The sequence below is a fragment of the Chiloscyllium plagiosum genome, unplaced genomic scaffold, assembly GCF_037043375.1.
Source record: "Chiloscyllium plagiosum isolate Xiang-an unplaced genomic scaffold, Cpla_swu_hap1 HiC_scaffold_2, whole genome shotgun sequence".
NCBI lineage: Eukaryota > Metazoa > Chordata > Chondrichthyes > Orectolobiformes > Hemiscylliidae > Chiloscyllium > Chiloscyllium plagiosum.
The window spans coordinates 131,034,723-131,163,197 of record NW_028270140.1 but is presented as its reverse complement, the minus strand read 5'-3'; the positions used below and the strand labels follow the sequence as shown (position 1 = coordinate 131,163,197).

The window sequence follows — 128,475 nt, the reverse complement described above, 5'->3', positions numbered from 1 at the left end:
AAAAACCCAACAACCCCCAAAAAACCCCCCAAACAAACAAACCCCCAAACCCCCAAAAACCCCCCCCAACAAACAACAACACCCCCCCCAAACAACCCCCCAAACAACACCCCCCCCCAAACAACACCCCCCCCAAACAACACCCCCCAAACAAACCCCCCCCAACACACCCCCCCCCCAAACAACACCCCCCAAAACAACACCCCCCCCCAAACAACACCCCCCCCAAAAACACCCCCCCCCCAAACAACACCCCCCCCCCAAACACACCCCCCCCCCCAAACAACACAACAACCCCCCCCCAACAACACCCCCCCCAAACAACACCCCCCCCAAACAACACCCCCCCCCAACAAACCCCCCCCCCAAACAACACCCCCCCCCCCAAACAACACCCCCCCCCAAACATACAACCCCCCCCCCCCAAACAACACCCCCCCCCCCAAACAACACCCCCCCCCCAAACAACACCCCCCCCCCCAACAACACCCCCCCCAAACAACACCCCCCCCCCAAACAACACCCCCCCCAAACAACACCCCCCCCCAAACAACACCCCCCCCAAACAACCCCCCCCAAACAACACCCCCCCCAACAACACCCCCCCAAACAACACCCCCAAACAACCCCCCCCCAACACCCCCCCCCAACCAACACCCCCCCCCAACCAACACCCCCCAACAACACCCCCCCAACCAACACCCCCCAACAACACCCCAACAAACCCCCAACCAACACCCCCCCCAACAACACCCCCCACCAACACCCCCCCAACAACACCCCCCAACCAACCCCCCACCAACACCCCCCCAACCAACACCCCCCCCAACCAACACCCCCCCAACCAACCCCCCAACCACCCCCCCAACCCAACCAACCCCCAACACACCCCCCCAAACCAAAACACCCCAACCAACACCCAACCAACACCCCCCAACACCCCCCCCCAAACCCCCAACAACCACAACAACCCCCAAAACCCAAACAACACCCCCCCCAACCAACACCCCCCCAACCAACACCCCCCCACCAAAACCCCCCCCAAACCCCCAACCAACCCCCCCCAACCAACACCCCCCCCCCAACCAACACCCCCCCCAACCAAAACCCCCCCAACCAACACCCCCCCAACCAACACCCCCCCAACAACACCCCCCCCAACCAACACCCCCCCCAACCAACACCCCCCCAACCAACACCCCCCCAACCAACACCCCCCCCAACCAAACCCCCCAACCAACACCCCCCCCAACCAACACCCCCAACCAAACCCCCCCAACCAACACCCCCCCAACCAACAACCCCCCCCAACCACACCCCCCCAACCAACACCCCCCCAACCAACACCCCCCCCAACCAACACCCCCCAACCAACACCCCCCCAACCAACACCCCCCAACCAACACCCCCCCAACCAAACCCCCCCACACACCCCCCAACAACACCCCCCCAACCAACACCCCCCCAACAACACCCCCCCCAACCAACACCCCCCCCAACCAACACCCCCCCCAACCCAACACCCCCCCCCCAACCAACACCCCCCCCCAACCCCAACACCCCCCCCCCCAACCCAACACCCCCCCCAACCAACCCCCCCAACCAACACCCCCCCAACCAACACCCCCCCAACCAACACCCCCCCCAACCAACACCCCCCAACCAACACCCCCCCCAACCAAACCCCCCCAACCAACCCCCCCAACAACACCCCCCCCAACCAACACCCCCCCCAACCAACTCCCCCCCCAACCAACACCCCCCCAACAACACCCCCCAACCAACACCCCCCTTCCTCCCCCCCCACCTTCTCCCCCCCCTTCCTTCTCCCCCCCCTTCCTTCTCCCCCCCCTTCCTCCTCCCCCCCTTCCATCTCCCCCCCTTCCTTCACCCCCCCCTTCCATCTCCCCCCCCTTCCTTCTCCCCCCCCTTCCTTCTCCCCCCCCTTCCTTCTCCCCCCCCTTCCTTCTCCCCCCCCCTTCCTTCTCCCCCCCCTTCCTTCTCCCCCCCCTTCCTTCTCCCCCCCCTTCCTTCTCCCCCCCCTTCCTTCTCCCCCCCTTCCTTCTCCCCCCCCTTCCTTCTCCCCCCCCTTCCTTCTCCCCCCCCTTCTTCCCCCCCCTTCCTTCTCCCCCCCTTCCTTCTCCCCCCCCCTTCCTTCTCCCCCCCCTTCCTTCTCCCCCCCCTTCCTTCTCCCCCCCCTTCCTTCTCCCCCCCCCTTCCTTCTCCCCCCCTTCCTTCTCCCCCCCCTTCCTTCTCCCCCCCCTTCCTTCTCCCCCCCCTTCCTTCTCCCCCCCTTCCTCTCCCCCCCTTCCTTCTCCCCCCCCTTCCTTCTCCCCCCCTTCCTTCTCCCCCCCCTTCCTTCTCCCCCCCTTCCTTCTCCCCCCCTTCCTCTCCCCCCCTTCCTTCTCCCCCCCCTTCCTTCTCCCCCCCTCCTTCTCCCCCCTTCTCCCCCCCCCCTTCCTTCTCCCCCCCCCTTCCTTCTCCCCCCCCTTCCTTCTCCCCCCCCTTCCTTCTCCCCCCCCCCTTATTCTCCCCCCCCCCTTTCTTCTCTCCCCCCCCTTTCTTCTCTCCCCCCCCTTTCTTCTCTCCCCCCCCTTTCTTCTCTCCCCCCCCTTTCTTCTCTCCCCCCCCTTTCTTCTCTCCCCCCCCCTTTCTTCTCCCCCCCCCCTTTCTTCTCCCCCCCCCCCTTTCTTCTCCCCCCCCCCTTTCTTCTCCCCCCCCCCTTTCTTCTCCCCCCCCCCTTTCTTCTCCCCCCCCCCTTTCTTCTCCCCCCCCCTTTCTTCTCCCCCCCCCTTTCTTCTCTCCCCCCCCCTTTCTTCTCCCCCCCCTTTCTTCTCCTCCCCCCCCCCCCCTTTCTTCTCCCCCCCCCCCCTTTCTTCTCCTCTTCCCCCCCCCCCCCCCCAGTTTTCTCTCTTCCTCAATGAAGAATTCCAGCCTAGTTAAAATTTTCTGATTGGTTTCTCTTCAGTATTATTCTAGTAAATCTTATTGTTGCACCTTCCACTGTGCCTGTATCTTGTGTATTTGATCGAAATTTTGAATTTGGTTGGTGTTAACATTGTTGCAATTGTGCCAACTCAAAATAAATATAAAGGTAAGTAGGTTACAGCAGTGGGGCCAGCTAATTGTCTCTAGAATTGTCTGTTGGTCAAATGTATTAAAGCACAGAATGCTGATGGATGTTAAAATAACACCATGCTAATTGCTCCTTAATTTGTAAACTTAGATGTCATTTTCCTTTTTCAGAAGTTTTAAAGGAACTTGATGATGCTTATGAAAAGTATAAGCAAGAAACAGACAATACTCAAAGAAAACGGTTGCTGCATCAACTCCAGCGAGCATTAATTAACTCCCAAGAGCTGGGAGATGAGAAGATTCAGATTGTTTCTCACATGAGTGAGCAAGTGGAGAACTGTGCAAGGGAGATGGATAGTCACTCAGAATGTTTTGAGGACCAAAATGAACATGAGAGCTCTGTTGAGAAGATCAAAATGGAAGTGTCACAAACTGAAAGACCTTCCCGAAGGCTGCGTAGACAAAAAAACGGTGAAAACCGTGATTTGTGTCAAGTTGGTAATGAAACTGAAGAGGCAGAGGAGCCTCCTAAAGAAAAAAGATCAAAATCTGCAAAAAAGAAGCGCTCAAAAGCTAGACCAGAAAGGGATATCTCCCCCATTGATTTTCCTATCGATCCAAATGAACCAACTTACTGTCTGTGCAACCAAGTGTCTTATGGTGAAATGATAGGATGTGATAATGACGAATGCCCAATTGAGTGGTTTCACTTTTCTTGTGTAGGCTTAACATACAAGCCAAAAGGCAAATGGTATTGTCCTAAATGCAGAGGTGATACTGAAAAGACTATGGACAAGTGCATAGAAAAATCAAAAAAAGATAGGAAGTTAAGGTAGTGACTACCATAAATATTACAAGGTTTTCAAACTTCTGCCATCATGTATATTAGCTTAAAATGTATGTGTAACTATGCAATCATTTTTATGATAGTATTAAACATTGCTGAATTTTGATTAATGTATATTGACTCATGAACCCAAATGATACATACCTCCATATTTTTTGAAGTAGCCTACCATGGGGAACCTTATCAAATGCCTTACTAAAATCCATATACACATCTACCGCTTTCCCCTCGTCCACCTCCTTAGTTACCTTCTCAAAGAATTCAATAAGGTTTGTGAGGCACGACCTGCCCTTCACAAAACCATGCTGACTATCCTTGATCACATTATTCCTATCCAGATGTTCATAAATCCTATCCCTTACAATTCTCTCTAAGACTTTGCCCACAACAGAAGTGAGACTCACCGGTCTATAGTTACTAGGGTTATTCCTACTCCCCTTCTTGAACAAGGGAACCACATTTGCTAGCCTCCAGTCTTCTGGCACTACTGTAGACAACGAGGACATAAAAATCAAGGCCAATGGTTCTGCAATCTCCTCCCTTGCTTCCCAGAGAATCCTAGGATAAATGCCATCAGGCCCAGGGGACTTATCTATTTTCACCCTTTCCAGAATTTCCCTACATACCTCAAAGCCATTCATTCTACTTAATTGTGATTCAGTATTCACATCGGCAACAATGTCCTGTTCCTGAGTGAATACTGACGAAAAGTATTCATTCAGTGTCTCCCCAATCTTTTCAGCCTCCACACGCAACTTCCCACTACTATCCTTGACTGGACCTATTCCTACCCTAGTCATTCTTTTATTCGTGACATACCTATAGAAAGCCTTAGGGTTTTCCCTAATCCTATCAACTAAGGTCCCCTCCTTGCTGCTCTTAGCTATCTCTTCAGGTCCTTCCTGGCTACCTTATAACTCTCAATCGCCCCAATTGAACCTTCACGCCTCATCTTTACATAGGCCGCCGCCTTTCATTTAACAAGGGATTCCAATTCCTTATTAAACCACAGCTCCCTCACACCCTTTCCTCCCTGCCTGACAGGTACATACTTATCAAGGACACTCAATAGTTGCTCCTTGAACAAGCTCCACATATCAATTACGCCCTTGCCTTGAAGACATGCTTATTTAAGCAGTTTTAAAATGAGCTCAAGCTAGCTGAATATATATCTTTCCCCATTTATGGATTTAACATCTCTGAAGGGTGTAACACTTAAGGGCAGTATAGTCATCATGTTGAGAGACTGGATTGAGTTTAGTGCAATGGTGTAGGTCAGATATAATTTGTGTAGCTCTTCAGGTTTCGTCCAACACAAATTAGTGCTTACAATAGCACACAGTGTTCTATCTTAGAGATTTTGGAGTCAGACTTAGTAGTTAAAATTTAGCTTATGGTTTTTTTAAGTCGCTTTGACAGAAAGCTGCTTTGTTTTTGTGCAAGTGCAATCCTGATATTCTGAGAGAAGCAATATATTCTGCATCCTGGACCATATTTATGCCACCATCACCAGCATAAGAATGTCAAGTGTAAGGCACTGAATTGTGGTTCAGTTTTGATTAGCATTCGTGTTCTCACTTGATCTCTTCATCTGTCTCCATGATATACATAAGCAAAGTTCCCATGTATCCTGAAACTCCTAGAAAAGTTATTTAATTTCCTGGAAGAATAAACAGAATCCCCAAGTTGTTGTAGTGCTTCAGCCTATTGTGTCTTCAGCTCTGAATGAGCAGTGACTCTGTTTAAGACTGATGTCCTTTGGAATGTCTCAATTAAACTGGCATTCACCATGCTTCCAGGCATTTCAGACCTTAACTAATCACTGTGGGACCAAGTTGTTTTTCTCACATCGGGTTTGCTTATTCTGCAAATAATTTGCATATGTACCCTGTTGTGGAACAGAACAGTTATTCCCCGTTTACTGTCTACCCTTTGTGGTAAGGAAAACTTCTATCAAATCTCCACAAATTGTCTTCATAACTGAAGTTTCTCATAACCATCTTCTAGATACTAAATGATATGTTAGAATCCATCCTAAACTGTAGTACCCAGAACTGTACTCCGTACTCCAGTAGAGGTCTAGTTTCAGCATAGCTTTATTGCGTCACCTCTCACTTTCCTCATTGAACTTCAGTCAACTGTCCTTACAGAATTTTGAAACATTGCAAACTTGGAATTGATCCGTCCACACCAAGGTCAGGATCTTCAATATAAAGCAAGGATCCCCATACCAACCCTAGTTATCAATTTGGTAAATCTTTGCTGGACTCCCTCTATAGCAAGAACATCCTTTCTCAAATAAGGAGACCAAAACTGGACACAATATCCCAAGTTGGCCTCACCAATGCTCTGTATAATTGTAGCAAAACATCTTTGTTCTTGTATTTGAATCCTATTATTGTGAAGGCCAATGTACAGTTTGCTTTCCTTAATAATCTGCCTTCCTTTTTATTTGCTTCCACTGGATAACCTCACACTTATCCACATTATACTGCATCTGCCATGCATTTGCCCACTCACTCAGCCTGTCCAAATCATACTGCAACATCCAAGCACTCTCTTCCAACCCGCTTTGTTTCATCTGCAAATTTTGAAATATTACCATTAGTTCCCTTATTTAAATCATTAACCTATACTGTGAATAGTTGGGGTGTTAGTACTGGTCCGTGCAGTAGTCACCCACTAGTCACTGCCTGCCATTCAGAAATAAATTTATTTATCCCTATTCTTTGTTTCCTGAAAAATCATATATTCTACAGTAATGCAGAACAGAAGGGCTACTAAGGAAATGAAAATATTTATAGTGGTTTGAAAGATGTGAAAATAGCAGTGATGTCAGTTTTTTTTGTTTAAAAACAAATGCAAAATATAGCTTTACAATAGACAAAGTCTCAGGGTCTGCAAGAGTTTTTAAGTTGCTTGTTCCAAAATTGTTTTTCAGAATGCTGCTAATTGTCCATTAAGCAACTTTGTGTTTTGATTCCTTGTACAATATTTTTTATTATGCACATAGAACAATGGCATTAATTACTGTTTTGATATAAAATGTCAAGAGAATGGAGGTTAGTATTTCAATGTGTATAATAAGACATTGAAAAATAATTATTCACATAGAACAGGGGTCACTGTATCGGGAAAGTATACTGTCTGAATGAACCATCAGTTTACTGCTGATTTCTAACCACTCAGGAAGATGTGCTAATCCATTCAAGTTGAATGTTAAACATCAGCTAATGTATTAACTCTGATTTTATTTGGAAGTTCCAAATAATATAAGCATGTTGATATTAATTTATAACCTGGCAATTGAAAGGGGTCGGCGCTTCAATCGAACTACTGTGATGCAGCATAAGTGAAAACTTCAGTCGTCATCAGAAAATGGCACTGGACCCTATCAATCTAATGTATTCAGCTGACACTGCTCAACCAGTGGTTAAAATATTTGTATTCATGCTTGAGGAAGACCATAATCATCGTTAAAATTGTCGTCTTCCTCGCTGCTAGATTCTTCTCCAAACATGTTTCCTCCTGTGGAACTTAATTCCAATTTGTTCTTTGATGTCAGCTTTAAGACGATGAGGACAGGGCTGTTGCTTATGCCAAGAAGAATGAGGTTGCTCTCAAGTGCTAAAGTCATGCTCTGAATAACACTGTCTGGTGTAAAAACGGACAGTACTGAACCACTATCAAGGTCCCAAATACTCACGTCACCTGAGACAGGAAAGTAAGATAAGAGTTAGTGTATTTTAATACATTTAAACATTTACAGTACTGTACTTTCAAGCTCAAACTGTTATACGCTGGCTTTCAAATCTGTGATTCCTCTTCTCTCTTGCCCACTCCTTAAATGTGACACAGGAAGAAGCAGAAAACAGACTCAAGTCTTCATGGGATGAGGCTTTTTGGAATATGAAAATAATTTTTCCTGCATCATTTAATGGGAGAATGAGAAATGCAATTGTACTTTATTCTCTTCATTTAGGGACATAATCTCACCATACACTTTACAGACCACCCAGATCCAACAGCTATCTGCCAATACAGATCTTTAGTAGTTAGCAAGTTTGCAGATGACACCAAAATTGGAGGTGCAGTGGACAATGAAGACAGGATCTTGATCAGCTGGGCGAATGGGCTGAGAAGTGGCAGATGGAGTTTAATTCAGATGAATGTGAGGTGATGCAGTTTGGGAAAGCAATTCTTAGCAGGACTTATACACTTAATGGTAAGGGCCTAGGGAGTGTTGCTGAACAAAGAGAACTTGGAGTGCAGGTTCATAGCTCCTTGAAAGTGGAGTTGCAGGTAGATAGGATAGTGAAGAAGGCGTTTGGTATGCTTTCTTTTATTGGTCAGAGTATTGAGTACAGGAGTTGGGAGGTCATGTTGCGGCTGTACATGACATTGGTTAGGCCACTGTTGGAATATTGCGTGCAATTCTGGTCTCCTTCCTATCAGAAAGATGTTGTGAAACTTGAAAGCGTTCAGAAAAGATTTACAAGGATGTTGCCAGGGTTGGAGGATTTGAGCAAAGGGAGAGGTTGATTAGGCTGGGGCTGTTTTCCCTGGAGCGTCAGAGGCTGAGGGCTGACCTGATAGAGGTTTATAAAATCATGAGGGGTATGGATAGGGTAAATAGACAAGGTCTTTCCCTGGGGCCAGGGAGTCCAGAACTAAGGGGCATTGGTTTAGGGTGAGAGGGGAAAGATAGAAAAGAGACCTGAGGAGCAACGTTTTCACGCAGAGGGTGGTACGTGTATGGAATGAGCTATCAGAGGAAGTGGTGGAGGCTGGTACAATTGCAACGTTTAAAAGGCATTTGGATGGGTACATGAATAGGAAGGGTTTGGAGGGATATGGGCCAGGTGCTGGCAGGTGGGATTAGATTTGGTTGGGATATCTGGTCGGCATGGATGGGTTGGACCAAAGGGTCTGTTTTGGTGCTGTACATCTCTATGACCTGAGGTGGCCAAGGGGTGCCAAATGATATTTCACATTTACTTTGTTCTGAATTAAGGTTAAAAAAAAACTTCCTGTAACTACAGATCTTCATTTCGCCGTCATCATAGCCGGGAATAATCATATTCTGTCACCTCTTACTCAATTTAGCCCTTCGTAAGTAGATTAATAATTTATGTTAACCCGGGGTAGTTAAATAGCTTTTACAACTTTGATATGTTCTTATTCTGCTGCAGGCCAATGGGCCTGGATCACTGCCTGATGAAATGTGATCCAACACTTTAGAGTAACTGGTTTCTAGTATAGGCTCTCTCAAATTTTGTAACCAGTCAATGAAGAAAATGGAATGGCTGCAGTAGTGGACCAGTTCTCATCAGATGGAAAACTGCTCCCTTGGACCTATGTTTGATCTATTATTCTAAACAGATCACTTCAGATCAGTGTGAGCAATAAGGAAGTAACTTTTAATGGGGATGCGAAACCTTTAATTCTCAGAAACATGATTACATTGAATTGCACATACCTGCCAAAACAATTGCTTTCGATCCGCCATCTGTCAAATGCACAGTACTGTTTGTTCTAAAGTGAAGGTTTTCATACCCTGGAATTGTCTTGTGGCCTTTTCTGAACGGGTCCCACACCTTCAGTCTTTTTTTTAAAATGAAAATAATATTCTATCACTTCCAGTTGACTTGGCATACTTTACAACAGGTTCAGGTGTGGAATGTTACAATTGCTGCTCTCAAAGGACTGGTTAGTTCTGTGCCTGAATGAACTGAACTCGTGACAAAATACAAAGTCAACTTGTTAACCTTAAGTTGGTGATAATCCATGGAAGCAGAAATACAATGCATGAGTTTTTCATGTTGGTGTAAGTAGGTCTGGAAGTGGTGCTGGCTACCTGATGTTTGCTTGTGCATGTTTGGAATATTGCAGGCAATGGGGACCGCATGGACTGCATTCATCCAGGCAAAGGGATTGTATACTATTAACTCCTAACTTGTGCCATTGTAAATGGAAAGGCTTTAGAAAGTAAAGTAATATTTTAGTTATTGCAGAATTCCCAGCATCCAAGCTGCACTTGTAACCACAATATTTATGTGGTTGATCCAGTTAAGTTTTTGGTCAGTAGCAACATCATCTTCATCACCACCCCATTGGTGGGGATTTATGGCTTGTTCCTGTTGAAGATGAGTATTTTGTGTGGTAGAAAGAATAATGTCATGATCAAGCCAAATGTCTCGCTCACAGATTTAGCTGTAGTGTGGTAAATATTTTTATGCCCCATCAAAATGAAGGCTGAGTGGAAGCATAAGGAAAGGATAGCAGCCTGCACTAATAGTAAATATAGTAAAATGTTCTTCAAACATTTTAACCGTAAATGATTAGTGAAGGATAGAGTGGGGCCCATAAGAACAAACAGGGTAAGCTGCTCACTGAAACAAATGGTATGGCAGAGATGATAATAGTATTTTGCTTCTGCCTTTACCGAATTAGAAAATGGTGACAATAGCCTAATTGAAAATATGATTGAGTGTTGAACAACTGAACAGTATGGTGATAGCTTAAAAAATAATGGTGCTAAAAAGTCTGCCAGTCACTCCAGGTAGAGCAGTCACCAGGCATGGATGAGATGCATCCTAAATGGTCAAGAGAGGTAAGGGAGCAAATTGCAGACCTGTTGGCAGAAATTTTCCATGTCTGCTTAAACATAGGATTACTCCCGGTGAACTGGAGGATTGCAAATATGACACCATTTAAGATGGAGATGGATAGGTTCTTGATTGACAAAGGGACCTAGGGTTATGGAGAGAAAGTAGGAGAATGGGGTTGAGAAACATCAGCCATGATTGAACGGCAGACCAGACTCGATGGGCTGAATGGCCTGATTTCTGTTCTTACATCTTATGGTCTTATTATTTAAGAGTGGGACAAAGGATAAACCACAAAACTACAGACCTGTCAGCTTGATGTCAACAGTGGGAAAACTGATGGAGGACATAACCCAAGACAAGGTATTTATGTGGAGCAAAACAAGTTAATACTAGACAGTCAACATGGCTTTGTCAAAGGCAGGTCATGTATGACAAATCTGCTAGGTTTTTTGAGGAAGTGACACAGGCAGTGGATGAGGGTAGTGGTGTGGATTTGGATATTTGGACTTCCAGAACGCATTTGATACAGTGCCGCAAGACAGATTGGTTAGCAAATTATAAGTCTTTGTGATCGATGGGTCCTTGGCGCAATGGATTAGAACTGAAAATGTGTTGCTGGAAAAGCGCAGCAGGTCAGGCAGCATCCAGGGAACAGGAGAATCGACGTTTCGGGCATAAGCCCTTCTTCAGGAATGAGGAAAGTTTGTCCAGCAGGCTAAGATAAAAGATGGGGAGGAGGGACTTGGGGGAGGGGCGTCGGAAATGTGATAGGTGGAAAGAGGTCAAGGTGAGGGTGATGGGTCAGACTGGGGTGGGGGCGGAGAGGTCAGGAAGAAGATTGCAGGTTAGGAAGGCGGTGCTGAATTTGATGGATTTGACTGAGACAAGGTGGGGGGAGGGGAAATGAGGAAACTGGTGAAATCCGAGTTCATTCCTTGTGGTTGGAGGGTTCCTAGGCGGAAGATGAGGCGCTCTTCCTCCAACCGTCGTGTTGTGGTCTGGCGATGGAGGAGTCCAAAGACCTGCATATCCTTGGTGGAGTGGGAGGGGGAGTTGAAGTGTTGAGCCACAGGGTGGTTGGGTTGGTTGGTCCGGGTGTCCCAGAGATGTTCTCTGAAACGCTCTGCAAGTAGGTGGCCTGTCTCCCCAATATAGAGGAGGCCACAATATAGAGGAGGTATACAATGATGACCTGGTGTTTTTTAGTCACTCATGGAAGGAACATTTACAGCATTTATCAGACTTGTTTGATTGACTTCGGAAGGCAGGCTTAGTGGTAAACCTAGCTAAAAGTGAGTATGAGAGGCAAAATTAAAACTTAGCTCAGAACTGGAAATCAAATCTGCAAGACACAGAAACATTAAACAAAGTAAAAACAGAGAAAACAATTGCTAAGCAAATTGCAGTAATGTATATTCTACTAAAAAACCTTGACATAATTTGCATTCTTTATATATGCTATATCAAGCTAGTAGATTTGAAAAGCTTTATAAAATAGGAACACAGATTTTGAAAAATGTTCTGATTAAAAAATAGAGCTAGATACACCAAGAACATAATAATTAACTGCAGCAGATCAAGCCTGTTTCTCCATTTGATAAGATAATCAGAACTGATAGTGTGCTTAATTTCACTTTGTTGCCTCTTGCCCATAACACTAGTTGATCAAAAACTAGTCTATCTCACCCCGAATATATTTATGCTCAGCATCCAATTACACTTTGTACTGGAGAATTCCAAAGACTCATAACACTGAGAAAGTAATTAGTCTTTATCTCTGTCCCTTATTTAAATCTGTCCCTAATTCTAGATTTCCCCGTGAGGGGAAACATCCTTTCAGCATCCACCCTGCCAAGCCTTCTCAAAATCTTGCATATTGCAATAAAATCATCTCCTGTTCTTCTAAACTCCAGTAAGTATGGGCCTAACCTGCACAATGCTTTCTTCACAAGTCATCTTTTATTCATCCTAAGAATCAGCTTAGTAAACATTCTCCAAGCTGCTTTCAATGCAAGTGAATGCTTTCCTTGAGACCAAAAGTATACAATGTACCTCAAGGTGCAGTCTCATCAAAGCACTGTACAGTTGTAGTGAGGGTCCCTACTTTATATGCCAACCCCCTTGCAGTAAAGACCAACTTCCATTTGGTTTGTTAATTACTTGCTGTATCTGTATGCAAATGTTGAATGTACATTAAACCCTAACTCCTTAGTACTGGAGCATTTTATAGTCTTCATTTTAAAAAATATATACAGTAGAACCTTGATCATCCGAATATCAATTATCCAAATATCGGATTATCCGAAGGAGATGTTGAGGTCCTGATAGAAACATTAAATCAAAGATGTGTTTCCAACACTGATCGCGTCTTTTGTTTACAGTGATTAAAAGTGCACTCAATGCTGCTGAGAACAATCTTGGGCTGATGGGAGCATAGGTACCATCTCTAAATGACTGACCTCCTGCCCTCTTTCTCTCTCTCCCCTGGAGATCTACACAGAGTGAACTCTAAATCCTCACTTCCCCAGATAATCTCCCAACATTGTCCTGTACAGAGCAAAGGTGGAACCTATCAAAACGTGTGTGTATGTGCTATTTGGAGACTTACCCCCACCCACCCCCCCCCCCCCAAAAGGCGGCAGCAGCAGTCTTGTCGGTGTCCAGTCTGACTGCCCTGGAGCGGGGTCGGGGGCACACAGGGGTGGGTGTGAGGGCGGTGTTGAATGGTGTTGGAGGACAGTGTTTGACAGGGTTGGGGGCGGGAAGTGGTGTTGGTTGGGGTTTGGGAAGGGCGGGAGAGCGGTGTTAGACGGGGTTGGGTGCAGGGGCTTGCGCGCAGTGTGCTGCTGCCTAGTCTGAACAGGGAGCAGACTTTACAGAAAACTCCGAGCCCATGAGGAAAGGCATTGAATCGATTAACCGAATAATCGATTATCCAAATGAAATAGTGCCTGCCCATCTCGTTCAGATAATCAAGGTTCCTCTGTATATATATTGCTGTTCTATACTTTCATTTTCCCACATATCCCATCTGACAATTTTACCCACTCAACCCACCTGGATCTCTTTGCAGCCTCTTCACAACTTGTACGCCTGCCTTTCTTTGTATCATCAGCAAACTTAACCACAGTACAGTCACACCCTTCACCTAAGTCATTAATGTAAATCATAAATAGTTGAGACCCAGCAATGATCTCCATAGCACTCAAGTTTTGGTTTGACAATCTCAAAATGACCCATTTTTCTAGACTTTCTGTTTCATGTTAGTTAGATATTCCCTGACTTTTGCTGATCCATCAACCTCAATGCCACAGAAATTCTTGTGCAGAATCTTCGTGGTATCTTATCAAGTGTCTTTTGGAAATACAAAATGCTCTGCACCTACTGGTTTCTCTTTATGCAACCTGCTTGTCAATCCTCAAAGAACATTAGTAGATTTGCCAAATATTACTTAATTTTCTCAAAACAAAGATGTTTCTGCCTGACTTTATGATTTTAAAAAGGCCTGCAATTATCTTAATTAGTAACAAGACAACTGAATACTCAGTGAATGGCAGGACACTAGGAAGCTTGGAGGAACAGAGGGATCTTGTCCGCAAATTGCTAAAAGTGACAGGGCAGGATAATAAACATACAGGACACTTTCTTTTATCAGTTGAGGAACAGGTTATAAGAGCAGGGGGTGTTATGCTGGAACTGCATGGACTTTGATTAGGCTACAGCTGGAGTACTGCATGCAGTTATGGTCTCTGCACGATTGCAATGGAGTGGTGCAGAGGGGATTCACCAGGATTTTGCCTGGGATGAAGCACCTTAGCTATGAACAAACGCTGCATAAGCTCAGGTTGTTCTCTTTGCAGCAGAGGTGTGTAAGACTGAGGGGTATTGGATGGGGTAGACAGGATTTACTACCAATGCATCTATTATCACGGTAGCCACTCCTGTTAAGACTCTAGGATTGGGCCTTTGGGGTCCTGTGGACTGTATTATGGAATTTATCAATCAATGCTATAAATGTAGTATTCTCTTGTATCTCCCCAGTACCTGTTTAGGTTACCATACTAGTTCACAGAAAGAATAAAATAAAATTCACTGATTATCTACCCGGTCACCTAATTCTTGCCTGTAGTCATCTAAATCGAGTTCCCTCTCTTGTGCTAATCCTTCATAAAATGAGCACTACACCAAATTCTCTTGCTTACCAAAGTCCCAACTGGTTAGTATTCAGATTTACTGTGGTCTTGAGCTGCACCTTCGGGATAACGGCCATCTAATAAATGTATTTCTCAAAAACATTTGCAATTTTATTCTGTCACCAATAGAAGGCAGCAAAGGATATTCTAATCCAAAAGATGAAGTGACCTGAATATAATTCAATAGCATCAATGACAACTTGTCAGGAAAGTGCATGTAGCAATATACAAAGAATATGTATGCAGCAGAGTTTGAGACCAAAACAGATGCGATATTAGAGCAGACAACCAAAGCCTTAGGTTCTAAGGAGCATGTTAAATGAGGGAACAGAATTAGGGAGTCTGAAGTAATCTTTCCACTTAGACAAAAGACTTTTGTTCCCCAGCCTCTCTTCCTTGCCCCACTTTGTGCTGCAAGTTGAAAGACATGCTTGCCATGATTGATGAGCATTGCATTATTCTCAATCAGCGAAATGTTTTGCGTTTTCAAAACAGTAATAGAATTACAATACCTGTTTGCTTCCATAACACCAAACACAATTCGGTCAGCATCGCTCGTGATTGCAATACAGCAGACGTTTGGTTCATGTTTTAAACGTTTCTTGATCTGAACACAAAAAAATGTACTTTTCAAAAACTTAATTTATCTATATGTATGAATACTTGCATTGTTACCTATACATCTGTGAGAATGTTAAAAATCACACAACAGGTTATAACTTTGTCCATCCCAATCATACATCAGCTCCTCCACTTCTGTGAGAATATATTTTCTTATTTGGCTTGTGTATTTGGTTAATTTGTTCTGTTGATGTTGATGAGGGGCAACATATTGGCCGTGCCCCTTGCTTTTCCTTGGTGCAGTGAATGGAATATTTTGCATTCAATTGAGACAGCAGAATTCCAAGAAACGTTTGGAATTGTCAACATCAGCCTGTGTGTGTTCACCATTGACCTTTGGGTTCCAGGAAACCCTGCAACCCAAAATATCCCAACCAATGTGGATGACGTTGGCAAGACTAGCATTTGTTTTACATCCCATATTGGCCTTGAACCAAATGACTTGCAAGGCAGAGGGCAGTTAAGAGTTAACTCCATTGTTGTGGGTCACATGTTGGTAAGCCAGATTTTTAAAAATAAAAATCAACAATTGTTATCATGGTTATATTCCAATTCAGCATCTGAATTCAAATTCCACCAGCTATCACAGTGGTATTTGAACCCATGTTACCAGAGCATTAGCCTTTGGATCACTAGTCTGGTGATATTGCCATTATACCTCTGTCTTCCCATTGCTTTTCATCAAAGTCATTTCATTAAGATTTCTGAATTCTACTTCTAAAATGATGACGGTATGTTACATGTTACAACAAACATAAAAGAAATGAATGTGTTTACCTTCCCAGTCTGTAAGTCCCACAATGTGACATAACTAACTTTCTCCGTGTCATTATAATTTGACAATGCTAGATAGCTACCACTGTATGTCAATGCAGCTATGTGCAAGAACAGCATGGATGTCCTGTCTTCAAGGGTCTGAATATGAGACTCTGTCTCCAAGCTGAAGACAGCAAGATGATGTGCAAAGTAAGAGCAGACAATTATCTGAAACAGAGATCGCAGTTAAAGTCTGAAATTAATATAACTGTAAAATTCTCCCTCTGTTCCTTGCCTCGTGTCTTTGAAGTTCTTCAAATCCCCAATATCCTTGATTTCTTTCTGCTAAATGCCAATCCGAACTTAAATAGAGGAATGGTAACATATCTGTCTATCAGAATGTATTTGAGTTCAGCATATTCTTATCTTGTCATTGCTTCCAATGATCAGGAGCAAAACTCTAGCTATTTCACTTCTCCTCCATAGTTAGCGGGATCTCACTTAACTACAAATTCCACTGAGTCTACCTAATACTATCATGGAAGCATGACCACGGATGGGTCAGCTCTGGGTAAATGGCAAAGGTATTGCAGATAGCCTTTTCAAATCACAAACAAAAATAAAGATCAGTAGAGACTGGACTGCAGACAGCTGGGTTCCTACTGTGTCTGAATGTCTAATGACTGCACATCACTTTACACCCGAAACAAGCTACTCTCATTCTATCTTTGTGTGAATATTTTCAATATTATTTCAATGATTTTCTTTCCTATCTTCTTCAATCTGCTTCCCATTATGTCCCCGGTGCCATGAATGTTTGAATATCAACTTCCTTTGTGCCCATATTCTTAGATGATTCCAAGGAAGTGCTGAAGAATGTCAATGGGTGATAAGCCTTTTTGATATTAATTCATGGAATGTGAGTGTTTATTGCCCATCCCTAGTGGTCCCTGAGAAGATGGTGCAGCTTTGAACAGCTTCAGTCCATTTGTGGTAGGTAGATCCACAATGCCAATAGGCAGAGAATCCCAGGGGTTTGACCCAGCAATGCTGAAGGAACTGTGATGAGGTTCTCATTCTTTGTGGGAAATTTCTCAGCTTCTCTCATTGTCTTCCCCATCTAAAATCTCCTGACTGCCCAGCTGAGATGGAAGATTCACCATCTTGCGAATCATCGTGTGTACAGGTATAGCAAGGTTTTATGCTACCAAAATGTCTATGGAACAATAATTTTTGGGAACACCTTTGTAGGCAATAATTAATTCTCTAATTATTCTAGATCAATTTGAAAAGAATGACATGAATATAACATCTGAAACAATGTCTTATACTATGCTCTGCCGTGTAAATAGCTTAATGATTTACAGGTAGATTCACCAACCCTCATGGTCTGAGCACATAATGAGTTTTGAAGGAGGTATGGTAATAATTAATACCACATGGAGGCAGTACTGTTGTGGTATTGGAGTGACATCCTAGGGATCACCTGTTTAAATTTCACCAAATTGTATACAACAAATTGAAACTGAACACAATAAATCTGCTAACTTATAGGTTACCATCAGACTGAAGGGCCATAAAGCTGCAGGATTATAGCAAAATAGTTTAAAAATTGCATACATCAGACTCTTGTCTGATTGACTCAAATTCCTCCAAATAAGGAAAACTTGAAAGACTTCCATTTACAACATTAGACTACCGTAAAGCATTCCATCACCAATACAGTACTTTTGAAGTTTGGTAAATATGGAGAACACACAGCTAATTTGTGCACAATGAAATTTCATAAATAACAATGTGATAACAACCAGATAATCCTTGTTTTAATTGTTGGTTGAGGGATAAATATTGCTCAGGATAACTGCAGAACTCCACAGCTCTTCAAAACAATATGATGCGATACATTCACCAGCCAAAGCCTGCCATCTCTTCTGATGGGTGAGAGTTGTTGAGCAAGTCAGCCAGTTATAAAACTCTGGTGCGATCTTGTCTGCATCAGCCACCTAAACTAAAGTTTTACAGTATCGATTCACCACACTATTCTCCCCTTTGTGACGATGATGCCCCTAAGTTTCACACACTATAATCCTATTGCCTATGTTGAACAATGTCTATCCACTCCTGACTGGGACTTTGTTATGGACCAGGCCAGACCTTCCTCAAAACATTTCAAGAAAGTAACTTTGCTCGTTGTTTTAAGCAGGTGTAAGGTGGATATTCCAGGAGTGATGCAGCTGGCCCAACCATTTAGTTTTTAAACAAAACAGAATTTCTTTGCAAGATTACTGAATGAAACACAAAGGAAAACAGAATACAGAATAACTTAACCTATCCGAAAACCCAACACATTATTCCAATTTATTGATGCTGTTCCAAATACTTGCAACAATCTCCATAAACACCCCTTGACAAAAAAGGTAAAATCCAAAGAGGTTCTTACAGGTGAGATGTCAGAGAGAGGGATAATCAGCATGGAGCTGCTTCTTTAGGTCCAGCAGCTTCACCACTGACTGCCTGCTAAAACCAAACCAAACCCAACCAGAGACAAGCCGACCTGGGAGAACTAGCCACTCCCCTTTCATTGTACAAGTGTTTTTTTTTAAACTTAAAACCTTTTTCAAGTCGATTAACCTGACATTTCGGAGCCTGTGTCTTTACAACCTACTGAAAACAAAAACCGAGGACAACAGAACCTTGTTAAAGGAGCAGCATCATCACATCCTGCATACCCAGATCCTGTCTTGTTTTCCAGTGCATCTGTTATACACTCGAAAGCTTCCTGCTGCACACTAAACAAAATGTTCAAGCTGGAGAGGGTGAAAAATTTGCACTAAACGTGCTATAACTTTGGTGAAAAATTTGTGGAAACCTTGGAAATATAGGGCAAATATTGCTTCTGCCATTTCTCTTCAGTTTTCTCTGCTCTTGAGTTTTACTTATGATGGGTGATGGGAAAAATGTGCAATTTTATTATTTTATCTTCAATTGGAAGCTGTGGATTTTAGCTGTTGAGAAGCACTGTTTTGGAGTTCTTAAGAACTGCAGATGCTGGAATCCAAGGTAGGCAAGCAGGAGGCTGAAAGAACACAGCAAGCCAGGCAGCATCAGGTGATGGAGACATCAACACCTGCCAGCACACCACCCTCCTCACCTCCGTCCAGGGCCCCAAACGTCCAGTGAGACAGAGGTTCACCTGACTCTCTACCCATGTAGGTTACTGTATCTGGTGCTCCTGATGTGGTCTTCTTTACATCAGGGAGACCAAATGCAAACTAAGGGAACATTTCGCCAAGCATCTCAGCCGGGCTGGCAGGGGCCAACCTGACCTCCCACTCACTGCCCATTTTAATTCCCCTTCCCTTTCCCTTTCCGACATGACCATCCTTGGACTCCTCCATTGCCACAGCGAATCAGAATGCAAATCGGAGGAACACCACCTCATCTTCCACTTGGGCAGACTACAGTCCGGAGGACTCAACATTGACCTCTCCAATTTCAAATAACCTCCCTTCCCATCCACCAACTCCTTTCCCAGCCCCTCCCCTTCCCTTCCATTCCTCTCATCGATCCTTCTAGCCACCAACCGGATTCATTCCTCCCATCGACCAATCAGGTCGTACCCTCTACCTGTGTTCATCTATCCCCACCTCACCACCCTGCCACCGCAACCCGCTTTATCTGCAGCTCCCCTTACATCCACCCCCAGTCCCGAAGAAGGGTTACACCTGAAATGTTGACTTCTCCACCTCCTGAGGCTGCCTGGCTTGCTGTGTTCTTCCAGCCTCCTGCTTGTCTACCGAGAAGAACTGTTTTAGCAGAATAACAGATTAACTCAGTGGAAATGATACACTTAAATATATTTTTGTATTGTGTTTCTCACCTTCTCATCCCCACTTAGCAGGTACTGATCAATGGGGTTAGATTTCTCATTTGAGAACTGCTGCAATATTTCAATTTCCTGCTTTACTTCCTTGTCCAGCCTCCTTTTACGTGCTGTCTTTGTTTCATTGCGCTTTTCCCAGGGAGTGAGAAATGCTGCAATTATACAGGGACATTGTGTCTTACTTCATGATTAAAATATCAACCATGTTCTCACAAGATTTTAATTTACTCTTTTCAGAGGATGGGAGCATTGTTGGCTAAACCAGCATTTGTTACACATTCCTAACTCCTCTTGGAAAGGGTTTTTTTTTGCGCATAAGAAAGTAGTGCTGAACCAACTTCATGAATCACCACAGTTCCTGTGCTGAAGGAACACCTACAGTGCTGCTGGAAAGGGAAATCTAGGACTTTGACCAAGCAATAGTGAAGGAACAATAGAGCCAAAGTTATACACCATGGAAACAGATCCTTCGGTTCAACTCATCCATGCCGGCCAGATATCCTAAACTGATCTAGTCTCATTTGCCAGCATTTGGCCCATATCCTTCTAAACCTTTCCTATTTGTATATCCACCCAGTTGCCTTTTAAATGTTGTCATTGTACCAGCCTCCACCATCTCCACTGGCAGCTCATTCCATATACTCATCGCCCTCTGCGTGAAAGGTTGCCCCTGAGGTCCCTTTTAAATCCTTCCCATCTCACTTTGCACCCATGCCCTCTAGTTTCGGACTCCCCTACCCTGGCAAAAAGACTGTGGCTATTCACCCTATCCATGCCCTTCAATGATTTTATAAACCTCTATAAGGTCACCTCTAAACCTCTGATACTTCAGAGAAAATAATCTAATCAGCCTCTCCACGTAGCTCAACCCTCAAATCCTGGCAACATCCTTGTAAATCATTTCTGAACACTTTCAAGTCTAACAACATCTTTCCTATCGCAGGGAGACCAGAAATAGTGCGCATTGTTCATGGCACTGCTAAGGCTCCTGAACTGGCAGTCTTATTCTTCAAAGATTAGCTCCCTTGCTGGGCAACATTTCTGTGGATGTGGTTTCACTGGTTTCTTACATAATTGGCCACGATTCAATAACAAACATAGAGAATGCTGCAGAAACTCTGCAAGTCTGGCTGTATCTGGAGAGAGAAACAGTGTTGATGTTTCAAGTCTGGCATGACTTCTTCAGAACTATTTAATGTTGCCTTTTGATGGTGATTGTACGATGACTACCTGACTTTAAAGAACAAAGGAACAAGAGTCACATGAGACTCAAAAGGTTAAGTCTGTTTCTCTCTTCACAGATGCTGCTTAGACCTGCTGAATTTCTCCAGCATTCTGTGTTTGTTTCACATTTCCAGAACGTGCAGTATTTTGCTTTTATTCTAACTTTTAACGTCATTTCATTTTATACCTGACTGCTACTGATTTTCCGTTTATGCTCCAAATCGAACAGTCTACTACATATACATTATCTGCATTTTGCAATATTTTATTCATTATTCTTTCAATATTGTTTTCTCTGAATGAAAGCAAACTGAATGCTGGTCAAACAGTATTCAGAATTACTACAGAACTGTTTCAACATTAGATTTTTACTCTATTTTTAAAGATTATCTCAATGTTACAAAAGGTAAGCTCCAGTCTCCTTTTTCAATATCCTAAGGTGTCTCATAGATGGCATGGTTTATGTTCATTCTAAATAGCTATCTTGCAGTATTCCCGACCTGCATATAACACTCACATTTGCAGCATGGTATGGAATATCTTTACCTCCTGATCCTTTCGTATCTCTTTCTTTTTTCTTCTTGGCCAGAAGCTCTTTGTAGAGATTGTCTTTTGAGTTGTAAGGGAAGACATTTAAGGAAAATTTGTCTTTGTATGTGGGTCTGATCCGTTCCTTTATTGATCCACTATTCAGGTTCCAGATCACAAGGTGATCTCTTTCCATAAAAAGAAATAAGCATTACGTTTACATTTTCTTTGAAGATAAGAGTCCTTTATGAATTTTGTTTACACAGAATATAATTACTACGGAGGTGGAACAAAACTATTCCACATTTATTCTCTAACTTGTTATGTCATAAATCCTTCCCATTTAGCAACTTCCTTGAAAAATAAATGTAACTTTCCAAGTCATTATTAGAACTCAATCTAGTTTTATTGCAAAGGTTTGCACAACAATAGGATGACAAATGTTCCAAACTGTCCTAAATAGTCTAGGCCGGAAACAATGGGTTAGAATGTAAGTATTTTCTAGAGCAGGTGGAACTTGAAACCAGGCCTCCTGATTCACGGGTAGAGACACTACCATTGCACCACAAGAGCTCTATTCGTGGATCAGATTGTATGCTTCCCCATCAATGGTTAGAATGCAGCATGAGCATGAAAAATGTTGGAGTCCTGTCTCCAACAAACAAGCATTGGGTTCCAGTGGCGCAGACATTAGGATTGTGGTGGCCAGGATTGGTGGTGGGGAGGTGGAATTGTGGTGCAGGGTGTGCGGGCTATGATTTGCAGTTCAATCCAGGCCTTTATTGTTCCACCTACCTAGTTTAAAACTATTCTCTCCTCAATAATAAATCTTAAGACCTTTTTTGGGTTAAATTAAACAACTGCTCGTTAATAATTCTACAAGTGTGCACAGCATATTGCATATCTTCCTTGCACAGCTTGCAAAACTCTGATGAAAGTTAAGGAATGAGAAATATCCTGACCACCTCAAGCAAATAGAACAGAAAAGATGTAACATTGTGAAGAGGAGATGAAAACAAAATATCCCGTTCCAAAGAAGGTTATCTAACAGAATCTGGCATTTACCTTTTGTTCCAGTTACCTTTGGTGTACAAAGGTCTAGTATGTCACAGACAGAAGACATTCAAAGTTACATTTCCATGAGGAAGTACAGCTATCATTGGATTATGTCTTGTACATCACTGGGGGAAGTAAATACTTTGGCATCTTTCATCCTTTACAAACATTATATTTTAAGTATATGTTACCTAGGAAGTGTGTTTTTACCTGTATTCAGATAACCCTAGCAGCAGATCTCCTGGCAAAATTCTATATTCATGCTTAGGACAAGGGATAATATACAGGCCAGTCAATTTCCTCGAGAACCTTTTTTTCAGCAGATCATACATTACGAGTGTCTGAAGCAAAGAAAATAATAGTATTGATAAAATTTTAACATCTGCATCTGCACAGGGTGCAGGTTTGCCAGTCGGTAGAAATTGTTTGAAGGCAAATTGAGCTATGAAGGAAATAGAAAGTACAATATTTTAATACTTATCTTTTCTGCTAATTGATAAAGTGGAGGGAACCATCTATAGCCTTTCTAGGCAATGAATGGACTGTATGTATTTGTGGCAATTCCTATTTTTTCTGATGGTTATTGTTTGATTTTGACTGCAGAACGGAAGTTAATTCAATGAGACATGAGTTTAAGACATTGGAGCAGAAGTAGGTCATTTAGCTCATCAGTTCTGGTCTGCCATTCAATGAGATCATGGTTAATTTGACAAACCTCAATTCCACTTTTCTGCCTTTTCCCCACATGCTTTAATTCCTTTACAGATTAAAAATTTCAGACTTAAGTATATGGAATAACCCAATCTGTACAGCTGTCTGCAATTAAAAGAAATCCACAAATGCTCTACCCTTTGAGAGAATAAAATTCTCATCTTTTATCAATGGGCGACTGCTGACTCTTAAATGGTCCCACTAGAGGAAATGACCTCCCAGCATCTACCCTGTGAAGTCCCCTATGAGCTTCAATAGGGTCTCCTCTCATTCTTCTAAACTCCAATGAGTACAATCCCAACCTACTCAACTTCTCCTCATACGAAATTCCTCTATTTCCAGAATCAATTAAATTAAACTTCACTGGACCTGCTCCAATGGCAAAATATCTTTCCCGAGATAAAGGGACCAAAACCATTTCCTATTATTCTAGGGTTGGTCTAACTAGTACTTTGTATAGGTTTTGTAACATTCCCTGTTGTTTCACTGAAATACTTGCCATCCCCACTATCTGCTGAATTTGTGTGTTAGCTTTTCATGAACAAGGACCAGAAAATCCCTCCCTGTTGCAGATTTCCGCAGTGTTTCTCCAATTAAATAATATTGAACTCCGCTATCTTCTAAATACAATGCAGGGCCTTATATTTTCTCAGACTATATTCCATCTGTAAAGATTATGGACTTAACCCGTCCATAATCCATCTGTGGAATCTTTGTGTTATTCTCACCACTTACCCTCATTCATAGTACATTCATTTCCTTCAAAGTCATCAATATATATTGTAAATAATCATGACGCATGTAGCACACCATATTTGCAGGTTGCCATCCTGAAAGTGTGCACCTTATCACAAATCTATGCCTTCTATTGGTTAGGTAATCCTCTATCCATGCTATTATCCTATCCCATCCAAAACGCTGGGCTCATATCTTACTAAGTAGCTTATGCAGCTACCTTATTGAACATTCTTTAGAAATCTAAATGTATTACATTGACTGGTTCTCCATTATCTATCCTGCATACTACTTCCTCAAAGAATTCTAATAAAGTTTTCAGACCTAATTTCCCTTTCATGAAGCCATGTTGACTGCTTGATTATATTATGCATTTCTAAACACTCTGATATCAGAACTTCTCAAATAGACTGTAACATTTTTTCTCAACGACAGATATTAAGTTAACTGGCCTTTAGTTACCTGCTTTTTGTCTCCCTCCCATTTTGCTTAATGGCAATCTTCTGGGACTTTTCCAGAGTCTAAAGTTTCTTGGAATATTACTAACAGTGCATTCACTACCTCTGTGACTAATTTCTTTAAAATCCAGGGAACTTATCAGTCTTTAGTTCCATTAGTTTCCTAGTATGTTATCTCCATTGATAGTTATTGTATTACTTCTCCCCATTCCTTGATAATTTAATATTTTTAGAATGTTCTTCATGTCTTCTACCACAAAGACTGACACAAAGTATTTATTCAACTCCTCTGTCATTTCCTGTTACTCCATTATTATTTCCATAGCCTCTTCTCCAAGTGGCCTATGTTCACTTAGACATTTCTCTTTCTTTGTATATATTTAAATAAGCTCCTAGTATGTGTTTTAATGTTACACGCTAGTTTGTCATCAAAGGTTATTTCCCCCCTCCATCTTTGTTTATCTTTTGTTGGTTTTTGAAACTTCCCCAATCCTCTTGCTTGCCAGAAACCTTTACCACATTGTATTTTTATCTTTCAATTTGATGCTATCCATACCTTCCTTAATTAATCATTGTTGGTTTATACTTTTCCTAAAATCCTTCTTTGTCACTTGGATTTATCTCTTTTGTGAATAAAGGATTATTTTCTCAAACATCTGCTAATGTTCATCAACCATGTTTTCTGAGCTGGGGATGTAGTTTAAAAGTAAGGGATCTCCCATTTAAGACTAAGTTAGGAATTTATTTTCACCAAAAGTTGTTAACCTGTGTACCCCAGAGACTAGTGCAGCTTGGGTTATTCAAAATATTAAAGGCAGAGTTAGCTATTTGATTGACAAAGGAATCAAAGTTTTTGGCAGTCCCAGAGGAATGGAATCAAGTCTACCATCCAATCAGGTCTGGCCTTGTTCAGTGATGATGGATGGCTTACTCCTGCTCCTAATTCTTGTGTTCTTGTGGAGCACATTAGACTCAACTTGCATGATAGATGATGGTGTTTATTCAAATTTGCAGTTTTATACTGATTTGAAAGCAGCATCGATCCCTCATTCAATCAACAAATGCATTTCCAAGAAGAAGGACTGATACAAAATGAATTAAACAGACAGGAACATAAAGTGCAGTTTTGACCATTTTCTTAGGTGGTAGAAGCAAAGCTGTCTAGTAAAGGCCCGTGTTGGATTATTTACATGAGCGCAGAGGAGCTCACACTTTCCAAGAACCCACAAATAATCTGGACCAATGCTTCCCTGAATTCTCCCTCTCCCTGACCAAGTCACCATTTTCCTTTGGTCAGTCTGGAGAGGTGTATTTGGATGTCATATTGGCATCCATCCTCTTCTGATTTTCATTTCCAAATATGTCAAAGGAAACAAATATTGGAAAACTGGCTGACTCGCATTATTCAATTTTACACTATTGTCAAAGTCAAGCTATAACCATAGAATGTGTCAGGCCCAGGCAGATAGTTCATATAATTTTGCATTGTGACAGAATGGAAAATACCTGAAAAATGGGCCTTGGTGTTTCTGTGAAAGTAGCTGAGCTCTTGTCTGAAAGGATGTAAAGTTTCATATCTCTCACGAGTACAGTGCTTGTTCTTTCAACCAGCCCCCGCTCTAACTGGACTGCTCGTCCAATATACTTGGATTTTCTTAGGTTCCAAACAGAGATAGCCTCTGCATTTAAGCTCATGCACACTACATACCTACAATAAACACAGAAATAATGTCTTGAAGCAAATAAATCAAAATCAGTAACAATTTACAGAACCTGTTTTACTTACCTCAAAAATAGAATAGAATCCCTACAGTGTGGAAACAGGCCCTTTGCCCAGCAAGTCCAAACCAACCCTCTGAAGAGTATCCCAGCCAAACCCATCCCCGAACACTATGGGCAATTTAACATTGCCAATCCACCTAAACTGCACATCTTTGAATAATGGGAGGAAACCCACACAGACACAGGGAGAATGTGCAAACTCCACACAGACAGTCACCCAAGGCTGGAATCAAACCTGGGTCCCTGGTACTGTGAGGCAGCAGTGCTAACCACTGAGCCACTTGCCACCCCTGGTGGGTTTCAAAAGTTTTCTGCATGTAGTTAAAAATTATTCTTCGTGCTGTGTATTCTAGGGTCTATTCATAAAGCTGTTCCAGTACAACCACAGTGTCGATAACTAGCTGACAGTGAACATTGGTAACAAAACAGAAATTGCTATAAAAGTTCAGCAGGTCTGGCAGCATGTGTAGAGAAAAATCAGAGTTAACATTCTGTATTGAGTGACCCTTCCTCAGAACTGTCTCTTAGTTCAGAGGAAGAATCACTCGACCCAAAATGTTAACTCTGACTTTTCTCCACAAATGCTGCCAGATCTGCTGAGCTTTTACAGCAATTTCTGTTTTTGTTTCTGATTTACAGCATTCCCAGTTGTTTCAGTTTTTATTGAACATTCGTATTGATCTAACAATGCAGAAGATTGCCCAGGTGTGTTCTGCCACAAAATGCAGGATGAATTCAAAACAGCTAATTTCTGCCCTATCAAGCTACTCTCAATCAGCAGTACAGTAGGGGAGACAGTGGCACAGAGATGTTGCTACTACAGTAGTAATTTAGAGATACGAAGTAATTCTTTGGTTTAAGTCGCAAAATGATAGCTCGTAGAATTTAAATCCAGTTATTAAATCTGGAATATATGGCTAGCATCTGTCATGGTAACCGTGAAGCTTTTGTCAATGGTCATTTAAAAAAACTGCTCAGTTACCAATACACTTTACGCAAAGGTACTTAGTACCTTACTAAGTCTGACCCACGTGAGACTCCAGGCCGACAGCAATGTGGTTGACTCTTCACTTTCCTTTGAAATGGCCCACTGTGGGCCATCAGCAGAATTAGACTCTGACAAATCAGCAACCTCATGGCTTGACATCCCCAAACTCTACCATTAACATCAAGCTAGGGAATCAAACCTGATACAGTCCAGAGTGTGGGAAGGCAACCCAGAAGCAAAACCACCCATACCAAAAATGAGGTATCACCCTGGAGAAACTAAAAATAAGCACTACTTGTGTGTCAAACAGCAAAAAGCAGCAAGTGACAGAGTTAAGACATTCCTCAATAAATGAATCAGATCTAAGGTCTGCAGTCCAGTCACATCAGTGTTTTCTCATGTTCTCTCTTTGCTCTCCCAATTCTTTTTAAGCAATCCTCTTCACTTTCTTTACTCCTTTGGGTCATCTGTTTTTGAGCCTTTGTCTCTACCATAAGCATTATTATTGTTTTTTCCTTTATCCAATCCTGTATATTTCTTGATATCCAGGGTTCTCTGGATTCGGTGGTTCTACCTTTTGGCTTTATGGGGTCGCGTTGGGCTTGTAATCTCACTATTACCCTTTTGAATGTCCTCCACTCCTCTGATGTGAATTTTCTTGGAAATAGCTGCTCCCTGTTCACTTTAGCCAAATCTGATCATACTTTACTAAATTGGATTTTCCCAAATCTAGAGCCTTAATTTCAAACCCTTCTTTGTATTTATCCACAATGGGGAGGCAATGGCCTAGTGGTATTATCACTAGACTGTTAATCCAGAGACCCAGGTAATGGGGACCTGCAGTTGAATCCTGTCATGGCAGATGGTGGAATTTGAATTCAACAAAAATCTGGAATTAATAGTCTAATGATGACTATGAAGTGATAGTTGGAAAAAGTCCATATGGTTCACTAATGTCCTTCAGGGAAGGAAACTGCCATCCTTACCTGGTCTGGCCTACATGTGACTCCAGACCCACAGCAATGTGGTTGACTCTTAACCACCCTCATTAGGGATGAACAATAAATGTTGGCCTAGCCAATAATGTCCTCATTCAATGAATAAAAACAAAATTACCCTAAATATTACTGAATTATCATCACTGTCACTGAAATTATCCCCTAGTGCCACCTATCACTTCCCCGGCTTCTTTCTCTTTTCTTAGGACCAACATTCATCCTCTCTTGTACGAACTTTTACATGTTGGCCTAAAAAGATCTCCTGGATACAGATTAAGAATTCTGTCTCCTTTAAGCCTTTCATAATCTGTCTATCAAAGTTAATACTTGGTAAGTTTAAATTCCCTTGTATCATTAGTTTATTACGTTTACACTTCTTTGAGATTTGCCCACATATCTATTTTGTCTCTCTCCTTTACTGTTTAGAGGGCTTCTAGTCTACCCCAGCAAAGTGATTTCCACACTTTTAATTTAAGGTCATCCCCTGAATAATAATAAATAATAAAAAAAATTCACAGACTGAATTTAATTTGGTAAAATTTAGATACGATTAGTACAATTAATCCAATTGTGAATGCAGTAACTTTACCCAGGATAGCTTTTCATTGGAGAGATTTTCTCAATCGTTTCAAAGTTCTTCATATTATTCACACTGATGCTCAATGACTGATCATTGATCTTAGAAGCTAAGTTCCACACCCGCAGGAAATTTTCTCCATTACAGATGGCCAGGCAGAAATGCAGGTCAAGGCATGTCCCTGAAATTAAAAGACATCCATTATTTTACTGGATGCAACATTACATATTTAATGAAATGTTTCTCCATTAGAAATAGGAACAGAAGTAGGTCCTAATACTCCTTAAACTTGCTCCATTATTCAAGATTTGGAGATGCCGGTGTTGGACTGGGGTGTACAAAGTTAAAAATCACACAACACCAGGTTATAGTCCAACAGGTTTAATTGGAAGCAGCACTCCGAAAGCTAGTGCTTCCAATTAAACTGTTGATCTATAACCTGGTGTTGTGTGATTTTTAACTCCATTATTCAATGAGATCATGTTTGATCTTCTATGTCAACTTCACTTCCCTGCTTCATCCCAATATCCTTCAATTCTCATGATATCCAACATCCTCTCTATTTCAGTCTTCAATATACTCAGTCAGCATCCACCAACAAAGGATTACCAGGGAAAGAGTGGGATCTATTAGAGACCAAGGGTATGCCAGTGGACATAGGTGACGTCTTAAGTGAATACTTCTAATCTGCATTCACTGAGGAGAAAGGCATTGCAGCTGGGGATTTAATTTGAAATGGCGAGGTTCTAGAAGATGTTAAGAGTAATAAGGAGTAGGAATAAGATATATCCCAGGCTGCTATGGGAAGTAAAGGAGGGGATTGCTGGAGCTCTGTCAGAGATATTGAAGACCATGTTGCCGCAGGTGAAGTGCAAAATGACCAGAGGAAAGTTAATTTGGTTCTTTTGTTTAAGAAGGGCAGCAGGGATAGGGCAGGTAATTACAGACCAGTTAGTCTGACAGCAATGATAGGGAAGTTATCGGAAAAATTTCTGAGGGATAGGATTAAACAACACTTGGAAAGGTATGGATTGATCAATGATAGTTAGCACAGATTTGTTAGAGGGAAGCCCTGTCTGACCAATTTAATTGAGTTTTTTTGAAAAGGTGACAAAACATATTGTTGAGGGTAGTGTTGTTGATGTAGTTAAATGGATTTCAGTAAGGTCTTTGAAAAGGTATCACATGGAAGGCTGGTACAAATGGGAAGAGCACATAGGATCCAAGCAAGTTGGCAAACTGGATCCAAAACTGGTAAAAGGGTGATGTTGGAGGGTGTTTTTGTGACTGGAAGCTTTTGATCAGCAGTGTACCACAGCAATCGGTGCTGGGACCCTTGCTGTTTGTTACATACATTAACAACATGGATGTGAACGTAGAAGGTATAATTAATAAGTTTGCAGACGACTCAAAAATTGATGCTATTGTTGATAGTAAGCGGAATAGCCTCAGATTAACAGGTTTGTAATTACCTGGACGGTAGTCTGATAGCTGATAAACTGGGTACATCAATGGCAGACAGAAATTTAATCCCAATCCAAATATGATGCATCTTGGGAGTTCTAAAAAGGGAAGGCTATACACAGTGAAAAGTAGATCAGTACGGAGGAACAAAGGGACCTTGATAAAGGTGTCAGCACAGGTAGATAGGGTGATGAAGAAGGGATATGGGATTTTTGCCTTCATTAGCCAGGCTGTAGAATATAAGAGTGAGGAAGTCATGTTACAACTTTGTAAAGGATCATTAAGGCCACAGATTGAGTACTGTGTGCAGTTCTCTTCACCACACTATTGGCAGGATATAATGCACTGGAGAGTGTGCAGAGGAGCTTCACCAGTATATTGCTTGGGATGAAAAGAGTCAGTCATGAAGAAAGAATGGGCAGGCTGGGTTTGTTTTCCTTGGAGCAGAAAAGACTGAGTATCTGACTGAGGTATATAAAATGATGAGAGCCATAGACTGTGGGAATCTCTTCCTCAGGGCAAATGTATCTAAGACCAAAAAGCATTGCTTTAAGGTGAGAAGTAAGTGGTTGAAAGGGGATCTGATGAAAATATTTTTTCACCCGGAGTTTGGAATGTGCTACCTGAGAGTGTGGTGGAGGCAGCTAGTCTCAAAACATTCAAGAAGCACCTGGATGGCTATTTACAATGTCAAGGCATTATAGGTTACAGACCAAGTGCAGAGGAATAGGATTAGTGTACCTTGGCGTTCGTTGATCAGCATTGACATGATGGACTGAAGGGCCTGTTTCTATCCTCTATGATTCTAACATCCTGGTGAATCTCCTCTGCACACTCTCCAGTGAAATCACATCCTTCCTATAGTATAGTGACCAGAACTGCATACAGTACTTGAGCTGTGCCTAACCAATTTCCTGTACAGTCTCACCATAACCACCCTGTTCTTATAATCTGTGCCTCAACTGATAAAGGAAAGTATTCCATATACCTTCTGAGTGACCCTATAACCTGCCCTGCAACCTTCAGGGATCTGTGGACAAGAACTACAAGATCCCTGTTTCTCTGAGCTTCCTAGTGAGTGAAGGAATTTCTCCTCATCTCTGAGATAATGGTGTGATCCCTGATTCTGAGATGATGCCCTCTGGTCCTAGTCTCTCCCACAAGAGAAATAATATTTCTGCAACTACCCTGAAAAGTCCCCTAAAAATCTTGCTTGCCTCCGATCACTGTTGAAGAGAACTTGGCCAAGTGTTTGTGGTCTTCAGTTTCTAGGTTCCAGGAGACAATCTCAGTGATGTTCATTTTAAATGAGCTGCACAGTGCTAATATGTGAGAACCCACATGATTAACAGACAGGACAGAAAGATGATGATCACAACAGCCTTTCACTGTGCGGATGTAAGCAAAAGTCTTCACACCAAATAATTCAATGTGGAGCACTTCACACAATCTTGAGGATGGATACCTGGAATTATATTTCAAGGGAGAAAAATAAATTAAAACACAACAAAGAACCATGGATACTGGAAATCTGAAACAAAAAATCACTGGAGAAACTCAGCAAGTCTGGAAGTATCGATGGAGAGAAAACATTGTGAGTTGAGTCACCCTTCTTTGGAACTGGTTCTGTTTGTTTTCTCTCCACAGATGGTGCCAAACTTGCTGAGTTTCTCTAACAATTTATGTTTTTGTTGAAAGAATAATTAATCTGTAGTTGAATGCTACCTATAAATCTATAGAGTGGCTTCAATTAAGGGGTTTCACAGTCTTTAAAATCCAGGTTATGCACTAAAAGCTTGAAATTACGATCTTGTTTCATAGCTGCAGGATTCAAATTATAGAACATTTGAAGTTACTTACCAATGAGTAATCTGCATGTAAGACTAAATGATCAGCCCACAATTTTTTTTGATATGTTATGGACAATTACATGACTGACCAGCTTTTCCTGCCAGAATTGCCTAATTTTATCTGGAAATTCATGGGACTGGCAACTGCATTTTTATGACACATGCTTTTAATGCACAAAGTTACCCAAAAGAAGAATGATTTTATAATGCTGTCCCCTTTATGTTTGCCACATATTTAACTTCTAAGCAAGTTACTTCAAGTGAATCATTTGAAAATCAAATTTGGTTCCTTAGCAACAATTTTGACAAACTCTAATTTCATTCATTTTTTGGCAAACATCAAGTCCTAGTCTAAAGGTAATGAAAATTCTCTACATTAGGATATTAAACATTGCATGGCCAGGAATCAAAATGAAATTTAGAGTACTGTCTGCAGAAATTAAAAGTAATTTAATGTCAAAATCATAAGATGTGAGATATGTGATGCAGGTCAATTAGCATCTGAATAATGAAGCTACATTATAACCTTGCAAAAGTTTTCATGACAGGCCCTTAAACACTTTAAAGGACATTAAATTAATCCAACATTCCCTTTCAATTACTAATGACCCCTCTGCGAATGTCCATGTGTCATGGTTTTACCTCAGATTTTCAATATTTATAGATTTATGTTCCACCAAACTTATTGGTGCCAGTTCACATGTAATAAATTGGAAGATTCCAAACATTCCTTGTTTGCAATGAGACCATAAACTTTTTTTTAGCCAGGCTGTAGAATACAATTTTAACTACAAATAAGGAACTAATTAAATTATCCTTCCTCCTCCCACCCCATTATGAGAAGCTCCATTCTATTCTTTGTTATTTTTCACCTCATTTCTTGCAGATTAATTATGGATGTGAAATGGTATTTACCTGCACATTAAAATGAAGTACTCTTTGGTAACTGCTACGCCTTGGATTGACGCAACACTGTCACAGGTTGACAACTTGGTAACTACTTTTCCTTTTTTAGCACTCAACACCATAGCTGCTTTTCCACTCCTGACAAATTCATAAAACAAACAATTGGAACAAATAAAGAGTGTTTCTAAAGGCAATGTAAACAGACCATTATGTATTAGACATGGTGTTCATCAGCAGTCTGAACACGTTGTTGCTCCTTTGAGAGGAAATAATTAGTAAGTAGTGGGCAATTGTTCTTTTTTATTCTTCCTCTTGTAGAGACGTACACATGTTGTATTGATGTAGAAGACATGTATTACTTTTGCATGCACAATGGGAACAATCATGTTGGCAAAACTGTCAGTCATCCTACACAATAAGTACCTATTGTCTCTCAGTGCAGCTTTCAGATGTAAATCACATTTATTTTCATTTTAACATATGAAAGGACAATTTTTCAACCCATTATCCAGACAGGTACCCATTAAACATACTGCAATAATTTATGAGATGATCAGCTTTTGGCATTAAGTTCAGGAGACTCTTACTGAGATTAGGAAATACTTGTCCTTATTAGTACTGAAGTTATTAACTGTTAAGAAGTCTCTGTAATTAATAGTTATTGTACTTTTTACTTTGTTCACTTTCACATGCCTGAAAATTGAGGATGAAAAGTTTAAGCAGGAAGCTCTACAGAGAGTAACCAACTTAGTCATAAGTCTGTCACTGACAGAAGAGCAGGGGGAAGGAGAGATGCACAGAAGTAATGGTATGTCAATTAGAAGTTGAACTGATCAGCCTACATTGGGATCTTCACATTATCAGGGTTTGGGTTGACAAAGTGGTAGGAAGCATTCAAAGTTGATACATTCCAGGAAATGAATATTTCCAAGAAAGAGGCCAACAGTTTGGCCCCACCATCAATGGCATCATCACTGAATGTTGAGCCATCAATATCTTGAGGTGTCACCGCTGACCAGATGCTTAATTGGAGTGGACATGTTGGGAACTGTGTTACCAGAAATGGCAGTGGCTAGGCATTCTACAAGGCATGTGTGACCCCCCCTAACATGCCTCTCCACAAATTTCAAGACTCAATGAAGAGTATTATGAATTACCAAATTAATAAATCCTCTTGTAATACGACTCCAGGAGCTCAACACTAGACAGGAGAAAGCAATGTATATAATCAAGACACATCCCCAGGGCTCAATACCTAAGGTCACCCTGCACCATTGCTGCAATGTGGCTGTGTCATTTACTATGTCACAGAATCCTGTGGCAGCTATTCAAACTTTGCCTGAGAACAACTCATATCCCCGTGTCCTCTCTCACCAGAAATGTAATAGTAACATTATCATAGGAGCACTATGATCTCCAGGTGGTTTGACTATGCAATACCACTCCTTCACCAATGTTGTTCCAACATCCTAGAATTCTGTGCTCAAAATGATCTTGTCAGCACTATTAGCATAATGATTGAAACTCTTCAACAGTACTTTATCAGAGTGATGGGCATTAAATATGGCACTGTCAATGTTGTCACTTCTCATGAATACATAATAATGTTGAAAACTGTGTTGCTGGAAAAGCGCAGCAGGTCAGGCAGCTTCCAAGGAGCAGGAGAATCGACATTTCGGGCATAAGCCCTTCTTCAGGGCTTGAAAAAGGCCATGAAGAAGGGCTTATGCCCGAAACATCGATTCTCCTGCTCCTTGGATGCTACTTGACCTGCTGCGCTTTTCCAGCAACACATTTTTCAGCTCTGATCTCCAGTATCTGCAGTCCTCACTTTTTCCTACATAATAATGTTGACAATTTTAAATAGTTCATACATTTAGCCAGAAATAATCCAGGCATCAAATCAGGTTACACTCTTGACAAGTTCTCTTCTTTGGACCAATGGTTTTTTTTTCCTGGGTGGAGTTCCAGATATTAACTTTCAGAAGCAGTCATTTACAAATGGACTCCTCCATCGAATGGCTGATCTCTACAGGTTAGGAAAAGCCAGTTCAGTTTCTATTTTGTGCTGAGGCAATGAGTAGGGTACGGAAAGGAAAACTGTTCAGTCATCCTATACTGACTTCATCCAGAATCTCACAAAGCTGGTCCTTTCTCTCAAAGTTACTATGTCGTTGATTTTTCTCAGAGTGGTCGTAAAACAGCCCAGGCTCCGAAATAGCCGAGTTGATGCAGAGATGAATGCTTTATTGAGTCGCTTTTTGTTTACCCCAAAACAGATGATACCTCAGGCCAAAGGCTTTCATGTTTTAGGAATAACTTGTATCATGAAAGGGGAGTGGCCAGTGTTGGTAGCTGAGGATTTTTGGTTCAGTTACAGCAGGGGATGTGTGAAATGCTGCTGGACTTCTCTCTCTCTCCTTGCAAACTGCAAGTAGCCAGTGATTTACCGTTTGTGCTAAAGGATGTCTGTGTTTTTGAAACAGCATCATTAAGTCGGGTTCTGATAGGATAAGTTATCAGATATTCTGTTTTCTGTTCTTTGTGTTTCATTCTGTAATTTTGGCTTTTGACTCAGTTAATTTATACTGGGAATATCCACTATACACCTAGTTAAACAAATAGCAAAGTTACAGTCTTGGCTATCAGCTTAAAAATGTTTTGAGGGGTCTGGCCTGTCCATAACAAGAGAAAGCTACGAGAGATGATTGTATGTGGATTTGAAAAGGATATAAAATCAGGCTCTCTTGTGATTCCCAGTGGTCAAAATAAGAAATTAATTAGTCTGTACATTTTTCAAAAGATGAATTATTCAGATGCTACTGGGCTGCAATGAATGTGTTACAGGTATTAGTACTGTTGTCAGAAATTGCTCGTCTCTTCTACAATTGAACTTTTACGTTACTTACAGTCACAAACAGCATCATGCTGCTACTGTATATCATTTACATGTGAACAGTTTCAACTAAATTGCCTTTAGCTGTAACCAGATATTTTTAGTTTAAATATGCATGTGCCAGTTGTTTTATTTACATCCATGCAGGTGGTGACATTAGAGGAGAAAACTTTCTATTTTGCTCACATCGAGTTCTGATAAATAGTATAGCACCATGTACATTATAGCACCATGTATTGTATTGGCAAATTAAGATGCTGCAAGCCCTGAAAAGAGAAACCAGGGAAAGATGGTACAGTTTTAGGTTAGGGTGAGAAGAGCTGGGGGGAATCGAGTTACGATCTGGAGTCCCCACCTACTTCAACAAGACCACCATCATCCTGGTGCCAAAGAAAAGTCATGCAGTGTGCCTCACCAACTACTGCCTGGTAGGTCTGACCTCCATAACTATGAAGTGCTTGGAGAGATTAGTCATGGCTCACATCAACTCCAGCCTACTTGATTTCCTTGATTCTTTGCAATTCGACTACTGGCGCAACGGGTCCACAGCAGACGCCATCTCCTACACTCATTCCTGGAACATGTGGATAGCAAGAATACCTATGTCAGTCTCCTACTTATTGATGGCATTTCCACCTTCAACACCATAATTCCAAGCAAACTCATTTTTAAACTTCGAGACTGAGGTCTCGGCTTCCACCTCTGTAACTGTATCCTCGATGCACTGACCCATAGACCTTAATCAGTAAGAATAGGCAACAACACCTCCTCCACCACCATAGTTCTCAACAGTGGCATCCCACAAGGCTACGTACGCAGCTCCCTACTATAGTCCCTACACACTCACAACCGTGTGACCAAATTCTGCCCCAACACCATTTATAGGTGTGCTGACAACACCACCATTGAAGGGTTGATCTCAAACAACAAGACAGAATACAGAAAAGAGAGTGAGTGCTTAGTGGCATTGTGTAAAGATAGCGATTTCTCCATCAAATTCAGCAAAATGAAGGAGCTGGTCATTGACTTCAGGAAAGGGAGTAGAGGATACAACCCTGACTGTATCAATAGTACTGAGGCAGAGATGGTCAACAGCGTCAAGTTCCTGGGAGTTGCGATCACCAACAATCTGTAATGGTCCATCCATGTTGATGCAGTGGTCAAGAAAACACAACATCTCTACTTCCTCAGGAGGCTAAGGAAATTCAGCATGCCCACAAGGGATCTTACTAATTTTTTAGATACACCATAGAAAGCAGTTTATATGGATGCATCACAGCATTGGTTGGCAACTGCTCTTCCCAAGACTAAGAAACTACAGAGAGTTGAGAACACAGCCCAGTCCAAGACACAAACCAGTCTTCCATCCGCTGACTCCATCTATATTTCCTACTGCCTTGGAAAAGCAGCCTACATAATCAAAGACCACTCCCACACTAATTATACTGTCTTAAACCCTCTTCTGTCGGGCAGAAGATAACAAAAGTTTGAAAACACACACGAATTGATTCAAGATCAGCTTCTTCCCCACTATTATTTGATTTCTGAGTAGATTTCACAGTATTTTGCACAAAAATGAAAAATCTCCATTTACTTAGACACACGAATAAAACTCACCATTTGTGGTGCTGAGAAGTTCATATTCGGGTTAATATGATTGCTAAAACTGATTACTTCATTTAATAATGCAAAGATGTTGTAACACCCTAAAATATGTGATTTTACTGTGTATTTGTTAAAGAACGTTTATGTATCTGAAGTAGAACAGTCATGATGATGTCAAATGATAAAAATAATTACAATTATACAATGATTTACTTCAGTATGATGGTTTCTTAGCACATATTCACCCAAATTAGGAAACAGTTCACTGAGCCTTTAGATAAGAATCAGATTCAATTACACCACTATGTCTCATTGTAATAACTACACCATTATGTTACAATATCCTTGGTCACAGTACAGGAGCACAGTGTTTGGATGATCATGACACTTTTGAAACACTAACTTCAGGATGGAATAATAGTATCGGATAATACAATGTACCCTGACCTACCATGGAGTTACTGTAATTACCATAAAATTAGTTTCCAGCATAAAACACATTAATTTTAAACAGAACCTTTATACTTTAGAAAAATGCAAATTTGGCAGTGACTTGATAGAGATTTATAAAATAAGGAATGAACTCGATGGTGTTTATGTGGACTGATTATTTCAATTAAGCAGGTGAGGGAGAATTAGCTTGCATTTATTAGATATGCTTAATTGAAAATGTTCCAACTCATGAGATATTTGCTGATTCATTCTATTCTTTCCAGCAAGAGCTGGACCAGTTTCTGGCCCAGATAGTTGTAACATTGTGAAAAAGGTCAGCTTCATTTAATATCCAATGTGGTCTTTTAGGACTAGTTTAGATCACTCTGGGGAACAAGAGAAGAATTTTCCAATTATGTTCCCAAATGGATGATTTTTCATCTCTCCCAGATGACTATATGGCTCCAGGCTGCTGGGAAATATACAATGTTTGATACAGAAGGAATCAGAACTGTGTGGCACAGGCTTGATGTAGTAGTAAGTCTTTCCTGCACGCCATTTCCATAATCACATGAAAATCATAAACTGCCTGTAATCTGTTTAATCTATCTACTTTGGAATGAGAGCACAGAAAAAGAGACTAGATGGAATACTAACCGATAAGCAAAAAGAACATAATCATTCACTGAGTTCTCAGATACCAGGACAGTGTGATCCTTGTGTATAGGGTCATCCTCTGATGATATATTTACATGATGCAACACTCTGCAGGAATTGGTCAAGTCAAAAATCTGAAATCGCAAAAAAATTGTAAGTCAGTGATTGATTTGCTTCTGTCTTTATCATGGCAGAGCTGCTCATGGTGAATTCATTGATGCACTGATGTCTTGTAAAAACAGGCGTGATTTCATGAATAACAAAATTGCATCCTTTATTGTTATGCAATGGGGAAAGTTATCAATATCAGGTACAGCAGGGTGTGGAGTGGGATTGCCTCCAGCTTAACTGGTCTTACAAATACCGTAGGAATGTTAGCTGAACTCGTACTTTACCAAAATAATTTTGTGCAAATGGCTGTAGCTGATAAGGCCAACATTTTTTGTCCACCCTCAATTCTCCTTGTAGTGACTGTTTTGTTTAGCTACTCATAGGTTTATTAAGAATGAACCACAGTGATATGGGTCCAGAGTCACATGTAGGCCAGGCCAGGGAAGGAATGGCTGATTTCCTTTACTAAAGGACATTGTAGAATTAGGTGGATTGTTTACAGCAATCAGTGAAATTTTAATGGTCACCATTACTGACACTCATTTTATATTTTAGCTTTGTTAACTAAATGTAAATTTCTAGTAAGATTTAGAGTGAGATTCGAACATATGTTCCCAAAGCATTTGCCTGGGCCTCTGGATTACTAGTCCAGTGATGTTACTACAACACTACATGTAACTCCCAATACAGTGATGTGGTTGATTATTAATTACCCAGTTAGGAATGGGCAACAATTCTGACCTTGCTACCAAAGCACACATCCCATGAAAGAATAGAGAAACAAAACAATATGAAAACAAAATGAATACCGAACAGCAGTGTTGAAACGTTCAGTATGGGTGCATGGTGTTAGCGGCAAATTGTCAAAACATTTTTTTACCTATTTTCTCTGCAAATAAGGTTCAGATGTCACTGGTGTTAGTTTACAGGTCCACCAGAACCTAACTGAATGGTGGAATAGGTTTGAGGGGCTGAATAGCCTATGAATAGGCTGCATTCCATTGATCATAGACATCTAACATGAATCAATATCTTCTATATACAGGATCAACTTCATGGGATGGGCAATTAACAGCAAGAAAGGAATGTAATTTTTCTATTCTGAGCTATATTTAACTTTTACTTGCATGTAATGGCCTGGATTTCTGTGACCACTGCAAGCCACTTAACATGACTTCCAGTAATATAACAAGAGCTTTTTCTTGACTTGGAGGGAATCATTGTGGTAATACCCTCAACTACTTTCCTCTTCCTTCCCCATTTTGAGTCCTCTCATTAAGCCACTTTCCACAACATAGTCATGTAGCACCACAGGAATTTCCAAAGGATTTACAACATAATCAATATCTTTGGTGATTTTCTTGTGTTATACTTCCAAGCCTTCATTCTCAGGACATGGTTGTCACTGCCATTCATTGTTCATTCCTAGTAGCCCATTACATGTTGTCATAACTGACAGGCTTCCTAGCCCCTTCCAAGCAGAGTTGAGAGACAGCCCATGTTGATGTAGTACAAGAGCCACATATAGAGCAGTCCAAGTAAGGATGGCAAGTTTCCTCCGTAAAGGATATAATGGTCCATAGACCCTGCTCTGCAATTCAATAGGATTATGGTTGATTTGTTCCTGCCTGTCTCACATAGCCTAAACCCTAACTCAATGTGGAATATATTGAATGATCCACCACTTTATCACAAGGTTAATATATTGTAGCAAACTGAAGAATTTGCACAATGCCAGCATATATTAGGTGATTACATGTCAAAATTAAGTAACCCATGCAATAAAATACAATTGCAAATATGAATTTTTCTTTTTAACCAGCAATGGAAATTGTGATCTTCCTTTGGGAAGCCACATTTAGGCTCTAGGTTTCCAGATATACATCCGTGTTACATGATTCAAAAATATACAATGACTGAAGCCCCACCTGAATAAGATTTCCAAAGATAAAATCAAATTACTGCGGATGCTGGAATTTGAAACCAAAAGAGAAAATGCTAGAAAATCTCAGCAGGTCTGGCAGCATCTACAAGGAGAGAAAAGAGCTGACGTTTCAAGTCTAATTGACCCTTTGTCAAAGCTTAATTTAAAAAAATTTTTGTACCAATTAAACAGTTGTGGGAAGGGGCCCGGGTAGACCTTGAACAAGAAATGTTCCACATACCCCATGAAAAGGGAGGCATAGCTAGGACCCATACGGATATCCATTACTACACCTTTGATTTGGAGAAAATGGGATGAGTTGAAGGAGAAGTTGTTGAGAGAGAGAACAAGTTCAGCCAGGCAAAGGAGATTGGTGGTGGATGGAGATTGTTCGGGCCTCTTTTCGAGAAAGAAGCGAAGAGCTTTCAAGCCATCTTGGTATGGGATGGAGGTGTAAGGAGATTGCATATCCATGGTGAATAGAAGGTGGTTAGGGCCTGAGAATTGAAAGCTGTCAATGTGTCGCAGGGCATCAGAGGAATCCCGGATGTAGGTGGGGAGGGAGTGAACCAGAGGAGTGAGGATGGAGTCAAGGTAGGAGGAAATAAGTTCAATGGGGCAGGAGCATGCTGACACAATGGGCCTGCCGGGACAGTCCTTCTTGTGGATTTTGGGGAGTAGGTAGAAACGGGCTGTCCGGGGTTGGGAGACTATGAGGTTGTAAGCTGTGGGGGGGAGGCATCCAGAGGAAATGAGGTTAGTCATGGTGTTGGAGACAATGACTTGATGCTCAGTGGTGTGGTCATGCTCCAGGGAGAGGTAGGAGGAGGAATCTGAGAGTCGGGGCGCAGCCTCTGCGAGGTAGAGGTCAGTACGCCAGATGGCCAACTGCACCCCCTTTGTCAGCAGGTTTGATGAGAAGGTTGGGGTTGGACCTAAGGGAGCAAAGGGCAGAAAGTTCGGATGGAGAGAGGTTGGAATGGGGCAGAGAAATTAAGGCGGCCAATGTCCCGTCGACAATTGTCAATGAAAAGATCGAGGGCGGGAAATTGTCCTGGCGGGGGTGTCCAAGTAGAGGTGGAATGTTGGACGGATCTGTGAAAGGATCTGTGGAGCGGGGGGAGGACTCTTGCCCAAAGAAGTGAGCACGAAGGCAACAGAAGAAGAGCTCAGGATCATGTCAAGCCCGGAATTCATTGAGGTGGGGAAGTAAGGGTACAAAGTTGAGTCCTTTGCCGAGAACAGCACACTCAGCCTCAGAGAGGGGAAGGTCAGAGGGTATGGTGAACACACGGCAAGGGCTGGGGCTGGAAGAGATGGGGTTCAAGGGATTGGGACTGTTGGAAGGTGGAGGGTGGACAGGGGTGTGGATGAGAAGTTGAAGCTTTCATTCTTAACATCTGCAAGAAACAGGAAAAGTTTGGAGTTAAGGTGTCAAGTAATACGAAGGATGAAATGAAACTGTAGACCAGGACAGCTTTGAGAGAGAGTCAGTCGGTGCTGCTGGAGTGATTTCACGTGGCGCCGCATGGCCCTGAGTGTGGCTTTTCGGATGCGACAAAAACAGCAGTTAGAAAAATGGTGTATATCATTCAAGTACCTGTAATCCTGGAGGCTGCATGCAGGGTGGAATTTGAGTTGAAATCCATGTGGAGTAAGTCGGAGGTGAAGACAGTCACTGAGGAAGGAAATATGGCTGTGGAAGCGAGTCTTAGTAAATACCTTGTCTAACACTGAGAGAGAAAAGGAAAGCAGTGAAGGTGGACAGGGGGAGAGAGACAAATGAAAATCCTGTCGGAGAGAAGAGCAGTATTTCTTCAGGGTAGGCATTCCTGGAAGAGAGGTGGCAGTGGGTTAAACACTGGGTAAAAGCAAATTACTGCGGATGCTGGAACCTGAAACCAAAAGAGAAAGAGAGTCAGTTAGACTCGAAACGTCAGCTCTTTTCTCTCCTTACAGATGCTGCCAGACCTGTTGAGATTTTCCAAGATTTCCAAAGAAATGTGTTAATAAAATTTGCTTCTTGAATGTCCATAGTGTATCTTCATTTTGCCTATGAAATTGTGCACCTTCATTTATGACTTTAGCCCATAGGTCAAAATTAAATTTGCTCAAAAGAGTTGTGTTTATTTGAATCCAAATAGAGGTGTCTCACTCCAGTTGATAGGCCTAGGCACAACTATTTGTCTTGACCAAACTTATGAAATTCTATCAGTTCCAATGATTGAAGACTTGCCTTCTGAACCATGAATCAAGTGCATTTAGCATTATTTTATCAAGCTACTTCTATGCAGTAGCAACAGATTTTCTTACCTTAACAGAGTGACTTCCATCATAAAATGCCAATAATAGTTGCCCATCCATTGCAGATGTTACAATGGGAGGATCCAGAGAATCACTGACTTTGAAGACCAGTTTTCCTGAATGGATATCCCAAACTTGGAGAGAGTTATCCTCAGTAACTGCAACCAGCCTATTCTGCATGCAGACAGTAATGGAATCAATGTTCTCACCAACTCTATGAACCGTCTGCAAAGTTTGTCCACTTTTGAGGTCCCATATTTTCAGAGTTCTATCCTTGGATGCAGTGATTGCTTGTAGACCTTTCTGCATGCCTGTTACAGCTGTAATTGTGTCAGTATGACCTGCATAATCACAATGGGGTAATCTTTAATGAGCTTATATATAGATTGTAAACTAATAATCTATAGACAAATTCGAGAGGAGTTTTGACAGAGGCATATAAAGGATGATCTGAACAGTGAAGATAATGAGAATTCGATCTAAATGGTGGCAGTATCAAGTACCAGATGACACTGGATTAAGGTGAATGCCGAAAGAACTGAAGGCACCATAAGGGGAAACATTTTTATGCAGCAAGTGAATAGAATTTTGAAAGCTCTTCCTGATAATGTGATTGTTGGGGCAGATCAAATCGAGGCTTTCATATGGGACTTGGATAAATATCTGAAGAGAAAATAATTGGAGGTAAAAGAGGGCAAGGGACACTAGCACAGTTGTTTGTGCAGAGAACTGATAAAGACATCATGGTTTGAATCGCACTCTTGGCTGTACCTGTTCGCATGATTCTTGCCTCAGTAGCTATGTTAATGGGGTTGAAAATGCTAATAATTTCAGAATAAAGCTGGTCCTGGTGATGTTGGAAGTTACTTCACATGACAAAAAAAGCAAGCATCCCTAAAGTGGGAGAAAGTGAGGACTGCAGATGCTGGAGATCAGACTTGAGAGTGTGGTGCTGGATAAGCACAGCCGGTGAGGCAGCATTCGAGGAGCAGGAGAATCAATGTTTCGGGCATAAGCCCTTCATCATTCACCACCACCATTGACAAGTATCACTAAAGTTAAAAGGAAGAAAAACTGCAAATGTTAAAAGTCCATGGTGAATTACTTAAATTTCAAGAATATATTGTCAGTTTATCTGCATCTAAAATGAAAACAGGAGAGTATAACAGGTCTGAATTCAGTCTTTTCAACAAGACTTGTTTATCATTACAGGTGAAGAAGATGATGGTGTCACAATGATAATAAACCTAAAGCTCTGGTGATATGGGTTTAAATCCCATCATGGCAGCTTCAGAAATTTAAGTTCAATTAACAAATCATGACAGAAAGTTAGTCTCAGCAATGGTGAGCACAAAATGATAATTGATCTTCAAAAAACCCATCTGCTTCATTCATGCCTTTTAGGGAAAGAAATCTGCTGTGCTTCTCGAGACTGGTCTACATGTGATTCTAGACCCAAAACAATGCTTAACTACCCTCTGAAGTGTTCAGTTCAATTAATGATCAGCAACATCAGTATATTGCCCACGATGTCAATATACAACCAGAGAACTTTGTTAGAAAAGGTGCTGGGCATTTCCAGTGCATCGTCCCAACACCTTCCAACAATCGGCATACTGACAAAAAGCATACAGTTTATTCCAGAGTTATATTTTTTTCTTACAGGCAATCTGGGGCCTTTTAATTTCCAAGAATGGAACAGCATAGTAAATGATGAGCTTGCAGCTGAGGGCAGATTTAAGCTAGCCTTCCTTATCGCTAAATTATCACTACATTCACGTGTACATGAAAGAGCATTGGAGAGGGAGCATTGGCCTGAGAAATGTTCAAGTGAACGGCTGTAACCTATTTTGTTAAATAGAAGTGGGCACAGTATAAAGAATAAATATTAATATAATTAGCTCCCAATACATACTGAGTTAGATTTTAGCTTAGAGTGAGACTCATTGTGAACCCCGACTGACAATTCTAAATTGATAGTGAAAAGAGTTACGTTGACTGTCAGATTAACAAGCAAACATTGTCCAATTGCAGGGTCATGTTTGATGTTGAATGTTTTGTTGCATGTTTTACAACTGCATGCTGATTGAGTGTGGTTAACACTTTGCTTATTTCAAACAATTGAAGGGACTTGTTATTTGATATACATCTAAAATGTCATATTACGCATAAATAACAACAGATATTTATCAAGAAAATCAAAGGGTCGAGTAGCCCACTCTTACTCCTGAATCATACATTCATATGTTCATAAGTAAGCATGGCTTTCCACAAGTTCAACAGATATTGTGAGTAAACTAGAGATAGCTGAAGGAAACATATTGCTAAATGTAACTAAATTTGCAATGATGTGGATCATCCAGGAGGCAAATTATTGTCAACAAAAAGAAACAAAAATGAAGCCACTGGAAGCACATAGCAATTCATGTTTGGAGAAATAGAACATAGATCAGTCCAGCACAGTACAGGCCCTCTGGCCCTCAATGTTGCCCTGAACTTTTATCCTACTCTAAGATCAAACTAACCTACATATCCTCCATTTTATTATCATCCATGTGCCTCCCCAAGAGTCACTTAAATGACCCTAAAGTATCTGACTCTACTACTACTGCTGGTAGTGCATTCCACCCACCCACCACTCTCTGTGTAAAGAATCTACCTCTGACATTCAAACATTCCTTCAATCACCTTAAAATTATGCCCCCTCATGATAGACGTTTCCACTCTGGGAAAAAGTCTCTGCCTATCCATTCTATCTATGCCTCTCATCATCTTGTACACCTCTATCAAGTCACCTCTCATCCTTCATCACTCCAATGAGAAAAGTCCTAGCCCCCTCAACCTTTCTTCAGAAGACATGTCCTCCAGTCCAGGCAGCATCCTGGTAAATCTCCTCTGCACTCACTCTAAAGCTTCCACATCCTTCCTATAATAAGGTGACCAAAACTGAACACAATATTCCAAGTGTGGTCTAACTAGGGCTTTATAGAGCTGCAGCATAACCTCGCAGCTCTTAAAGTCAATCGCCCTGCTAATGAAAGCCAACACACCATATGCCTTCTTAACCACCCAATCAACTTGGTTGGCTACTTTGAAGGATCTATGGATGTGACCCCAAGATCCCTCTGTTCCTCCACACTGCCAAGAATCCTGCCTTTAATCCTGTATTCTGCATTCAAATTTGACCTTCCAAAATGAATCACTTAACACTTTTCCAAGTTGAACTCCATCTGCCACTTCTCAGCCCAGCTCTGCTGCTCTCCTGCTCCTCAGATGCTGCCTGACCTGCAGCTCTGCATCTTGTCAATATCCCATTGCAACTTACAACAGCCCTCCCCACACTATCCACAACTCTACCAACCTTCGTGTCATCAGCAAACTTACTAACATACCCTTCCACTCTCTCATACAAGTCATTCATAAAAATCACAAAGAGCGGAGGTTCCAGAACACCACTGGTCACTGAGTTCTAGCTCAATACTTCCCATCTACAACCACCCTCTGTCTTCTGTGGGCCAGCCAATTGGTATCCAGACAACCAAATTTCCTATATCCCATGCCTCCTTACTTTCTGAATAATTTATTTTCTTTCTGATTTCCAGCATTTGCAATACATTAATTTTGTTTTATTTTGAAGCAAAAAATACTGCATTGTAGTCTAAGGTTTTGTAAAATCCATGGAGACAGCATATCTTACCTGTTAAAGTATCATACATTAAGCCACCTGGGGGCAAGAGGCAAGTGAATGAAGGTATGAGGAAAGGGATTGAAGATCGTTTACACTGATTGATCAAATGCAGAAGATGTGGGTATTTTTTCGGGTCACCTGAAGAGTGGGTAATACAGATTCCACATTAAAACCATGGTTAAAATTTGCATATAAATATGTTTGAAGTATAACATACATGTTTGTTTTACTCAATTTAATCAAAATATCTGGATGCAGTGTTTTATTTTTTGATTCAAAGTTAAATAAAACCCCAATGCCTTCTGTTCGAATCTACAATCTGGCAGTCTGATATCAGTTTTGATCCGAGAAGCTTCATCTGGTGACCTGCTCTCTGTGTCACTGGCACTCTAAGCCAATTACTCAGAAGTCACAAGAAGTCATGCTGGATTGTAGTGTTGATACTTCCTACAGGGAACCAGTCTCCTACTCCATGACATTTTTTGAATCTCCCACCTACCTATTCCTGTTTAGAGTTTTATTTTTCTGAACCATATTCTCACTTTTTATTTCCTTAGCCTCCTGGGATTACATGTCATTGTTGTTCTAGTGATCAAACACTAAGATTAGGTTTCTGTTGTTGTTCTATTACCAGCCCTAGGCGGTACTGTAAAGTGCACTGTCTTCATTGCTGAAATCAGACACATTTTGATGAAGCTTTTCATTTTGGACTCATCAGGATAATTCACAAGAATACCAATTCAAGGGGGAAAAATAACATTTACATTGCACGAGTAGACAATGCTGATTGGTTGGAAAGTGCACTTTGATTGGCAGAGGCAATGCTTTGGAGAGTCCACCAATTAATGATGATTGACAGTTAACTGTCAAGCTTTGTTTGAAATATAAACAAATATTTAAACAGGCAGTTGACTCTGATTGGTCAGGGAATTGGTTGTCATTTGTTTTGTTAAGGAGGAGAAAGTGAGGACTGCAGATGCTGGAGATCAGAGCTGAAAAATGTGTTGCTGAAAAGCGCAGCAGGTCAGGCAGCATCAAAGGAGCAGGAGAATCGACGTTTCGGGCATAAGCCCTTCTTCAGGAATGAGGAGGATGTGCTAAGCAGGCTAAGATAAAAGGTAGAGAGGAGGAACTTGGGGGAGGGGCATTGGGAATGCGATAGGTGGAAGGAGGTTAAGGTGAGGGTGATAGGCCGGAGAGGGGTTGGGGGCAGAGAGATCGGGAAGAAGATTGCAGGTCAAGAAGGCGGTGCTGAGTCCGAGGGTTGAGACTGAGAAAAGGTGGGGGGAGGGGAAATGAGGAAGCTGGAGAAATCTGCATTCATCCCTTGTGGTTGGAGGGTTCCTAGGCGGAAGATGAGGTGCTCTTCCTCCAGGCATCGTGTTGCCATGGTCTGGTGATGGAGGAGGCCAAGGACCTGCATGTCCTTGGCGGAGTGGGAGGGGGAGTTAGTGTTCAGCCACAGGGCGGTTGGGTTGGTTGGTGCGGGTGTCCCAGAGGTGTTCTCTGAAAGGTTCTGCAAGTAGGCGGCCTGTCTCCCCAAGGTATAGGAGGCCACATCGGGTGCAGCGGATGCAGTAAATGATGTGTGTGGAGGTGCAGGTGAATTTGTGATGGATATGGAAGGATCCCTTGGGGCCTTGGAGAGAAGTGAGGGGGGAGGTGTGGGCACAAATTTTGCATTTCTTGTGGTTGCAGCGGAAGGTGCCGGGAGTGGAGGTTGGGTTGGTGTGGGGTGTGGACCTGACGAGGGAGTCGCGGAGGGAGTGGTCTTTCCGGAACGGTGATAGGGGAGGGGAGGGAAATATATCCTTGGTGGTGGGGTCTGTTTGGAGGTGGCTGAAATGACTTGTTTTGTTAAGTTGAAACAGGTTGTCAGTGGGAATGTAGGCTGGTACAATTACAATATTTGAAATGCATCTGGATAGGTATATGAATAGGAGGGGTTTAGAGGGATATAGGCCAAGTGTTGGCAAATGGGACTAGTTAGGATATCTGATTGGCATGGATGAGTTGGACTCTAATTCTTCACACATTCAGGATTATTCTGCAAGTGCTGTCCAATTTTAAAACAGCATCTAATTGGGTACAGTCATTACCTTGCTTGTTGCGAACAGCCAAAGGGATATGCCATTTGATATGATATGCCAATCTTTGATATATATGGCTTACATACCTGGCATCATAACAGCACTGAAATTCATATACCACATTCATGTAGGTTCCAAAGACTAGCGGGTTGTATCAAATAACAAGTCCGTTTAGTTGTTCACAATCAGCAAAGTATTAACCAATTTCAACCAGAACGCGCTTGCTAAACTTGTAATATAATATTCAATAGATGTGATTCTGCATTTGCTTGATACCTGACAATCTAGAATAGTCAGCCAGGCTCACAATGTGTCTAACCCTAAATTAAATCCTAACCTAGTATGTACTAGAAACTGCATATATTAATGCATAGGGTCCAGTTTTTGCGCACAGCAAGAACATATATTGTATTCATTTCAATTTAACAAAATAGATTACAACCATTCATTGAAACACTTTTCAGTGTAATGCCCTGACAAACCAGTCTGGTTAAATTTTAAACAAAACCTGGCAACTTCATTAAACCATAGCAATGCCTCTAACAATTATAGTTCACTTGGCAACAAATCAGCACTCTCCCATCATTAAGTAATAACATCGCTTTTCACACTGAACTGGCATTTTTTTTTAATTATCCTGACGAGTGTGGGATGGAAAGTTCCAAAACATGTGTCTGTTTTTAGCTATGCCTTAGTTCTGTATTACCAAAAAACAAATTCCTTTTATCCCTGTGAAAAAGGTAGCCTCTTCCTTTCATGACCTTCTGGTGTTTTCATTTTCAATTTTGTCCTCTTCTGTCCTTAAGGCACTCACTCACACTTGTGTGAGCAGCTATAAAGGTGTGCAATTTCTAGTTTGTGTTGCTGATCAGTTTATCGAGCTGCTGTTTGGCTGAATACACTGTGGGCTCAACTAGCACCAACAAACGCTGTACAGTCCAGGAATCTAACAACATATCCCCCATATACCCCAATGCATTTATCCACTAAGGCACTTTCTAACTCAATAGCCTGACTGAAATTCATTATACACCACATAGAAACTCATTATCCCCTATAATATGGAACAGCCGAATGAATTTAAAATGTTGCTTTTAGTATATTTACTACATGCTCAATGCTAGGATAAACACCATAAAGTAACTGTATTTTTAAATTCATTCTTAGGATGCAGGGGTCACTGGTTAGGCCAGCATTTATTGAACATCCTGAAATATTTTTGAGAAGGTGGTCTTATTTTTGTTAACCAAAGGTATTAAGGGATATGTACCAAAGACAGGTACATGGAGTCAGGGCACAGATCAGCCTTGATCTCGTTCAATGGTTGAACAGGCTTGAGGGGCTGAATGGCGTACTCAGGTTCATATGGTCCTATCGGTTCTTCTTTAACCACTGCAGCCCATTGGCAGTAAATATGCCACAGTGCTGCTGAAAAGAGGATTGTGCTGTGAAATAACTGAATAGAGGCTGGTATCCCATCACCATGTTACCCTTTATTTACATGTGCACAGGCTCTGACCAGCCACCTCAAAGCCAGTCTCCAGAGAAAGGAGACTCTGAATCGCTTGTTTATATCTATCAGCCAGGGCTCCCTAATTAGCCCAGGTTAACAACTCCAATAAGGGATCTCACACTCGATGCAATCACTACATGTTGTATTTAACACCCTGTATGTTTGTTTCAAACTTTCATCCGTACCTGGAGCCACTGGTTTGTCCTCTGCAATGATCTGCTGTAATCGACCAAGAAGTTGTGAAGCTAGCTGACAAGGATCCTGAAGCAAGACTCGTTTGGATAGCTGAATTGCTTCAGTCAGTATGTTCAAGTCACCAACCTTCCTGTTTAAAAAATTTAAAATGGTTTTTAAACAGCCTTCCTCTTTCTTTATTTTAAATGGACATTATACAGCCTTTGTATGGAGCCGCAGAAAATGGGGGATTGCATCAGTATCCAATGTGGAAAAGGATATGGAAGATATAGATTGTAGGGAAATAGATGGTGACATCTTGCAAATTGTCCATATTACAGAGGAGGAAGTGCAGGATGTCTTGAAACAGTTAAAGGTGGATAAATCCCCAGGACCTGATCAGGTGTACCCTAGAACTCTGTAGGAAGCTAGAGAAGTGATTGCTAGGCCTCTTGCAGAGATATTTGTATCATTGATAGTCACAGGTGAGGTGCCGGAAGACTGGAGGTTGGTTAACGTGGTGCCACTGTTTAAGAAGTGTGGTAAGGACAAGCCAGGGAACTATAGACCAGTGAGCCTGATTTCAGTAGTGGGCAAGTTGTTGGAGAGAATCCTGAGGGACAGGATGTACTGATTAGGGACTGATTAGGGATAGTCAACATGGCTTTGTGCATGGGAAATCATGTCTCACAAACTTGATTGAGTTTTTTGAAGAAGTAACAAAGAGGATTGATGAGGCAAAGTGGTAGATGTAATCTATATGGACTTCAGTAAGGTGTTTGACAAGGTTCCCCATGGAAGACTGATTAGCAAGGTTAGATCTCATGGAATACAGGGAGAACTAGCCATTTGGATACAGAAGTGGTTCAAAGGTAGAAGACAGAAGGTGCTGGTGGAGGGTTGTTTTTCAGACTGAAGGCCTGTGACCAGTGGAGTGCCACAAGGATCGGTGCTGGGTCCTCTACTTTTTGTCATTTACATAATTGATTTGGATGCAAGATAAGAGGTACTGTTAGTAAGTTTGCAGATGACACCAAAATTGGAGGTGTAGTGGACAGCAAAGAGGGTTACCTCAGATTACAACAGGATCTTGACCAGATGAGCCAATGGGCTGAGAAGTGGCAGATGAAGTTTAATTCTGATAAATACGAGGTGCTGCATTTTGGGAAAGCAAATCTTCGCCGGACTTATACACTTAATGGCAAGGTCCTAGGGAGTGTTGCTGAACAAAGAGACCTTAGAGTGCAGGTTCATAGCTCCTTGAAAGTGGAATTGTAGGTAGATAAGATAGTGAAGAAGGCATTTGGTATGCTTTCCTTTATTGATCAGAGTATTGAGTACAGGAGTTGGGAGGTCATGTTGTGGCTGTACAGGACATTGGTTAGGCCACTGTTGGAATATTGTGTGCAATTCTGGTCTCCTACCTATCGGAAAGATGTTGTGAAACTTGAAAGGGTTCAGAAAAGATTTACAAGGATGTTGCCAGGGTTGGAGGATTTGAGCTATCGGGAGGGGCTGAAGGGCTGGGGCTGTTTTCCCTGTAGCGTCGGAGGTTGAGGAGTGACCTTATAGAGGTTTACAAAATTATGAGAGGCATGGATAGGGTAAATAGGCAAAGTCTTTTCCCTGGGGTCAGGGAGTCCCGAACTAGAGGGCATAGGTTTAGGGTGAGAGGGGAAAGATATAAAAGACACCTACGGGGCAACTTTTTCACACAGAGTGTGGTACGTGTATGGAATGAGCTGCCAGAGGAAGTGGTGGAGGCTGGTACAATTGCAACATTTAAGAGGCATTTGGATGGGTATATGAATAGGAAGGGTTTGGAGGGATATGGCTGGGTGCTGGCAAGTGAGACTGGATTGGGTTGGAATATCTGGTCGGCATGGATGGGTTGGACCGAAGGGTCTGTTTCCATGCTGTACATCTCTATGACATCTCTATGAGTAGGATCTTCTAGAAAGCAGTGTAAATATTTTGCAAATTTATTTTAAATCATATTTTGTATTAAGATGTGAACTAATTCATGTAATAGATATCTACAGTCATCAAACATAAGGCAGCATATTAAGGTGTTAGATGTGACAGTCAAGCAAGAGTGACGAAACTCTACAGTTTCCCAGATGGTAAACTACAACTTTCAGTCTGCCTATATGTAAAGGCAGGAAGCACAGCAAGGCACATCGCCAAGGAGGGAAATGAAACAATCAGAAGGTGACATGCTTCCCATTGCTCACCAACCAGCTACCACTGGCATTTGCCTCAGCAGATGTTGTACTGGGTTTTTCAGGGGTGGATGAAAAAATCTAACACAGGTAGAAATTAATCGCAAAATGTGTGAGATACAAGATAAGGATTCAACTACATTTCAATAAAGATGAAAACCATGAAACCTACAAATCTTCAGGTACCATGAAACCTACAAATCTTAGCAGGACTTATATACTTAATGGTAAGGTCCTAGGGAGTGTTGCTGAACAAAGGGACCTTGGAATGCAGGTTTATAGCTCCTTGAAAGTGGGGTCAATGGTAGATAGAATAGTGAAGAAGACGTTTGGTATGCTTTTCTTTATTGGTTAGAGTATTGAGTACAGGAGTAGAGAGGTCATGTTGTGGCTGCATTGGTTAGGCCATTGTTGAAATATTGCATGCAATTCTGGTCTCCTTCCTATCGAAAAGATGTTGTGAAACTTGAAAGGGTTCAGAAAAAATTTACAAGGATGTTGCCAGGGTTGGAGGATTTGAGCCATAGGGAGAGGCTGAACAGGCTGGGGCTGTTTTCCCTGCAGCGTCGGAGGCTGAGGTTTACAAAATTATGAGGGGCATGGATTGGATAAATAGACAAAGTCTTTTCCCTGGGGTGGGGGAGTCCAGAACTAGAGGGCATAGGTTTAGGGTGAGAGGGGAAAGATATAAAAGAGACCTAAGGGGCAACATTTTCACACAGAGGATGGTACATGTATGGAATGAGCTGCCAGAAGAAGTGGTGGAGGCTGGTACAATTGCAACATTTAAGAGACATTTGGATGGGTATATGAATAGGAAGGGTTTGGAGGGATATGGGCTGGGTGCTGGCAGGTGGGACTAGATTGGGTTGGGATATCTAGTTGGCATGGACGGGTTGGACCGAAGGGTCTGTTTCCATGTGGTAGATCTCTATGACTCAATGACTATGTAAGAAAAAGTGCAAAGATTAATTGTAGAATGCTTACTGTTGCCATAGCTAAGAATAACTAGGTGACTGCATATCACTGACCAGACATGAAACTTCCAGGGTCTGCATTAAAGAACTGATAGGGAACCCTAAAGCTTTTCTCAAAAGGTGAGCCAGAGCAAACTTCGGTGTAATTCAAGTGAGTGAAATTATATAGATTTCTATAAAATTGTAATAGATTTGAGCCATGGTTAAACTTAATGTAATTTGTTCTTTGCTCATTATAGCACATGCCACAGCCAAAAAACACAATAAATAACAGAAATTAACTTTAAGATGCACTCAATATTTTGAATTATGCTATAAATTCAAAAAGGTAATTAAAACTTAGACAATATACTTTGTGCTTCGGACATTCTCTCAATTGTACCACTGAAATTTATTTGTGACTTCCCACTCCAGGAGCCACTGTAAATAAGGAAAAAATTCTTTCATTCATTATTGCAAATTTTAGAGGATGAAATCTTTATTCTGCTACTGCTAAATGCTCTTTAGAAAATTTAATGTCAATTAACATAAATAACTTGTTAAATTTGGAAGATTGATGACAAGCACGCAGAACTGAACCACTGCAATTGCCCTGGCAGAAATCAGACTTGTATTCTACTTTATATAAAAACAAAATGATTTGCCTCTAGTAATATTAACAAGTTCATTATTTACAGTGTCAATGGGTAGCATTCTCGCCTTGGAGATCAGAATTTACGCATCGCAGCGGTGAGCCTATCTTTTGGCTGGAGCACAATGGGGAATCAAGGCACAGATATTCCCAGGAGACCTGTTGGCATTACCTCCCAATCAGCAGGGTTCCTGGCTCCACCTGGGGAAATTTCCCATTGAAATATCCCAGACAGCAGTCAGCCAGAGGCCAGCAGCTGTCCAATACCTCCAGTGCTATTGGAAGCTGTGGCATTTACATGCAATGGGGCCTACTCAAAGGATATTGTCACTGCAGCCCCCTGGGCCAAGAGGAATGAGGTGAGATCGCCGGAGTCAGGCATGGAAGCCCCAGTGAGGGAGGGAAGTTGGGTCATTGTCAAGGGAACATAGTGTCTTCCCCCAGGTCTCTTATTTGCCCATGGCAGGTCCTTTCATTGGGCTAAGAATGCCCAAAGAGTAACCCCACTGAAACTAGGCCTTAGGCTTAGTGCTGCCAGGATTTACTTGGTGAATTGTTTACTGTTCAGATGACAAGCCCTACCATCTGCTGCTGTTTGACTACCAGTGGCAGTAGGATAAAGACTTTAAGTTGCCACTTCAAAGCCTCAATTGGCTTTTTCTGACACCTTCATCTTGTTGAGGGGTATGGGGCAGGTGATGGAGAAGGGTTGATGGTTAGGAAGGCAATAGGATGTCCACACTTTACCTCCCCACCATCTCCCCCTTCCCTCTTATAGCCACCCATCCAAACCTCCAGGGGAGCATTAAAATCCACTTAATCTTTATAGGTGTGTACATAATAATATTTTAGCATATTTTAACACTGCCAAGGAAATCCATGTGCTGAGTTGGCCAACTGATTCTGTTGTGAGATACAATGGATAATTAGTATTGAATAGATGTGGAGGGAGTCAAATTACACATTGAACAAATCATTCACCTTGACAGATTCAGTGTGAGAGTAGGAAGCTTTCAATTTCCTAAGAGTTGCTAAACCATTTTCAATGGATGAAGTGGGATGAAGCTGAAACTAATTAAATATTTGTTTTGGAAAATTCATTGTTTGGAGTCCTTAGAATTTTTATATGTTTATTGGAGTGGGAGTCATTGGCTAGTCCAACATTTATTGTCCATTTCTAATTGCCCAAAGGGAAGAGTTAGCCACATTGCTGTGGGTCTAGAGTCACATATGGAACCAGAACAGGTAAGGATGGCAGATTTCATTCCCTCAAGGGCACCAAACTCTGAGGGCAAAATATGCATCAGGATTGCAATGAAAGATCAAGCTGTGCTGCCTGGTCTCGATGTAGACAAAGCATAAACTTCATGCCAGCATCTGACTTAAATGATGGTCTAGCAACCAAGAGTGACTGCAGGCCTCTGCAGAAGGTGTCACTTAAAACCAAACTGTGCTGCTTAAAGCCAGCCTGAACACCCTAAAGGTTTGGGAGCATTGGGTTTGCATTCTGATGGAAGGCATGTGGAAATATTTGTGGAAGAAGATTACAGCAAGACAAAAGAGTGAATTATGGTGCAGAGGTAAAACAGTACATTCCAATGTTCTCAGGCAGAACATTACAGACACTAATGCAGGAGGTAATCAGGAGCAAAGATGATGTCTGTCCACAATAGGCCAGAAGCCCCTTTGACAAACTCCAAGGTGACAGTGGGAGCTCTTAGTCACCAGAGTCAATGTGAACAATATTACCATAAGGTCCTGGATGCAATGCCAAAATAAGTTAAAGACTTAAGTTAAAGACATGTGATCAAGGTCAGGAATTTCACCTTCAAATGTCATTCCAGCCAATGGATCATGAGTCTCAGGCATTATTTATTTTTCTTTATTATTTTATAGGAGATGGGCACCAGCTATTGTTGTCCATACTGGATTGCCCTTGAACTGAGTGGCTTGCGAGAACATTTGAGGGAGCCATTAAGAGTCAGTAACATTTCTGTAGATCTGCAGTCACATGTAGGCCAGACCAGGTAATGACAGCAGATGTCTTTCACTAAAGGGGTCTGTTGAACTACATCAATTGATACTTTTATCACATCATTACTGAGACCAACTTTCAATTCCAGATTTGTTGACTGAATCTAAATTTCCGGGTGGGATTTTCACCCGTGCCCCATAAGCATTTGTCTGAGCCTCAGTATTCCTAGTCTTGTGACACTGGCACGACACCATCATTTTCCCAAATTAGATTTCCTAAATTCAGCAATAATATAGATGATATTATACTGGCAAAGTTACAAGATGTTGTGACAAAATATTCTTTCAGATTCACAGCCAGCAGGTATACAGAGAAAGGAAGGTGTTATGACAAAATATGTTTAAAAAAGTATATCCAATCAGTATGGAGTGACCGTTCACTCCAATGGGACATCATAAATTCCTGTTCCTAGAGATAACTATGTTCATGAGAAAGAATCATCAAAGTTCATATAATGGAAGCTACACATTATGTCCTCTGTGAGAACCTGTAACATTTGATGTCACATACATTTGAGGTTGACTTACATTGAATGGAATTCATCACCTTACCTCTCTAGCAGCATTGTTGCTTGGAGATCTTCTTCCACACTGACAATGGATAAACCCCAGGCTTTATGTAACAGAAACTCAAAATTAAAAAGACAGTCAGCTATCAGGGTCGATACTTGATTCGACCTCAGCAGATGGTGAGGAATTCCATTCAACTTTCGTAGATTAAACACGTGGTTTACTTCAGAATCCTTTTTGAGCACCCAAGCCAGAGGTTGACTGTTTCGCTCCTCTTGCTGGCTATAGTTGTTTGATTCTCCTGGGACAATTGGTTTCCCAAAAAAATAGTTTGCTATGGTCATGTGTAAAGATAGTTGGGCATCATTGGATAAGTAGTACCTCTTTAAGCAATTAAGTTTCAGTGCTGAATGAGACCAGTTAAATGTATAAGTGTTGTCTGTCCTGCACTCTGCTATGTGAATGTTCAAGTCTCTTCGAAGTTTCATCCAAAGTACCAGAGGGAACTTGAAAATTGAGATATTTTGGAACTGCTGGATCTCCTGCATGACCACCCGGTCCGAAGATAGCAGATCAGTCATTTCATCCAATGTGATGCCATTTCTTGACAGTGTCAGCAAACCTGCTACTTTCTTCACAAGCTCCACTCCATGTTCCTTCTCCATTCTACTAAGAATGGCTGAATACAACTGTTGTAGACTTTGGGGGAGAAAAATATCTGAGACTGGGATGTAGGATTGCCAGTTGAGGGACTCTCTGTATGCACACTGGAGATAGAGAGGGGTAGGACAAGCAGAGCAGCCTTCCAGCAGTAAATACAGCTGGTCAGCTGCAAGTCTTCGATGGTCTTTGTCTAACCAATGACTGATTATTTTCTCTATTTCGGTGGAGCTGAGTGGTGGCACATGAAGAATATTCCCATGTTCCTTCAACTTCTGTTAAAAGAGTTGAGACTTTATGATATAACTGTTTCACCCCTTTCTTCATTGGTAAAACATTTTTATCATCACATTCGTCTATGTTAATCATTGACAGGATGCAGCGAAATATCAAGACAAAGTGGATGGAGTGCATAATTCAATAAAGACTGAGACTGTGATTAATAAAGTTTAAGGGATGCTGGGCTTTATAAATAGAGCATAAAAACAAAGAAGTGATGATAAACCTGTCTAAAAATCTGGTTTAGGTTCAACTGGCATTGTGTCCAATTTTGGACGTTGCACCTGAGAAAGAAAATGGGAGTTTTAGAGAGCATACAGATAAAAAAATCATGAGTCTTTAGTTCCTCATAGATAGATTGGCGTAGCAGGGAATGTTCTCCAGAGAAGTGTGAAAAGGTATCTGATGGAGGTATTCAAAAGTGAGGGGCTTCTGGACAGATAAAGCAGAGAAACTGTTGGAGGCATCGACAACCATTGGACCCCAATTTGAGGTAGTAAAAACAGAAAATGCTGGATGTACACAGCAGAACCAGCAGCATGCTTAGAAAGAGTTTGCATTTATGGTTGACGATCTTTCATCAGAACTGGCAGAAGTTACAGATCTAATCGATTTTGATTCTGAGTGAGGGGTAACAAGTAAAAGACAAAAGAAGATCTATTACAGGGTGGGAGACGGGAAAGGTTGAATAACATGGTGTTAGTCTTCCAGTGTCAAAGGGAATGGCGACAGGGCAAGAGAAAAGAAGCTAAATATGTGGTGAGAGCAGGTGCGTTGCTGAATGGAAACAAAAATAAGAGAAAAATTGAAATATGTGAAGAGAAGGAAACAAAATGAAGGGCAAAGTTTATGATCTGAAATTGCTGAACTAAAAAAGCTGAGTCCCATTGGTGCCAAAGTGATAGGTTTTGTTCCTCAGACTTACATTGAGCTTCACTGGAACAGAGCAGGCCAGGGATGGAGATGTCAGCATTACAGCAAAGTGGAGAATTAGATTGACAGGCCTCAAGAAACTCAGAGTCAGGCTTGTAAATTAATGGAGGTGTTCACAAAGTGGCTGCCCAATCTGCGTTTAATCTTCCCAATGTATAGGAGACTGTATTGAGAACAGCGAATACAGTGGACTACATTGAAAGAAATAAATATAAATTCTTGCTTTTGCTGTTGACTGGCGGGATCAGGGATGGGGATGGGGAGGGTCCCAAACAATGAGGAAAGGGGAGGTAAAAGGTGTTATGGACTAGACCCCTTAAAGTATATTAAGAAGATAACCTCAACCCCAACTTCTTCTTATTTTTAAAGGCAAGTGTAAGGCATTGTATTCCAGATGCAATTTGATTGGTCAAACTACCAGGCTTGTAGCAAAACACATTTTACTATTACACTATAGTTAAAATATAAACAAAATAAAGTTTGAATAACTTAATTCTATGGGAAAACTTAACAGAATCATATTTAACTACTAAACAGCATGTGGTCCGATATAGTAACATCCCATAAACATGTTCTTGGCAAAGGTAAGTTCAGTAAAATGGATTGTCTCACATGCAATTCGAGCAGCAGGAAGAGAACAGCTCCCCCCCTCCACCCTCACACCCCACACACACACACTCAGCTCCCAGCTCTTAACTGTAACAGAGAGAGAGATGTAGCAGCTTCCACAGCCAACTTCAAGACCCCAGCAACCACTGAAAGTTAAACCAAACCCTGGTTCTGTGGGATCTTGTCACCATCCTTGCACGCTGCTTCTTTTGTTCCAAAACTAAAACCAAGGCTTTACGAACTGTTTACTTCATTGACATGGAACAGCTGCTTTTTACCTCTGTCTCGACCTCACTTCATAAAAAAGACAGGACAAAATACATCAAGAGAAGGGGACAGGGGGAATTGAGGAGTGGACTAGGGTATCATAGAGGGAATGATCTCTTCAGCATACAGAAAAGAGAGGGAAAGATGTGTTTGATGTTTGATGGTAACAGGTGGCAGAACGTACTTGTTGAATAGAGAGACTGGTGGGTTGGAAGGTGAGGACAAGGGAACCCCATCATATTTCTCAGAAGGAGGGAGTGGGCAGTGCAGAAATGTGGCAGCCGTGGTCAAGGGATGGGGATGGGGAGGGTCCCAAACAATGAGGAAAGGGGAGGTAAAAGGTGTTATGGACTAGACCCCTTAAAGTATATTAAGAAGATAACCTCAACCCCAACTTCTTCTTATTTTTAAAGGCAAGTGTAAGGCATTGTATTCCAGATGCCTATCAAACAAGATGGGGTGGAATCCTCAATTTAGGGTAAAAGGCAATATCTCAGAAACGCTGGAGTGGCAAGCTGCAACATTGGAACAGATACAATGGAGATGGAGGAACTGAGAGAATGAAATGGTTTGGTTACACGTGAAGAAATTCAGAGGTGACTGTGAGAATCAGTAGGCTTGTAATGAGTAGGAGCAAGTGTCAGAGTTGGCATTTCCAGACTTGACATCCAGTTCTACAATTTTGCATTTCATGACCCATTTTGTTTTCTTGCCTTTGCATGTTTCCTTATATGTTTGTTTTCTGACTGTAGCACATCGTCTCTCGGTACATATTTTGAGTTTTGGTTTTTTTGTCCAATTCCCTTCTGACCTTGTAAGACTGATTCATGGAGTCATAGATTGTAATAGAGGTGTCCAGCATAGACACAGACCCTTTGGCCCAGCTCATCCATGCTGACCAGATATCCTAAATTAGTTGAGACTCATTTGTCAGCATTTGGCCCATGTCCCTCTAAATCCTTCCTATTCATATACCCATCCAGATGCCTTTTAAATGTTGTAACATCCTCCGAGATGGATTCTTAGAACAGCTGGTGCTGGAGCCTACCAGGGAGAAGGCAATTCTGGATCTGGTGTTGTGCAATGAACCGGATTTGATCAGGGATCTCGAAGTGAAGGAGCCATTAGGAGGTAGTGACCATAATACAATGAGCTTTATTCTGCAATTTGAAAGGGAGAGGGTACAATCAGAAGTGACAATATTTCAGTTGAATAAAGAGAACTATGGAGCTATGAGGGAGGAGCTGGCCAAAGTTCAATGGTGCAATACCCTAGCAGGGATGGCAGTGGAGCAACAATGGCAGGTATTTCTTGGTATAATGCAGAAGATGCAGGATCAGTTCATTCCAAAAAGGAAGAAAGATCCTAAGAGGAGGCAGGGGTGGCCGTAGCTGACAAGGGAAGTTAAGAAACATATAAAGTCAAAAGAGAAAAAGTATAACATAGCAAAGATGAGTGGGAAAACGGAGGACAGGGAAGCTTTTAAAGAACAACAGAGGATAACTAAGAAGGAAATACGCAGAAAAAAAAAGAGGTACGAAGGTAAACTGGCCAAAAATATAAAGGAGGATAATAAAAGCTTTTTTAGGTATGTGAAAGGAAAAAAAATGGTTAAGACTAAAATTGGGCTCTTGAAGACAGAAACAGGTGAATATATTACGGGTAACAAAGAAATGGCAGAAGAGTTGAATTGGTACTTCAGATCTTGTTCACTGGGGAAGACATAAGCACTCTCCCAGAGGTAATAGTGGTTCAAGGACCTGAACTGAAGGGAATTTATATTTGCCAGGAATTGGTGTTGGAGAGACTGTTAGGTCTGAAGGCTGATAAGTCCCCGGGACCTGATGGTCTACATCCCAGGGCACAGAAGGAGGTGGCCCTAGAAATCAATGATGCATTGGTGATCATTTTCCAATGTTCTATAGATTCAGGATCAGTTCCTGCGGATTGGAAGGTGGCTAATGTTGTACCACTTTTTAAGAAAGGAGGGAGAGAGAAAGAATGGAATTATAGACCAGTTAGTCTGACCTCAGTGGTGGGAAAGATGCTGGAGTTAATTATAAAGGATGAAATTACGACACATCTGGATAATAGTAACAGGATAGGTCAGAGTCAGCATGGATTTATGAAGGGGAAATCATGTTTGACTAATCTTCTGGACTTTTTTGAGGATGTAACTCTGAAGCTGGCCAAGGGAGATCCAGTGGATGTAGTGTACCTGGACTTTCAGAAAGCCTTTGATAAAGTCCCACATAGGAGGTTAGTGAGCAAAATTAGGGCGCATGGTATTGGGGGCAAAATACTGACTTGGATTGAAAATTGGTTGGCTGACAGGAAACAAAGAGTAGTGATAAACGGCTCCTTTTCGGAATGGCAGGAGGTGACCAGTGGTGTATTGCAGGGATCAGTGCTGGGACCGCAGCTTTTTACGATATACATTAATGATATAGATGATGGTATTAGTAATAACATTAGCAAATTTGCTGATGATACTAAGCTGGGTGGCAGGGTGAAATGTGATGAGGATGTTAGGAGATTACAGGGTGACCTGGACAGGCTAGGGGAGTGGACAGATGCATGGCAGATGCAGTTTAATGTGGATAAATGTGTGGTTATCCACTTTGGTTGCAAGAACAGGAAGGCAGATTACTACCTAAATGGAGTCAAGTTAGGTAAAGGGGCACTACAGAGAGATCTGGGTGTTCTTGTACATCAGTCAATGAAAGCAAGCATGCAGGTACAGCAGGCAGTGAAGAAAGCTAATAGCATGCTGGCCTTCATAACAAGAGGAATTGAGTATAGAAGCAAAGACGTTCTTCTGCAGCTGTACAGGGCCCTGGTGAGACCACACCTGGAATATTGTGTGCAGTTTTGGTCTCCAAATGAGGAAAGTCATTCTGGCTATTGAGGGAGTGCAGCGTAGGTTCACGAGGTCAATTCCTGGAATGGCGGGACTATCTTACGTTGAAAGATTGGAGCAACTGGGCTTGTATACCCTTGAGTTTAGAAGGCGGAGAGGGGATCTGATTGAGATGTATAAGATTATTAAAGGATTGGACACTCTGGAGGCAGGAAGCATGTTTCCGCTGATGGGTGAGTCCCGAACCAGAGGACACAGTTTAAAAATAAGGGGTAGGCCATTTAGAACAGAGTTGAGGAGAAACTTCTTCACCCAGACAGTGGTGGGTGTGTGGGATGCTCTGCCCCAGAAGGCTGTGGAGGCCAAGTCTCTGGATACTTTCAAGAAAGAGTTGGATAGATCTCTTAAGGATAGTGGAATCAAGGGTTATGGGGATAAGGCAGGAACAGGATACTGATTGAGGATGATCAGCCATGATCATAATGAATGGTGGTGCTGGCTCGAAGGGCAGAATGGCCTACTCCTGCACCTATTGTATTGTCTATTGTCTATTGTAACTGTACTTCTACAAATATTACAACACATTATTTTAATGTCATTACTGAGGAACTCAGATCATTTATCCTTCGTTCTTCATTATTTTTGGTTCCTTCTCTTTATTTATTATCTGTGCCAGGCTTACCTCTGCCAAGAAGACAGAAATTTGATTGAAATGTGTCCATGAAACTTTAAGACAAGTTCTAGTGTTGTACCCACCTAATCTTGCCCTTGAAAAATAACTTCTTCCTATGAGAAGTTCTGGGTCTGCAACTCAGCTCATTTCCTAGTTGGCTCCAGTGAGATCAGAAAAATATCAAACCTACATTTTGCCACCTGTGAATCGCCAACTTCTTAGTCTAAATCATTTTCCTATTTTTAAGGCCAAAGTAACATTTTTATGAGGAAGGGCCACTCAACTAAAATATTAACTCCGATTTCTCTCCACAGATGCTGCCAGACCTGCGGAGCTTTTCCAGCAATTTCTGTTTTTGTTGTGTGTGTGTGTGTTTTTAATATTTAGCAATTTCAGGAGATGGTATCATTATGGTCACATGATACTAGAAAGCTCTGACAGCCAATGCCATCACAGGTGAGGTGGTTCTTACTGGGCAAATGACATATGTTATAATTAAACCCTGGTAAATCTGGTTAAAGCTCAACACTGTTCGGATTTTATTAAGTGTGGGAAGGAGGTAGAGTGGTGCAAGTTGTGTATATGTGGATGACTCTTTAAGGTAAGCTAAGACTTAACTGTGAGCTCAGGGTTGTCTATGTGTTGTAAGATTGTTCCAAAAACTGCTTTGGGCAGCTCATTCATCTTGTACATATGATTAATAAAGGCCATATTGAACAACTTAGCTTGCAGACTCTCAGACACAATAGGTTAATCCCAATCAGGAAAAGTTCAAAGAAAACATATGAGAATTTCTGCAACTCAATGTCTATATTGTTTACACTCATGGCCCTGGAATGATTAGACTATTACAATTATCACATGACCAGGCAAATGTGGCCAGTAATGCTGGAAATTGTGTGTCATGAAGAGGATACCTTCAGCCGTTCACAGCACTAAGAAAGGTGCTTCTATGTAATCACTGGATAACTACTAGTGTATAATACAGTGTTCACCTCAAGGATTTGGCAACCCAGAATTAAAATCTCTGTTGTCTCTTATTATAGATTACAGATAATTTCATGGACAACATGCCTGTCTCTTCCTCTGTGACTTGGAGGTGCCAGTGTGGACTGGGGTGGACAAAGTTAAAAATCACTCAACACCAGGTTATAGCCCAATAAGTTTATTTGGAACCACTAGCTTCCTTGTTGAAGAAGCAGCACTTTGAAACCTAGAGTTTCCAAATAAACTGTTGGACTATAACCTACTGTTGAGTGATTTTTAACTCTTTCTCTGTGCAAAGACGAGTTTCAAAATGTTTCTTGGAGCATAATGTTCATAAGATTGAACACATTTAAAGAAAGCATTCACACACTGCAATAGACAAGGTGCATATCTGACCTTTAAAGATTGGAACAGGTGCTAGCTAGGCTACCTTGTATCCACTGTATGCAGCACATTTATAGCCATCAGGCTGAACAATCCAACATGTCAATACTTATCTTAAGAAAAATGGATTAATAAAACAATATTGTATTCACCATGCTGTCAGAAAAGCAACAACTTTGTAACCAAATTCCAAAAACACCATGAGGTTTTAGAGTTATGTAAGATTTACTGTGTTGCATTGATATTTAGCACAGTTAACACCAGATTAAAACTGATGAATGGTAACCTTTCAGTTGTTTTTATTGGATTGTAAGTATTGAATGATATGAGGAATCTAAACATAGCCACATTCACAAACGTATCCAAATTGATTTGTAGAAACTGTATAATGAGTCAATTAGTCAACCTTTGTTGCTTAGCAGACTTTATTACCTTTAGTGTTGCCTGATTCTCCTCAACGGACATGGAAGCAAAGAAATAGACATTTTTTGGCAGTTCTCTTGGCAACCAGGAAAGGTTCCAAGCATTGTAATCATCAGATAACTCCTCCAAACCATCCAAAGTGATCAAGAGAGGTTCATCTTCTGTAGCAAATTCCAGTAGTGAAGTGAACTCATTTAGCAAACCTGAGAAATCCTAAACATAGAGCTGGATTAGTTGGGAGCTGAAGGCATTATTAGAGATATGTACAGAATAATATAATTTATTGTTAGGCCCAAGTTTATACTCTATGAACTGAATTTTGAGGCCTTCTTCCTGATGAAAACAGCCTAATAAAAATAGAGTATTAAAGTTTTCCATGTCAATGCTGCCATTGCAATGGCCAACTTTTTCTTTATTCTTTCATAAAATGTGAGCATTTCCTGTGGGTCTGGAGTCACATATCATCCAGACAGGAAAAGGATAGCACTTTTCCTTCCCAAGACGACATGAATGAACATGTTGAGTTCTTACAACTATCAATGATAATTATTATGGTTATCATCACTAAGACCAGCTTTATATTTGAGATTTATTGACTGGTTTCAAATGTCACTAATTGCACTGGTGGGCTTTGAACCCATAGCCCCACAGCATTCGGCTGAGCCTCTGGATCATTAGTCTAGTGACAATACAGTCATCTCTCATAAACAACTGCACACCCCATTCTGCTGCAGTCCTCTGAGTGGGTAGTTCGAGTTGCTGCCAGACATTGTAATCTAGGTCCTATGATGTCAATTGCATCTTGGAGCCATTTTTGAACTGATGTAACCAGTGTGTCCAGCAGCATCAGGTGACAATCTGTTCTCAGGTCTCAAAAGGTAAATAAATGCCTCTTGACTGTTGTAGGGCCTGAGGAAAGTTCCTGTGGTTTTCCTTAACACTGTCTTCCACATGAATTGGAAATAGAAGAGTTAGAATTAGGATTACTGGCTAGCCAACTCATTCCACTCATCAGATTACACTTTCAGAGAAATTTCAACCATCCTATACAATCATCACTTCTCCAATCTACAAGTTCACTGGTGAGAGTCACAATCGTCTTCAATCTCCAAACCTGGCTGTAGGAGGTCTATTATGTGAAATAATTTTGAGAACCTCTGCAACATTACTTTGTCCAATTTGGAATCTGGGGTCTGGCTTTCGAAATTTGTTATAAACAGGACAATACTCAAACTCAGAACTTGGAGGCTACAGATTAAAATACAGCTCTGTGTTGTTCAAGAATTGACCATGAGGGCAATGAAATTGAAGACTAAGTCTTTCTTGAACAGCTCCATGGCAATTCCATTCACTGTATTGAAGACTGAACCCATTTGATTGTCTCATAGAAGTAGAGTCCAAGAGTCATAGGGCTGAAACAGACCCCTCAGTCCATGCCAATCAGATATTCTAAATAAATCTAGTTGCATGTTCCAGCATTTGCCCCATATCCTTCTAAACCCTTCCTATTCATATAACCATCCGGATGCCTTTTAAATTTTGCAATTGAAACAACCTCCACCACTTCCTCTGGCAGCTCATTCCTTTCAAATACCACCCTCTGCATAAAAAGGTTGCCCCTTAGGTCCCTTTTAAATCTTTCCCCTTTGACATTAAACCTATGCCCTCTTGTTTTGGACTCTCCTACCTCAGGGAAAAGACCTTGTCTATTCACCCTACCAATGCCTTTCATGAGTTCATAAACCTCTTTAAGGTCATCCTTCAGCCTCTGATGCTCCAGCCTATTCAGCCCCAGTCTATTCAACCTCGCCCTATAGCTCAAATCCTCCAGTCCTGGCAACATCCTTATAAATCTTTTCTGGACCCTTTCAAGTTTCACAACATCCTTCCTATAGCAGGGAGACCAGAACTGAACACAGTATTCCAAAAGTGACCTAACCAATGTCCTGTACAGCCGCAGCATCACCTCCCAACTCTTATATTCAATGCACTGACCAATAAATGCAAGCATACCAAATGCATTCTTCACTATCCTATCTACCTGCAACTCCACTTTCAAGGATGTATGAATCTGCACTCCAAGGTCTCTTTGTTCAGCAACACTCCATAGGACCTTACCATTAAATGTATAAGTCCTGCCCTGACTTGCCTTTCCAAAATGAAGCACATCACATTTATCTAAATTAAACTAATTATTTAAATTGACTTGAATCAATGTCCACTCAGGTAAGGTAGACAAATATATTGTTCAAGTGAAATTAAAATATCGATGAAAATGGTCTGGTTGTTTGTCAGTGGATTATAAAACATCTGTATATAATATTGTTACAGTATTCAACTGTAAAGTTAGAAAGTTATCCAATGGAAGGGTATCATTTTCTGGAGCACATGGAGGGAATTTTCCTCTTCACTTCCTGACAGTAATCTGACACAACAGATTGTCAACTGGTGTAGTCTCAGTCCAATTTCCAACCCACAAGAATCAATGCATTGAAAATTGGGCCATTTCTGAAACAGTCCAGTGATACACTTCTTGAGATTATTGCTGAAGCATTGAAGGTGGAAACTGTAGGCGTACGGTATTCTATATTTAGTTATAATACCTCTGAGAAAGAGATTGCTTTATCATATATCTCAGCAAGTTGGACACACAGGCTGCGAAGAAGCAAGCGAATACTTCGGGTTTCTCCAGTCACGCCAACAAAACGAACAATTTTCCGCAAATCTCTGGAACAAGAGAGACATATGAGCTTTGAAGCTGCTGCATAATGCAACATCACAGGAAAGAAACTGCTAACACAAAGATTTATACATACTTTCTGTGCTCTAAGTGTAATATTTCAACACGATAATCGCATTAACAGTGACTGGGGTTTACAGTTGAACAACTTCAAAGATTGTGTGGTGGAACACGATTCTTTGCATGCTTTAAAATAAATAAAGCTGTCTGAACAGAAGTCTCTGACTGTCAGTTTAGTGCCTATTACAAGATTAGAACATCGCCAGCCATTAAAACATTGAACAAGGACAGGCAAGCGAGGGCAGAAACAAAGAATGGAGATCTGCCATCTTCACTGGTCTGGCCTAAGTGTGAATCCAGACTCACAGCAATGTGGTTGACTCTCAACTGTCCTCTGAAATGGTCTAGCAAGCCACTCAATCATATCAAGTGCTACCAAGTTTCACCAAAGGAATGAAACCTGATGGACCGCCCGCCATTGACTGAAGCACCGGAACAGACAACAGCAGAAATAGCCTGTAGATCCTGCAATGTAATCTTTACTAATATCTGGGAGTTAGTGCCAAAACTGGGAGAACTGTCTCACAGACTAGTCAAGTATCACCATGCTAAATGGGACAGACGTTGAACAGATCTAGCAACTCAAAACTGGGCCTCCATGACACATTGTGAGCCATCAACAGCAGCAGAATTGTACTCCAACACAATCTACAACCTCAGTCAGTCATTGCCATCAAGCCAGGGAACCAACTCTGGTTTAGTGGAGATTGCAGGAGGGTATGCCAAAAGCAGCACCAGACATATCGGGTGTCAACCTGGTGAAGCCACCAAACAAGTCTACTTGCATGCCAAGCAACATAAGCAGCAAGTAACAGACAAAGCTAAGAGATCCCACAATCAAAAGATCAGTTCTAAGCTCTGCAGTCTTGCCACATCCATTCGTAACCAGTGGTGGACATTTAAACAACTCACTGGAGGAGGCTGCTCCACAAATATCCCCATCCTCAATGATGGGGGAGCCCAACACAATACTGCAAACGATAAGGTGGAAGCATTTGTAGCAATCTTCAGCCAGAAATGCTAAGTGGATGATCTATCCTGGTCTCCTCCAGTCGTCCCCAGCATCATTGATACCAGTCTTCAGCCAATTCGATTCATTCTACGTGATATCAAAAAATGATTGGAAACAGTGGATACTGCAAAGGCCATAGGTCCTGACAACATTCCAGCAATAGTACTGTAGGCTTATGCTCCAGAACGTGCCGCTCCCCCAGCCAAACTGTTCCATTACAGTTACAACACTGGTATTGACCCAACAATGTAGAAAATTGCCCAAGTATGCCCTGTACACAAAAATAGGACAAATCCAACTCTGCCATTACAGATACATCATTCTACTTTTGATCATCAATAAATTGATGGAAGGTGTCATCAACAGTGCTATCAAGCAGCATCTGCTCAGCAATAACCTGCTCAGTGACCCCAGTCTGGGTTCTGCCAGGGCCACTCAGCTCCTGACCTCATTACAGCCTTGGTTCAAACATGAAAACAAGAGCTGAATTTCAGGTGAGATGAGAGTGACAGCCTTTGACATGAAGGTTTCAGTTGACTAAGTATAGCATCAAGGAGTTCTTGCAAAAGTGGAATTAATGGGAATCATGGAGTAAACTCTCCACTGGCTGGAGTCATATCTAGCACATAGGAAGATAGTTGTGGCTATTGGAGATCAGTCATGTCATAGTGTGAAAGGTTTAAATGGATAGGAATTTCTTAATTGTGTACAAGACAATTTTCTGATTCAGTATGTGGATGTACCTACTAGAGAAGGTGCAAAACTTGACCTACTCTTGGAAAATAAGGCAGGGCAGGTGACTGATGTGTCAGTGGGGGAGCACTTTGGGGCCAGCGACCATAATTCTATTCGTTTTAAAATAGTGATGGAAAAGGATAGACCAGATCTAAAAATTGAAGTTCTAAATTGGAGAAAGGCCAATTTTGACGGTATTAGGCAAGAACTTTCAAAAGCTGATAAGAGGCAGATGTTTGCAGGTAAAGGGACGGCTGAAAAATGGGAAGCCTTCAGAAATGAGATAGCAAGAATCCAGAGAAAGTATATTCCTGTCAGGATGAAAGGGAAGGCTGGTAGGTATAGGGAATGCTGGATGACTAAAGAAATTGAGGGTTTGGTTAAGAAAAAGAAGGAAGCATATGTCAGGAAGAGACAGGATAGATCGAGTGAATCCTTAGAAGAGTAGAAAGGCAGTAGGAGTATACTTAAGAGGGAAATCAGGAGGGCAAAACAGGGATATGAGATAGCTTTGGCAAATAGAATTAAGGAGAATCCAAAGGGTTTTTACAAATATATTAAGGACAAAGGGTAACTAGGGAGAGAATAGGGCCTGTCAAAGATCAGCAAGACGGCCTTTGTGTGGAGCCACAGAAAATGGGAGAGATACTAAATGAATATTTTGCATCAGTATTTACTGTGGAAAAGGATATAGAAGATATAGACTGTAGGGAAATAGATGGTAACATCTTGCAAAATGTCCATATTATGGTGGAGGAAGTGCTGGATGTCTTGAAAAGCATAAAAGTGGATAAATCCCCAGGACCAGATCAGGTTTACCCAAGAACTCTGTGGGAAGCTGGAGAAGTGATTGCTGGGCCTCTTGATGAGAGATTTGTATCATCGATAGCCACAGGTGAAGTGCCGGAAGACTGGAGGTTGGCAAATGTGGTGCCACTGTTTAAGAAAGGTGGTAAGGACAAGCCAGGGAACTATAGACCAGTGAGCCTGATCTCGGTGGTGGGCAAGTTGTTGGAGGGAATCCTGAGGGACAGGATGTACATGTATTTGGAAAGGCAAGGACTGATTCGGGACAGTCAACATGGCTTTGTGCGTGGGAAATCATGTCTCACAAACTTAATTGAGTTTTTTGAAGAGTAACAAAAAAGATTGATGAGGGCAGAGCAGTAGGTGTGATCTATATGGACTTCAGTAAGGCGTTCGACAAGGTTCCCCATGGGAGACTGATTAGCAAGGTTAGATCTCACGGAATACAGGGAGAACTAGCCATTTGGATACAGAACTGGCTCAAAGGTAGAAGACAGAGGGTGGTGGTGGAGGGTTGTTTTTCAGACTGGAGGTCTGTGACCAGTGGAATGCCACAAGGATCGATGCTGGGCCCTCTACTTTTTGTCATTTACATAAATGATTTGGATGCGAGCATAAGAGGTACAGTTAGTAAGTTTGCAGATGACACCAAAATTGGAGGTGTAGTGGACAGTGAAGAAGGTTACCTCAGATTACAACAGGATCTTGACCAGATGGGCCAATGGGCTGAGACGTGGCAGATGGAGTTTAATTCAGATAAATGCGAGGTGCTGCATTTTGGGAAAGCAAATCTTAGCAGGACTTATACACTTAATGGTAAGGTCCTAGGGAGTGTTGCTGAACAAAGAGACCTTCAAGTGCAGGTTCATAGCTCCTTGAAAGTGGAGTCGCAGGTAGATAGGATAGTGAAGAAGGCATTTGGTATGCTTTCCTTTAATGGTCAGAGTATTGAGTACAGGAGTTGGGAGGTCATGTTGCGGCTGTACAGGACATTGGTTAGGCCATTCCTGAAGAAGGGCCTGTGCCCGAAACGTCGAATCTCCTGTTCCCTGGATGCTGCCTGACCTGCTGTGCTGTTCCAGCAATAAAGTTTCAACTTTGATCTCCAGCATCTGCAGACCTCACTTTCTCCCCTAGGACATTGGTTAGGCCACTGTTGGAATATTGTGTGCAATTCTGGTCTCCTTCTTATCGGAAAGAAGTTGTGAAACCTGAAAGGGTTCAGAAAAGATTTACAAGGATGTTGCCAGGGTTGGAGGATCTGAGCTACAAGGAGAGGCTGAACAGGCTGGGGCTGTTTTCCCTAGAGCGTCGGAGGCTGAGGGGTGACCTTATAGAGGTTTACAAAATTATGAGGGGCATGGATAGGATAAATAGGCAAGGTCTTTTCCCTGGGGTTGGGGAGTCCAGAACTAGAGGGCATAGGTTTAGGGTGAGAGGGGAAAGATATAAAAGAGACCTAAGGGGCAACTTTTTCACGCAGAGGGTGGTATGTGTATGGAATGAGCTGCCAGAGGATGTGGTGGAGGCTGGTACAATTGCAACATTTAAGAGGCATTTAGATGGATATATGAATAGGAAGGGTTTGGAGGGATATGGGCCGGGTGCTGGCAGGTGGGACTAGATTGGGTTGGGATATCTGGTCGGCATGGACGGGTTGGACCGAAGGGTCTGTTTCCATGCTGTACATCTCTATGACTCTATGTCAGCTCAGGGATATCTCTGCTGGAGCTCCTCAGGGTTGTGTCCTACACCCAAAAATCTTCAGCTTCTCAATCAATGACCTTCTCTCAGAAATGGGGATGTTCACCAATGATTGTATAATGTTCAGCACCATTCATAACTCCTCAGATACTGAAACAGTCCATGTTCAAATGCAACAAGATCTGGACAATATCCAGGCTCGGGCTGACAAATGGCAAGTAATATTCGCACCACACAAATTCCAGGTAATGAACATCTAACCTCTGCCCCTTCAGTGGTATTACCATCGTTGAGTCCCCCACTATCAACCTCTTGGGGGTTACGATTGAGCAGAAATTCAACTGGACTTGCCCAATAAATACAGAGGCTACAAGAGCAGACCAGAGGCTAGGAAAACTGCAGAGAGTAAGTCACCTCCTGACTCCCCAAAGCTTGTCCACAATTTACAAGGCACAAATCAGGAGTGTGATGGAATATTCCCCACTTGCCTGGATGGGTGTAGTTCCAACAACACAACAAGCTTTACACCATCCAGGACAAAACAACCTGCTTGACTGGCATCAACTCCCCCCATCACTGACCTCCAATAGCAGGAGTATGCACTCTCTATAAGATGTAGTCCAGAAAATCGCTAACGATCCTCAGACAGTACCTTCCAAACCCACCACCATTTCCATCTAGAAGGACAAGGTTAGCAGATACACCACCACTACTTGCAAAGTTCCCTTCAACATCCTGACTTGGAAATGTATTGCAGTTCCTTTAATGTTGCTGGGTCAAAATCCTGGAATTCCCTCCCTAAGGGAATTGTGGATCAACCCACAGCATGTGGAGTGCAGCAATTCAAGAAGGGACCTCCTCAAGGGCAACTAGGGGCGGGCAGTAAAAGCCCATGTCCCATGAGTAATAAGAAAAAGCTCACTTCCATCACTCTAGATAGATTTGAGTTCTACTCTGGTAATTGAATTTCCCCAGACTGAAAGCCAGTTTTGTAATTACTATGCTGCTTAGGTAGTTGCTAGCTATATTAGCATTCATTAAACCCCTGATCTTAATTCAGATCAATTAATTATTATGGAATATACTTCAGTGTATGAAAATCATTTAAACACAAGTTAAAATGTGTCTTAAGATATGTATCAATGCAGTTTAAAAGGACCTTATGTCTGATGGCAGAAATGCTGATGAAAATCTTAAGTTTGCCAAAATTCTATGGAAAGGTCTCAATCCTCTGCAATATGTTTGAGAGGTTCCATCTGGAGGATAAGCATTTCCTCCTTTAATTTCTTATTTCCTTCACCGACTCCAATTTTTACCATGACAAAGTGAACATATCATTGAAGTTCCATTTACAACTATTTCAATCACATTATTCAACCATTTAAGCAGATTTCACATGTTGATATTTGCAAGCATAAGTTCAGGCTTTGACTTTCATTTGTCACGTCAAACATCATCATAGAGATTTTTTAGTCAAGAGAAATAGCAGGTTGAAATCTACCTGCTATATATGTGCTAATATGTATCCTGACCAGCTTAGCCATGCTTTTTTGTGCTGTTTTGTGTTGTGAGTACTAAGGTTCAACTTCTGTATAGTGTACACAGAACATAAATCAATGTTGACATGGTAATAGATATTCATTAGTTCAATGCTATCTTAAGTACTTTATTGAACAGTGTAAACACGTTTTCACTTAAACATAATTTGTAGCCATGGATATGAAAATCTTGAAGCTAATTACTTTCAAAGTAAGACATTGAATAAATCATTTCCAATGTTTTATATCAATTTACCTTCATGTGTGTTATCTGAAACTGGGTTTGCAATACAGTAGCCTTGACACTCAGTAGAAAACCCATTGAACAATTTGAATTATTTCAGTGATTGGTACACTATCAAGGAGCTCAAATTATTAACGTCAACTATCTTATAATATCACAATATCCAAACTCTCCATTAAAAGGCATTCCAGAATTTTAAAAAATTGTGATCATTAGCTTGGCAAAACATTACCTAATAATTATTCAAGGGATCTGAAGGCAGGCAGCTGGAGTGAAGTTGCAGATAACCCAAGAACAGACTTAAAGGTTTAAATGATCTACTTCTAATCTTATATCTATGAGATGTTTTTCCCATTGCAACTGAGCTAATATGACGCATAGATAAAGACAAACTCTTTCCATTGGGTGGGGATTCTAGCCCTAGACGGCATTGTCAGAGAATTAGGACTAGACTGTTCAGGAGAAGTGTTAGTAAGCACTTCCACACAGAAAGGTGGAAGATGTTTGGAACACTTTCACAAATGGCAGTGGATGCAAGATCAGTTGTTAATTTTAAATCTGAGATTTTCTCTTTATCAAAAGGTATTAAGGTATATGAGCCAAAAGCAGGTATTTCGACCACAGATCAGTCATGATCTCATTGTTTGGAGGAACAAGCTCAAGGGGTTGATGGCCTACTCCTGTTCCTATGTTCATATATAATAAAAATCAGAATCTTACCCAGAGACCCAGTCAGAAGCCAGCAGAGATGCTTTGGCCATGAGAGCACTTTTGCCACATCCCACTTCCCCGATAAGGATGATGGGTTTTTGTTTCGAATCCTGTAGAAATTCTTTCAAGTTGAGCAAGGAAGTTTCTCTTCCAATGAAAGATTCAGCTCTTTTGAAAGATGAATGTTCAGAAACTCTAATTAGAACAGTAAGCTCAAACATTTTATACAGAAAACTATTTAACTCCTTAGAATCTTCGATAAGACCCTGACTGGAAAATATTCATTCACCTATCAACAAATTTGTCTAAGATTTGTAATGTTTATATCTAACTCGTGCAAACTGTGTTGCATTGGTATAATTAATGAAGATCATCACATTTAAAATATGTGGTTTCCTTATCAGCAAAGAGAACACCTACAGATATTTTTAATGGATTAATTACATAATGTAATGTTTACCTGCAAATGATCTATATATTTCTAATGATTGTTCATTACAACAGAATCAGGTACAATTGTGTGATGCACATTGACAGGTCATAACATGCAACTTAATGTGAACAAAAACAAATTCAAACAAAATTAAGCTCCTATGTGAGTTTAAAATTAGCACAACAGATATATGGGCATGATTCTGAATCTGCCACAACCCCTCACATGGTACTTAGCAAAGAGGTTTTTCCCTCATAATTTACAATACAATCTGATCTCCCATGGGAGATTCATTCCTATGGGCGATAGCTCACAATATCAACAAAGGTGCAACCTGATTAAAGCTGGCAACTGTACTCTAAGCAAGGCTTTAAAAATGTGGAATGAATTTGAATAAAACTGTATTGAAAACAGCAAAAGATGGAAAAGACTTCATCAGCCACGCAGCATCTTTCATGCAAGGGACAGTGAACATTTCAGGAAATTATTCAGAACAAAAGGAGAACAGCATACCACAGGAAAAAGCTTTTCAGCCCACCAAGACTAGGATCCCTCTATTTCCTGCCGATTCATATATCTGTCAAGGTGCTTCTTAAACATTCCTGTTGGATCTGCCTCCACCAACTCCTCTCTCAGTGCATTCCAGACACTTATCACTCTCAGAGTAAAAGACATGCCTCGCACATCTCCTTCAAATTTGCCTTCTTTTACTTCATTTACAATGAAGAAAGGAAATATCCTATCTTTGATATATTCTGATCAACTCACTTTTAGTTAATTTCCCTTCCCTGAATGTTTCAAATAAAAACCACGAACCAGTGTTCTGACCTATGCTATAGTACTCAAGGAATCAGAGTTGGGCAGGCTATAGATTCATTGGCTCTGGTATTTATGGAGTGGGATGGCAGGGCATCTGAAATAAGGAGAATGTGCAGCTCTTACTCAATTTTTACAACAGGGCTTTAGTTGAATTGTCATTTTCGGCAGGCCTGGCTAGCTTATTGCTGAGGATGCCTGTGCGAGAGGCATAGTTTGAGAGCAGAGAGGAGGGAGTCTGGGGAAAGCGAAAATAGTGGTCGTGATGGAGGTCAGGCTGAAAGGAAGATAAGACTTCAGCAACATTAGAATGGCGAATGGAAGTCTGATCCCGGCACTCAAGTCTGATCATGGGCTGTTGGCATCACTAACTAAAACAGCCTTTATTGCTCATTTCTAACAGAATCATACGGTCATACAGCACGGAAATAGACCTTCCAGTCCAACCAGCCCTCGCCGAACATAATCCCAAACTAAACTAATCCCACTTACCTGCTCCTGTCCCAGATCTATCCAACCCTTCATATTCATGTACTTATCCAGATGTCCTTAAAGTGGTGTAATTGTACCCACATCCGCCACTTCTTTCCACATGCAGATTCATTCCACATGCAAACCACCCTCTTTGTAAAAAAAAACCTGATGTCTTTTTTAAATCTCTCTCCTCTCACCTTAAAAATGTGCTCCCTAGCCTTGAAATCCCACATCCTAGGGAAAACTCAATTACCATTAACTCTAACTATACTCCTCACTATTTTATAAACTTCTATAAGGGCACCTCCCTACATTCCAGTGAAAGAAGTCCCAGCCTATCCAGCCTTTCTTTCTTACTCAAACCTTTCATACCTGGCAACATCCTGGTAAATCTCTTTTGAACCTTCTCCAGCTTAATAATATCCTTCCTATAACTGGACAGCCAGAACTGCACATAGTACTCTAAAAGAGGCCTCACCAATGTCATGTCCAACCTCAACCTGACTTCCCAACTCATATACTCTGAGCAATGAGCAATGAAGCTGAGTGCAATTGCCCATAAGGACATGGTGCTTTTTAGAAGTACCACACGTAATGGTGATTTGTAGAGTCAGGTCGCAGATCATCCTTAAATTTTGCAATCTTCAGATGGCAGAACAGGCCCAAGGAGTTAAAATGATGATTTCCATTCTAATATCTTGAACCAAATGCTCAGCAATCACAAGTATATTGGATATAATACATTGTGTATCATTTATCTGGTGTGTTATTCCTTGAATTTCTAAAAACAACACATGGGAAAAATGAATATGGCTCTCCTTTGAAGTTGTTAGTCACTGACATATTCTGCAAAACGTCTGTAAGACTCACAGGGTCTGACAATGATGTACATGTTCTAGGGTCTCTTCACTAACCCAATGTTTCAGTATGTGACACCTTCTCTTTGGCCCTCTCTTAGTATTCCGTGGGCCAACATTCCTTGAAAAAGAAAACAAAGTTCAAAGCTGAGGCAAAATTATCTTCTACAAAAGTGCAAACAAAAATACTACACATTTAGCCATTCAATACTATATCTCCCTGCCAGAAATAAAACAACATCTTATTTAAACAGCAAAAGTACAAGTTCTTTGTAAACGACATGTCGAAAAATTAATACCAATTGATTATAACTCTTTCTACACTGAATTAATCTTAGGGGCTGATAGCAATTTAAGTTGGGAATCAGAGGGGTGAACTATTCAATCAGCTGGAGACAAGGGAACTTTAATAAAGATACCAAGCAGCACATAACTGAACTCTTGCTGCAGGCCAGTCACTGTGTCAGTCATCACAATCAATTAAATTAGGTACCTGCTTAGAAAACCTAGGCAGCTAAGTATGAATTCAGGTGAGCATAACTGTCACGGGATGATGACGAATATGGCCATCTTAAAGGCTACACCCCAGCTGAGGGTGGGCCAAAATCAGACAACTAAATTTCAAAAACAGTATCCACATTTCATTTATACAATAAACACTAAAATGTCCTGTGCACTCAAATGATGATTCTATTATTAAAACTCTAACTATTGAGGAGAAGGAACAAGATGTGTGGTTTGATCTGTCTCCATGGATTACATTGAAACCTGCAGGCCTGGTATGGGTGTGGTGGGGTATTATGGGGCAGGGGAGGGGAATCAGTGGGGGAGCACATCAGGACCCAATAACAAGGGCTCTGGGCTGTGGGGGTCCCCTGTGTTTTTTGATGGGGGCCTGAGTGGGGAATAGGGCAAATGGGAATAGTATCAGAGTCTCTGAATTAATATAACACTATGTTGTTCAGTTCCTTTGGATTTGGTTGTCAGGTTTCAATTGCACACTGTAATTTGGCTGCTCCCAAAGACTAGACCATCCCCACTCTGCGTCTGCTACACCTCTGTTACTACCTTATCCTGGAGTGCAGGTTCAAGTCTCACCTTCTCCAGGGGTCGTAACAACATCTCTGAACAGGCTGAGTGAGAAAACAGGGTGACTACAGCTGTCCAGTACATTTGGTCCATTCCTCTCTTGTTAGAGTCTTGAAAAGAGCCCCTTCTTATTGTACTACTTTGTGGTTTTCCTCAACCACTTTAGACCACGATGGGCCTGTGCACTTACTCAGTAGGAGAATGAGGATAATGCTAACTATCTACCTGACAACATGTTGGCAGTAGTTGTCATCAAGTGCTCATACGAAATCCACAAATATACAGTTTTGATGTCCTTGAAACAAAATGTGAAATAGGTTTGCTTTTGTCAAAGTGTAGAGAGGAATCAATGCAGAGAGAAAATCCTCCTGAATAAATCTCTAGTGCTTTCATAGAATCCCTGCAGTACGGAAGCAGGCCATTTGGCCCATCATGTCCACACCAATCCTCCAAAAAGCATGCCATCCAGACCCACCTGCCCCCATCTCTGTAACCTTGCAGTTCCCATGGCTAATCCACATCATCTTCACAGGCCTGGACATTATGGGCAATTTAGTATGGCCAATCCACCTAATCGGCATACCTTTTGGACTGTGGGAGGAAACCCACACTGACAAGGGGAGAATGTGCAAACCCCTCATAGTTAGTTGCCTTTGGGTGGAATAGAACCCAGGATTCTTGTGATGCGAGACAGCAGTGCTAACCACTAAGTCACCACTGATGGGTTCACTTTTACACTTGAAATCAATCAACTATATTTTTCTGTCATCTACAAAGAAAGCTGGCCACCTCAGCAAGAGTTATGTTCTCATTGTATTTTTCCTAATCTCCATTCTTGAGAGTTCCTTGTTAAAACCCAAGAGAAACAGATTGATGCACGTACAAGTTTAACCTTTTCTTTGAACCAGTTAAAGAACCAAACAAGTAAAACACAGAAGAGAGAATAAATCATTGTTAGGATGGTGATTCCTCCATCAATCAAAGATAACATAAAAGCGTCAACCCTGAACATTGACTTTATAATTTAACTTGGTGAGTTATTGGCCCTGTTCTTAACATTTACACTTCATAAAGAGGTCTCACCATAGCAATCGTTACTTGGTTACCGTCATAAAAATTGTCTTTCGGCTTCAACCTACGTAATTACTTCAGAATTTGAACAGGATTGTAGTTTTGCCTACATCAGACTGGAGAGCTAACCATATACGACCACAGCAGCTTCATCTGCATTTCTGTTAGAACAGGATTACAGTTAGAACTTCTGTACTTATTAGTGGGGCGTATGCCAATTTGGAGAACTGAAAGTTTATTCCATTTTGAAAATGAATTCACACTCTACATTTGAAACTGATCCTATACAATTAATCAATCTTGTGTGCCACTGTTTTCACTAATGATGTGGAGGAGCCGGTTCTGGACTGGGGTGAAAAAAGTTAAAAATCACATTACACCACGTTATAGTCCATTGGGTTTATTTGGAAGTACAAGCTTTCGGAGCGCTGCTCCTTCATCAAGTAGCTGTGGAGCAGGATCATAGGAGACAGGATTTATAGTAAAAGATAAAAGTGTCATACAACTGATGCAATGTATTGAACAAACCCAGATTGCTGTTAAGTCTTTAATCACTTAGAATGGGGATGCAGGTTTCAATTGATTAATATGTAAATCCCAAATTTCTTTCAAGTCACAGTCCTGAGATGACTTAAGGTTTTATTTAAAAAAAGGTGACATCTCAGCTCAGACAATGCATTAAAGGTGTGAGGTCAGAGGATACAGACAGACATTGTCTGAGCTGAGGTGTCACCATTTTTATACTGAATAGACCTTAAGTTATCTTGGGAATTTTGACTTGAAAGAAATTCTGGGATTTACATATTAATTAATTGAAATCTGCATTCCCATTCTAAGTGATTAAAGACTTAACAGCAATCTGGGTTTGTTCAATACATCGCATCAGTTGTATGACACTTTGATCTTTTACGATAAAGTCTGTGTCCTATGATCCTGTCCCAGTAGCTACCTGAAGAAGGAGAAATGCTCCAAATGTTTGCACTTCCAAATAAACCTGTTGGACTATAACCTGGTGTTGTGTGCTTTCACTAAGTGAGAGCTGAAAAAGAGAACATGGTTTTCAGGACTCTGGTCAAATATTGATCAGAAGCTGCACTGCAAAATATTTGCTAGCCTCTGACTTTCCCAAATTGGCAAGTTAATAGTGAGAGGGTGGGTCAGTGTTTAATTAGACACATCAAGGGGCTACTCAAGGATGGAGTGTCAATAGTAAGATGCCAGTTCAGCTAACAGAGACAGAATCCTTTGCCAGGACAGCTGGTTTGGTGCAAGTGAAGCCAGGCAGATGGGGAAACCCTCAAAACCAGTCTGGACAGCTGTTCCCCTCACCCCTGCCCACCAGGACAGGCAACTGAATAATTTCTAAATGCTTTAATAAACCCAGAAAATGACTGGAAAATATTCCAGTCAGCAAGAATGTAGTATTTCACAAAATAAAAACAAGAGTTATTGCCTTTGTTGCATTATTTGACAACCTTCCAGTCACTGAACATTAACAAAGTAGTGAGATGAGCATGTATGAGATGCATGAATGATATTTTTCAAGCCTAGTTGTAGATAATGGATGGAATTTTAACATCCCTGGCCAAGGGTTTTGAGGATGAGGCAGGAGGGTCTTATAGACACAATGGCCAGTCAGCCCACCATCTACCCACCCACCTACCTCCCTCTGACCTGGCACCTCTCCACTTTTAACAGGATGCAGGGGTGGTGTAGTGATTGGGACCAGGTGTATCTCATTGACAACAAAGTCCTTGATTGAGTCAATCAGGAACCACTGGCTGACCAATATAAACAAGGGATGTAAAATCTCCTAAGTTCAGGGGTCTGACTCTGAGCTGGCAGGTCACAGCCAATGTACTGTGTACAAATAAATATAGGGTGACTGGGGTGATGGGATACAGGTCCCTGTGCAGTTGTTTTAGGTGACCAATCAACTTGGACCAATGAAGGCCCTCAGGAGACCAAATAATAGACCACTTAAGGGCCTCAATCCATGGTATACCCAGACTAATGGAGCTGATAATCACTTCCTTGCAGCTTTGACTGTGTGGTTTGGCATCAACAATGACTGTCCTCTCCCCAAGGTCATATCCCACTCTTGACCCATTCCACCCTCCCTCCCACCCCAAACAACTAGCCTCTTAAACCCAGAGCCTCTAACCCATTCATTCCACTGAGTGGGATCTGGCAGTCAAACCCCGGCCACTTGCCTGCAGTCTACCCTCCGTTCGCTTGGCTGTGGTCCTGCTTGACCCTGGTGCTGCTGGGACTGCAGACAATCCAATTGGTCGGCTGCTATTCCAAAGGCAGGACCTCCTCCCCAGATGGGGAGAATTCATACCCTGAGGCAATTAATACTTCATGGAATACTGAGCAGCTACTGTCTGTACCCCATTCTTTGAGTCAAACCTCACCATTCTAAAGAACCATGGGTTGTGCGTTCTTGTGACTGAAAGTTTTCACAGTTATAGCAAGTCTCTGAGAGAGCACAGGAGCAGCAAATGATGGGGGTCAATGGTGTTGTCACCATAAAACCAAATGCACAGAATTAGAAAATACTTGGAGAATAGAAATAGGCCATTCAACTCAAATGACCTTCAATGAGATGATAGCCCATTGGCCTCCTCACACATGTTTGCCTCAAACCCAATCAGCATGCCCTCCATTCCTTTCTTCAATGTATTTTTTATTCACTCACAGGATGAGGGCCTCACTGACTGGACCAGTATCTATTGCCCATTCCTAGTTGCCCAGAAAGCAGTTAAGTGACAATCACACTGCTGTGAGTCTGTAGGCCAGGCCAGGCCAGGTAAGGATGACAGTTTCCTTCCCTAAAGGACATGAGTGAGCAAGATGGGTTTTTCCAACAATTGACAAGGTTTCCCTCAGATTTCAATTTAACTGCTGCCCCCAAATCTCACACATTAATTGAAGCAACAAACTACATATTTAACTTTGTTTTTAAACCTAATCAAGCAATATTGCTCTTCCTCACAGAGCATTTTATTTCTGTTCTGGCAAATTGATTTGAAAACACTGACCTGTGAAAGTGAGCGATGAAGGTTTTTTGGAAGTCAGCACATAGGCGTTCAATGTAGAATAAGTGGGATCTGTTAAGCTGTGGATTGATTCCATCCCTTCCCCAGCTGACCTTGTACTCATAAATATTGGTGAGCCGAAGCTGCAGAACATAACATTGATTATTACCTTTTAGTGCAAACAAATCAGGCAGAAAGGAAAGTTGTTAGGTCATGAAAAAAATAAATTCACAAAGACTCATTATAATTGAAAGTAACAATAGCTGTCAACTAAAAATGTGCCTGTAGGAGGGAATATAGGGGACAACAATAAAGGAGTTGCTTTTTTTTTCTCATTTACAGGATGGGAGCCTCACCTACTAGGCCAACATTTATTGCCCATCCCTAATTGTTGAGTCAGCCACATTGCTATGGTCTGGAGTTGCATGTAGGCCACACGAGGTAAGGATGCAGTTACCTTCCCTAAAGGACATTATTGAACCAGATGGGTTTATCCAACAACAAATTCATAGAATAGAATCCTTACAGTGTGGAAATAGGCCCAACAAGTCCACACCGACCCACAGAAGGTCCCCCTACCCTGTTACTCTACATTTATCCCTGACTAATGCACCTAACCTACACATCCCTGAACACTACAGGCAATTTAGCACAGCCAATTCACCTAAACTGCACATCTTTGGATTGTGGCAGGAAACCAGAGCACCCAGAGGAATCTCACACAGACACAGGGGAGAATGTGCAAACTCCACACTGACAGTCACCTGAGGCTGGAATTGAACCCAGGTCTCTGGTGCTATCAGGCAGCAGTGCTCACCACTGTGCCACCATGGCCATTATTAGACCCTTAATTCCAGTTTCTTTACTGGTTTCAAATTTCACCATGGCAGATTTGAATGTGGGTAGCCAGGACATTACATAGGTCTCTGGGTTAACAATCCAATGATAATACAGTAGGCCATTACCTCCCCTGAAGTGTGCTAAGTAAGATGTTCGGGCAATGGTAGTGTATTGGTAATGTCACTCAACTAGTAATCTTTCAAGTTCAGGTTAATGCCCTGATGACATGGGTTTGAATCAAGCTATGGAAATTAAACTCAAGAACAAAGTACACTTCAGCATAGGAACAGGTCCTTCGGCCCTCTAAGCCTGCGCCAACACATTTTGCCCTTTCATATTAACAATGTCTTCACTTAGAGGATCTGCGTCCCTCAAGTTCCTTCCTATTCATGTATTCATCCAGGTGCTTCTTGAATGCTGCCAATTCAAATAATGAAAGCTGCTTTAATAATGGCAACTCTGGACCTATCATCAAAGTTTGTGAAATAAAAAATCTGGTTCATTAATATCCTTTCGGGACAGAAATCTACTGTTCTTCACCTGTCTGGCCTACATGTGACTCCAGACCCACTGTGGTTCATAAGGAAGGGTGTGGCAAGTAAAGATGGGCAACAAACAGTGGCCTTACCAGTGATGCCCACGAAAAGACAAAACTAAAGATTTCTTGTTCGTCATCGACAGAATGTGGGCCATACAGCTACCTGTGTCATACACAGGATGTCTGTCCTTCAACAACTTATGGGCGGCACGGTGGCTCAGTGGTTAGCACTGCTGTCTCACAGCACCAGGGTCCCAGGTTCGATTCCAGCCTTAGATGACTATCTGTGTGGAGTTTTTATATTCTCCCCGTGTCTGCATGGGTTTCCTCCCACAGTCCAAGATGTGCAGGTCAGGTGAATTGGCCATTCTAAATTGCCCACAGTGTTCGGTGCATTAGTCCGAGGGGAATGGTTCTGGGTGGGTTACTCTTCAGAGGATCGGTGTTCAGTTGTTGGGCCGAAGGGCCTGTTTCCACACTGGAGGTAATCTAATTGACGTGGTCATTGGTACATAGGCCAATTGTTTAGGTCTTTAGATTAGATTAGATTACAGTGTGGAAACAGGCCCTTCGGCCCAACAAGTCCACACCGACCCACCGAAGCGAAACCCACCCATACCCCTACATTTACCCCTTACCTAACACTACAGGCAATTTAGTATGGCCAATTCACCTGACCCTACACATCTTTGGACTGTGGGAGGAAACCGGAGCAACCGGAGGAAACCCACGCAGACACGGGGAGAACGTGCAAACTCCACACAGTCAGTCGCCTGAGGCGGGAATTGAACCCGGGTCTCTGGCGCTGTGAGGTAGCAGTGCTAACCACTGTGCCACCGTGCCGCCCACAATTGTTGATTAAGGATTCTAATTTTGTATACTTGTTTTATGACAAAGGTTCAAAGGCTATCCTCAAGTTGCTCCTGACCTGTGCCAATGGCAATTCCTTCACCTGTTCAGAGAAGAAGAAATATTATTTGTATACTGTCCTTTCACGACCTCAGGATGATCCCAAATACTTTACAATCATTCAGGTCTTTTTAAAACTTTAGTCAATATTACACATATGATAGTCAATTTGTTCACAGCAACATCTCACTATCAGTGAAGTGATTACAAACACACAATTTGTTTTGGAGATGCTGGTTGAGAGATAAATGTCGGCCAGTACACCAAGAGAATTCCTGTGATCTTATTCAAATAGTGCCCTGGGATCTGTTTTAGCCACAGGAGAGGGCAGACAGGGCCTTCTAAATGTGTCATCTGGAAGGCTGTACCTGTGATAATATGGCACTACCCCCTCAGTACTGTACAGCTTTGGTGTGAAATCGGAGTGCACAGCTACTGGATTTAGGTGAGATTGTTGCTGCTGAGCCACAGCTAAGCAAGCATTGGAGGATTTCCTCCTAAATTCTTTCAGCTTGGCTAAAGTGTATAAACACTGTTAATGCCTGCTCAGAGTGGAGCTTCAGCAGCCTCAGGAATACAATGGAGCATAAAATGGACAAAACCAGCTTTCAGGATAGCAGAAGAAGGGAAGGAAAAGACCACAGACCATTGTGATGGGTAGGACTGTACATGCTGTAAACACTTTGATGGGGTACATGCATTGTGTAGGCTTTACCATGACCATTACAGCCATCAGCCATTTTGATATGATGTGGTATATCTGCAATTTGAAAAGACAGAGCTGTCAGTAATGCCATGGAATTTGATTAAAATGTTTAATGTTGTGCACTGAGATGGACCATCATAGTCCAGACATGCTCTTTAGAACACGGTTTACTGTGGGCCTCAAGGGAGGAAACCTGCTCTCCTGGACCCTCCAACACAGAGATCCAGGGTCTGTGATTGGGCAGCTGGCAGTGGTCCCTTTATGGAACACTAGTGAGATTGCCTGGGCTCCATGCAGCACCTGAATTTGGCAATCAGGTTCAGGATCCTGTTTCTAACCTTCAAGGGTGAAGCAAAGGTATTCTCCACTAATTATCAATCACCAGTTGCTCATTCTCCAGGCCAGGAATAATAGTTCTGGCTAAAATCTCCCTTCGGTATGTCCGCCCTCATTTAAGAGCTTATCCTATCACTCCTACTTTCCCGAAACAAGTTCGATCTCTTTCAATTACTTTGCAGCAATTCATTTCACTGCAGTTGTAAAATCAGTCTGAGGAAACAAAAGTCATTGGTTGGTTGGTTGATTTTGAATGGGTCAAACTTATTTAAAATTTGGCAAGCACAGCACTGGCAGAGGAGGCCCCCAACTCCTGATTCCACCATGAATTATGAATAGCTGGAACGCATTTGACCCATTGTTCAGGTGTAGAACAGCATATCCAATTTAGCTAAAGTGTTCATATAATTCAATTGGATATAAATTATACCATGTCGCACATTGTTACCACAGCCAAATAGGTGCTACTTGCTACCTTTTAACACTGTCATTTCTCCTTTTTAATACTGTAGAAGCGAAATACAACACATAAGGTGAGCCCAGCCATACTGTCCAATCTGTGACATTGGCTATGTAGAAACATAGGAGTAGTCCATTCAACCTGTTGAACCAGCTCCATTATTCAATATGACCATGGCTGATCATCAAGCTCAATATCCTAATCTTGCCCTCCGCCCGTATCCCCTGATCCTTTTAGCCACAAGAACTACATTGTTTGGTCCCAGCCACTTTCTGTGGTAGCAGGTTCCACAAGCTCATCACACTCTGGGTGAATACATTTCTTCTCATCTCAGTCCTAAATCTCACCTGACAATGTCATAACCAATCTCAGCATCTCCAGATTGAAAAGAGGGGAAGATTTCTGATCACTGTTCCGAGTTACAATAGAATTGGACACTCCAACCGTCCTCTGTAACCACCCAGGCTTCAGGCCACTTTCCTAGGCTGGGCCTCATACCATAAGCACAGTCAGATCCCAGATATGGAGTGGGAGGGATCCATGGTAAAATGGAGAATTGCGGTGATGGGATTGCCTGTTGTTTCACAGTGGGAGGGTATGGAGGAGAGGACCTTAAAGCAGCAGGAGTGTCTGGTGGAATGCAGGGAATCTCACACTGAAATTCCTGACAGAGAACCATACCTCATGCAATTCCCTCTCTCCCTGCACTGAGTACGTTGGAGATGCTTCTGACACTCTTTAGGGTCCACCACTGTTTTTTGCAAGGTTTGTGAAGGTTTGTAGCTCAGGTTGAGGTTTAGAGTGTAGGTTTGCTCGCTCAGCTGTAGGTTTGATATCCAGGCGTTTCATTACCTGGCGAGGTAACATCATCAGTGGCGACCTCCAAGTGAAGCAAAGCTGTTGTCTCCTGCTTTCTATTTATATCTTTCTCCTGGATGGGGTTCGTGGGGTTTGTGGTGATGTCATTTCCTGTTTGTTTTCTGAGAGGTTGATAGATGGCATCTAGATCTATGTGTTTGTTTATGGCGTTGTGGTTGGAGTGCCAGGCCTCTAGGAATTCTCTGGCATGTCTTTGCTTAGCCTGTCCCAGGATAGATGTGTTGTCCCAGTTGAAATGGTGGTTTTTTTCATCCGTGTGTAGGGCTACGAGGGAGAGAGGGTCGTGTCTTTTTGTGGCTAGCTGGTTTTGTGTATCCTGGTGGCTAACTTTCTTCCTGTTTGTCCGACGTAGTGTTTGTGGCAGTCCTTGCATGGAATTTTGTAGATGACTTTGGTTTTGTTCATGGGTTGTACTGGGTCTTTTAAGTTTGTTAGTTTTTGTTTGAGAGTGTTGATGGGTTTGTGTGCTATTAGGATTCTGAGGGGTCTTAGTAGTCTGGCTGTCATTTCTGAAACTTCTTTGATATATGGTAAGGTGGTTAGGGTTTCTGGCTGTGTTTGGTCTGCTTGTCATGGTTTGTTCTTGAGGAATCTGCGTACTGTATTTTTTGAGTATCCGTTCTTCTTGAATATGTTGTATAGGTGGTTCTCCTCTGTTTTCCGAAGTTCGTCTGTCCTGCAGTGTTTGGTGGCTCATTGGAATAGTGTTCTGATACAGCTTTGTTTGTGTGTGTTGGGATGGTTGCTGGTGTAGTTGTCCTGGCACCAGCTCATCAAAGTATACACATGGACACAGCCGGCATACACATAGGGAGCTGTTCCTGGCCACGTGGATATGTGTCAGGATATACAGGGAAAGTGAACACTGTTGCTTCTCCAACAGGAAGTGTTGTCACTTTGGTTGATGAATCAATCTTTATTCTTTCACACAATTATTATACTTGCACATGTTGTATCGCAAAGAGTCTGGTATATTTGTTTTTGCTATCTGTACAATGCAACTAATGTAATTTGTCTCAGTGACAGAAACTATACAATAATAATGCCCTGCCAAAGAGCTGCTAAAACTCTGCACTTGTTCAGAACGCGGTCAACATAGACATGGTGGGCCAAAGGCCTGTTTCTATGCTGTATGACTCTACTATAAGTATAACTGCTGATTGCTTTTGCATTAGCATTCTCATTCAGTAGGTGTAAAGGATTGGGTTGCAACAGAGATTCAGTGGGAAGCATTTGCAGCCCATTTTGCAGCCTCGAATGATTTATAGAAGTATTTCTTTTCTCTTCCCCTTTTGTTCAGACAAGGCAAACTAATCATTTCCATTCCAATTTCCAAATCAGCCACCTGCCATCCAGATATGTGGCTGTACTCAGAGTGGACGCGCTCACTCCTAGACTTGAAGACAAAACTTTTCAAATCATGATCTGGTCTATTTTTTGAGAAGGAGGAGAAAAGATGCATGTCCTCAAATCATACTGAAATCATTCAAATGAGGGCCCGTTGTTGAGTAGCATCATCGTTGATATTTGTGGCTGTTCTTCTTATACCGGTTGGGATACAGAGAGCACGACTTTCACACAAGTTTTTGGATCCTGTGTAATTGGAGGTCCAAAAGCTTTTCTCGCTGAGATTCAGAGTGGGGGAGCCAGTTTTAAAGGAGTTATTTTTAAAGGTCTCCTAATTGTCTACCACTGAGCTCACCATTTGATCAAAGGTAGCAGACGTGCTCCTTGTGCTGCTAGCTGCTCAGAAGGCTGATAGTACGAGAACCTTGAAGGCCCCAGTGAAAGATATGGGTGCTGCTGATGCATCTTGGAAAACATGAGGGTGCTTTAAAAACAAGGTCCACTCAGGGTTGTTGGTAAGTTTGAAATTAAATATCAGAGGCCAAGCCAAGTGGGGGAAACTCCTCTAGCAGTAGGGTTAGTGTGCTGGCAATGTCTACCTGTCAACGGCCTTCTGGTGGGAAATGGGCCTCCAGCTGATGGTTCCCAACTGTTGTGGGGAGGCTGCCTCCATTGTAATCATGGCTTGCCCACATGACAGAATCCTTTTCTACAGCTGGAAAAATGCTGCCAGTGCTTGTTTAGTTTCCTCCAATTAAGATCTTCATTACTATAACTGACTGTCTGCCTCGAGCTAACAGACAAATGATTCCAGTAACAGCGATCACTAGAAACCTCTCCTTATATGGCTCTCTCCTCCTTTTCTGCAGTCCCCAAACTTCCCCCATCTTCACTCCCATCATCTTGCAGCTGGGAAAAATTCTTTCTTGTGTTTCAACTACTTAAACATACTTGATTCTGGCCATCATGTCTTAAGCTACCTTTAGCTGGCAAAGGCCAAATTAACACCCATCATAGTGAAGGGCTCACTGAGACTAATTACCTTCAAACACAGTTAAAAATCACATAACACCAGGTTATAGCCCAACAGATTTAAATCTGTTGGACTATCACCTGGTATTGTGTGATTTTTAACTTTGTCCACCTCAGTCCAAAACCGGCACCTCCACATCATGACCTTTAAACAGAAATGTTAAATGCCAAAGATCAATTTAAAGAATTACATGACAAGATTTCATGTTTTAAGACTTTTACTGTAAGATACAAAATAAACGGCAACATCTGTTAAACATTATTCCAGTAGCATCCTATGCACCCTCTCAAAGCTCTTCTCCAAGGTAGCCTGAAATCACAGAATTCTTGTATTGAGGTAGAATTGCTAATTAGCTATCCTTTAGGCTCTGAACTCTATTCTCTCTTTAAAATGAACAGACTTGTAAAGTGTAACCATTTACAAAATCTGACTTTCTACAAATTCTCTTTGGAGAATAACTTTGGAAACAAACGGTCAATCCACTGTCAGCGCATATGCTTCTACCATTATCTACAAGTGCGAATATCATATACATTCTTCTCAGTAAAACAACTAGCACTCCCTTGAATCCTTAATCTAACTACCCAGGTATGCTGCCTGCAGAATCCAGAACAGCCTCCTCATAAATTCGACCACTGTGTGGACCTCCAAGAACCAGATTTCCAGAACCAGAAGTCATTTTGTCGGCATGTGTGCTTTTGGTGCGCATGGAATGTCTGAACAGTTTAGAGGGAATTCTGAGTCACATGGCTCCATTTTCCTGAATTAAAGATATAATCTTAAAACATAACAATCACATGAAACTTATATCTGCCACCATTGTATGACTCAACTAATTCTTCAAACTAAAAGCATATACCGTGGGAGAAAAACCTGGATGGAGTGGAAAGAGACACAAAGATGAGTATCAAGAAAATAGATAAATATGGCTCTTTAAATGGGTCCTGCTTATATGTTTAAATCTAATGTGGCATTACATCAAAACAATTCATATTAATAATACAGGAAGTTTCTTTACCTTGGCATGAATGCTTTTGAGGAATTGTGTGTGGGCTTCATACAATTTTTTGTTAAGTTCTGGCATCCGTGGACAGACATCAACATAATCTGCAGCTTTCTCACTTGATAGGTTGCATTGGATGTCAGTAATATACCGTTTAAACCAATAGCAGTGATCCTCTGGAGGTCCCGTTGTTTGTAGACCCTGGTCAACCTCACGTTCTATAGCTGGGGTTAAATTATTAGAACAGAAAGAGAGATTTCTCCTTGTTTTTTTCTGAAAAGGCCTTTGATTTGATGAATTTCCATCTAACAGAGCCATCGAGTGAATAGCAATAACAGTGGCAGCTCTAATTACCACTGAAACAGTCATTAGAATTAGATCAGTGGACAGGTTGATCTGGGACAGGTGGAGCTGAAATCACACAAAGGTAGCCTCACAGAGGTGAAGTGCAGAAACACAGAGGGAAAGGAGAATGAAGTAATAGATTACAGAAACTAGTGTGAAAAGACTCAAGGATGAGAGGGCAGGATGAAGGAATATGCACAGTCAAGGGATACCACTGCTCACATGGCCTCAATACTATGGTAAAAAAATAGTCTTCAGTAATTGAACAGGTAATTTTCAAAACAATGAAGTTGAGTGGCATTTATTGATGAAATGAAAGATTGAAATGGGACAGTGATTGATGGGGACAGGGTGGTTGGCTGTGGACTTTTGCAGCTGATGAACACAGACCAGTGACTATGAGCAGAACGTTTACTGGAGATACTCTGACAAGGGACATGATGTGACTTGATTAGTGAATTTGGTGTCAGAAGATGAAGTGGCTGAAAACAGAGTGAGAAGTTTGAAAAGAAGAAATTGAATGTGGTGGTGGCAAAGCACAGCAGGTCAGACAGTATCCAAGGAGCAGGAGAATCGAGGTTTCAGGCATAAGCCTTTCATCAGGAATGACTCAATTTTTCTCATTCCTGCTGAAGGGCTTATGCCTGAAACACTGATTCTCCTGCTCCTTGGATGCTGTCTGACCTGCTGTGCTTTTCCAGCACCACGCTCTCAACTCTGATCTTCAGCATCCACAGGCCTCTCTTTCTCTAAGAATAAGAAATAGTTTGGGCTGGGATGAAAAGTAGGGGAGGGCAGAGGGGTTGAAGGAGAAAGCCTACACTGATCTTTGACACAAAATGGTCCATGGCTCCTTCCCTTTGGGTCAGGGAGTTGGTGGGAAGGCTAGAGAAATGGAAATGTCAATCCAAGATATTCACTTTTCATATTAATTAGTGAGCTGCCAATTGCTATTGACATACAGAAAACAAACTGGACTAATCTCTGCCCATAATGAAGGCTTTAGCTGTTTGTCATATCCATATTGTGCTTCCTTTTAGCATATCACTCCCATTTTAATGTATTCTTGATCTCTTCATTCTAAAGCACTCAGTCAACAGCAATTGCAGATGGGCAACAAATGCACACATCCCATGAAAGAATATTTTTTAAAAAGGCAGCATCTTTGCAGACAGAATGTATTGCCCACTGGGGGTGGGAAACAGGATTTAGAACTATTCTGGGTCCTAACAAAGCTGAGTATCTCAGCATTTCCAGTGTTTAACTGCAAATAGACTGATGATTTTGGATAGCTGTTTCTGTACCCTCTTAGCGTTTCTTCTAACAATTACTTAATGTTCAGATTTGTAATACATTTGTAATAATTAGTCGTTTGAAAACACTCTGTTGATCATTCTGTGTAAAGTTATTATGCTTATTCTTATTGTTACTTCACACTTAAAGCCATTACTTCTCGCTTTTCCATCATTACCTGTTTTAAGAAGATTTGAAGCTCTTTCTTTACCGAGTGCCAAAGGTGCATATTCTTGGAGAATACTGTATAGTTTCTGGGCAGAACTTGACCAGCTATTCTTTGAATGCTGTCTACGTGAGGGATCTATACTGTATATGTCTCTGAAGTGTGTCCTGCATCAGAAATGAAAGCTCAGATTTAGAGAATTTAACAAGGAAACCTGCCTATTTCCAAATTTCTGCACAGATATTAAACGATAATAAGTAACGGACACAAAATAGTCTGATCATATAGAGATAAATTTGATTCAGGGCCAAATTGAGCCATTTAATTTTATTCTCTTCACAACGAAAGCAAACCATTATCACACAAATAGCAACATTGCTGCATTTCTCACTGTACAGGTTTGCCAGCTGGGTCAAATAACAGTACAGTTTCAGTCTCTACAGAAGCAAATCTAGCTAGTGTTCAATACTCTCCTGTATCTGCAGAGTAACTCTGATCTTTTTACCACAGTTGACATTAATTCCTTTTCTTTAGCTTTTTTTTTAAAACATCTCAGTGACTGACTTTCACTTTTCACCTCTCCAATCAGTAAAAGAACGTATTTAGATTTTATCATATTGGCTTTGCACAAATTGCCTGCCATGCTTCTGGCAGTGCACCAATGCTTCACAAAAAGAACTGAACAGCCTGTAAAATGCTTAGTGAATCCTGTAAGCCTGAAAGTTGCTAGATACATACACATGTTTCTTTGTGTCATAGGCCTCTTGCAACCTCATTTCCCACGGAAACAGTTTTAGTGTTATATATACAGTGGACTGCTCCCCACCCAACTAGAAGCTAAGCTCGTTAAGTAGGTTGATTTACAGATGTGAAACTTGTCACGGGGAGGAATTTGTCAAACATGCAACATATACTGAGGAGTTAAAACAATGTAGTGATTTGTAACAAGGTCAGCAGGGTGGATGTCTTAGAATATGAGATCCCTGATTGGGATTGTTAATCTGGTGCAATCAGGGACCCCTGGCTGATAGGTAAGAACAGGAGTGTCAGACATCCTGTTCACTCTGAGACCTGGTTCTGAGGAATCATATGCACATGTAAATAAAGGGTGATTTGGTGATGGGATACTGACCTCTGTGGAGTTATTTCAAAAAGCATATGGGAAAGCACAGATACTTCCAAAACTCTCCTCTCCACAATCTTTTCCTCATCCAAAGGAACCAACCCCTGTCAATATTGTGGCTTTTGGTTCACATGTGTGGACTCCTTATCTGCTCTGATCATCCCACTGTATTCCATCTCAGCTCAATAGTCATAGGCTAGAGAAAACTTGGCTCCCAGTCGGGTTTGCTGTCATTTCTAAACTTTCATACCAACCAGAAACTACCAATGATGCCCTTCTTCATATAAATTATCTGCTTCACTTATTCCTGACTTGTTGGTTACTATTTATTACCTGTTATAGATGCTATTGCATTACATTTTGCACAATTATGTGCTTTAAACTGACCATCCCCTGCCCAGATATGTGCACCTTAGGTTGTCACCATGTTTCACATTGCCAGATTTCCCCAGCAATGCACAGTGATCCCGATCCTACTTGATGTATTGGCCAAAGTTACCAATGTGATGCACTTTGCTTCTCCACACTAACACCACTAAGGCGGTTGGAACTCCACCACTTGCAAGTTCCCCTCTGAGCCACTCAGCATCCTGACTTGGAAACATATCATTCTTCCTTCAGTGTTACTTGCTAAAAATCCTAGAACTCCCTCCCTAATAGCATTGTGGGTCTCCTTACACGAAATGTACTGCATCAGTCCAAGAAGGCAGTTCACCATTACCTTCCCAAGGGCAACTAAGGATGGGCAATAAATACTGCCCCAACCAGTGATACCTATATTCCCTGAATGAATAAAGAAAAAAACTTATCTCCTTCCTTAATCATGCAAAAATCAGTCAGGATTTAGCATGTTTCTAACAACCAGAAGAATGGAGCATTCTACAGTTCTACTATTAACCAATGACAAGCCAGTCAAACATCTTTGCTAACACTCCATGATTATTTTACGGTCAATACTCAGCGATGATATGAGTCCAAGTTTACCACAGTCCAAGGATTCTTCTTTTAAGATTGTCACACTTTTGTCAATAAACCAATTCTTCTCAACCTCTAATACAATAATAATAAAAATATTATTACCGTTATTGTATTAGAGGTTGAGAAGAGTTGGTTTATTGACAAAGGTGTGACAATCTTAAAGGAAGAATCCTTGGACTGTGGTAAACTTGGACTCATATCATTGCTGAGTATTGACTGTAAAATAATCGTGGAGTGTTAGCAAAGATGTTATATTATTATTGATACAGGAAATCTGAAATGAAAACAGAAAATGGTGCAAATACTCTCCAAGTCAAACAGCATCATAGACAGAGGACGAAAGTTAACATTTCAGGTTAATGACCAAACTTCACAGGTGGAAGGCTGTGGAACTCAGTCTCATGAGTGTAAAGCAGTAGTTGAGAAAGGTACTGATATGTTTTATCTGCTCATCATCATCACTGGTAGTCCCTCGCAAACAAGGTTGACTCTCTTACATTCTCAGGGTGAGTCCATAGGTGGCTGTACAGTCCAAGTGGGCTTGCACAGACTCTGCCACACTTGGAGCAGATGGTGATCATGGGAAGGGGTGGGTGGGGCATTGATGTGGCAGCGTGCTCCTTTTGCTGTTTTTGACTGGCTTCAGCTTTTTCCCGATGGCAAGGATTGAAGTGCAAAACACCTTCCCAGATGCTCCTCCTCCACTTTGTGTCTTGGGCCAGTGATCCCCAGGTGTCTGTGGGAATGCCGCACTTCACCAGTGAGGCCTTGAGGGTATCCCTGAAGCACTTTGTCTGTCCACCTGGGGCACGCCTGACATTTCGAAGCTGGGAGTACAGCACCTGTTTGGGAAATCTTGTGTCAGTTCTGCGGATGATGTGCCCAACCCATCAGAGCTGGAAGGCTGGTCAGTGTCTCGATGCACCTCAAGGCACTGTAGCAGTATCACCAATGCTGCCTGCTTAAGAACCTGTGAATTCGCTGGGAAGACAGATGCACCATCATCAGTATGAGATCATGCCTACGTCCCCAGCATCGAGGTTTGATATGCTATGATTGTACTAAATTGCAGAGCAGGCTTGTGGGCTGAACAGCTTACTCCTGTATCTATACCTACTGTTCAAATGCTTTTTTGTAATGAAACACACTGAGCTTTTGTGATATATGCTGACTTTTTTCTGATCTGACACTGATTTGCTTAAAAGAAATCACTTGGCAGGTCTTGACAGCATCTGTGGAGAACCAGACTTCACGTTTTGAGTCCAAAACAATTCTTTTTTCAGAACAGTTCTGAGCTCTGAAGAAACCATTCAGAAGCTTTAACTGTTTCTCTCTGCTCAGATGCTACCAGACCTGCTGGGTATCTCGGACACTTACTGTTTTGTTTCAGGTCTTCAGCACCTGTAATAGTTTGCTCTAATTCTCATGATGTGTCAAGGCATGCTTGGGTCAAAAACACAAGTGAAAATGGTTCATGATAACTGCCGACCATTTTAAAACTAACCTTATTGGCTGCACCCTGTAAGCACTGGGTATGCAGTTCTCATCCAGCTTGTACCACTGCTGAAGAAGCCCAATTGCTTTCCCAAAGTCTGGTGTAGACTGAGCTAGAGTATCATTTGTGTCATGTGCCTGAGGGACATGGGAAGACTGGATTTCACTAGCTCCAGTGTCACAGCTTTCTGGCAACTCCTTATCCATTGGCGTTGAAGTGTCTGTCAGATCAGGATTTCTGCTGTGAGATTCCTCACAGAGTCTGGGGCCCTCAATCAGCGTGTGGTGCTCAGGGTTGTGTTTTCCATGCTGCCGTTTTGTCATCTCCATTTTCTTGGCCTCAATAAAGTTCAGAATAGCTTCAAAATCATCCTTCATAATGCTGTCAGGGAGGAAAAACGAGTCATGCTTTTGTCCAATTAAAAGCTGCAAGACAAAAGGAGGCTTCATTATATTGTAACTTCACAACCAACTATATTAGATTAGATTAGATTAGATTACATTACATTACAGTGTGGAAACAGGCCCTTCGGCCCAACAAGTCCACACCGCCCCGCCGAAGCGCAACCCCTATATTAAAAGCGCAACCCCTTTATTAAAAATAAAAGCCAGGTCTAACATACAAAGCAAAACGTTGAGGAAATTCAATCCATTGGATTATGTTATGTACGGATGGATATCCTTTGTCAAAGTTCTCTATATATTACTTATCTTCCTCAATATAAAAAAGGGATTTGTGAGTAAAATCACATTGGAATGCAAAGCTGTTAATTGCCTTTGTAGTGCAGTAGTGAATCGCCTGTATTCTGTCTATGATCTCGAAAGGGTTTTGTTCTTTGTCTTTGAACAGAAAGGATAAAAATTCTTAACATGTAAAAAATATCCAGCAAATTGAGCAGGTTTAAATTATCTACAGATTAGATATCGTTAGGCCCCAGCTGGAGTACTACATGCTGTTCTTGATACCGTACTATAAGGAGGATCTGATTGCACTGGAGGGAGTGCAGAGTAGACTTACTATGGTGCTGCCTGGGCTGAAGCCATGAGGAAAGATAAAGCAGGAACTTTCTGATATTAATTTCCTTGGAGTGGCAAAAGCTGAGGGGAGACCTAATACAATCATTGAATCCCTACAGTGTGGAAACAGGGCCTTCAGCCCAACAAGTCCACACTGACCCTCTGAAGAATAACTCACCCAGAACCATTCCCCTACCTTATTATCCTATATTTAACCCTGGCTAATGCACCTAACCTTCAAATCCCTGAACACTATGGGCAATTTAGCATGGCCAACTCACCTAACCTGCACATCTTTGGATTGTGGGAAGAAACTGGAACACCTGGAGGAAACCCACACAGAAATGGGGAGAATGTGCAAACTCTACACAGACAGTCGCCCAAGGTTGGAATCAAACCTGGGTCCCTGGTGCTGTGAGACAGCCGTGCTAACCACCGAGCCACCGTGCTGCCCGAAGTGTATAAGATTATAAAGGACAGAGTTAAGGCGGACAAAAAGCCAGGCACTTTTTAAAAAAATAGTTGAGAGATCAATAGCCAGGAGGAGCTGATTTAAGGTAGGAGGTAGAGGAGAGGGGTTGAGGGGTAATATTTTCACCCAGAGGGTGGCAGGAGTCTGGAATTCACTGCCTGAAAGGGTGCTTGAGCCAGAGATTCTCATGACATTTACACAGTATGTAGATATAAACAGCAAGGCCATAGGCTATAAAGCTGGAAGACGGGATTAGCGTAGACAGTTCTTTGATTTCTAGCATGGACTTAAAGGGCCAAATCACCTCCATCTGTGTTTTAGATGCCTATGAGTCTATCATTAGAACTTTTACATTGGACCTGTACTTTGATCCTATAAGCAAACAATTGCTCAATTTGGTTTCAGTTAGTGTTTACAATCATGCATTTCTTTTCAATTTGCTATGTCAACCATCATAATGCAGTCACAATGTCTGGAACAAGTTTTTGATGCTTCCCCTACCACCTTACCGTTCACAAAAACAATATAAATCTTCACTAAATAATGATATAATAATAGGCATATTCATCAAGTGACAGTGATAAGTGACCACTTAATAGATGTTACAGTGAGAGACGCGATTAACATTTGGATTCAAAATGTTAACTTTTTCCCTCTCTCCAGATGCTTCCAGATTTGTTGAGTTTCTTCAGCACTTTCTGTTATTATTCTGTATCACCAGCATCCAGTGTTCGACATTTAGTTACGAAGTTATGCTCGTTAAATATGTTGTGATAGTGGCAGTTACTTAACCAATATTAACCTGGTATAAACTAACTCTGTGTAAAAGTTTAGAAAAAAAGAGATTGTAAGCTTGATTTACCTCCCTAGCAGCAACTTGGACCTGCCAATCTGGTATGACTCTATGCAGAACTGAGTCTCAAAGAACCTTAAATCTGATGCAACATTTGACCATGAATGACAATTTATGCACAGAATGCTTACAATAAAGATGGAGTCTTCTGACGTTTGGCATTCCTTAAGTACTTCGAGATGTAGTTGGGCCATTATATGATTGTCACTAATTCCATCTTTCATGCCCCACCTAAGGTCAGTCATCCTGAGGTCATAACCCCTTTCTTTACAATAACTGTTTAGTTGTGGGTATACATTCTCCATTAATGCATTCCGTTCGTGTTCTGTATCTGGAATTTTAAGAAATGTGAGTTATTAAAATTCAGGTGCAATTTATATGAATTCAAAACAAAATGATTAGAAATTGAAGCTTTCACCAAAAACATTTTGAGGGCAAGCTAATACTCCAGTTCTAAAATGGGCGGCACGATGGCACAGTGGTTAGCACTGCTGCCTCACAGCGCCAGAGACCCGGGTTCAATTCCTGCCTCAGGCGACTCTTTGTGTGGAGTTTGCACATTCTCCCCGTGTCTGCGTGGGTTTCCTCCCACAATCCAAAAATGTGCAGGTTAGGTGAATTGACCATGCTAAATTGCCTGTAGTGTTAGGTGAAGGGGTAAATGTAGAAGAATGGGTCTGGGTTGGTTACGCGTCGGTGTGGACTTGTTGGGCCGAAGGGCCTGTTTCCACACTGTAAGTAATCTAATCTAAACTGAGGGTGTACTGCATTAGCAGTGTTAAAAAATCACATAACACCAAGTTATAGTCTAACAGGTTTATTTGGAAGTACTGTACTAGCTTTCGGAGCGCTTGTTGGACTATAACCTGGTATTGTGTGATTTTTAACTTTGTCCACACCAGTCCAACACCAGCACCTCTACATCATACATTCTCGCAGATAGCATCCTTCAAAGATACTCAAACTGTGTGTGAAACTTTGAAGCAAGAGACCAGGAGTGTACTTAATGCCAGATAATGGTGAGGAGCAGTAATGATAATAAATGCAGAATTACGTTTTTAAAAACGAAAAAGATTAATATCTGTAAAAGAAAGATTGAAAGGGTATATGGAAAGGTTGGAGAAATAGAAGTAAGTGATGATCAACAGGTAAGGGTGAAATTATCCATATAACCTGTTTCCACGCTGCAAAATTTTATAATTCTATGAGTGACTAGTTCAGTTGAGTGTTAAAAGTCATATTTTAGATTATAGATGAAGTATGTTTTGTATGTTTTTGGAAAGTACATTGTAAAATCAAGAAAGAGGACCCAAGACAATTCAGCCAGTATGCTTTTTCCTAGCATTGATGAACATTTAGCTCAATACTAAATTCCTAGTTGATAGGTTTCATTTTTAAAAATTCAGATAACCTCTAAGATTTTATAACTTTATTGACATCATAAGTCTTTGTGCCAGTAATTGCACTAAAATAAAAACTGGATAATACAATTTAGTCCAGACATTTGCCAAGGCAGTGATGTGTTCTGTCTCATTGCTGCTTGCATAATTTGACATGTTACAATAATGCAAATTGAATGATAAGTAATTATCAAGTTATTTTATACCTCTTACCATTTTTCTCTCCTTTCACTTCAAAGTAATCAAAACTCGTGATTTTGCTTAATATGAAAACATCTCTTAGAAAAAAAATTACCTTTGTAGCCACCACAAATATACATCATGAACTTTTTCTTCTTAGGTGAACAGGTTATATTGATATTTCCTTTCATTATTTCAATTAGAGGGTTGCTGGCTGTTGAAAGGTGTTTTCCATCTGCCATTGGTAATGGCAAACGTTTCGACACTGCTATACTTGGCAAGTTGAAAGCTTTCTGAGATTCTGGCCCCTTGCACTCCGCTGTCTGTGACATGGAGTTCCAATCTGGACACTCAGATACACATTGTTTATCCTCAGAACTCGATGGCTCTCCAACTACAAAACGATGGATATCAGTTCCTGAAATTTCAGTTTGCCACAGTCCTAAACCCTGCTCTTCTTCCTGCTCCTTGCAAGAAGCTGACACCAAACTGTCAACTTGACTGCTTGCATCAGCTGGGAGTGAAAATGTTTCACAGTCATCACAGTCATTTCCAGGATGGCTCATTTGCTGTGCTATCTTTGTCTCTCCAAAGTGTCTCAATTCATTCTGCAGACTACAGGATAATAAATCTTCACAGCACTCGGTTGGACTGTTCAGGAGTCGAGGTGATGTGCAGCTGCCAGATTTATATAATGAAACGTTGTATGACTGTTATGAAAGTACAAAGCAAAATAATCAAATTGATTGAAAAGTATTGGTTCACCAAAGCTCATTTATAAACAATAAAATTATAACCCACTAATGTATCTAGTTTAAGTTCTTCCTGAATACAATACTCAGAGCCATAGAGTCATATAGCACCCTTTTGTCAACACATCCACGATGACCACGTTTATCAAACTAAACTAGTCCCATTTGCCTGCATTTGGCCCATATCCCTCTGAACCTTTCCTATCTATGTACCCAGCTAAACATCTTTTAAATGTTGTAAATATCCTTCCTCTGGAGGAGGCCAAGGAGGGGGAATTAAAGTGTTCAGCCACGGGGCGGTTAGGTTGGTTGGTGCGGGTGTCCCAGAGGTGTTCTCTGAAACGTTCCGCAAGTAGACGGCCTGTCTCCCCAATTGATGACGCTCTCCACCGCATCTCCTCCAATTCCCGCTCCTCCACCCTTGAACCCTGCCCCTCCAATCACCACCAGGACAGAACCCCACTGATCCTCACCTACCACCCACCAACCTCCAAATACATCGTATCATCCTTCGTCATTTCTCCAAACAGACCCCACCGCCAAGAATATATTTCCCTCCCCACCCCTATCAGCGTTCCGGAATGACCATTCCCTCCGCGACTCCCTCGTCAGATCCACACCCCCCACCAACCCAACCTCCACTCCCGGCACCTTCCCCTGCAACCGCAAGAAATGCAAAACTTGCGCCCACACCTCCCCCCTCACTTCCCTCCAAGGCCCCAAGGGATCCTTCCATATCCCGTAGAAATTCACCTGCACCTCCAACACATCATTTACTGCATCCGCTGCACCCGATGTGGCCTCCTATACATTGGGGAGATAGACCACCTACTTGCGGAACGTTTCAGAGAACACCTCTGGGATACCCGCACCAACAAACCCAACTGCCCTGTGGCTGAACACTTTAACTCCCCCTCCCACTCTGCCAAGGACATGCAGATCCTTGGTCTCCTCCATCGCCAGACCATAGCAACACGACGGCTGGAGGAAGAACGCCTCATCTTCCGCCTAGGAACCCTCCAACCACAAGGGATGAATGCAGATTTCTCCAGCTTCCTCATTTCCCCTCCCCCGACCTTTTCTCAGTCCCAACCCTCAGACTCAGCACCGCCTTCTTGACCTGCAATCTTCTTCCCGACCTCTCTGCCACCACCCCCTCTCCGGCCTATCACCCTCACCTTAACCTCCTTCCACCTATCGCATTCCCAACACCCCTCCCCTAAGTCCCTCCTCCCTACCTTTCATCTTAACCTGCTTGCACACCCTTAATAGCTTTAAATTAAGGGGGGGTAGGTATAGGACAGATGTTAGGGGTAGATTCTTTACTCAGCGAGTTGTGAGTTCATGGAATGCCCTGCCAGTAGCAGTGGTGGACTCTCCCTCTTTATGGGCATTTAAACGGGCATTGGATAGGCATATGGAGGATAGTGGGCTAGTGTAGGTTAGGTGGGCTTGGATCGGCGTAACATCGAAGGCCAAAGGGCCTGTACTGAGCTGTATTCTTTTATGTTCTATGTTCTAAGTCTGAAGAAGGACTTATGCCCGAAACATCAATTCTCGTGCTCCTTTGATGCTGCCGGACCTGCTGTGCTTTTCCAGCAACACATTTTTAAGCTCTGATCTCCAGCATCTGCAGTCCTCACTTTCTCCTTATACTCAATGGATTTTAGAATGATGAAGGGGGACCTAATTGAAACATACAGAATACTGAATGGCCTGGGCAGAGTATGTTGGGAAGATCCATTGGTAGGAGACACTAGAACCTGAGGACATAGCCTTCGAGACAAGGGAAGACCTTTTAGAATGGAGATAAGGAGAAACTTCTTCTGCCATAGAGTGGTGAATCTATGGAATTCATTGCCACAGAAGGCTGTGGATGCCTGATCATTGAGTATATTTAAGACTGAGATAGGTAGGTTCTTGAGTATCAAGGGGATCAAGAGTTACAGGGAGAAAGAAAGAGAATGGGGTTGAGAAGCTTATCAGCCACGATTGAATGGTAGAGCAGACTCAATGGGCTGAATGGCCTAATTTCTGCTCCTATGCCTTATGGTCTTATATATTTCTTGCAGTAAGTGTTTCCCATATTAACCTGTCCCAGATGTAGAAAGGTTTTGTTCCTCTCTGAAGAGCTTTCATTGTCCTTGTTTGCTTTTGACGTGGATTCATAACTCTGTGTGATCCGCTTCACATGTCGCTGATGCAAATGATTCTGAAATGTTATTAGAAGATTGACATATTGAATGAATGTAAATACATAGAAACATAGAAGATAGCAACAGGATTAGACCATTAAGCTCTTTAAGCCTGCTATGCCATTCAATATGATCACGACTCATCATCAAGCTCAGTACCCTGCTTCTGCCTTATCCCCTCACCCTTAGATTCCTTTAGCCCAAAGAAAATGTTCAATACTTTGGCCTCAATGGCATTCTGTGGCAGGAAATTCCACAGGGGCTCACTACTCAGACTGTGACCCTGATTCGGCACTCTCCAGTCATCAGGATCATTCTTCCTGTGTTTACCCTATGTGGTCCTGTTGGAATTTTATTGGTTTCTATGTGATCACCCCCTCCTTATTCTAAACTGCAGTGAATATAGTCCTAACTGATCCAGTCTCTCTTCATACATCAGTCCTGCCATCTCAGATAAACCCTGTTGTACTCCCTCCATAGCCAGAACATCTTTCTCAGATAAACCTGAGACCAAAACTACACACAGGTGTGATCTCACCAAGGCCCTGTACAATTGTTTTTCCTCACCACTCACAATCTCAACTCATCTTGTGTCATCAGCAAATTTGGAAATATCACATTTGATTTCTTAATGATGTATGCTGTGAATGGCTGGTGCCTATGCACTGATCCTCTCACTATTACATTTGCCAATGATTTCCACTCTGAAAATGACCTATGTCCAGTGGAAACTCGATTATCCGAACGTGATGGGCGGGCACTATTTCGTTCGGATAATCGATTATTCGGAAAATCAATTAAATGCCTTTCCTTTGGGGCTCGGAGTTTTTAAAGTCTATTCAGGAGACCGCAGTGGCATACAGTGCGCGAGACCCCGCCCCCAACACCGCCCCCCAACGCGGTCCAACACTGCTCCCTGCTCCCAACCCGATCCACCCCCGCCCGCCAACCTCGTCCAACACTGTCCCCCCAGCCCCCAACCCGGCCCCCAACGAGGTCCAACCCTGCCCCCCCCAGCACAAAGCGTGCGAGCCCCTGACCCTCCATCCACCCCTGGCCTCTCTCTGGGGCATCCAGATTGCACACCAACAACAAGACTGCTGCTGCTGCCTTTGTGGGGTAAGTCGCCCAATAGCGCACGCGCACACACACACGTTTGCCCTGCACAGGACAATGTTGGAGCAACTATTCCTGGGAAGTGGGGTGGGGGGAAGGAGGGGGAGAGGTTAGATTACACCCCTCTGTAGAACTCCAGGGAAAGTGTGGGGAGAGAGGGGGTGGGAGGTCAGTCATTTGGAGATGGTGCCTGTTTAATCACTGTAAACAAAAGATGCGATCACTGCTGGAAACACGTCTTTGATGTAATGTTTCTACCGGGACCTTGAGATCTCCTTCAGATAATCCGATTTTCGGAAAATTGGTATTCGGATAATCGAGTTTCCTCTGTATTCCTACTCTCTGTTTCCTGCCTGATAACCAATTCTCAATCCATATTACCAACAATCTCATGTACTTTGGTTTAGCATAACCTCTTATGTGAAACATTACTAAATGCCTTCTCAAAAATTAGTCTAATGGTGACAATGTAACAACTGTCAATTGTTATAAAAGCCCAATGGTTCATTACTGTCCACTGAGGAATATTGCCACCCTTACCTGTTCTGGCTTCCATGTGACTCCAGACGCAGGGCAATATGGTTGATTTGTAATTGCCTCTGAAGTGGGCAAGCAAGACTATCAATTAAATTAAATTGTTACAAAGCCTAAAGAAAGGATTGAAACTGGACATGGCAGTTGGCATCAATACAGGCATTGGAAATAACAACAACAAGTGCAGCCCTGTCGACCTTGCAAAGTCGTGCCTCCCAACATTTTCATAGAATCATAGAATCCCTATGCTACAATGTCCCAGGCATCACCATCCCTGGGTATGTCCTGTCCCACTGGCAGGACAGAGCCAGCAGAGGGGATAGCACAATGGTATGCAGTCGGGTAGGAGTTGATGCAGAGCAGCAGAGTGTAAGTAGCTGAATGGGCACTTCAACAGCTTCTCACCAACGTAAATAAGAAAACAGATACAGCAGTCCATACCTGTAAATGGGTCTTGATCTTGCAGTTTGTATCATTGCTGACTTTTCTATAAGGCACTCTCCAATGACATTCTGCTGCCTATAAGTAAAAATAAAATCTAAAGAGGTTAGTTTTTGGTACTTTGTTCTACAGATAATGTTATTTGAATATTTTGCTCTAACTTACTCTGTTGTCCTTAAGGTCACTGATTGTATATGAAATTCTGTGAGAGTCCAGAACCTGAGGTGTGAAGAACAAATCCTGCAAGCTATTGGAGAGACTTCGATTCTTTGAGCTGCTCTCCTATTGGAAACAAAATGATTGCACATTGAACTAATTGCAACTGGAGTTTAGAAAGGCTCTATACATTATTCAATTACCCATATTCCTTTTGCACAAAGGGAGAACAGATCAGCATTTCTAGTTCTCGAGCCCATGCTTGTCTCTTCCCAAGGTAGATCAAGATGATAGAATTTGGACCTGAGCTCTTGAGACAAAAATAAATTCTCTTTCTCCAAACTTAGGATATTTCAGAATATCTTTCATCTCTACCATATTTACCTTCATACTTAAAGAGTCCCAAGACTCCTCAAGGCTCTCATTCTAGATAGCATCCTACTAGTTGCTTTTTATTCACCCTACTCACAATTATAGCAGCCCAACCAAAATTATTTTCTAATATGACTCCACTTTAACATTTGAAAATGTGATTCCATATGCCAGCAAAAACAGAAATAAAAGGCATCAGACTTTGTAGTGGGTAGACAGGAATATCAAGTTGAGGTTGCAATAAAACCAGAAGATTTAAGGAGCTGAATAGCCTCTAGCTTTTCCTAACTTTTTGAACAATGTTATTATTTTATGAACTCACCAATTCATTATTTCACTCAATCTTATGGTCTACTCAGGGAGCTGTAGAAGGACAGGTCCTGAGATGGCTGATGTTGGAGCTCAGGTCTTGCTACAGTAATAAGGGGTGAGGATTGAGCTCAGTTCAGCAGCATTGCATTCCCTAGAGCCGGTGCATTCATGGTCAAGACCAAACTTTGAGTCTCAGTGGAACAGCTGGAACCCAAGTTCCTAAAGTGTGAGACCAAGGCAATAGGCAAGGCCAGATACCACTTGAGCCTCGATGTCAGTGCGGGGTGCAAAGTTGGGCAACGAGGGAGCTTGGGACCTCCTCATTCACTGTTTTGGCAACACCAATTGCAGCTGAAATTATAGTATGAGGAGTGCTCTTCCACAAAGTGTTATCTGTCAAATGCAGAACCACGACCCCATTACATCTAGATCCAAGTGAGGTCTTTTTCCCTCATTTGAAGGTTCTAATACTAGAACAAATATTTATGTCATATGCAAACTTAAATGTTGCTGGTTTCAAAGCATAATTTTGAATTCCCACCCCTCCACCTATCGTGTTAGTTTCTGTTCCTGTGTTACAAACCAAGAAGTGGTTGCTGGCAATATGTGCTACAATACCTGTTAAAAAATAAATGGACAGTACTGAATCATTGTCAAAAAGTGTGGTGCTGGAAAAGCACAGTGGTCAGGCAGCATCTGAGGAGTAGGAGAGCCGTTGTTTCAAGCATAAGCTCTTCATCAGGACTGTGTGTGTGTGTGTGTATGTGTTGGGGTGGGGGGCGCCCAAGGGGACTGAAAGATAAATGGGATGGGGGTGGGGTGGGGGGTAGGTAGTTGGGAATGCAATAGGTGGATGAAGGTGGGGGGTAATGGTGAGAGATCGGGGTGGAGAGTAGAGCAGATAGGTGGGAAGGAAGATGGACAGGTAGGACAGTTCAAGAGGGCAATGCTGAGTTGAAGGGTTGGATCTGGGATAAGTTGGGGGGAGGGGAGATCAGGCAGCTGGTTCCGGGATAAGGTGGGGGGGGGCCTATCACCATGACACCCCACCTTTATCTACCTATCGCATTCCCAGCTACCTTCCCCCAGTCCCACACCCTCCATTTATCTCTCAGCCCCCTTGCTCCTCCCCCCACTACCACCACCCCCCCCCCCCATATTCCTGATGAAGAGCTTATGCTCGAAATGTCAACTGTCCTGCTCCTCGAATGCTGCCTAACCAGCTGTGCTTTTCCAGCACCACACTTTTTGACTCTGATCTCCAGCACCTGCAGTCCTCACTTTCTCTCAGCATTGTATCATTGTTGACTTGGTCTCCTCAGCATTGTGACCTTTGTATCCTCTATAATCTGTTTCCTGCTTTTGTTAGCTCTTTGTCAAATGTCATTGGGGTCTGATTTATTTTGCAAAGAACTCCATAAAAAAATGTCCATTTGTAGAAACAGCATGTTGTGAAGGATTTATTTCTACCTTGTTTCAGAGCTTTTCTTATTAGTTATTCTTATGACAAAAATTCACAGCTAAGAATAAAAAAAAGCAAAATACTTCATTACAAAATAAATCAATGAAATGCCATTAGGATTTCTTCATAAGCAGCAAGTCTGCTTTGAAGTATGCTTAAACATGAACAAAACAAATACCTGTAATCATTTCCAACCTACTTGCGTTTTCCGAATTACAGGAGGAAAGGAGCTTCCTAGGAGATCATTGCCAATTGGAGGAAACACAATGGAATCTTTCACCTGATTATAGTCCTGCAAGATAATATTGGCATTTCAGTACATCTCAATTATTATAAGCAGAAAGTGGCCTTTTAGTCCATCAAATCCATGCCACACCATGCCATGGGCAGCACAGTGGCTGAGCGGTTAGCACTGCTGCCTCACAGTGCCAGGGTCCTGGGTACTACTGTCTGTGTGGAGTTTGCAATTCTTCCCATGTCGGCATGGGTTTCCTCCAGGTTCTCCAGTTTCCTTCCACAGTCCAAAGATATGCTGGTTAAGTGAATTCACCATCCTAAATTGCGCATGGTGTCGAGGGATGTGCAGGCTAGGTGAATTAGCCATGGGAAATGCAGGATTACAGGTGTAGGGTGGGGGGGGGGGGGGGGGGGGGATCTGGGTGGGATATGTTTGGTAGGGTTGGTGAGGATCTGATGGGCTGAATGGCCTGCTTTCACACTGTAGGAATTCTATGATTCTGTGCCAGCTGCCCAAGGAGCAATCTAAAACTGTTTCACTCCCTTCTCCTGTACCCATAGCCCTACAAGTTTAGTTCGTTCAAGTACCTATTCAATTTCCTTTTGACAACTTTTTTTCTGATGACCACAGTGTTCATCTCCTATTTTAATTCCTGAGATAATGAAATAAGATATGCTGACACACAGCAACACATTGAAAACATCTAGACTTGTGCTGAGTGACAAGGATTATCTTATGTATCACACAAAATGACAGGTAATGACCATTTCTAACAAAGGGAAGCCGAAACATTGCTCTCCTAAGGAGAATTGCTCACTTTTAACTCCCTCAAGTCTCTTCATTCTTCAAAACATAAGTCATAGTAAGATATTCTCCATTTTTATTTACTGCCTTTACCCAATCATGTGTCTTGGTTCACTCATAACAGTGCTGACCTATTTTTATTAGTAACACTTAACATTAACACCAAATCTGAATCTATGTCTCTCATCTACTACCATTCACACTCACTTTCTCTTTTGCTCTGGGCACCCTCATCTGTTCCACTTGCTCTCCCCCTCTTTTAGATAACAGCATAATAAATATCATTTTCTAGTTGCTTCCAGTTCCAAAGAAGAATAACATTGGACTCAAAACCTTAGCTCTGTTTCTCTGTCCACAAATGGCATTGAGGTTCTCCAACTCTTCCTGTTTTTATTTCAGATTTCCAGCATCCACAGCATTTTGCAATCATTCAGGAGTGGTCTCCCTGCTACCACATTCAAGAAGCACTAGACTACCCAGGGCAATGTGACCGGATTGATCAGCATCTCATCCACTAAACTTAAGTATGTATTGCTGCTACTATGTCCCGGGATGGAAGTGTTTACTCTTTACAGGACACATTGCAGTCATTTACCAAGACAGCACTCCCAAATGGTGCCCCCTTCCCCAGCACCTCAGAGGACTAGGGCAGCATAACCACAGGAGCACCATCCCCTGAAAGATGTTCTCAAAGTCACAAAGCCTGCTGACTTAGACACATATATTAAACACTAAATTAAAACAAGATGTTGAAAATCTGAGACATAAACAGAAATGGCTGCAGAAACTCAGCAAGTTTGGCAGCATCTGTGGAGAGAGAAATCCAGAATGCATCCAGTTCAGTGACTCTTCTTCAGAACATATATAGAGCATGTACATCTATATATCAAAATGTAACATATATATATATATATATATATCAATTCATATTAAACATATTGATCATGGATCCACACTATCCATCTGCCTCCCAAAGGGCACTAAAAATCAATGCATTTTTATATCAAATCATGGAACTCTAGCCCTAACCCAACCGTAACGCAGGACCATTCAGCCAATGAAATACTTTTAAAATCTGGTACAGTAGAGAATACAGCAACCAATTTCCACACAGAAAAAAAAAGTCAAAAGACCAGGTTGTGGCCTCCATTTATGGGGTGGCCGGGGGAGGTGGTGGTGTGGAATCTCAAGTTAAATAAAAACAACCCACTCACTTTGCGTAATTTGTTCTGCGTTCGAATCCCGTTCATGTAAGAGGTCCACATCTTGCAATGTTGCGAGAGTTTCCTTTATAAACAGGGTCTTTGCTTGGTCTCAAACGATCCGCTTGCGTTTATCCCTCGCTACTCAAGCCGAGTTCTTGCCAACAAAAGCAAAAACGAAAAGCAGAAGTAGGTTGGAGGAGATTTTGCTTCCAGTCCTTAGCCGGCCGGGTCCGAGCAAAGTGTTTGCAGGAGAGGCCGTGTCACAGCGAGCACCTGGGGTTAGAATGCCCTCTTCCTCTCTCTCTCTCAAATCCAGCCTCTGACAGCAGACTGGTACAGCTCCTCACGCCATCTCAGTACAGGGGGCCGGGTTAACGTGATTCACAGGGAAGGTGGCTGGGTTTCCTCGCTATTTCACCTCAGTTTAGAAAAGGGGCAGATGTGTCTCAGCACAAACAGCTGCCATAAACGCTGAGGGAGCCATCATCGTACAAAACAGCTCAAATAAAATACCGATGGCTCCCGACAACATAAACAGTAATTCTAGTCATAGCAACGAACACCTGCCTCGCACTTTTCTTTGGCCCACGATCCCGCTGTCCAATTGTTTAATCTAAGCTGTTGTACACAATGTGATAATTATACAACAGAGTGAGCCTCTCTCAGGGGCTGTCATGGCTAACAGCCAAGGTGAATATTGGATTCTCGATTCTGCTTAAAGGAAGCTTTCAAACATTTTGACCGTACTTTAGATGATGCACTGATAATAAATGCCTGTCTCTTTCGGGTAGGTGCCTTCAGGGTCAATTCCGTAGTTTGGTAAAGAGAGTTTGGATGAGTAGTTTTACAGATGGCGCATTAGCATCTGAATGTTAACTCACAAAATGTGACCATTCGCCAAATCTTCATCAAACCAACTAACGGAGCACTTTTATGGCCACATTCCTGCAGGGAAAGCGTCAGACACTCTAAAATGTGGTGATCCTATCCTGCAGATATTAACTGTTTACATCGGACTGAACATCTGCGCCAGACTTCACGGGGGGGGGGGGGGGGCTTTCGTTTAAATGTGTTTTGCCCCTTTAAAAATGCGCGCGGGATTATTTAATACAGAAATTGTCGGCCACAATCTCATCTTTCATTGTCCAGCAAAATAAAAGCAAAATACTGCGGATGTTGGAAATTTTACATAAGCACCTAGATAATGTTGGAGAAATTCAACAGGCCTGGTGGTAACTGTGGAGAGAGAAAAAAAGGTTAATGTGTGGAGTCAGATGTGACCAGAATAAGATTTGCCAGCTATGTCTTGTCTTTCTGATCAAGGGTCGAGAGTGTGGTGCTGGAAAAGCTCAAGAGATCAGCTTTGTGGAATTTTCAGCAGTTCATAGAGCTTGGTGCTGAGCCCACGGCAGCTAGTAATAGAACAGCAGAGAGCTTTGAGTTACAGGGCTGCTTGCTGATTCTGTTTATTTTAAAGTTCCTTTAAATGGACAGCCATCCGGATAAAGCCAAGAGAAGGCACTGTCCCGAAAAGCAGACCTCTTTACAGCTGGAAACCCGACAGTGTTTAGATTAGATTACTTACAGTGTGGAAACAGGCCCTTCGGCCCAACAAGTCCACACTGACCCGCCAAAGCACAACCCACCCATACCTCTAACCTAACACTACAGGAAATTTAGTATGGCCAATTCACCTGGCCTGCACATCTTTGGACTGTGGGAGGAAACCGGAGCACCCGGAGGAAACCCACGCAGACACGGGGAGAACGTGGAGAACGTGCAAACTCCACACAGTCAGTCGCCTGAGGCGGGAATTGAACCCGGGTCTCTGGCGCTGTGAGGCAGCAGTGCTAACCACTGCGCCACTGTGCCGCCCAATAAGGCATGACAGTGTTCTGTCCCCAAACCTTGTCATGTATTGTCACCATAAACTATCCAGTCCATCTCTGCAGCAACCTGAGTACAACACTCAGTTAAGATGGTTAGAGAGTCAGTGCAGACATGATGGGTCGAATGGCCTTCTTCTGCACCATTGCAGTTCTGTGACCTGGACAGAGTAAATCGGAACAACAGATTCCCGCTCAAGAAAGGATCAAGAACAAGAGGCCAGAAATTTAAGTGAATTGGTAAAAGAAACAAAATTAATATGAGGAAAAACTTCACGCAGTGAGGGAGTGGTTACGATCTGGGATGCACTGCCCCAGAGTAAATGGGTTAATGGTTTGAGTTTTACCAAGGTGCCTGGGTGCAGCAGAAAGCGAGTCCTCTGCCCACATTTCCTGGCAGTGGGACCCACTCAGCAATCTTCTATCAGCTGCTTATTAAATGTTGTGAAAGTACCAGCCTCTACAATCCTCTCAGGCCACATGTTCAATATATCTACCATCCACTGGATGAAAAAGATTCGCAGATTCCCTCCAAACCAATTACTCCTCACCTTAAACTTATGCCCTCTGGTCTTAGACACATCTGCCATGGGGAAGAGACTCTCATGATCTATAACGTCTATGCCTCTTATAATTTTGTATACCTCAATCAGATCCTCCCTAAACCTCCTCTGTTCCAAAGAAAACAAGCCCAGTCTATCCAGTCTCTCCTCATAACTGAGACTTTTCACCCCAGGCAACATCCTGGTGAATCTCCTCTGCACCCTCTCCAGTTCAATCATATCCTTCCAGTAGTAGGGTGACCAGAATGGCACACAGTGTTGCATCTGTCACCTAATCAATGCTCTATAAAGTTGCAACAAGACTTCCCTGCTCCTATATTCTATGCCATGCCACATGCCTTCTTCACCATTCTGTCTGACACCTTCTATGTACTTGTTTAAAAAGGTTCCTTTGTTCCTCAGCACTCCCCAAGGTCCTACCATTTATTATGTATGTCCTTCCCTTATTAGAACTCCCTAAATGCATCACCTCACACTTATCAGGATTAAATTCCATCTGCCATTGCTCTGCCCAATTTACCAGCTGATAAGTATCAGAATATTCTCCTCACTAACAACATCATCAATTTTCATGTCATTTGCAAATTTCCTAATTATACCTTCTATGTCACATCCAAATTGTTCATGTACAAAACAAACAGCAAGGGTCTCAGCATCGAACCTTGTGGTACACAGCTGGTTATAGACTTGCAGTTACAAAAGCAACCTTCCACCATCACCTTTTGCTTCCAGTTTGCAAGCTAATTTTGGATCTAGGAGAAAGTGAGGAATGCAGATGCTGGAGATCAGAGTCAAGTTTGTGGCGCTGGAAAAGCATGCCAGTCGGGCAGTATTTGAGGAGCAGGAAAGTTGAAATTTCAGGCGGAAGCCCTTCATCAGCAATATGGGGGTGGGGGGGGGGGGGGGGGGGGGGCGGTGGGGAAGGGGCCTGGGGGATGAGAGATAAATGGGAGGGGGTTAAGGCTGGGAGAAGGTAGCTTGGAAGACGATAAGTAGATGAAAGTGGGTGGTGACATTGATAGGGTGGAGCGGATAGATGGGAAGGAAGATGGACAGGTAAGACAGTTCACCATCACCTCACATCTTCATCTATCTATTGCCTTCCAAGCTACGTTCCCTCAGGCCTACCCCTCCCATTTATCTCTCAGCCCCTTTGGGCCACCTCCCTGCACCTTCTCCCACAACTCCACATTCCTAATGAAAGGCTTATGCCTGAAAAGTTGACTCTCCTGCTCCGCGGATGCTGCCTGACATGCTGTGCTTATTCAGTGCCACACGTTTTGACACTAATTTTGGATCCAGTTAGCCAACTTGCTTTGGGTCCCATTGGCTTTACCTTTTGGACCAGCCTTCCATTTAACTAAAGTCTATGCAAACTACATCAATTGCACTATTCTCATCAATATGTTTAGTCACCTTTTCAAAAAAAGACTTAATGAACTTAGACAGGATCCCTATCTCATAATCCGTGCTGACTATCCTTACCAAGTCTTTGCAAGTCTTGATTATTCCTGTCCCTAAGAATTTTTTCCAATAATTTCCCTACCACTGCCATCAGACTAACTGGTCTGTAATTACCTGGCCTATCCCTGCTGCTCTTCTTGAACAAAAGAACCACATTGGTTATCCTCCAGTCAACTGGCACTTCAGCTGTTTAAGGTTTGCATAGATTTCATCTGTGGCCAACAAAGTATTAAATGTCTCTGCCAGAGTCCCAGCAATCTCCTCCTTTGTCTCCTATAGCAGCTTAGGAAACATCTTATCACGCTCTGGGGACTTATGCACCTTTACGTCTGATAAAACATCTAATATTTCCTCCTTACTAATCTTAAGATGTTTTCAGACCTCACCATCTGAAATGACATCTCCAGCTGGAATGTATTTCTCCTTTGAGAATACAGATGAGAAATATTCATTTACTACCTCACCAGCATCTTCTGGCTTCACACACAGATTTCCCCTTTGGTCTGTAATAGGCCCCACTCTTTCCGTGTTAATCCCCCTGCTCTTAGTGTGCTTATAAAATTCCTTAATCCTGTCTGCAAAGATGTTTTGTAGCTCCTCTTTGCACTTCTAATTTCTTTTTTAAGTGCTCCCCTACACTCTTTACACACCTGAAAGGTCTCTGTTTTTAATGCTCAGTATCTAACATATGCTTCCTTCCTTTTCTTCATCGAACTCTCGATATTCCTTGACACACAGGGTTCTCGAGATTTGTTGCCTTTGCGCTTTACTACTAGAGGAACATGCTGGTCCCAAACTCTCACTATACCACTTTTAAACGAGTCCCACTTTCCAAATGTAGACTTAACTGCAAGCAGCTGCTTCCAGTCTGTGTTTACCAGATTCTGTCTAATGAAATTGAATTTGGTCTTCCTCCAACATAGGCACTTAATTTCTGCACTATCTTTGATTCTTTCCACAATGGCTTTGAAACTTGCAGAGTTATGGTCACTATTCTCAAAATGTTCACCCTACTGACTCTTCAATTACTTGACCGGCTTCATTCCTTAGGATTAGGCCTAGCATCGTCCCATCTCTAGTGGGACAATCTACGTAAAGCTCTGCTGGATGCTTTTTAAAAATTCCTCCTTTCATACTAAGGCAATCTAGGTAATGTTAGCAAAGTTGAAATCTGCTATGACTGTAACCCCATTCCTGTCACACCACTCTGTGATTTCCTCCACATCTCTGCTCATATCTATCTTCCCTTGACTGTTCGGAGGCCTGTAGTGTAATTCCAGCAAAGTGATTGCCCCTTTTTTATTTCTGAGCTTTACCCAAATCCTCATCACTGCAGTGATGGTTTCCTCTATCAATAATGCAATATCCTAACCTCTCTTATATCACCCCATATCATGCCTGAAACTTCTGAAGCCTGGAATGCTGAGCTGCCAATCCTGCCCTTCCTTCAAATATGTCTCAGTGTATGCAACAATATCACATTACTGTGAGCTGATCAATGCTCGAAGTTCATCTACCTTACCAGTCAGGCTCCTTACATAAAAATAACTACAATTTAGCTTTCCAGCCCTCGCATGTTCCTTTTCGTGCCCATGTCCCACTGTCTGCTAGACTGTCCTAGTGTTCCTTTCCATATCTGACTGGACCGTAATCCTGAGTTTACATTTACTCTGTGCCCCATCCTTCGATCAAATAAGTTTAACACCTCCCCAACAGCACAAGCAAACCACAAGCAGCAAGGATTAGATTAGATTAGATTACTTACAGTGTGGAAACAGGCCCTTCGGACCAACAAGTCCACACCGACCCGCTGAAGCACAATCCACCCAGATCCATTACCCTACATTTACCCCTTCATCTAACACTACGGGCAATTTAACTTGGCCAATTCACCTAACCTGCACATTTTTGGACTGTGGAAGGAAACCCACGCAGACACAGGGAGAACGTGCAAACTCCACACAGAGAGTCGCCTGAGGCGGGAATTGAACCCGGGTCTCTGGCCAATGCTAACCATTGTGCCACCGTGCCGCCATATTGAATCTATTCTGGTTCAGGTGCAACCTGTGTGGCTTGCACAGGTCCCACCCACCCCAATTATCCAAAAATCTAAAACCCTCCTGCCTACATCATTACTTTGGCCATGTGTTCATCTGACAGTGTTCTGACTGAATGGCAGAAAAAGTTGGAGGGGCAGAATGGCTGTTTCCTGTTCCTGGTCTACAGCTGTTATTTTTTTAAGCGGTGAGGAAAGGGTGAGAGAGAAAATCATTCATCCAGTATAGACATGGTGGGCTGAATGGCCTCCTTCTGTGCTGTAACAATGATGTGATTCTATAATTCTGTTCTGACGGCCTCTGAGTCACCTCCATTTAGCTGGCAGCCTCCCCATGTTGTAATCATCTCAGCAATTATCTGCTCACCTCCACATTCATTCCCAATAATGGCAACATTCCCCAATGGTGGGACTATAGGTAGTAGTGGTGAGAAGGGTGAATGTGACACAGTCCCTGCGATTTCACCTGCAGATTCCCAACCCTACAAAGTGATATGCAAGGCTCACGTGTACCATTTAATGAACATCTCCAACAAAAGAGAATCTAACTATCTTGACATTCAATGGCACGATCATCACCAAACTCCCTATCGTCAATGTCCTGGGTCAGCATTGACCAGGAATTGAACTAGTCTGTTACATAAATATGAGGTCAACAAAGGCACATCAGAGACTGGTAATTCTGCTATGTGGACCTCAAGTCCTGTCCACCATGGAAAAGTTGCAAAAGGGATTTTCAAGGTGTCACCAGGATGGAGGGTTTGGGTTATAAGGTCAGGGTGGATAGACTGACCCCTTTTTTTCCCTGGAGTGTCGGAGGTTGAGAGGTGACCTTATGGGGTTTATAAAATCATGACACACATAGATAAGGTGAACAACAAAGATCTTTTCCTTAGATGAGGAGTTCAAAAAAAGACAGCATAGATTTAAGGTGAGAGGGGAAAGATTTAAAAGGGACCTGAGGGGCAACCTTTTCACAGCGTGAGCGGTACTTATATAGAATAAGCTGCCAGCGGGAGTAATTGAGGCAGGTACATTTACAACACATAAAAGACATTTGGACAGGTACATGAATAGGAAAGATTTAGATGGATATGGGCCAAATGCAGGCAAATGGGACCAGTTTAGTTCCTGGGTGGCATGGACAAGTTGGACCAATGGGTCTTCTTCCATGCCATTTGACTCCATAAGTCAAGAATATGAGAATACTCTCCAATTGATTGCATTCAGACAAGAAGCTTGATGCCATCCAGGGTATATCAGCCCACTTGGTTGGGACCTCATTCGCCACCTTCAAGATTGTCTGTCAAATACCAAAGCACAATGGCACACCTATGGCTACAAGGGGTGGGGACCATTGTGGGGAGTATGTATTGGGCAAACCTGTGAGAATGATGGGAGGTATCTGCAAAGGTGCAGCAGTGGAGTGGGGGTGTGCTGGTAGAATTATGGAAGGATAATGTGAACTGAAATCTGCATTGCAATGTATTGTGTATGGGAAAAAAAAACCCAAACTCCAGAGATACAGGATCACACACATTCTGGCAACAAACAACCAGGGCATGGAACAATCACATTGAGTGCAGAACAGTCCTGGAAGATCCCGGACAGTTGGCCACTATATGTACAATATACAAGATGCACGAAGGCCCCTTGTACAGCATCTCCCAAACCTGTGACCTTGACCACTGAGTAAAACAAGGTCAGCAGATGTACGGAAGCACCACCACCTGCAAATTCCCCTTAGTCAAAGGTCAGCAAGGCGGCCTTTGTGTGGAGCCGCAGAAAATGGGGAAGATACCAAACGAGTATTTTGTATCAGTATTTACTGTGGAAAAGGACATGGAAGATATAGAATGTAGGGAAATAGATGGTGACATCTTGAAAAATGTCCATATTACAGAGGAGGAAGTGCTGGATGTCTTGAAGTGCATAAAGGTGGATAAATCCCCAGGACCTGATCAGGTGTACCCTAGAACTCTGTGGGAAGCTAAGGAAGTGATTGCTGGGCCTCTTGCTGAGATATTTGTATCATCGATAGTCACAGGTGAGGTGCCGGAAGACTGGAGGTTGGCTAACGTGGTGCCACTCTTTAAGAAGGGTAGTAAAGACAAGACCAGTGAGCCTGACGTCGGTGATGGGCAAGTTGTTGGCGGGAATCCTGAGGGACAGGATGTAGACGTATTTGGAAGGGCAAGGACTGATTAGGGATAGTCAACATGGCTTTGTGCGTGGGAAATCATGTCTTAGAAACTTGATTGAGTTTTTTGAAGAAGTAACAAAGAGGATTGATGAGGGCAGAGCGGTAGATGTGATCTATATGGACTTCAGTAAGGCGTTCGACAAGGTTCCCTATGGGAGACTGGTTAGCAAGGTTAGATCTCACGGAATACAGAGAGAACTAGCCATTTGGAAACAGAACTGACTCAAATGTAGAATACAGAGGATGGTGGTGGAGGGTTGTTTTTCAGACTGGAGGCCTGTGACCAGTGGAGTGCCACAAGGATCGGTGCTGGGTCCTCTACTTTTCGTCATTTATATAAATGATTTGGATGCAAGCATAGAGGTTTAGTTAGTAAGTTTACACATGATACCAAAATTGAAGGTGTAGTGGACAGCGAAGAAGATTACCTCAGTTTGCAACAGGATCTTGATCAGATGGGCCAAGGGGTTAAGAAGTGGCAGATGGAGTTTAATTCAGATAAACACAAGGTGCTGCATTTTGGGAAACCAAATCTTAGCAGGACCTATACACTTAATGGTAAGGTCCTTGGGAGTGTTGCTGAATAAAGAGACCTTGGAGTGCAGGTTCATAGTTCCTTGAAAGTAGAGTTGCAGGTAGATAGAATAGTGAAGAAGGTGTTTGGTATGCTTTCTTTTATTGGTCAGAGTATTGAGTACAGGAGTTGGGACATCATATTGTGGCTGTACAGGACATTCGTTAGGTCACTGTTGGAATATTGCGTGCAATTCTGATCTCCTTTCTATCTGAAAGATATTGTGAAACTTGAAAGGGTTCAGAAAAGATTTAGAAGGATGTTGCCAGGGTTAGAGGATTTGAACTATAGGGAGAGGCTGAACAGGCTGGAGCTGTTTTCCCTGGAGTGTCGGCGGCTGTGGGTGACCATATAGAGACTTACAAAATTATGAGGAGCATGGATAGGATAAATAGACAAAGTCTTTTCCCTGGGGTTGGGGAGTCCAGAACTAGAGGGCATAGGTTTAGGGTGAGAGGGGCAAGTTATAAAAGAGACCTAAGGGGCAACGTTTTCACGCAGAGGGTGGTATGTGTATGGAATGAGCTGCCAGAAGTGGTGGAGGCTGGTACAATTGCAACATTTAAAAGGCATTTGGATGGGTATATTAATAGGAAGAGTTTGGAGGGATGTGGGCCAGGTGCTGGCAGGTGGGACTAGATTGGGTTGGGATATCTGGTCGGCATGGAGGGGTTGGACCGAAGGGTCTGTTTCCATACATCTCTATGACTCTAAGTTGCACATACTATTCACATTTGGGTGTATATTGTCCATCTTTAATTTCTTTAATGGTAACACATTAAACCCTCAAACTCTCTGAACTATCATCCCATGAACTGCAGCAGTTCCAAACAGTAGCTCACTACAAACTTCACAAGGGTAACTAGGGAAGGGCAATAAATCCTGGCCTTCAGTGACACTTCTATCCTTGACATTCTATCCTGTTTTCATGAAGAAATTTAAAAACGTGTAAAAAAACATTTTTGGGATGGGTGTCAGTGGGATTGGCATGGAGAATGGGGAAGACAGAAGTCTCGTCTTTGTGGATGACTTAATTTCCACAAGACCTGCTGCTGCTATGTGTCCTGCAAACAAGCACAGGAAGGCAGCAATCAAACTCCAAAAACATAGCTGCACATATAAGGTGCAAAGTAACTCCACAGAGGCAAGTATCCCATCACCACATGGAAAGACCCTGACTCTGACACAGCCTTGTCAGAGTCAGCAGCCAGAGTGTCAGAATCTGACATTCACTTTTCATCTGTCAGACAGGGCTCCCTGATTGAACCAGACTAACAGCCCCAGCCAGGGGACTCATATTCCATGAGGTCCAATTGGCTGATCTCGTTACAATCACTACACTATATGTTTTAACAGTGCCTTTTACAAGTCATTTAACCTTGGGAGATACAGAGTCAGTTACGATTCAAATTCAGATCTTGATCTAATTTGAACAAAGCTGGCATTCATTTTTAAACATCCATTGTAACTAAGTGAGAGGGAAATTATTTCTGCCAAGAGTATAATAGAAAGAAAGCATTAACAAACTCCAAGCAACATGAAGTGAGCTGAAGCTGACAGGCTGCATGACAATTAGGTAGTGATTCCTCAGGAACCTCCCAATTGTCTACCCCTTTACCATCAGCTTGCGATCCAAAGCCCTGTTTCCATTCACAGTCATCGACAACTTATGACATTAACACTTAAAGTAATCTGATGGAAACAGGGCTCTGTTAGTAAGTGAGAAACTGTTAACTTTTGGAAAATTGTGATCCATTCAGATACGTTACCATGGAAACTTAATCCACATTCCAAAGGGATTGAATGGAATGAAAGACCCCCTGCAATCAAAATGACCTGACCGTGGCATTAATAAGCCTGAATATAGAACAGTGACCATTCTGTCCTTGACCTTCTATATGGTTCCAAAGAAGCTCAACAATACAGGTTTAAGGAATAACACCACATCTGTCCGTAAAACACTTTCCATCTTTGCAGCCTTAACAAAAAAACTCCACGTCTGAATCACTGCTGCCATTTTCTGGAGATAGTAGAAGAAGTATGGCTACGTCAGAACTACTTGGAGTGGACAATATTTTGCAGGCGCTTGCAGCGGAGACTCCCTATTGATACAAAATCCAGTGGGGTGGGTCTTAAAGCTTCCATGGGGTCTACATACCTCGTTGCCGCCACATTGCCAATCCTTAAGAGCTTTCCCTTTGTTCGATTTTCCCTGCCTCTGTGCACTTCTTTTAGACCCATCCGTTGATCTTTCACACACTCTCTGCTTTGTTCTTTCTTCCTCCCCCCACTTCTTGTCCTGACTCTGTATTTATTGAAAATCTGTTAGTCTCTTTCCAGTACTGGTAAAAGAACTGCTCTTCCAATGATTTCACCTTCACAGATAAAGTAGGCGATGGCCTAGTGGCATTATTGCTAGACTGTTAATCCAGACTGTGGTGCTGGAAAAGCACAGCAGGTCAGGCAGCATCCAAGGAGCAGGAGAATCGACGTTTTGGGCATAAGCCCTTCATCAGGAATCTGTTAATCCAGAGATCCAGGTAATGTTCTGGAAATTTCCTGTACCTAATCCAGCTATGGCAGAATTTGAAATCAATAAGACAAAAATCTGGAATTAAGAGTCTAAAGATGGCCATGAAGCAATTGTCAGGAAAAACTGATCTGTTTCACTCATATCCAACTATTGTCCTTATCTGGTCTGGCCTGCATGTGACCCTACAGCAATATGGTTGATTCTTTACTGTCCTGTGGGCTGGGGAATAAATACTGGCCTAGCCAGTGATTCCCTCAACCTGTGAATGAATAAAAAATAAAATGCTGCTGTGCGTTTTGCAGATTATTCAATTTTGAATTTTAATCCTTCTGTTCCGTAACACCTCCTTAGTTGGTTTGGAATTTTGGAATATTATGTTCTTCTGAAGCACCTTGAGGTGTTTTAGTGTGTTAAGAAAATGTTTTCCATCACAAATTGCTATTTTCTGTTTCACTTTCACTTCCTAGCATCCACAATATTTTAGTTTTGTTTAATATACAGTGATTAATCTGCATACCCCAGATGGATTGAAATGGGAGCCATAAATGAAATGGATTCCTCTACAGTCTTGATCCCTTTATATTTTTGAGATAGTAAATCAGGTCACGCCTTCTACACACATGCACACAATGCAGCTTAAAATTAAATCCAGAGGTAACCATGACAACATTGAGACTCTAGCAATCAGAACACTATTAAAAAGTCATCAAACTGAAATGTTAACTTTGTTTCACTCTCCACAGACATTGCCAGGTCTGCTCAGCAGTTCCAGTATTTGGTGTCTTTATTTCAGTTTTCCAGTACCAGCAGTACTTTGCACTTTTACCTCCATTTGGTATAATGTCTATCAAAGAATTTAGGAGATTGTCTGGAAACATTGTCAATTTGGTATCAAAGTTGTTTATAACTCATGAATCTCTTGTGAGGGGTTATTTTATTCACTCATGGGACATGGCGTCGCTGTCTAGGCTAGCATTGATTCCCTGTACCTAGTTGCCCCTGAAAAGATGGTGCTATGCTGCCTTCTTGAACAGCTGCAGTCCACGTGCTGTAGGTAGACCCACAATACTATTAGGCTGAGAGTTGTACGATTTTGACCCAGCATCACTGAAAGAACGATATATTTCCAAGTAGGATAGTGAGTGGCTAGGAGGCGAACTTGCACATGAAGGTGTTCCCATGCATCTGCTGCCCTTGTCTTGTAGGCGGTAGATGTTGTGGGTTTGGAAGATGCTGTTGGGATTGCTGCAGCGCACCTTCTAGATGGTACCTGCCACTACAGTGGGTGTGAGGGAGGAGTGGATATTGAAGGAGGTGTAAGGGGTATAGGTTGGGGAGAAGCGATAAAGTGGTTTATTTGCCTTAATTCTGAGATTCGATGACCTTCCTCCTACTGCAGCCTTCACTGGATTCCTCAGGTTTGTATTCCAGTTCCATTCTAAACCTGCACCCAAACAGCAATCAATAGCTTAAGAAATGCGGTTGCCAACGAGTCAAATTTATAAAGCGCGGTTACCAGATGGAAAGTGTTCGTGATTAAATATCTCTCCGTGACAGGTTATATTACCTCACTGTGCAGGAACTCTGATGTTTCATTCAACAGAAAAAGAAACCAGATCTAGATTAGGCGTAAGGTACTTTGTTTTGCTGTTTTCTAAATCTCTTTAATCTTTCTCTTCAGATTATGATTGACATTTTTCGACCCACCTACTTAAAGGGAGACAGTGCATCATGGCAATTATAACAATGGCCTGGTAATCCAGAACATCGGATGCTGCCTGAATTGCTGTGCTCTTCCAGCACCACTGATCCAGAATCCAGAACCACAAGCTAATGTTCTGGGAAACAAACACAGAGAATACCGGAGAAAGTCAGCAGGTCTGGCAGCTTTTGTGGAAAGCGAAACAGTGCTAATGGTATTTTTGTATTCAGTTGAGGGATGTGGGCATCACTGGCTAGCCAGCATTTATTGCCCATCCCAAGTTGCCCTTGAGAAGGTGAGGTGAGCTGCCTTCTTGGACCACTGCAGTCCACCTGCTGTGGGTTGGCCCGCAATGCCATTATGGAGGGAATTCTAAGATTTTGGCCCAGCAACAGTGGAGAAATGGCAATATATTTCCAAATCCAGATGCTAAGTGGCTTGGAGGTAACTTGAAAGAGGTGATGGTCGTCCCATATATCTGTTGCCCTTGTCCTTCTACATGGAAATGGTCATGGGTTTGGAAGACGTCTGGGGAATTTCTGCAGTGCATCTTGTTAGTAGTACACAATGCGACAGTGGAGGAACAGCAATATATTTCCAAATGATTGTTGGTGGTGGAGGGAGTGGATGCTTGTCCCAATCAAGGGGGCTGCTTTGTCCTGGATGGTGTCAAATTTCTTCAGTTTTGGTGCTGCAGCGCTGTCCAGGAAAGTGGGGGAGAATTCCATCGCATTCCTGACTTGTGCATTGAAGATAGTGGGAACAGGCTTTGGGCAATCAGGAGTGTTACTCACTGCAGTATTCCTAGCTACAGTCTGATACGACTGCTCTTCGGACACTGGTTCAAACCACACCATAACAGATGTTATACCATTTTTCTTCGCGAGATGTTTTTGCAGAGAACACACCTATGATCAGGCACAGTGGTTAGCATGCAGCACTCCAGAGGCACTGCATGGGAAAAGTTGATCTGGCAGCTTAGATATACTGGGTTTCATCAAGATTGAATTGAGAAGTTCTATAACACAATAGTTTATACTTTACAGGATGGCCCCAGCGACACACACCAAGACAAACAAAAAGAAATTCTCACCCAGAATCTTAGTATCATCCCCTTAATTTGAGTTGCGCTTCCAGTTCACTTCCTTACTTGTATTTATGCTATCAATTCCTTTAGGTATTTTGTAGGTTTCATTAAAATCACCTCTCAGTCTTCAAAATGCTAGAGAATACAGGCCCATTTTTCCCTCTCTGTCTGCATAAGTCAGTCCTGCCTCCCATGGACATGTCTGATCGAGGAGACAGTAAGGACTGCAGATGCTCGAAGGGTTTCGGCCTGAAATGTTGACTTTCCTGCTCTTCCGATGCTGTCTGACCTGCTGTGCTTCTCCATCTCCACACCTATTGACAAGTCTGTCAAGCTTTGTTGTTCTCTCTCTATGGAAATAATAGCTTTCCTTTAGATAAGAGGACACAAACCTGCACACAATATCTGCAGGTGTGATCTAACCAAAATCCTACACAATTGAAGCTAGACTTCACTACACTTATACATGAATCTTCTGGCAATAAAGACTAACATTGTATTAATCTCCCTAAAGTGCAACATAAAAGTAGATAGATTTAGAAAACCTATACATGACATCAGTCACACCACAGCTGCAATACTGTAAAGAGATTTGGCCCCTTATCTACTCACATTGGATCTAGGACCAGAGAGCATAAGATAGTTGCCAAAGATCTTTAAACAGCAATTTACAATCCCACAAACATTTCCATCTAGAAGGACAAGGGCAGAAGATATAAGGGAACACTACCACCTGAAAAATTCCCCTGCAAACCAATCATCATCCTGACTTGAAAGCATATCACTGTTCCTTTCCTGTTGCTGAGTCAAAATCCTGAAATTTTCTCCCCAATGGCATTGTGGGTCAACCTACAGCATGTAGACTGCAACATTTCCAGAAGGCAGCTTACCACCCCACTTCTCAAGGGCAACAAGGGACAGGCAATAAATGCTAGTACAGCCAGTGATCCCCATGTCCCACAACTGAGTATAAAAGAAATTCAGAATAAGGGATGCACGTTTAACACAGACAGGAGAAATCTCTTTTCTGAGAGGGTAATGCATCTGCACAACTCTTGACCACAGATGGCTGTTGAGATCCAGTCATTAAATATATTCAAGGCCGAGATACACAGATTTTTAATAAGTAAGAAAATGAAGAATTACAGGAAAAAGGCAGGAAAGTGGACTTAAGGATTATCAGATCAGCCACACTCTTATTGAATGATTGTGCAGGCTCGATGGGCTGATTGGTCTACTCTGCTCTTATGTCTTATCGTCTTAAAGACTTGCTGCCCCTGCATGTTAGCTTTCAGTGGCCTCAGTGACATCTATGTAATTTTGTACATCTACACTTTTCAATCTCTTATCATTTAAGAAATACTCAGCTGCAAAGAAATACTGCTTCTCATTCCAAAGTGGATAGCCTCACATTTTTCCACATTACATTCCATCTGTGATGTTCTAGCCAATTGTCCAAGTCTGTCTCAACTCTCCTGAATTGCTTTACATCTCCTCACAGCACATTCCCACTTAGCTTCCCATATTCACAAGTTTGCTCTTATTACATTTGGTTTCCATCTCCAAATTTATGTATATTTGTGACCAGATGTTGACCTTTCCAAAAATACTGGCATCCCGTGAATGAATAAATTAAATCAATGTAATTGCATCTTTTTTTTGCTCACTGATCAAGCTCGTAAAGATCTTTTTCAATAGATGTAAATTTGTATGTACCATCTGGCATTACTGTCAATTCGGCATGGGTGTTAAATATTAAAATTTGCTTACAATTACTTTCTATCAATCACTTAGTGCACCAAGGACCAAAAATCCACTAGTAACTAACAGGCCTTCAGGCACCCAGGTATGCATTAATCATTGCCTGCCATTAATGTGCAAATCTTTTTAACAACTTTCCCATCAAAATGACCTGCAATAACATACCAATATATCTGTGTCAATTATAATCCTGACATCTTGGTAGATAACATGCACCGATCATGACTGCATATGCAATGAAAGCTTTTAATAAGAGGCCATGCAATAAAAAATATTAAAAACTTTATTCGATTCCTGAATATTTTCAGTTGATTTCCTCATGACGGTAAGTCAGAGTATCAAAAAGGGGGAGATGACAGATGAAGAAATATAGTCCATAATACCTTTGTTAAAACAGCAACAGTTAGCATGGTTGCAGACAGGTCACCAGCTTAACAGTGTTGTTCAGGAAAATATTCAGCCATGGTTTTCTAATTAAAAACATGCCTAACAGAGGTATGCTCCACTAGAAGTATGTGCAACAAAGCAATCTGTTACCATGTGTCCAACTTAATAGTTCAATTTATTTTATATTTATTTTGCTTTGTAAATAGACAGACTAATTTGAGTGTCAGATTTAGTGCAACAATTGCCTTCAAAATGTGCAGTTAGTCTGTAGAGTAAAACATAACCCACAATTGATTTCATACTAAATGGATGCTGTAATTTTATCAAAGAGGTTTTCCACACAAACAGGAAAAATGAATGTGCTCCAGCAAAAATAAATCTGACATTCTAGTTAACGCCAGTCCATAACCTTGGTCACTCCTCATCCTTGCTGCCAGTTTTGCTTAACTAGGGGGAAAAAAATAAAAGATATTAGGAAATGAAACCAAAACATTGAGGCTGGTGAATAAATTTCCAAAACTGGTTTTAATCACTTTGTAACTCACTTTTTTAAATAACATGATCTTTAGGATAAATATAACATGACTATTAAAGAAAGAAGGGGGACAAAAAGCAGGAAATTGTTGTGCAAAGTACAAGAACACATTGAAGACATGTGGAAAATCATAATACAACCAAACTGAGTCAATACAATCTTGCAAAAGGAAAATCAGGCTTGACACATTCATTAGAATTCTTTGAGGATGCAAGATGCAAGGTAGATAAAGGAGGACAACTATACATAGTATGTCATGTCCAGAGAGCAGGAAGAGAAAGTCTAATTTTTAAGAAATGTAATTTTGCTTAAATACTTTTATTTAAATAAAAAGGCGAACACACAATGGGAAATGGCTACTTTCAGAAATTTTCACCAGAACAAAACAGAACTCAGCATTGCTATGGAATGTCACACTTCCTATTTGTATGAACATTCTAGTCAAGCTGGAAAATAGAAACACCAGACAATGTATTCCCAGCTGGTGTTGGTTTAAAACAAAGCCATTGAAACCAATAATAAAACCAAAAGAACTGCAGATACTGGAAATCTAAAACAAGTAAAAAAAAAATGCTGGAGAAACTTATTAGGTCTGGCAACACTACAGAGACAGAAACAGAGTTAACATTTTGAGTTCAGTGACCATTCATCAGAACAGCCACACAGTGAAACCCATTAGGTTTGACTTGGTGCGAATGGCTCCACAGTTACAAATCTCAATGGTTATTGAACCTATCTCATTACCAGTGTATCAGAACCCAAACTCCATGTCAAATGTCTGAAACTGCTGGGTTTAATCATGGAGATTTCAGTCAGTCAATCTACATGTAACCCCAGAAGAGAACAGATTACAAATAGCTCTAAATTTAACCCAATGTGGGTTTCTGATCTCAATCTCTCTGCAAAATCTGATTTAGAACCACAGAAAAGTTATTAGATTACGTACAGATTAGATTACGTACAGTGTGGAAACAGGCCCTTCGGCCCAACAAGTCCACACCGACCCGCCGAAGCGTAACCCACCCATTCCCGTACCTTTACCTAACACTACGGGCAATTTAGCATGGCCAATTCACCTGACGTGCACATCTTTGGACTGTGGGAGGAAACCGGAGAATGTGCAAACTCCACACAGTCAGTCACCTGAGTCGGGAATTGAACCCGGGTCTCTGGCGCTGTGAGGCAGCAGTGCTAACCACTGTGCCACTGTGCCGTCACAGAAAAAAATCATTCAGCTCAGCAAATAATAAAACTAACCACCCAACAGAATTCTACCTCCCAGCACGCGGTGTGTTGTTTTCCAGATTACAGTACTTCAGCTGTATATCCAGGTACCTTTTAAAAACAAAAGTGTAGAATTTCTTCCTCTACCGTGAAACTTGGCAGCAAATCCTAGACATGCACCACTGTCTGGATGAAAAAAACTTTAATCCTACTATTAATAACCTTAAATCTGCACCTCATGGTAATTGATTTTAGTAAGAGGGGAAACCTGTCTTTGCTAACCACTTTTTCCTCAGCCCCTCAATTTGTACATTTCATCACCCCTCAACGTTCTCTGCTCTAAGGAAAGCAAACCTATTCTATCCAATCTGTCCTACTTGCTGCAATTTTCAAGTTCTGACAACAGTTTTAAATTTCCATTCTACTTTCTTCAGAGCCATTATTGCTGTCACGTAATAGAGACCAGAACTCTAGTTGTGATTTAACCAGAAGTGGGAGATAGGATACAATATGGGAAAGTGTTAGGTTACGCACTTTAGTGGGAAGAATGGAAGCATGGACTTTTTTCTAAATGTGGAAAGGCATTGGAAATCTGAAGCACAAAGGGACTTAAGAGAATCCTGAACAAGGACTCCTAAGGTTAACAGACATGTTCAGTTGGCAATTAGGAAGATAAATGCAACATTAGCAATCATTTTAGGAGGGCTAGAAAACAAGAGCAGGTATGTACTACTGAGGCTGTGTAAGGCTCTGGTCAGATCACATTTGAAATTTTGAAGCAGCTTTGGGCCCTGTATCTAAGGAAGGATGTGCTGACACTGGAGTGAATCCAGAGGAGGTTCACATGAATTATCCCAAGAATGAGCGGCTTGTTATACAAGGAGTAGTTGAGGATTCTAGGTCTGTACTCGATGGAGTTTATAACACAATGGGAGGGGAATTTTCTGATTGAAACTTACAAAATAATAAGATGCCTGGATAGAGTGGACATGGAGACAGTGTTTCCACCCTGTAGGAGTGATTAGAACCCAAGGTCACATCCTCAGAGTGACAGGGTGCTGCTTTAGAACTGAGATGAGGAGGAATTTCTTCAGCCAGAGGGT

General features: G+C 42.0%; 3 protein-coding genes across 6 annotated transcripts in view; 1 reads left to right on the top strand and 2 right to left on the bottom strand.

The window, feature by feature from the left end:
* Nucleotides 1-3,203: 3,203 nt before the first annotated feature.
* Nucleotides 3,204-5,612, top strand: ing2 (inhibitor of growth family, member 2; the record flags this gene model as incomplete). The annotated part of the gene is made up of 1 exon (XM_043684197.2): nt 3,204-5,612. A coding segment is annotated over one exon (708 nt), but the record flags the coding sequence as incomplete, so codon positions are not given.
* Nucleotides 5,613-6,985: 1,373 nt separating this feature from the next.
* On the bottom strand, nt 6,986-110,006 carry LOC122557528 (uncharacterized). 3 transcript variants are annotated; one of them, XM_043705278.2, is made up of 31 exons: nt 109,407-110,006; nt 107,350-107,442; nt 105,014-105,130; nt 104,849-104,926; nt 102,655-102,774; nt 99,926-100,520; nt 98,362-98,561; nt 95,899-96,314; nt 92,306-92,460; nt 90,505-90,713; nt 82,442-82,581; nt 77,251-77,358; nt 74,667-74,825; nt 67,710-67,833; nt 65,116-65,319; nt 57,074-57,966; nt 50,669-50,808; nt 46,890-47,018; nt 43,202-43,533; nt 38,854-38,987; nt 33,273-33,401; nt 31,725-31,972; nt 29,056-29,224; nt 26,205-26,406; nt 23,005-23,135; nt 21,757-21,926; nt 19,984-20,138; nt 16,125-16,331; nt 15,239-15,333; nt 9,402-9,526; nt 6,986-7,633 (listed from the first exon to the last, which is right to left on the bottom strand). In XM_043705278.2, exons 1-31 carry the CDS (start codon nt 109,455-109,457, stop codon nt 7,371-7,373), a joined length of 6,291 nt encoding a protein of 2,096 aa, XP_043561213.2. In that variant the 5' UTR covers nt 109,458-110,006; the 3' UTR covers nt 6,986-7,370. The 3 variants fall into 3 exon arrangements, with proteins under 3 accessions (XP_043561213.2, XP_043561233.2, XP_087829758.1); XM_043705298.2 differs by lacking the exon at nt 16,125-16,331; XM_087973632.1 differs by lacking the exon at nt 46,890-47,018.
* A 15,763-nt stretch (nt 110,007-125,769) lies between these two features.
* Nucleotides 125,770-128,475, bottom strand: part of rwdd4 (RWD domain containing 4) — a 17,334-nt gene continuing 14,628 nt past the window's right edge. For both annotated transcript variants that reach the window (XM_043705313.2, XM_087973619.1), the window contains exon 7: nt 125,770-126,060. In XM_043705313.2, coding sequence (XP_043561248.1) covers nt 126,028-126,060 — 33 coding nt within the window. In that variant the 3' untranslated portion in view covers nt 125,770-126,027. The remainder of the gene's footprint in view (nt 126,061-128,475) is intronic.

What these genes read in the sequence shown, in the direction of transcription:
- LOC122557528 (XM_043705278.2), bottom strand. Translation starts at nt 109,457, where the DNA reads ATGTGGACCTCTTACATGAACGGGATTCGAACGCAGAACAAATTACGC. An exon ending in TATTTGTGGTGGCTACAAAG is followed by an intron (nt 98,562 to 99,925) that starts GTAATTTTTTTT and finishes TTAAAATTCCAG; the next exon opens with ATACAGAACACGAACGGAAT. An exon ending in CCAATGAAAAGCTATCCTGG is followed by an intron (nt 26,407 to 29,055) that starts GTAAAGTTACTG and finishes TGTTTATTGTAG; the next exon opens with GTATGTAGTGTGCATGAGCT.